Below are 129103 nucleotides of genomic sequence, written 5' to 3' on the forward strand. Positions count from 1 at the left end.
TTCTCTGGAGTCGACCTCACACTTTGAACCTCTGACGTGATGATCAACAAAGTGCTGCAAAAAATTGATTTGTGAACTGACAGTAAGAGGATTTAATTGCGTTTTACTTAGTCATTTTGCGGCACTGCTTTGACGTTACATGTTGCCACTCTCCATTCACAAACCAAGCAGGTTATTCTGTGGGGGAGCACATTGCTACTATGGCCACAGTTATTCATAGCTCTTTTTATATTGCAGTCTGTCTCTCCTCCCTCTCCTTCACTCCCTGTAGAGATGGCCCTACCTCACTCTAACTAATCACCATGGCAACCTGGTAATCCCTGAACAGAAAAATTCTGACTCTCTCTCTCTCTCTCTATCTCTCTCTCTCACACACACACACACATACACATAACAGGACTGCACACACACACATAAATGCACACATGGATGCACACATGGGCACATTCACGCTTGCATACACACTCATGCACGCACACACACACACACATGCTCTCTCTGAGAGATACTCATGCAAACCAATACGCTGGTGTTTACTGGTAAGACATATCTTACCACAAACACATGCTTCGATGCTTCATTGTGAGGATAAAGCTCCTCTGTGTTTTGTGAGAACCGTTGCGTGTGCATGTGTGTATGTGTCGTTAAGGATTTAAATACACCAACTTTTGGGCTGTGTGCATGAAATGCTATTCATGTGTACACTATTTATGTATGCTTTTTGTATGTGTGCTTCTGTGTTTGCTCAGGTTTGTCAGGATTTGTTGACTACGACTGTGTGAATGCGTGTGTGTGACTGTAATTGATTTCACACTCAGGTCAATGATTTTACAGCTACAAGAGAAAAGCACACAGATTCACTCCGGTTAGCTTCTCATCTCTGTTTCAGAACCTTTTTTCCTTGAACCCTGCTTTGGTTTCTGCTACCGGCATGTCTATTAATAACACTGTTTGTCCTCAGTTAATATGAATTTTGTTTTATTTACTGAATAAATGTTTTACAACAACAATATACAGCCCACATCAGTGTGTGGTTGATGTAAAAAATCTGACAATATCCAACAATCACCTCAGACATACATCATTTATGCATACAGTAGGTACATTTTTGAGTTCTTTCACAATAAGATATTTTTTTAATCATAAATTCCTCATATTTAGAGTACAGTAAAGGCACGTACATGGGCCAGATATTCATGTATTTATTTGTACACTGACACATGCTCAAACAATTTTGCTGACTGGATACTGTAACATTATGAGACCCCTCCCTCTACACTAGCTCTAATCATCTAATCAATAAAGCTCTTTCTCTTGACAGACAGATTGGTTGGTAAGTCCACCTGATTTTCAGGATAGATCAATAAGCTGATTGACGTGTCAGATGGATGAATGAATATACTCCAATCAGGTGTATTGATCCTACTGACCAAGACCTACCCAGATGGAATGGTGCCAATTGATGATGTCAGCACCCCTGTGTAAGAGCAGCCCATCTCATGAGGAGATTATAAGCCTTTCCACTTACTTCAAATATCATATTGGCTACAGTAAGTGCGGTGCTTCATGTGCATTGTTGAAGGTATTACACAAATCAATGAGGTTTGCATGGTAGAGAGTGGGTCTGTAGATTCAGTGGGCAAAACGACAGCGCCAGTACACCTGGCTATGGAAGAAGAGATGGTTTTTCCTATAAGTATAACTACATTCAGGGTTTCTTGTGTGTGTGTGTGTGTGTGTGTGTGTGTGTGTGTGTGTGTGTGTGTTTTGTTGATTTTATACTGGAAACAATCAGCACTAAAACAATGTGATCAATGGTTATTGCAGTGTCAAATTTTGACCACTAGGTAGCGCTTGGAAGAGCTACAAACGAACCTATTACTGTGGTACACAGGGCAATCCAATGCAGCATATCTTGGAGTATGTAACAAGTAACAAGTTTACGTGTGCGTCTGTGCGCATTTGTGCATAAATGTGTCATACATGGCTCTGCTTGTGTGTGCACATGTGAGCCTGTGTCCCAGTGAGTTTGTCCTTTTATGCATGTTCAGTGCGGCCTGGGCACAGGATGCTGCAGGGTCATGTGCTCAGCTCCAGTGAAGGGCAGTCTGTGTGTGCAATAGTGGTGGACCAGCTCAGGGATGTTGGAGAAGACACAGCTACTCTGATCCAGTGTGTAGCCCAAGCCCTTGCTGCTCTTAGTCTGTGCCACAATGATATGGACACAACTCTGACTTGTCCTGATGGAACAAGAAAAAGAGAAAGACACAAAATGAAAAATACAAAGTGTTAGTAAAGATGAACTTTCAAATAGAAACAAAGCAGTAACAGAGTTATATAATGGTGGAGAATGGAAACATAATATACATGTCATAACTTTAAAAATTGTTCTCTTATCAGTCTCTCCCCAGATGAGGCTGTGCATTTACCAAGTTCAGTGGATGTGTAAATGGGGTTAATGATGTGGACTCTCAAATGAATGAGCAGTGTACAACAAATGTGCACTCAGGCGCATGCACACACACACACACACACACGAACACACACACGGCACACAGAATTTCAGCCTTGATCCTAGAGAACCTGTTTCTGGTACGCTTGTCAGTAGTGTCTACGCTACAAATAACACACATTCTGCATTCTCAGGGGTTTCTGCTAAAATGCCAGCTACTGTATATACTTAATAATGCCTTTAAAATCAGGCTTAATCTGTATGGCATGCAGTCTCAATGTGCATCAACACTTGAAAATGTTCTTATTCACTAAAATACAGAGTATGACAGATGTCCTGCCCATGTCTATTTTTAAATAAGTTTGCTTTAATGTACATGTAAACAGACAGAAAGTGTGACAACTGAAAATAAAAAAAGGAAAAGTCAAGAAACATTTTTATTTCCAAGCAAAACATTTCTGAATATCAGCATTGTAACTCGGCCTGAGGAAAAACTGAGATTGCAATGTGGCAAAACAAAGGAAGATTAAAATAGCACCATAAATAAATATGTTAATGCTGCATTATATCACACACATGTCCTGCGCTCAACAAACACACATCCCCGCACTCACTTTAGAGCGATGGAGTACTTGCTGGTTCCTGATTCGCTGTCTCTCACCAGGAAGCTGGCTTCCCTGCAGCGCTGCAGCTGAGCCTCAGCCTGCTGCCGACTCACACTGCCATGGTACCAGCTTGGAGAGGAGAGGAGGGTAGGGAGGGGGGTTTGTGGTGGAAGGAGGAGGGGGAGGGAATGCAAAAAGAGACAGCAGATCACTGACATTATAGCACAGTGACATATGGAGACAAGTCAGATGTCAAGTTAATGATAGGTGATGATGGTGAGAGAGAGAAAGAGACTGATGGGAGGAACAAAACAGACCAGCTGAGATTTACAGTCGTCGTAAATCAGACAGACAGGTATATGTTGTGGACTGAATGTGTTAACAATGTCAAAGGTGAACTTGAAAGGGCAAAGAGATAAAATGGGACATACAAAATGTATGTGGCTGTGTAGAGTCTCAAGGGCGGCCTGTTGGAGCGTAAGGTGGTGCTGACAGTGGCTACAGGCAAGAGCCATATATAAACAGGCTGTATGCCTGATGCATTCAGCCACAACATGAGAGGAACAAATGCTCTGAGCATGTTCCTCACATGTTCCATCTGAGGTGAAAAGGGCACGAGATGAGGAAAGAAGGTTAAAGTTAAAGCAGGTCTCTTCCTGTCTGTTCAATCAAGGTGCAGCTTCCTCCAGCATTTATGTTCAGCACATTGATGGCTGCAGCTGGCTTATGCTCACAGTAATAAATACCCAGTTTCACTTAAAGATCTCTAAAGTGCCAAGTGTAAAATATACATATGAGATTTGGGGCCAAGAGGGCTGGCAGCTGCTCTACTGTATTTGACAATGTGAGCCACCAGATCAGATGTTGAGGTAAATCTGCTTGATGGTGTTACAACTTTTACAAGGGGGTATTGATTTGCAGCTAAAACTGAGGAGGGCGCTGTTCCAATTTTATCCATCTCTTTGCCCAGATAGTCAAGAAAAGACCAAAAGAAGAAAGAAAAAAAGTTATTCTTTACTGTCATTACAAATGCAAGTTACACTCTGCAGTTTATGAGTTTAGAAGAAATGTGGTGTTAATTTTGATAAGCACAAATCATACGCAGACATGAGATAAAGGCAACCAAATGTCTCAACCCTTATCTCATTTGTTTAATTCCCTAAATCCACTAATCCTGTTCAAGGTTGTGGTGGGCACTAACGCTCATCCCAGCTTGCAGTGGGTGAGAGGCAGATCAAAAGTCTTATTGACAGACTAATACATAAACAGAGACTAAAAACAGAGTTTTAGAGTTTCCTATTCACCCTAACCTGATTGTCTCTGGACTGTGGGAGTAAGAGCGCTGAAGCTTACCTGCAGAAACCTAGACACGTAAATTTTATTTATATAGCACCACATCACAACATCATAACAAGAAGTTATCTTGTGGCACTTTTCATATAGAGCAGGTCTAGCCCATAATCTTTATAGTATTATTCAAAGAGACGCACCAGTTCCCACCACAAGCAGGCAATAGGGTGACAGAAACAAGGAAAAACTTCTATTCAAAAGGCAGAAAGTTGAACAGAACCGAGCTCAGGGTGGGCGGCCATCTGCCTCAACCCAGGTTGGATTTGAAGCTAGAACTCATTTATTATTTACCATGTCATTCCTTATATTCCTTATTTATTTAAATCTACACAATTGTTTGTTATTTATGTCAAGGTATCTAAAAATTTGTCAAGAATATGTTAACATTTTAATAATTCCCTAGATGTTTGGGGAGATGAGGCAAATTTTTCCCCCTTTTATTTTCTAGTCAGTGTGGTCTATTGATGATGTCATATCTTCAATATTTTAGATATTTTCTGTGTCATTTGTACAACTGTTTTTGCAACTCTTCTGACAACCTACTCTTTTTGAGTGTCTTATTGTTTGATGATGTAATAAATTTCTTGTTTGTCACGTTGCACATTTTCCTGATGAAGACCCAGTATGCAAATGCTTTCTTATTTTTTTTCTTACTGGAATTTTAGAGCATCACATGCAACATTTCACAAATATGTCCTCTCCCTCCTTACCTCTGCTTCTCCAGGGGCAGACTTGGGTCCACTTTGGCCGCATCCCCATCCAGTGGGGCAACAGGGGAGGTAGGGGACGGAGGGGAAAGTTTGTTAGGGCTGGAGGAGGGTGAGAGGGGCGAGAGTTTGAGGGTGGGGAAAGAGGGAGACGGGGGTGTGAGAGGGGAGAGTTTGAGAATAGGAGAGGAGGGAAAAGAGGGAGAGGAGGAGGAGGATGGAGAGGAGGGGATGAGAGTTTTGTGGTTCCAGTTCTTCTGTCTCAGGGTGGGTTGCTGCTGCTGCTGCTGCTGCTGCTGCTGCTGGCGGCTGGAGGTTGAACCATTCTCTTTACTGGGGGAACAATCCACTGACTCAAACTGAGCTGAAAGAAGCAGGAGAGACAATATCAACCTTTCATAATAAAATGATATCAAAGCACACCAGAGCTACCAAAGTAAACACATCTCTGGAAATTGATTCAGCAGGATTGTTTTGTTTCCTCTATAAAGCAAACACCAAATTGTAGTGGCATTACTGTACAAATACAACTCATGACATCCTTCCTCCACACCCTAAACCCCCACCTCTCCCGCCCTTCCCATCATCCCTCTCTCCCTTTCTCTACCTGACAGCGCTCTAACAATGTCCTCCTTTCTCCACTCCCAGGGCAGTTCGTACTCTCCAGCGGGACGGACGTCAGACTCGGGCCGAGTGACAGGAATCCACACCCCCTCACTATCGCCCTCCAGTCCGCCCTCATATGGTGTGTCATAAATATTTGGAGGCATGGGTTTGCCCTCCTCTCCCTTCCCCTGTCCATGGCCTCGGTCCAGGAGAACACACACTTTCAGAAGGTCTTTGGAGCCCCGTCTACGAACCTCTGCAGCAGAATGGTCATGTGATTAGACATTCAGATATAGGATTTTCCATATCTAACAACAGACAAAAGACTGGGACCTTCTCCTGTTGAGATTTTTTTTGCTTTTTTTAAGCATAGAGTTTTGAGCTCAAAGTGGCTCTTCTGCTTTTATTTTTTAATAACAGTGAACCTGAAAATAGGCAATTTGGTCACAGAATATGTAATTAAATGTAATTTAAAAACAAGGCAGGTGATAGTGATGCAAGTTCTTTGGGCTCATGACCTGGACAATATGTTTGACTTACCAGAAAATCAACCTACCTCAGACAAATTTAAATACATATTATAGCAAAATAAGTGCCCTATCTTAGAATGTATTAGTAAGCTGCACTGTAGTGAGACTTCTGATAACCTAGACTTACGTTGCTTTTTTTGCATGTAAAAAATTGATGTTACTCGAAAAAAATCCCATTAACTTCATTAATATTGAACTAAACTTGCCTGTGATCAGGCATGCACTCCATGCAGATTTCCCTGTATTTAATTTGCACAGTGTGTCTGTCACATATCCACAGGGATGACTGATATTAAATGTGTCCTAATCATCACAGTTGGAAATGGAAAAAGGAAAACATCTAAACTGAGGCTCATGCAAAAGTAAGAACATTAAAGCACACTTGCACATTTGTTTTTAACTGTGTGGGTTAGACTTTTAAGGTTGACCATCAGTTCAAACTAAGTGTAAGCTTATTTTGGATTTCTATGTTTTTTGAGATTAATTAATATAGAAATTTGATGCATGGATCCCCTTAACAGTTCTGTTTTCTAACACATGTACATTCATTTGGACATTGTGTTTGTTATGATAAGTTATTGCATTTTTAGGAATTTCACTTATTGTATTTCTTTGTGGTCCAACAGGTAGCCTGTGTGTCTGCACTATTGTGTGACCAAACAATAGAGCTACAGGAAGAAAAGGTCAACATAGCTGCTGATTGGCTGGCCAACCAGGCCACTTCCTGACTGCTGAGAAGTGATTGGGTGAGTGGCAGGGGGTGAGGGGGGGCTGTAGGTTTTGGGAAGGGTTGAGGGGGTCTTTCAATTCTTTTTCACATGTAAGGGACCATAAAGTATTATGTGTGCGTGCGTGCGTGCGTGTGTATGTGTTTGGGGGGGTGGGGGGAATGGGGCCAACTTCCTATCAAGAGAATGGGGCAAAGGAAACAGAGGCAGGAGACAGGAAGTTGGAAGAGGAAGCTGCACCCATTGTCCTTGCACAACACTGTTCCTATAGCAACCGCCAGTGGGGAGGGAAGTCAGCAGAGAGACTGAGGGTCTAACTTGGCTCTGAGTCCCTTTAAAATATGTCTTTAGCAGGAATGTGAGTGCAAAGAAACTGAGCTGAGATGTGTAAAAAAGTATCCCTGACTTGCATGTAAGTAACTTGACTTATCAAAACTGATGCGCAAAGTGTGTTAAGAGGTAAATAAAGGAAGTCACGATGACCTAGACCTCACCTGTGATGATGACCTGGGCGTCATAGGGCTCCATGTACCCATCATTCATTCCTGCTCTCTCAGCCTCTCTCTGCTCCTTGGTTTTCTCTGCATCAAAAGGATCGGCATAATCCTCCAGGATAATCAGCTGTGAGCAAGGGAAGACCAGTCAGAAAGCATAATGCTGGGCCACTACCTATTCAGATGTTACATTTACCTGGAGACAACAGAGCAGGCAGGGGGAGAGGGATCTGATACTCTTAAGTGTGTGTGTGTGTCTGTGTGGTGTCCATGACTGAGTGACAAGTAATGGAAGGACAAGCGGAAATACTTGTGCAAAGAGGTCAGCACATTGTGCTTGACTGTTTGATCTGACACAATGTAGTGAAACTGCATTGTGTTCTTTTGAGAGTGATGGAAACTGAATACAGGTTTATGAACTGAGGTGGGGAGGGAAAACACAAAGGAAAGCAGTGACCTAAAGCCCACAATGAAATTTGTTTTTTCACTGTACAGTGTATTGACTTTTGACCCACATGCTGCTATAACCACCTCTGCCTGGTTTGGTTTGATTCTAAATAAATAGCAGATGAAACATGCAGATCAAACAGTGATACATGGGGTTTACATTAGCTGTGGTTCCATCTCTAGAAGTTACTCACCGTTGTCTTGATGTCAGACCTTCCTTTCTCGTTGTCAGGCAGCTTCTGTTCACTTATCCCGTTAAGTTTTGGGGTCTTGTCTTGTTTGTCCACTTTGATCATCCTGCTGATGTACGCTTGCGCCAGACTAGAGGTCCTGACCTGGCGGTTCTCGTCTGGCGCCCCAGTCTCGATCTTGGAGTTCTTGCGACCTTTGCCATTAGTGAGACTGTCCCAGACCGTCCCACCAGAACCACCGTTATTACGACCCAATTCTATGGCTGAATTTTTTCTGTTTCTCCCTGCCAACAAACCCCCCACTCCTCCGTCCTTACGTTGATTTCCTTTCAAACTGTCTCGAGAGAACGAGGGTTTGGGTCGAGTTTGTGGACCAGATTCAGAGGCCGAACGGACCCTTTCATTTCCGTTCTTCAGGTTGATGGGAAAATCTCTGAACCATTTTGCCATGGCTGTCACAGTATTAACACTTCACACAGATGTAATATTTAACAAATCTCTTGAAGATGCTTCCCCACTAGAACTAACCGTGAACCGTGCGCAATAGCTCCAAATTTACGCACAATTATTTTACGCACGCCTCGGCTGAAGTAACTTTGATATAAAACTGCAGTTATATCTGAAACTAATCAAACGGAGCAGAGACCACTTTACGATGCTGTGCTGATTTCTAGCTGTCTCAAACTCCTTGACAATCAGAGACAACTTCTGGTGCGTCTTGGAGATCATTGGCCAGTGGCCCTTTGTTGCTGTCACCCTGCACCTTGCAGTAACAACTATCCCTGCAGTTTGAAAAGTAGCTTCTGCAGAGCGTAAACTCGAAAGAACTGGAAGTTTTTCTTTGAACCCAGTAAAGATCCCATTCCCGGAGCGTGAGGTGGTGCGTCCAGTCTGTCGACCAGGCGAAGTGTTGAGATGGAGAGGGAAGTTTGTGTGCGCAGACAGTGGGATGTCGCTGGAGTTTGGGGAGGGGCTGTGCGGGACGGGGCGGGGTAGTTTTACTGTAATAATTTCAATGGATACACAACAACTGAAACTTCAGAAAATCTCCAAACTTTATTGGCAGTTGTTGGCAATGTCAGTAGATGCAGGCAACAAGTAGGATTCAAACTGTGACAGTTATGACAAGTTATTACACAGTTTCAAAAATGTGCGGACAGGTCAGCTCTATAGGTAATAATTTTTAGATATTTAAAGTTAATGATCACTATCACTAGGTTGTAAAGAGTTATCCTTATTTTGTGATTTATAATGTCAGAATAAATAATGGGTTACAGATAACACTAAATATGCCACAAAAAAGAATTCAATTTAACTCTCAATGATTGAATGGATGATAAACAATCCAACTTGCTTTTTTAGAGTTAGTTCTATGTCACTGGAGGTTTTACACCTGTAGCAGAGACTTGGAGCTTTTTGTCAAGGACCCTGACGCTGCTGGTGGTAGATAGTTGCGCCATCTACTGGTAAATTGGAGAGATAAATACATGAAGCCCATCACTGGTCCTGAAAAGGTTTTGTTTTTCTTGGTCAAACCGGTAGTTTTTGTTTATTTCACCTGCTACAATAATAATAAAAAAACAGAGTTCCCTGTCTCCACGAAAAGGCCTTAAAGCGGTCCAGAACAATGAATGATTGACGTAGATGTCTCACCAATAGCAAACGTAGCCGATATCTCTAGTCCCGCCCATGTCAGCGCGCTGGTCCAATCACAGAGCTCGCTCAGGCGAGGCTGGGCGGGACGGTTCCATCGCCGACAAAAGGTAACAGGTTGCAGTCGCCACATAATGAACTTGTAGCTGTTGTTAATTTGCGTAGGAGTTGTTTTTCCTTCGGCTTTTCTGTTTGAACTTTGATGAATGTCTGTGAAAATATTTGAATTATCATCGAACTAAGGGAGGAGAAGTGTCGAAGAGGAGCAGAGGAGATAACTTGAGAGAAAGAGGTAACTTTACGTTTGGTTTTGGGCTTCACACAAACAGACAGCCGAACCAGACAGACACGACCTGTCAGACAGTTACTTATTCGCTTTGTAAACGCTGCTCTGCCGCTATATGGCTCTTGTTTCTTTGTCTAAGTTAGTTCTGTATTATTTCCTCACAGTATTGTACCGCTGTGAGGTTTTTCTGTTTGCCAGTTTAGCTTGGTAGCCAACGTTAGTTTGATGGGTCGAGAGAGAGACAGGGACCTGTGCTCCCAGCTAACTTACCTTAGGATACTTGAATGTGTCTGTTATGTGATGGGAAAATACACGTGAGGGGTGTTTGTAAATTGTTATAAAAGTTATAAGTGCTTCCAGGAAGGCTCCCACGGGTTTCAGCTGGCGAAAGATACACTTTAAAGGCAAAGGAATTTATATTGATATCTGTGCAGAGGCTGTGTCTCTGCCCTGTGTCCTGGGGGATTTGTCTGGAAAAACTGTGCACTGGAAAACAATTTGAATACCTCTGACAGAATGAGTCTAAATGTAACTATAATTCTTGACCTTGAATCTCGGCAACACAACAATAAAACAGCCTGATATGTAGACAGACGGTATCAGATGAAACCCATGACACAGGCAAGAAGGAGGTGCAGGTTATAGTTTTGAAGTGGGTAATTAAAGGTGCATGAATTGTGTCATGAGTTTCAATAATTACAGCCCTGTACCTGCAATAATACCTCTGACATGGTTTCATTGTCAGACTGAAGATGGAAGAAAGTTTAGTGTGGTGGTAGTAGATTCAGTGATAACGGTTAGTCCAGTCTTGTAGGTACAAACACTAAGTGTGCAGATAAAATCCCATAATTCAATATCTCTCTCTCTCTCTCTCTCCCTCTCCCCCTCTCCCCCTCTCTGTGTGTGTGTGTCACCCACAAACACACACTCTCTCTCAGCCGGTGTAAGTGAGAGGGACAGAGAGAAACAAGTGTCTGGAATGTGAGGAAAGGGAGGGGCGTGTATTTATGTGCTCTTAATATGGTGTCATTTGTGTACTATTTGGTAACACTGAAGTCCCTCTTTGTTATGCCAATGAACTTCTTTGGATTTGAAAAGAGGAATAAATGGGTGTTTGTCTGAGTGTGAAAGAGGAGTAGTGGCAAGTTTGGAAAGCGAGATTGACCACTACAGAGAGGATGAGAGCATGGTTTTATGTCAAGAATGTAATAGAGAAGGAGAGAATACCCAGAGGACTGAGTGGCTGCTTGTCCTTTAAAGACAGAGAGGAAGTGAGCTTCTATTTTGTCCACAGCTGTTACTTACACCTTTCACGCTTTTATTATCAAGGCTATGCCTGTTAAACGTAATGACTCACTGAGAGGAAAGGGAGCTAACAGGTAAATGGCTGCGTTGGCTTTATAGGAGCTACCTGGTTTTGTTTGACAGCCCAAAACCAAAAGATATTCAGCCCATACTTTTTTTGCTTAAAAATTATTTAAACAACTCATTGATAGTTTGCAGTTAATTTTCAGTCAGTCATCTAATTGATTAATTGACTGATATTGCAGCCCTATTGCAGCAACAGTTTTAATAAGCAGTTTTTTATTTATAGTTACTTAACGAGCAAAAATCTAATTGTTATATCTTAAAAGTGAGAATTTTCTGTTTTTCTTTGTTGTCCTTATTGACCTTTAAAATAGTCGTTCGAGATAAAAACCTTACTACTTTTTCAGCACTTTCATTTTCATTTTACTTAATCCTCAATAGATGGAAGATGCCAGCTTTAATCATTAATTCTGACTTCTTTTTTTTTTTTTGGACATTTTAAAGACTGAAGAATAATTGAGTAGCAATATATACTATATTTAATGCAGCACATGCAGCATTTGTAGGCCTAGTTTCTTTGTAATCTTCGCATAACTTATGACTCAGATAACCTTCAGCCCTTGCTGCTATCTCTAGCAGTATCAGTTTTAGGCCAGGCCAGAGATGATGGAATCACATGAACCATGCTGACTGTGAGTCAGCAGAGGCACTTTCATGACTCCACACATTGCCACACCCGCTAATCTCCTAATTATATTTTCTGTTCCATCCTGGATCTTAACAGGGATGTAGCTCCAATTCAATTTACTGTGCGAGAATTCAATTTGACGCCCGAGGCGGAGAGCCCGTCAGCGTAACTGTAGGGTAACATGATGGGCAAGAGATTCCAAAGACACTGGGTACATGATGAGCTGGGCAAGCAAGTTTGTAAAAGTTGGTCTGTTATTAAAGTCACATCCTATAAATGAGGCAAGAGTTGGCTAGAGACCATTACCTGCAACTGACTGCAACTAACCAGCTAAGTCTTTTTCATTACCGAAATAATTATTATTAAATAATATTATTATCTTCACATTATTCACTTGATGAATTGCTTGGTTTATAAAATGTCAGAACATAGCAAAAAATAAAACCTAAGGTGACATCTTCATATCACTTAAACCTAAAGAGAACCACTTTATCATCATATAAGATAAAGAAAAGCAGCAAATACTCTTAACTGAGAAGGTTGAACTGGAGAATGTTCAATATTTGTGCTTGTGAAATGCCTGAAGTCAAAATAGCTGCTGATTAATCTTTTGTTGCTTGACAAACTGAGAAATCGACAACGTTTCAGCTCTTAAGGACCGAGAGTTACAACTGTTTCTTTTAAATAAAGCAACTGTCATCTTCTAAAAAATGACAGGTTAATTGCACAGCACAGACAGTATACAATAAAATAAATTACAGAGGAACTAGTTTGAAATCCTCCCTACAGTATGGGAAAGGATGTTTATTTTAGAGAGGTGTGGAAAGAAATTAGCTTTGGGGAGAAACCTAAAAGGGAGGGTGTGTGAAACGAACTTGTTTGAAACAAATCACAAAATAAGACAGTGTAAGGCAGTGACCAAAAGAGGACGGGGATAGTTTGAGCATTCTCGGAATTGCTGCCCCCATTTTCCGCCCCACATCAGCTGGACAATAGGATGGGTCCCCCTCACCCCGTCCCTCATGGAGCAGGCAACAAGTTCTTCCTTTTTGACGTGAAAAAAGTAAACTGATGAAGAAAGGCAGATGAACAGAGAATTTTTGTCTATTTTTCTGTTGCTTTGAAAGTTAATTTGCCCTCCCTCATACCTCCGACTTTACACATCACATTAGATCAGATGAGCATTTCACATTAAATCAATGGACATTGTTTTCGGCGTTCCCTATGCGACCTTTCTGTCCCACAGTCGTCAGTGCGTGATGTGTTTGCTTGACCTTGGTGTAAAGGCAGTGGGCTGCAGACTTCATGCTCGACTTCACAGATACGTTGTGACACGGTGCTTCCTCTGTGGTTCCCAATGGGTGGGGAAAAAAATCGACCAACTGTGCACGTCTGATGAGCAGATCTGTCTGTGGGTGATCCTTACGCACCACAAGCACAGAGATACCTTCAGATGTCATTCATGTCATCTCAAATGATGTTGCTCCATTTGCATTTACCTTCACCTGCTCTTGCACTGAAGTTGTTTTGTGTTAGTATTCACTTTCATAGAGAGAATGCACAGTACTATACGTCTTGGCTCATTTGGCTGACACTATCTTATTTTATCTTATTACTTTCTCAGAATGGCTTGGCCGTTTCTGACCACGTCATACAGCTACCAAAATCTGTAAGGAAATATAAAAATGTGTGCGTGGGTGTTGAATAATGTATGGGTGTGAAACAGAGTTACTTTTGTACTCAGTCTTTTCTGTGCGTGAGGGGGAGGGTTGTTCACAGGAACGGCTTGACTTTGGATTTTATCACACAAGGCACTGATAAGAGAGGAAAAAGCTGGCTGTTTTTTTTTCTCTCTCACTTCACCCTCCCTTTCTGTCTCCCAACCCACTTTCTGTCTCTCACCTTGGAAAGCTGTTGAGAGGAAGTGAAAGGTGCAGAGCGGAGAGGTTAGTAGGGAATGTTGTAATAGGTTAGAAGTGGGTTTAATGAACCATACTGTTGTAATGACACAGGGAATGGGATCTTACAATGTGACCTACCTCAAGGTGTGATCAGTCAATTGATGTAATATCAGTAATGTTCAGTACTCCAGTGCTAAATCAGGGTGGCAGTGACTTATGGCTAGGTGTGATTAATTGCAGTGGAAGAAGAATAACTTTAGAATTACTCATGAAGTGCTGTCAGAGTATAGAAAAAAGGAAGATTAGGGAGTCAAGAAAAACAAAAAAAATAGAGAAATTACAGAGTGGAAAATGAAAAGGTCTTGACAAGTTTCTGTGGTACCTGTTTGTATTCAAGCTGTCAAAGTTTTGTGGAGGGAATTAGTTTTGGTATCTGGCTGGGAAGCTTCCAAAAGTTGGGAAAGGCTTAGATGTTTCTTACAAGGGGAGAGTGATATGTGGGTGTGTGCTCTCAGGTTAATGACTAATGTAGTGCTCCAAGGACAAAGTCCACACAAACAGTAAAGAGCCTGAAACTAAGTGTCACTGCTTATAAATCTGTGTTGCTTTTTGTTCTGAGCAAAGCTGTGCCTCCGCTTTTATCTAGTAAGGTTGTGACATTTCATGACCCTTGCTAAAGAATGTTGAGGTATTCTTTGTTTGGTTTCCAAAGTTGAGGGACGAGATGTGTTTTTGTGTGTGTGTGTTAACTTAGCTATAGTATTGTAGCAGTCTTTTGTGTCTCTTTTGCATTCCTCAATCTGTTATTCTGACTATATAACACAACTTATACTGGATTTTTGAAGCCGATACTGATATTGATATTTGTGAGTTTTTAAAAAAAATCAGTAACAATATAAAAGCCATTAGTAATTTTTAAAGCATGAACACATATTATCAAGATACATACTGAGCAGGAATTGTACACAGGAAAAATAAACTGTATTTAAAATGTGCTCTTACACTGTCCTTGCTTCCTCTCTCTACTCTTTACCCTGATGTCTTCTGTGTTAACAGTATGAGCGCACCATCCTCAGGTCGGAAGACCCCAGTGGACTATGGTGTCCAGATCCGCTTCATCAATGACCTCTGTGACACTGGGCAGCCTGGGTCCCAGCCCAAGACCAAGACACAGTCCAAATACGGCGTGGCAGTCAGGGTGCAGGGTATCGACGGCCAGCCGTACGTGGTCCTGAAGGACGGAGAGAAAGGAGACTCATATGGAGTCCAGCTCAGGACCCACTACCCGTCTGGCTACAGCAGCCTTCCCCGGCGGAGAGAGAGGGCAGAGCCAGGAACACCGGGGGCAGATGTAGGAGGGGGAAGCGGAGGAGGGCAGGGAGGGGCACTACGCCGGGCCCAGTCCCATGGGTCTCTGCTGGACAGGGATGGAGAGGGAGGGGCAGGCAATGAGGATTTTCAGCTGTCTAGGCCACCAGGGGATGGGAAGTCTGGTAGTTACGGGAACCTGGATGGAGGATTAGGAGTAAGAGGGGAGAGAGAGCAGCCTCAGCGTGTCAGTGGTAGAGAGGGGGGCATGGAAAGGAATATGTGGCATGGTTCATACCAGGAAGGGCTCAACGGGTCACTGGGGTCAGTGAGGAGCAGTCAGTCCTACCCTAACCCTCCTCCACAAACAAGTGGGTTTCACTCTAATCAGAGGCAAGCTGCTGTCAACAGACTAGTAAACAGGTTTGATGATGGTAACACCAGGGCCCAGCAGACAGACCTCCTTCCCCCACAGCAAGACCCCAGAGCTACATCTCCTGTCCTCACTCATAACCCCTACACCTCACCTCCGTCCTCAACTCACAGCAGCTTGGGACGCAGCCAGGGCACTGTCACCAAATTTCCCGGACAGTCTGCTAATCAGTGGCCTTCACCAGGGAGGCATGCTGCTGTGGCAACGCCGCAGGCCAATCTGACTGAGGCACAAGTAAGAATCAAATCTTTTTTGCTTGGGCTTTGCTGAGCCGATTTGTTTGCACCAGACACCACAGAGCATGCAAATTTGCAAGAGTAGTTTTCTGATCTATGTCTTAAGGTGACCCCTGACCTTTTGCTGGACCAGGGTCAGAGTGCTGAGATGAGCAGTGAGGAGGAGCAGGCAATGCAGATGATATACAACATCCTGAGGCAAGGGTACGGACCACCTCCTGTTACTGGATTATACATAAATTAGTTTTTTTTTTTAAATATGTGTTACATTGAAACACTAATTACTACATTTATGTTAAGCAGTTATCTTTTGCCTTTTTCGTCTTCCTTCAGAACTAATGAGAGTGACGTTATTATCAAGCACAAAGTCAAGCTCATCTTTCAGAGGATCCAGAATATCAAGGTTTGTCCCTTTTTGAAAAGATCTAGTTCTGTAGAAGGTTTGTTCTTGCACCAGTTCACATGTCAGATAAAGAAATAGTGTTGGCAAATGGCTTACATACAGTATATGTATCCCCTTACACCTTTTTCTTCAGTCTAAAGAAAGCCAGAGGGAAGAATGGATGAGAGAAAAGAGGGAGCTTGAGAGAAAGATGGCTGAACTGCAAACAGCCCTGCGGGAGGAAAGAAGGGTAAGCAAAGCATGAGGGCCTAGAGAATATGTGCTCGAGTTTTAGGTTGTTACTGTACTTTAACGGTGCCCTGGATGACCAACCAAGCCTCCACAAATTCAACTGGCTGATTGGAATTGGCTGCCAACAGAGGATGTTAACATTCAGAGAGGAACCTGCCACTTTAACTCAGCTCTAATTACATGGAGCCCATCCAGTGCCACACAAAAACACTCATCCAGGTCTCCTTGAAATGAGAGCACTGACTATCAAGTGAAGGAAATAGTTGTTGCTTGGTTGACAGCAGGAAACTGTCCACTGAGTTTCTATGTTGTTTTAACTAATTTAACCAGGAGGGCTGGGAGTTTCTTGGAGTGTGCTTCAGATTAATCCTCTGATTAATCCCTAAAGCCCTCTGGTCTGGTCAGAGGTGCACACACACAATACTCTAACTTCAGTAATGACTCATCATATGTGGACTTGAGGATTGAGGAAGTTGGGCAGGTCTTAATCTCTAATAGTTCCTAAGAACTTAATCCCCTATGTATATTGATCGGTGGGCAAATGCAAGCTCGCTTTAACATTTCCTAAAAGCCCATTGTTTATGCCACCAGAGCTACCTGATGTCTTATGTTTCACCGCTCTCATTTATTCATCATGTCTGCTCGTGTGTAGGACTCTGTTAGCAATTCTGATCCTGCTCTGAAAGCTGAGCTGGAATCCTGTCTGGATGAAAATCTGCAGCTCCGGGAGATGCTGGACCGGAAGAAGACAGAATTAAATGAAACACAATCAGAGTGAGGGCACAGCAGCACACACATACGCACAGAGGAAAACGGGAAGGGGCATGGTACCATTGTTTGTGAGTCGGGAGTAAGAGTGGGAATGACAAAACCACTTTGTTTTCAAGCACATACTCCTCACAGTTTCATGAACAAGCAGTTACTGTATCTTATTCACATGGCCAAACAAGTATGGCATAGTCATTTCAGTGTGTACTCACATGGCCTCTTTTCTCGCAGGCTGACTCAGCTGCGTATGGACAGGGAGAATGCAGAGGCACGGGTCAGAGAGATGGAGGACCAGCTGGCTGAGCTTCAGGATGAACTAAGAAGAGAAAATGGCAACAAGACGGTACCACTGAAACATGAGCACACAATCACCCACACAGATAAACAGGGATAAATTATCTCAGCCCACTGCTAGATAAAAAAAAGACTTGAAACTAAAGTGCTTTTAATGGCTGTGTTTATATCATGCAGCATCATTTTTACAGGTTGAATAGTTAAAGAAGCTTTTGCACTTAAAATAATTGAATAACAGCATGCTGTGAGATCAAAGGTATCAAGTTAGTACTGTACATTCCCTCTGTCTGCAGGACCTGATGTCTTGTCAGGCACAGCTGATGGAGGTCTGCCAGCTGAAACACAAACTGGAGGAGACGTTGAGACAGAGAGAGAGGGAGCTGACGGCTCTGAAAGGAGCACTGAAGGAAGAGGTGGCCACACATGACAAAGAGATCGAGGTGCTTAGAGAGCAATACAGCACTGACATGGAGAAGCTCCGCAGCAGCATGGAGCAGGTGTCTCAGGTGTGTGCACACTCACAGGAGGAGTATGACAGGAAAATGTTTTTAAGTTAGAGACAGATCGGTCGAACCAGTCCGTCAACAACAGACCCCCTAAGCCAAACTATGTGCATTCAACAGAAAAACCGATTGCACATGCTTTTAGGTTTGAGCCTTTCTGGTGACAACATTTATGTTTTGGCTTTTAGTAGATTTCCTTATCGATGGTGATTTACAAGAGTCAGCTTGTAGAGCATCTACAGCATGTCTCCTTCAAAGCATTTTTGACAGGATAGATGAGTAATATGCTCTCAACTCTTCTGTCTCTTGTTTTAGTCTCACGCAGGGATCGAAGCAGAGCGGTTGCGTGTCAATGCATCAGTTCGCACTCTACAGCAGCAGTTGGAGGACTGTAGGGACGAGAGCAGCCACTGGATGGAGCAGTTTCATGCCACCAGAGATGAACTTAGAACAACTAAACAAGAGTGAGTACACAGGCATTTAAACACAGCGTGCTGATCACAATGTGTGTTCATCATCACTTACCTGGGGTTGGGATTTCCAATATTTACATGGACCTGGATTTTGTCACCATCTCTATATCATTTCATTTTGCACCAGCTGTACTACTAATGTGTGTCCATCTCTTCTTCTTCTTCTCTTCTTTCATTCTGCCTGGTCAATGTTTCTCCCTCTCTCTGTCAGAGAGCCACCCAGCAGCCCTGAAACACCGTGAGAGTCACTAATTGAGCAGCGTTTGTGTTTAGATATGCAGAGTTGTAGACGTGGTTAGCTATGCTAATAGTTATCTCACTGTAGTGTCAAGGTCATCCACACTGACATGCATAACTGTCCACAGTATCTATATGGTCCAAGTTCAAATATGGACCATGAACGCATTAATACATGAGTCTAAATGAGAACATGAGCTATATATTGTACAGTGGTTGAGGAGAAATGTTGCTGAATATCAGACACAATCTGAAGCCTCAGCAGATTACATTTTTACATGAAGATTTTCTCCACTGGATTCACACAGTATATTCAGTTACTATGAGCACATTGTGTAAGCAGGAACAAAAAAGATACAGAGAGAGGTGTGGATGGTCTTGTTTGTATTTGTACTTGTTTTCTGTGAATATGTTTGACTGTTATGTCGTAACAGGGAATGGTGATTTATTTCCTGTTTGAAGATTAAATAATGACCATATCAAAATGAATTGAGCTCAATTGTCATAATTCATCTATATAATCTAACTACTGCTGATCAGCTAATTAAACAGTGATATATGATTGGTACAGTTGGTTTCAGCGTCTCGAGATAACTTCTGTTGTGAATTGGCGCTATATAAATAAAATTTGACTTGACTTGACTTGACTACATCAATTGTCTTGACATTTTTCAGACTTCTACAAGCTCGCCTGGAAAAAGAGGAGTTTGAGGAGGAGCTGAAGGAGCTCCAGGAGAAAGTGAGCACCATGAAACAACAGATACCAGAACCCAGCCATGCACAGACTCTCAACCAGGTGCAGTAAACAAAAGCAGCTTTACACAACCACAGCTACACATGTGAATAACAAAAAAAATCACAGTCAGATTGTTCATGTTTCTGTTCAGGAGCTCCAGAGATGCAATGCTGATCTGCAGAAGGCAAAGTCTGAGGTGGATAAGCACAGGACTGAGTTTGACAAAAAGGTCATGGAGGTCATCTCCTTAAAAAAATCTCACCAGAACCAAGAGGCTGAATTGAAGTATGAGATTGACAGACTAAAGGACCAGTTACAGAGGGCCAAAGAAGACTTTGCCAAGGCGCAGGACAAAAACAAACGGGTTAGTTTAATCTCACAGTAAAGGGCCGCTGATGTGTTTGTGGTGGATTGACTGATTGATTTGCTGCTTGGTTAGACTCATCTCTCTTTTATTTTTTGTGTAAATCCTCATCATTTGCCCTCCTGCCTATAGCTCCCTGACCCAGCCACCATCTCAGAGCTGGAGGAGAAGTTAGGTGAGGCACGTAGTGAAGCCAGTCAGTTCAAAGAGAAACTCTCTTTGGCTGAAGAGGAACTGGAGGCCAGTAAAACACATCTCAGTAGAGCTCAGATGGACTTTAAATTGCTCCAAGACACAGAGCAAGAGCAGAAAGAAGCCAACACCCGTCTCAAAGAGAAACTCTCACGGTTAGAGGTAATGTTGCATCCTCACAAACAGCACAGTGTGTTAGATACCCTGTAGACATATTTAATTATAATTGGACATTCTCTGTGGTTTCCTAAGGCTCAGCTGCAGACCAACGCCACCGAGAGTTCAGAGACAGAGCTCACCCTCCACTCCGAGGTGAGAGGCCTGAGATCTGAGCTAGACGAGGCCAAGAGAAAAGCCTCCAGGCTGAGCCAGGAGCACCGTGAACTCAGCCTACGCCTGGAGGATATAGAGAAAGACAAGGAGGCGCTCAAACAGACCATCAGCCAGCTGGAAGATACCAAACGACAGCAGGAGAGAGCTCTGGAGAAAATCAACAAAGAGGTAAGAAAGCAATCCTTCTTATACCTTTGCAAATGATGAAAAACCTGTACAGCTTGGAGCATCCAACTGCTCATCAGAGGACGCAAAGCACAAAATATTCATCCTCTTTGTTTTTTTTATTTCATCCTCTCTCCCTCTCCAATCAGTACGAGTCTCTGGCCATGTCCTCAAGAGAGGAGGTGCAGGCTCTCAGGGTTCAGCTGGAAGAGCAGAGAGAGCGAGCACGCAAGGAAATGCACGAGGTGCAGCGTCACGGAAACGACGCTCAGACTGAGCTGGAAAGGAGCCATGTAAATCTAAGGAGACTGGAGGAAGAGGTGTGTGTTTGTGTTTTGAGTGTTTGTGTTTTAAGTGTTTGTGTGCACGCTCACTCTCCAGTTTGGCCTCGTTTTTGTTTTCATTATGAAAATCATGTCTGGCCTGAACATGTTCAATAGTTTTGACACATAATATTCATGACACATGCTTCGATGAGTGTATTTAATGCAAAACTGATTCATGCAAAAGCCACACACATATTTTTCTCATGACGAACATTCAGTCTGGCATAGCTGTTTCTAATATTATGACAAATTTAACTAGATGTCACGACAGAAGAAGGAGCTCCTGCTGGTATGTGAGGAGAGAGACAACCACCAGCTGGATAAAGAGCTTCTCACCAACAGACTGCGCCACCTTGAGGGAGAGATGGAGGCCAGCAAAAACAACCTCAATGAGAAAACCCGAGAGGTTCGCATCCTGGAGGTAAGATATGTGCATCTGCTTGCGTCTATGGTTTGGGAGAATAAACCATCTGGGAGGATTAACCATGACTACAGGAATCCCAGCTGTTTATAGTCCTTCTCTGAATACGTTGTTAGTATGACAGTCTTTACACGTTCACTCACACTTTTATGCAAATTTCTTACTTGTATCTGTAAATCAAACATATAAGGTTAATAGATTAACATGTAGACTTTTTTGCTGCATATATGCTCCATCATTTTGGCAAAAGTCTAGAAATCATAAATTGTTAGAGAGACATTTTGATAATTCTCTTTAATTTAAAGTCCTAGGACTATAAATGTGTATATTGTGTATATTTAATGTATCTCTCTGTTACAGTATTTGTGGTAGTGCCTCAGAGGCATGGTTAAGTAGAGGAATCAAGATGATAAACAGGTCATCCAAATTTATAAATGCAGTATATTTGGTGTAAAAAGTATACTGTTAGAAATTAGTTCTGTGACTTGTTTATTGTTTGGTTTTCATGGACATTTATTCCTCATGCCTATGCTTACAATGCACCTCACTGCCAAATGGAGTAAATCAAGACTCCAAACTCAGCACCATCTAGTCCATCAAATCCAGTACACAGTCTCCCTCCTGAGCACTTAAAGAAGTTGATATTGACTCATCTCTGTCAGGACAAGCTGAAGCGCATGGAGTTGGAGCTGGAGGAAGAGAAAAGCAGTGTGGAGATGCTGACAGACAGGATGGCCAGGAGTCGAGATCAGATCGATCAGCTCCGCTCTGAGCTCATGCAGGAGAGGTCCTCCAAACAGGACCTGGAGCTGGACAAGAACGCCATGGAGAGACATGTATGTACACACAACATCACATCTGTCACATCTAAAATTTGTGGTCAGTAGTAACTGAAGTCACTTACCCACCCCGACTCTTGTGTTTGTCTATGTCTGTCCTGGCAGTTGAAGGAGCTGAGGAGTCGTGTGGCTGACATGGAGGGCCAGTCTCGCTCTTCAGCAGGAGTCTCTCAGCTGGAGAACAAGATCCAAGAGCTTGAAGAGCGGCTACGCAGTGAGGAAAGGTATGGTACAACATATAGAAAACTTCCTGCACTTTGAACAGATGCCTATAAAATTTGGTGGGTAGACACAGTTTGTTTTGGCTGAGAAATATTTGATTGTATTTCGGTGGTGATCCCAGTGTGGGTTTTCATATATCTGGTCATTTTTATTGTGAAATATAAATCTAAATGTTAAGAGCCATGTTTTTGGCTGTAACATCAAGTCTGGTGCTTTTTAACTCCTCTGTTTGACATCTTTATGTAGATTTTGTGCTTCTCAAACAAGAGGGAGTTTGCCTAGAAGGCATGCTCCTAAAATATTCTGCTTCATATTACAGTATATACAAAAGCAGACATCCATGCATTGCTGCTAAGCAGCTTGATGGGTGCAATGAAATGGCAAATGTTTTCCTCGCGGGCATCATGGCAGCAGTTGAGATGGGGAGTGTTACTCATTAACATGCTCATATGTCTGATGCCCTGTTCTTCTCTTGTATATGAAAAGGGAGAAGAACTCTGTGCTGGCGTCTCAACGTCGCCTGGAGAGGAAACTTAAAGAACTCAATATGACGCTGGATGAGGAGAGACAGACACAGACTGAACAGAGAGACCAGGTATACACATGCACTATCCACTGCATGTCAGTGTTTGGATTTACTGAAACGAGACATCTGCTTTGTACAAAGAAAACGCATATTTGTTGAAACTACACCTTATTCTTATTCTGTGTTGCAGCTCACTCTGAGAGTGAAGGCTCTAAAGAGGCAGGTGGATGAAGGAGAGACAGAGCTGGAACGAATAGATGGACTCCGAAGAAAAGCTCAGAGAGACATGGAGGAACAGATGGAGCTGAAAGAGGCCTTGCAGGCCAGAGTCACAGCTCTGGAGGCTGAGCTCAAGTAAGCATTTCCTTTTCTTTGTCTCTGTTTTTTTGTTTCGCATCCAATTTGTTACTCACTGTGAGCTTTTGGTAATGATTATGCAAGACACTTCCTGGCAGACAGATTATCACAGCAGTGTATGTGGGTTTGTGTGTGCTTGCATGTGTAGTTTTGTTTTACTGTATTTGTGGGATCTGAAAAGGAGCCTGTTATATCTGTGGGGTCCAACTGCTTTGTGGGGACCAATATACTGGACCCCACAAGTTTAAACGTCTGAATCAGGGTTAAGACTTGGATTTTAGGTTTAGGGTTGGAATTAGGCTTAGGTTAGTGTTGGGGTTAGCCATTCAGTTGTGATGATTAAGGTTAGGGTAAGGAGCTAAGGACCACATTGTGTCAATGACGGATTCCCACAGAGATTGGTGTACAATAATGTGTGTGTGTGTGTGTGCATGTGTGTGTGTGACAGAATGACAGAATGAGTAAACCTGAAATGCAAATGATGCTATTAGAACTCAGATTCTTCAGCTGTTACACAGCATTACAAACACCTGGTAGAAACTTACTGAGCCTCCCCGAGGTGCAGTGTTTCAAATGTGTATGCGTGCAAAACATATCAGCAATCACCCACGTGTGAAAAGGTATTTCATTAAACTAAAACGGTGCATTACTCATGTACCACACGGGAAATTAAATTCCAGACATGCTCCCACTAGCAGCACGGAAATGCATGTTGTTCCCTTGTATCACCAGCAGAGGGAGCGCTATGATCACCTGGCAGTGTTAACGTTTACAAATAAAGCAACTGACAAATGTGTGTTTCAGTGGTTAATTATGACAGTAATGAATATAATGATGTGTCACAGGAGGAAAACTCAGGCAGCAATGCGCCCAGCTTTGGATTCATCAGCCCTTAGCTCAGATGACGACGACAGCCTTTATGACCCGTCCACCATCACCTCCATCCTCACTGAGAGCAACCTCCAGACCAGCTCCTGCTAGAGCTGCACTGTAAAGACAGGGTGAAGGCAGGGAAAAGTAGCACTGCCAAGGGGAAAAAATGGAAGGAAGTGTAGGTTTCTGGTTTGTAGATCAGGAGTTTTGCCAAAAGGCAAATTGGTATGCACTACAGACAATGAGGGAGGGATACAAGGATGAGAGGAGATAAATGACTTATTGTAGAGGTTAGTAGGCGAATCATTTTCCACACCAGAGTGAATGGAAGGAAGCAAAACATCCTCTTCATTTCAGGGAATTCACTTCGGTCTACAGTGAGCACAGATGTTCAGAAGTCCACGGTACAGTTGGAATGACTCCATTTCATGCACATAGTACACTAGAAATGCATCTCAAGCCATTTTAAGGTGGAAATTATTGGGTTAAGCACTTATGGTACTGTGTTTGGCTTTGACTGAATAATGAATTATTCTTACATCATTTCCTGGAGTAGACAGTTTACGTGTTATACTTAAGTTTTCTCTGTGACACAGCTGTCAACTGCCTGAGAACAGAACTTAGGTAGAACCACTGAAAAACATGAACCAGATGCTGACACTGAGGACATTATGATAACCACAAGTGATTGAAAACTGCAAGCAATACAATATAACCCTTATGCTGTTTTTCTGAAAGTTAAGTAACCAGATATAATGGTTTATATATACTGAACAAAATATATATTAATGTATATTTTTAGCTATGGAAAATGTCTGTTCTATACCTGAAAATTGTTTGGGACAAGAGTTTACTCCACCTTCCAGTCTTCAGTGTCACACGGTACACAGTGTAGGGATCTACATTATAAAACATGATATGACACTAATGGCATCTCAAATGGATTTTCTTGGTCAGAGACGCAAATTCTGCCTCCTCCATAAATGTGACAGAAACTTGATGTTAGTATAAAAGTTAAGACCAGTTTAATTGTGACTTCACTCGGTAGGTCATTATTGTCTTCCCTTTGAAGGTATGACAGACTTCAGACCTCTGGTTTTGTGGTTTATAACTGAGAACAGAGGTCTCTGCTTAGAAAACAACTTTTGTCAGAATATGAAGTATAAAAGTGGTTTTCCACTTTTTAAAGCAAAACAACAGCCAAAATATCATCTCTGTGTGGTAAAAACGTCAAAAGTTTGTTGAAGCTGCACAACTTCTATGCATTCCCTTATTAAGTCACTGAAACATATATATGTCATTTCATTACAATGCCTTAAAAATAATTTGTGTTTGACTTGTTATTCTTATCAGAATGATTTTTTTGTAAAGTGTTTGTATTTAACATTTGTAGATTTTTTGAGTCTTAAGTTGATTTTGTAAACAGTCTGAACAATCAGTTGAAGTTACAGTATAATTGTTATATTTTGATGCAATGTAATGTGTCTCCCTATCTTTCCAGTGAAACTGGAAAGTGGTACGTATAATTTGTTAGACAGTTGAATATAAATATGTTGAATTTAAAAGATGCTGGTACATACTGTAATTGTTGACTGGAAAATTTCCACACTGTAACTGTTCTTCACAAAATAGATCTTTTTTCTATTGCATATAAATTTAGAAAAAATAAAACAATCTATATGTATTGTTTTTGTCATAATTGCGGAATGTTAATCAGCAGGTTTTACTAAATACTTTGTTTACTGGCATATTTTCACGATATGCTGTTTCCTCATTTCCTTTTAACAAGAGGAGTCAGATAAGTTTAGAGTGAAGGAAACCTCCTGCTGGCTTCAGTGGAAAGATAACACATAAGAACATGTGAACATGTGCTGCTGACTGATGTCAAAAGAACAAGACAATGAAGAAAGGAAAGAAAGAAAGTCTTTGTTTTAGCTGGAGACTGGCTGCTGTACTTCTCTAGAATTGAAGGGTAATGATTGTCCTGTAAGCCGGACTTCCACAGAAGTGTAAACTTGAATGAGATATTCAGTACCACCCAAGAGCTGGTTAAGCACATAATGGTTTTCATCAGTGTGTGTCTCCCGTACCCAACCTTAATTCCACATTATCAGTCTGATTACAGCCTGATAGCAGACATTTTGATTTGACATAGCAGAAAAACCTCTGGTTTAACAATTAACATCAGTAACAGCTTCCTCCCATTTGGGCTTACTAGTTCCAAAGTCTTGACATTGTGCATACACACTCAGCGACATGTGGAGCACTTAAATCATAAATATTATTAATTTGTAACCAATGCTTTCTGCTATATCAAATTTATAGACCTGTGAAAAAGGCGTACATGTGTTGACCTGCAGCGGCCATGGCTAAGTGCCAATGTTGTTGTTTTGTCCTCTTATCTCTTGTTGCAGAGTGGAAATCAACTCAGCTTATGTGTTGATACAAGGGGACAGCATTTCCTGTTTATGGACATGTTCACATGATCTGATGAATAGCATAGACTTCAGACTAACTAAACTCAGAAACTGTTGAATGCACAACTGAATCTGTACACTGCAATTCACAAACAGGAGGTAAAACTGAAAAACATGGACTAAATGCTGATTTTGTTTGTGTTGATGATAGTAACAAGTGTTTGAAAGAGGAATTACAAGCAATACAACATTGTATAGTGTATTTTTTCAGAGAGGTAATTTGAATAAGAAAGTGTAATGTTTTACAGAGTCAGTTGCGCTGATGCCAGGTCAGCATACCTGTTTGTAGACACATTCACAAGATGTTCACACAGTCGTGGATAAATAGCTCAGGCCTCTTCTCTTTACATACAACAATGAAGTCAGAAACATTTTAGCATTATAAGAGAGAGAGCAACATAATACCACACCTTTACCAAGTTAGACAAATGAATTATGTCTATTTGTTGGAACTCTAACTGTGTGATCAGATTTAGATGCAGGCAGGACAGGCCTGTGGGTAGTGATGGATTGTCTGTTGTTGCCAGGAACACCACAGGGTGAAGTATGTCAAGAATGTTCTGACTGTGTGAAAAACCGTTTCAATGAAACGTCTGCAGAACTGTGAAATGTTTATGAGACAAAATTTGATATCAGAAGATAATCCCACTTGTAACAACGACAACTGTTGATCCAACTTATCTTAATCTCAGCAAAATCTCTTCAGAGTTACTGGAATAAATCCATACTTTTATGTGTCGGGCCAAAACATTTTTTATGACTTCAGGCAATTTGTTTTTCCGACATCTTAAAGATGGATGAAAGGCAGCACTCAGTAGGGATGCTTCATGTTATTTATGTGTTTACATCCTATTTGGCACTTTGGCACTCGTAACAAGACTGTTTGACTATTCTGGGACACCACAGTTGCGTCAGAAATTTTCGAGTCTCTTGCTGATTTTGACGAGCTTACTTTACCTACCACAGTGCTATTGTGTGATTGATCTTCAAAAGCTCTTTGCCTCTCTTGGTTTCCCCGGGAATTCAGCTTTAAATTCACTTCACTTGTAACATGTTTTGTTGGCATGAGGTCACACCTTTAATGTTTGCTGTAGAACCAGATGTGGCATCCATGATACTACACTTCCCTTCTAATGTAACCAAACCTGTACAGCATCAACATGGTGTGTACAGTTCCTGTTTTGCTGGTCTATAAATTATGAAGGAACATACTTTCCATGGGTGGGATTGGGTGTCCGTATCATTCCAGCTTTCCAGGCATAACTTCAAAGCTGAAAGCTGATTTGCCAATCGCTGGGTGTGCTGTGTTTTGAAATCATGGTGTGTTTGTGATTACATGCCGCTGCTGTTGTTCAGAAAGTACGCACCCCAGCCGTAGGTGTCAAAATATTTCCATGTGCCTCTAGGTGCTCCAAATGTGGACATAGAAGAATTTTAGGCTAGATGACAGAAGTTTGGATAGTGATAAAATTATTTTTATATAGTTCTACAATCATTTAGATTTAATAAATACAAAGATGACTGGAGCACAGACTGTCATTATTTAAATACATCAGTGATATACATAAGTACCTGCCCTTGTGTTCAAAAACACGATAATCAGGCAGAATTTTAGAAATACTGAAGTTATGACATAGGGAAAGTCTCTAAAAGTGTGCAAACATTTCAGTTTTTCATATTCTATTTATTTAGCTAAGTGTTCAGTTATATTTTATGTGAGTAACAAGTGCTCCTTAACAGGCTTGTAAGATTAAGTGTTACAGTTCTATTCCTGTACATGAAAGTCTGGATGTGCTGTGACGTTCTGGTGGAGTGTTGGAATTGATATGATGATAATGATGTAGAACGTAAAAAGTCCACCCAAGATGCTGTAACCACTAAATTCCCAGAGAAAGGTTCCAAGGACATTGCCTCAGTGGGTAAGTAGGGCTGTGACGATAACAAAGGAGTGGAGAGGACAGAAAAATGACAGTTCACTTTACTAAAATATAGTATGTGACTACAGATATTGTGTCATCACTGTTCCTGAAAGCATCACAGGCTGACTCTGTGTCACACTGGTGCACTTTCAACCCTTGATCATTTATTCCCATACATCCAGAACATGACCTTTGTCTGCCTTTTCTCATATTCTGGTCAGTTTCTGTGCTTGTGGTCACGTTATCTGATTGAATCATTAACCTTTTAATAGACATCATCCTCAGAAAAAGAAAAAAAAAAAAACAGACTGCCCACATAGTGGTGATTATGATCCTCTAGCAAATGACTAATGATTTTGTTTCCTATTCACTTCAATGTAAACACACGTCAGATTCTCGTGGTTCACCTCCACAGAGTGCCAGAGCCTTGAACTACTAATGTTTCAACAACATATCACAGCTCAAAATGAGAAGACTTATAAAGTCACATCAGAAGCCTGTGAATGGTTGTGAATAGCAGCATCCTGACTCACTCTGAAATCTCAGACATGGATGTATGTAAACACGCAGACCTCTCATAACAGCCTGATCTCCGGATCAGTCTGTCTGAGTGTGTGTGGTCAGCTCTGTGATGTAAACACATACTATAATTATGGCTCATATTAAAGCCTAGCAGGTGAGACATATGATGACATACTGTGGTAAGGTTTAGGTGTGTTTGTTAGTGTTTGTGTGGGAGAGCTTCGTTCCAAATGATAATTCAACCATTAAAGAAATAACACCCACTCTGGTCTAAAAGTACTCTATATTCTTGGTCAGGAATTCACTGAGTTATCTGAAAACATTTCCTCATTAACATCCCACTGACTTTACTTAATAATTTTCATTCATGCCTGATAAATGTAAGATTGGCGACATTTTTTCCCTCCTGTGTCCTCTGATTGTTTCTGTGTGTGCTCGTATTGTCTCTGGCTCAGATTCACTTAGCGTCTTCCCTTGTATGCCGCCGTGAGCTGTTGTTTGCTCCTCAGCAGCCATTAATGCCGTTAAGGTCTTTATCCAATTTGAGGTCTGCGTCGGTCTGGATCAGCTGCTGCTGGAATCAGCTAAATGCCAGCAGAGTCAACGCTCACTCTCCTACTTGTGCAGTGTCTCTTTGTTCCCTGTGTGTGACCTCTGTGACCTCTGTGGTTCATATTGTGTAACATTAATGCCAGAAAGATTCAACATAGAGAGATACATATCCACATTAGTGGCTGCTTTAGCATGTTTACTACCTGTTAAGCACACAACACAACATTTTACTTTTTTATTTCCCTTAATTTTTCAATTGGTTTCCATTCATTTTCATATGGTATAAAAACAACTTGAGGAGCCCTTTGAGACAAATTCGTGATCTGTAATCTTTTTACTATATAAACAAAACAGACCTGACTTTATGGATTTTACTGAGCAGGTCTGCACTTATTTATTTTTATCAAAGTTACGCTGTCCTTTTGTGGTAACATAGCTGTGGGTACAGCCTGTTCTGTATTAACCACACCACAATAAGACAACTTTGACAAAAACAAAGAATAACATGATGTTTGTTCATTGTGGTGGATGACTTTGCAAATTAATTTGCATACTGTATGGAAATTAATAAAGGCCAATTCATACCTGCAACCTCAGAAAACACTGTTTTTTTCTTTTTAATACAGTATGCTTTAGGAAATGGTGAGCAATAGGGTAATGTATGTGTGCTTTGTCAATGAAGGGCAAAAAACATAGGAAACATAGAAGGCCTGTTAAAAGTGATTTGTAATTTTACATCAATTCTTTTGATGTTACAAAATAAAAAATTATATCTCTGCAAAACAGCTTAAAGAGAGCCTGAAATCACTGAATGTAATACCTTGCTTTCCATTGCCTTGTAATAGTAGGACACACTTCTTAAACAGGTTCAGTCAGAGGTTTAACCTTTTCCAATTAATAATTCATAGGTAAACTGAGCAGTGCACTCACTGGACAGCATTTAGCAGGAGTTGACCCATCACTTGCTTCATACCTAGCATTTTTTCCCCTCCTAACCTGACACATACCACTATCATGTGATAATCATGATGTAAAGTAGAGTTTCTGGAGGTTATTGTTCCAGAAGCTGTTGTACCGGAGTTAGCAAGTACCTCCAGCAGCCTCCTGGCCCCTCCCCTCACAGCTATTCCCTATTTCCCTAGTTCCCTATTTGGCTGTTTCGGTCGGTTCGTGGGCGTGTTGCTCGGCTCAGCTCTATGTTGCACACTCCCCATCGTGACGTGATGAGAAAAGTTCTCGCAGTGTACTGAGAGACGGAGAGAAAGGGGAGGGAGCAGAGACAGGAACACATCATATACACACACCGGTCTGGAGGCTGATAATAACAGCAGCACAGAGACGCCGGGAAGCTCCGACGGAGGAAGCTTGACACAGTTCGCCCTTATTTATTTATTTATTTATTTAGTCTGTTTGTGGGTTATTTATTATATTTCTATCAAAGATGAACGGAATGACGAGAAGTCTGTGCACGTTTGAGGACATCAAAAACCAAGAGTATGGGGTGAGTTGCTCGATGTTATTCACACATATGTTAAACTTTTTACTCTTTTCTATTAAATGATGAGTAGATATTTGTGTGTTTCTGTGCATAAACAAGAAAATTAATCAATCAGAGGGAGTAAAGATATTCTTAAATCTTAATTTTCTCAGATTTTTGGATCTGTTGGTCATTTGTTTCATTTCCTTTTTTCTCCCTTCTTTATCACTTTACATGGCTGCTCAGTTTAACTCTGTATACTGGATTTAAAGGCTCTGTGTGATGTGATTCTGTCACAGAGCTTATGGCTGAGTTTCTTCATCTGCTCTGAGTGGTGTATTTACTGTTAAGTCTCTGGCCTTGTAGTAATTCAAGTATTAGCTCCTTCCTCCCCCTCCTCCTGCCCCAAAGTCCCAACACACACATTAAGACAGCAGCTCAGAATTAGTCCAAATAACATCTGTGCCTGTCACAGGTGCCTCCTGCCCACATCATTTATGGGCTTACAGTTACAGTTGTGACAGACAGTTACAGGACCTGTAATAGCTTTGCTTGTGCACCACCTGTGCATGTGAAGTTTTGTTAAACAGGATTAAAGGGCACACTTGCTTGATTTACAGTGTGAGCTTCGCTGATGGATACGTGGGTTTAAAGGAGCGCTCAGCAGCAGCTGCTCGTGTCACGCACAATACATAGGCTTTATCCCCTGTCTGTGGCAGGTAATGGCTTAATCATTTACCTCATCTGAAAAAGCAAACTGTTAACCTGCACTGTGGTTTATGAGGCTGCAGAGCAACATGACACTTTCACCTTATCAGCCTCCTGCCGGCAGCAGACCAATCCACTGAGCTCATATCGGGTGATATTCTCTAATGAAGGCCTCTACAGAGAACACTTCCAGGCCATGATTATGATTTCTAAAATCTATCACTAGAGCTTGAGCGCCAGATTACACAGTTGTGTCAGTGATCTAGACGCAAGTATCACTTTCTGTTGTGTAACTGCCAGACAGGTCAGAGTGTACAAAGGGCAACACCACTCACACCCCTAATAAACTGATTAACTGCTTGAGGAATGTGTCATGGAGCAACATACGAAATTCCATATTTGTTCAGCCTCTGTTTAATCTATTATACATTGCGCTCTAACATGCAACTGATAGGACATTTGCATCAGCTTCAAGCAGAACACAAATTCATCTTTATCAGAGTCAAATCCAATAGTCAAATAGTCACCCACCTACAGTATTTACATATCTGATATGGCTGTTCAGGACAGTCTAAATAAAGCAGACGAGGTATTTCATCTCTATATGTAACATGCCATAATGGCTGTGCAAGACTGAAAGGTTATTGATAAAAATAACGTCTTTATTGTTTATCAGGTCTATAAAGATACACATGGAGAGGGAATGTGCGTGATGTAGCAGAGAGAGGCCTTTGCTGGTTTTGTTGATAAGTGCGTTTATTGGAACTGAAACCAGAGGACTGACCAGCACTGGCTTTGAAACAGAATGTTCCATTATAGTTGTAGCTATTATTTTAAATATTTTTGTAACTTGTCGCTCAATTTCTCTGCCCAGAAAACCCAGAATAGAGAAGATTTTTTTTCCTGTTCTGGCATTTTTTAAATAACGCCACTGTTATCTCTCCAGACATCCTCATCCTCGGTCACCAGCTCAGTCACAAGTGTCTGACATCACTGGCTGGGAATCGTCCAAACATGACATATAAATACATTTATGCAGAGGAATGACTGGAGCGTGCTGTAGCACACCTGGTCCATACGCCACAAAGAGCAGGAAAAAAAACCAAAGATGTTATTACTAACAGCAAAATAATTATAGGGTTCTCCATCACTGTGGAGTCTGCCCTGATGGCAACTCTCACCTCATGACTCAGATCCATGTTCCAGGACAAGCTGTTTACCTTCACGGTTCACCTATTCATGTTCTCACGGATGGTAATGCACACGCAAAACCGTGCAACACCTTTCTCCACACCTTAGCTTGTCTCTTCCCTTTAAACTTTACTTAACCTTTAACTTAACCGTTTATACAGACTGTTGACTGAGTGAAGCTGCAAGCCTCAGTCAGTCAGGCAATAATGGCCCTCGCTAACCTACGATATGTGTAGTTCAAAAAATCCTGAGTGAGTTGATCTTTACACTCTAAAGGATTTAATACGAAAAGAAACTAACAATTTTCACTATTAATTCATCAATATTTTAGTCTATAAAAAAATAAAAAAGCAAAGCAAAAAGTATTGAACTGTCATGCACATAGACTGTGTATGAAGGTATGTATTCAAAACCAGTTTATGATTATATATGACAAAGAGAAACAGCAAATCCTCACATTTGAAAAACTGGAACATGCAAGAGTTTTGCATTGTTGCTTGAAAAGTAAAATAAAATGACTAAAATATCAAAACAGTTGCAATTTAATTTTCCTTTGATTGATTAATTCATTTATCGTTGCAGCATTACTTAAAACTCACTAGTTTTAAAGCTCAGTACTTGTTGATCAGTGGTCAAAGTGTGAAACTGTTAAAGACGACTTTAAACATGGATGTACTAAGGAGTCTGGCAGGTTATGCTGGTGAAAAAGGATTTCTAGAAAAACATGTTTAGTTTCCTTGTTCCTCACATAATTGAGGCATTGAGACTCAGGTGCTGTAAGCGGCAGCGTTATGGAAAAATTTGTAAGGATACCTTCAGCCCAATCGCCTGTGTAGTCGGCTCACACCTGTCGACTCAGGGCCTCACATGCCGAGGTTTATGATGCTGTTGGACGAAAGACAAAAGTGACATCTGTGCAGCAGGTATGGTAAAGCAGTGCATTAGAGGGATGCAGTGATTTAATGGCTGGTGAAGTGTGAACATACACACACACACACACAAACACACACTTTCTCTCATGAGGAAATTTCTGTGGAATGCAGGCACTACACCTGGAGGCACAAGATGTTTTGCTATTTGTGGCCATGATACCTGCTGCCAGCTGAGTTGAGCAATTTTATATCCAATATCATGTCACACATAGCTCTGCAGCTCAGGCTGTTTATCAGAAACATTCTCAGTGAAGCAGCCTCCCCTCAGTTAATTAAATTCAGATGATTTACAGGCTTCCTGATGCCAAAGGCCAAAACAAAAGCGTCTTCATACCCTTTAAGCCTTTCAGCCTGGCCGTACCCCGTGATCTTTTGTGCCCATTGTCGATGCACCCAGCGGCGTGGACATAGTGTGTGTGCGCTTAGTTTCAGGTTTCTGCTCTGTTATAAAGGTGGTGTGTGCTCTGAGTTAATGCACGCCACTGCGTGTGTGTTTTCCCGCGTGCGAGTGGCCGTGTACGTGTGTGCATGCATGCATCAATGTCCGTGAGCACATCCAACTGGTCCCTTTGTCTGTGTTCCCGGGAAGTCTAGTGTTACAGGTTGGCTTTGAAGGTGGTATAGACGGTATTTTTGTGTGCATGTGAATATAAAAGAGAAAAAGGACAGAGAGACTAGCCAGTAAATAGTTGATGGCAGAGCAAGGATTAGCAGAGTCTTTGTCTGGGTGTCTATGAAGGGCCAGAGCAGCTGTATAATGATGGATTCCTTCTTAACAGACCGCTCGCTGTTCCCCTTTTCTCTCCCCCTCATCTCTTTTCTTCCCTCTAATCGCTGTGCCCTATTAGAGCTTTCAGGTGTCTGTAATCTGAGAGGAAAGCATGTTGAACAAGAGGGAAATTTTTGCCTTTCATTTCTCTGACTTCTGTGTGTCGTACTTGGACCACCCCAACCCAACTATTTGGCTATTTCCTCTGTCTTCAGTATTGTTCTTATTGCCTGGTCACTTTATTTTTCTTATCTCTCCTGCGTTTTTCAGTCCCATCTGTCCCTCTCTGCTTTTTCTTCCATTACTGCACTTCCTGAATAGATAACCAGCTAATCATAAAGGCTCTCTGTAGCTTATAGATCACCTAGACTTTTATAACCTCTCACCGCTGTTTATCACGGCGTTACGCAACACAGTCCAGTTCATTTCCCCTGTCTGGGTAACATGAAGGCCAGGGCATTCTTCATATCAGACAGAGTTTTTTTCTTTACAGTAGATGTGCCTTTATTAACTTTGAAAGGCAAAAACAATTGCGCTTAAAAGTTCAGTCTTGATTTTGGATCTTTCTGTCATGTCACACAATTGTAAATGTTCAAATTTCCATTTTTTTCTGAGCCCTTCAAGTACTTCTTGTCTATGTTGGCTTAGAAGTCGTTTTTAAAGCTCAAAATGAGAATTTGAACATCCATAATTCCATAATAATCAGGCAAACTCCATATTCTGACAAAGATCATGTGACATGATTGAAAGCTCCAGAACAGCTGCTAAATGGCTCTTGAGGTCAGATTGTTCTGTCAAGTGATAAAAACAATCTCTTTGACAGTCCAAACCGGAGTTACAAGGTAGCGCACAGTACCTGGGCCTTTTGTGCTGGAGGTTATTCACCAAAAGAAAACAAAGAAATGAAGTATAACTGTACATAAAGGCTAAGTAGGGACATACAAATGATGACACACCCACTCAAACACATTTCATGGCCTTGTGGAGAAATGCACGCACGCAAATATCCACACATTTCTCTGGTAAGACTTATTACTTATTAACACATTAAACCAGTATAATATATTACCAGTCAATCTGATGATGTGTGTGTGTGTGCACTCTTCTGAAATCGGTTGCGTGTGTGTTTACAGTATTAAACCACATGAGAACACTGCAGTCGTTTCTTCTTTGCCTGTTTCATGTCTGAGAGGTGACACTGATCAAACACCAGGAGGACACTGAATACACGGGAAAATAAACAGAACAATTTGTGTTGGCTGGAATGAGTTATATAATGCTTCTGACCTCCTCCCTCACATCCGCATGCTTTATCCCTGCACACACACACTCACTGGGTATCACTTAGAAGGGGTTTCCCTGCACTGGAAGACCCACACCCAGTCACGTCCCGCTCAAGACTTTTCCTGTTAAAGTGGCTTCTCTGCTGTGACTGAGAGAAAAACTTGAAAGGTTTGTGCGTTTTCGCTTTCGTCGAGCATCTGTGAATTGTTCTGTCTCAGACTTACTCCTCCCTATTATATTCTCTCAGACCCTATTATGTTGTTTGCACACCAGATAGTTTATGGCTACTATGAGGTTTTGTTGCCATGGAAATGTTCTGTCTTGCTTGACATTACATTTTCTGCCCACTTTCCCAGAAATCCAGCCGCTGCTTCCAATTGGCCGCGAGCGTCTGGAGGGTTTCCGCCTAAGTCCCTCTGACGTCTATAGCACACAATTTAAATCAAACAATCTGTCTCTGTGCCGCCGTGAAAAACTTTTGCTTTCTCTCTGACGCTCGTACCCCTCTCTCTTTACTGGCTGCTGCCACCCTCACACCCCCACCCCTCCTTCTCTGTTTCATTCAGTGAGCATGACTCAGTCTCTCCTCCTCTTTTTTCCCCTCTCCTCCTCAAAATAGTGCTCAATCAGTCTCTCCATCACATAACGGTCTCTTTGTGGCTTCGCTTCATCTTCTCATTTCTACTTTGCCTTTTTTCAGGAGGGGTGCAGGCGACTGCGGCTCACACTGCACGACCAGAACCAGGCATCTCGGCGCACAGAGCAGCACAGGGACAAGGTAAGAACTTCCTGCACCTGTTAACTTATGTTACACTCAGGACAGTAGGAGATCGAGGAGAGTAGTGTTAGATAAGTTGCATGGAATAAGATTCATTAGTGTAGTTTAAATAGATGAGTTGGATACTTGAGAGGAAAGTATGTGGTTTAAAATAATATGCTGTTATATTTAAAGTGACATTTCCTCTTTAATAAATGTTTAGAGACATGAAGGAGAATAATCTGCTATTTCTTTGTTGAGAAAAAAAACTGTGGCACTAGGTGAGGGTGCTGTCATTCAGGCCATATTTGGATCTGAAAGTTCAGACAGTTAATCTTGTCAGCTATTCCAAGGAATTAGCTCAGAGCTACCTACAGCTACATTTGCACAGTTATCACGCCACGTTCCTACATACAAACTGTACAGAGACGCAGACGGCTTTTAAACATGCCATAGCTTTCATCTGCTTTTCATCAGTGTGGTTCCCACAAACTCAAAATGTCTCAAGACAACCATTGTTCTACCAAAACCAAGTGCCAAAGTTACATAAAAAAAGAAGCTCTGGGACCACCAGAGCAGCTGAGTTACATAACTTCTCTCCCCACTTTCTTCAGTGTGTCCCTCCCTCACTCTCTCTGCTTATGGTCTTGGCCAAGTCTGTTTACCATTTCCAAAGAAGCACCAGATGTTTAGGGGTTAGTCACCACAGTGATGGCTAAATGTTCCTTGCCTCCTGATTGCAGAGGTTCACAGTCAGTCAGTCAGTCACACAGGAATAAATTGCTGAGGGCACGACTGATACACGCAGTTCATTCTGAAAGTATTGCATTTTGCAAGTTATTATTTAATTGCATCATTTGTTGGAAATTTCCAGCAGATGTTTCATAATGGTTTTTAAACGGATGTGCTCCTGGCAGTTCCTCTGAATGCTGTGTTGCAAGATCGATCACAAACACCATCCAGCGCCTGCTCTAGTGTTAGCAAAGTGCAGTGACGTCACTCATGTTCACATTTGCTTAGCATGTTTGCAAATGTTATAGTCACGCCCATCCACACATTGCTCACGCAACAGCAGTCCACGCCGCGGTGTTAACTCTCTGCTCTCCACTCTCCAGCCGGTCGGACGGGCATTTGCACTGGTACAGCCGGCCAGCGACAGAACTGTTTTGACCCCTGAACCGGTCAAGTCTACAGAGGAGCAGGTGGAAGTTATCAAGGTGAGTGGGAACAGATCTGCTGTTGATGGATGTTTGTTTTGTGGTTGTGTTGGTGTTTTAACATCCGTGCCTCTCCCTGTTCAAGGTGTATCTAGAGGCACGCAGACAAGAGCAGCAGAAACATCAGGAGAGCCTGAAGATGCTGTCAGACGAAGTTTCCCAGATACAGGAGGTCGGTGTCTGGACAGTGTCTAACTCTGTTTATCTCACTAATGCACAAACACACACTATCACACCACAGTCTGTCCGCCCTGTATCCTGAATTATATAAGAATTTGCATAATTTAAATTCCTTCTCGTTCTGATGCCGCTGTCTGCGTGTCTTCCGCTCTTGTTTTCTCTTTCATGACAATTAAAGTCTTGTATCATTTGTTAGAACCTGAAACACAAGCACATTGTAATATCACTCACTATTATGTTTCACCCAGGTGAGGTATTGCTTGAAGACACTGAGGGAGCAGATGGCGGCCAAAAACAAGGTAGGTCTATTTTGAGCTTCTTTGTTGTGGCTTTTTTAATACCATTGTTAATTTTAACATCCTGTGTGCTTAGTGCTGTTTCCTCCACCTCTCTCAACTCCATCTTTCACTCCTTCCTCTCTCACTTCCTCCCTTTCTCTCCCCCCTCTAGCCACACACAAACGGGTGGAAAGTCAGCGTCCCCTTCAGAAAGAGTGCCTCGTCCACCCCCAAGGGAGGAGCTAAAGCTGACGGGCAGGTGAGCGCTCTCTCGTGTGAACGACCTCTGTTCAAGGTTGCGTATACAGAATGAGTCTTTTCAGCAATGCACGTATCAAATCTCGCGTATCGTAGCCGCAGTCCACTGTGTGTGTTTTCCTCTCTGAACAATGTGTGTTTCGTGTGATGGCTGTAAAGCGATCACCTCCCAGAGGCGCACAGTTAGAGGGAGGTGTAAAGTTAAACAGAGAGACAAGCAGTGATGTGATATAGGGGAGGATTGAACTGACATGATGCCAGAGAGTAAATATGCTTATAGCACCCAAGGGTGTATGAAAATGTGCAAGAGAGCTTGTTCCAGCACACACTGTTCCTCCGCCTGCGATGTGTTATTGTGCTTGGGCCCTTCTTATTGTTCCCAGCATTCCACGGATGCTTCATCCTTTAATAGCTTTGTTGCTGTCTTTTAGCCTCGCGCTACTGTTTGCTTGTCAGCTGTGTTTTGTCCGAGCACAACAAAACTGTGACACGGTTGTGTTTGGTCTAATTGTTTTTGCGCCAATTATAGCATTTATCTGTGACTCACGCTTTGGCTTACTCACAGAAGTGTTGCAGAAATAGGAGGGAAAACACTAGTCATGATCCAACAGCTCTAATGACGCACGCTGACACGCCTGTTTTCTTTACGGCAGCCGAACCCACTGAGCTCGAGCAAAATAAAACAAGATTTAATATTACATCATCATAGAAGTACCTTATCTATCTGTCTGGGTTAGCTGGTTATCAATCATTTCGCTTACCACGTCATTCTTTCTCCGTTAGGAGGCCGATGATGAAGCAGAGAGAACCAAGCTGAGGGAAGTCAGTAAGCGATTGTATGCACAGCTGCAGGAAGCTGAGAAGAAACACCAAGAGGAGAAGGAGATGCTGCAGGTAAGATACACACACGGCATATTTTTACAGTCATTATGCATCATTACAGTGTCTGTACACTGTATTTCAAAGCCATACTTTAAACAAACTGAATCCACTGTCTCCCCCAGGCTGAAGGCAGCAGGCTGAGGGAGCTTCTGAGCGACCAGGAGGAGAAGCTGAAGACCACAGAAGAAGCCAGCGAGAGGAAAGACAGGCGCGTCGAAGAGCTCCAGAGGTTGCTGGGAGGGATGGAGCAGGAGAGCGCCACCCTGCGGGAGGCCATCCGCAACCGCGAGGAGGAACTCCGCGAGCTGCGCAAGATCAGAGAGGAGGGCCAGAAAGGGGACCAGAGGTCAGCTAATGCGAATTTAATTTGAAAAATCTTTTTATCAAATCATTGGCAATCAAATCACTGCTAGCATGCTATAGAGTAAACATCTGTGTGGATATTTTAGGGCTGAACAGTTGGAGAAGGAGGTTGCTATCCTCAAAGAAAAGATCCACCATCTGGACGACATGCTGAAAAGCCAACAGAGGAAAGTCAGACACATGATCGAACAGGTGAGACGCACATGTGCGAGGCTCTGTAAAGCAAACACGTCGCCTCCATCTTCATTATTTGTGCAGGATGCGCTCAGTGTTTGACTGTGTTGTTTGCTCGCCTTTAGCTCCAGAACTCTCGCATGGTGATCCAGGAGAGAGACCGCGTGATCAAAGAGCTGGAGGAGAAAGTGGCATTCTTGGAGGCTGAGGTGAGAACTGCTTATTGTCTTGCCTTTTTAATGGCATATCAGTGGAATTTGGAATGAAGGGTCAGGGTTAATTGGAAGCGAGGGATGGGAGAGAGGAAATAGATCTTGCTCTGCCTCATCTCTGCAGAGAAAGAGAGGAAGGAGATGACACCACTGTCTCTGTGGCGTCCATATTAATTTTACTCTCGCTGGTGTTACTGTGAACTGACCACTCCTGTGTGCACAGAACCGAGAGATGCGTGACCAGGTGGACTACTTCATGGGAGGGCAAAGGTCAAATTCTTACCTTTCATCAGAGCGCAACCCCCAGATTGTCTACAGGTACTTTTACTAACACACATAACCTCAGTTACATTCAAATATCCACATAATCTAGTTGTACATTTTATGCTAAGGAATCGTTTTCTTGCAGTTATCAGTGCGCAAGCTTATTTTTCTTTCTCTTGTTGTCATAGTAAACCAATCAAGCTGTCCACCTCATCAAACAAACCACTCCCATTCATCAAAGTCATTGAAATCAAGTCATGAAGCGACTGTGCGAAAGGAAGACATAGTTCTGGAGTGAAGGGCTTAGAACCACCAAACCTTTTCAAATGCAGACTGAAGTCAAACAGCAGCTCTACTATCACATCTGACCACGAGCATGTTGGAATTGGATATCAGAGATGAGTTTCCTAGACTGCAGCATCATCACTTCAACTAACCACAAACATTCTTGAAGGAAAAACTGTGCGGTGTTTGGTAGCACACATACACTGGGGTCTGTTGTATGTGTGTGTGTGCATAATGAATGAGTGTGCATATGACCGCTTTAATGTAGATACATTAAGTGTACTGATGATGCGCCTGATGTGCTTTCAAAGTTTTACACATAGCACAGCGTACTGAATGCAAGTGTTTTCTAGTCCTGCCTTGTCTTTGACCTTTGAGTTTACGGCACCTGAATCATCGTATCAAAACAAAACTGTACAAAGGGCAGGATGGAGGAGCTTTTGCCAAAGTGGGTTATAAAGTTATACAGTCCATACACAGTAATGTAGCACCAATATACTGTAGCTAACTAAGCTGTCGTGACAGATGAGTTTCATGTCAATCAGTAACCTGATGATCTGAATCCTCTGTCCTTGTACTCATTACTCACTCATACATGACTCTGTTTGCTCTGCTGAGTGAATGGTATGATGTTTTTAACATAAATACTGACTGTAGCCTATATAAGGTCGACAAACTGTTTGTAGTTTTGAAGCCCCAAATAATATGGCACTTGATGAAACTGTGAGGAAGCAGAGGGATAAATTAAGACGTAGCATCATTATATGAATATTTCTTATAAAGCATTTCAGTTCCCTGCCATTGTATATACAGTCACTTTGTTTTGTACATAATATTAATGAATGTGATTTGATGTTTTAATTTCTGCCTAACAGCTTTCTTCTTTGTATTTATTTATGTAAAATAAAAGCCTCTAGACAGATCAGTTGATAGATTTTGTATGAAGTACATTCTAATCTAGTGTCTGTGCTCATGGTTCTCAGAATAAATTAATAAAATTAATACAATGCTTCGTTTCAGTGCTTACTGGAATCGAACCTGTGGATTACTATGAAGAGAGCACCCTCTGCTGGGCAATATTCACACAACACATGACTGTAATGTCTTGACAAAACAGCACAGTACAGCAATTTGACTCCATGTCACTGTTTTATTTGGATGGCAAATTGTACAGTAAGCACCACAGAAGATAAAATTAAACAGGCATTAGAGTGCCTCCCTGGGAAAACAAAGCAAGAGTCTACCCCAGATGTAATACCTCTCATTCAGAATATAATAATGCACTGGAATACTGTTGAATTACATTGCACTGAGAGAAATTATTTAAGTTAAAAAAGTACTTAATGATCAAAATTCATCAAATCAAGTATGGCTTCTATAAAACAAACAATTAAGGCTTTAAAAAGCTGTTAAATTCACAGTAACATATGAGCAGTAGAGACATACAATACATATATGTAAACAGAAGTGACATAAACTGTGGGTTTCTCAGTGTGAGGCAATCATTAACACTAGTAGTAACAACAGGAAGTATCAGCATGTTTACATACAGTAGGATTATTTCAACACATCTGCATAGGCTTTTACATTGTGCAATAAATACTGATTGTCTTATGCCATTGCATAGCCGCATAGCTCTGGTATTGTTTTGGTCAAATCAACCATATGCACTATAGTAACTTACTATAGTCATTTTCCTATCCATATATAGCACTCATACATGCAGAATATATATCTTAAGCTACACTTAGGTAAAGAGCACTGTGCCAGTAGTCTGATATGCACTATACTGTAAACCAGGCAATGTGTGTTTGTGTATGAAGGCAGTGTTTTTGTCACTCCACTCTAAGACCGTGTGGTGACAGTAAACCCGTCACCGCCCACAGGCACTTTAATCACTGGCGGCACTACCTTTCCTTTGGACGAACGTTGTGGATTTTTAGAGCGTACTGTCCAGAGTGTTGTAGTTGTCTTTGAAGTTCTTCAGCTCCAGGAAGTGTCTGGGCCTCTTGCTGCGCTGCTGCATTGTAGATATGAGGTAGGTGGTTTGGGTGGGGGAGGAGGAGGAGCTTGTAGGATCTGTGGTACTGGTCAGGTCTTTGGCAGCAGACTGGTGGTGCTGGATCGGAGTGCTGCTGCCGCTGCTGTGAGACTTCACACTGAAAACGGGAGAAACAGATTGTTCCCAGCGTATAATTAACATTCCACGCCGGGATTAGTTCGAAAGGAAAGCTGCATCTGTGGAGAAAGGTTGTGTTTACTCACACGGAGGCCAGTTCAGTCAGAGCTTCCTGGTATTTTATAAACTCTGCTTCACCAAAAGCCTTTAGACAAAGACAGAAGCCAAACAAAGCAAATCAGTAAAGATCTGCTTTACCAAATTTAGAGTGTAATAGCCACACACCATATCTACCCTTCAATCAAAGACACACTGAGGTACTGACCTCAGCCCCATGGCGTGCCTTATTGTATCCATCCAGTACTGTGTCAATGAGGGAGCTTTGGCTGTCTCGGAACATGCATTGGGAATTTCGTAGCTGCAGAAGCCAGGTCCGAAATCTTTTCCCGGTCACAGCAGTAGACGTCCCACCCAGTTCACGGAAAGGGAGATCTTTTGACAAAAAGAACAGGTGGTGAGGGATTCAAGAACTGTCAAAACAAAACTGTGACAGAAAATCTTACCAGTGTCTCTGATGGCATCCAACGCTCTCATCCTGTACAGGTAGTCGTAAGAATCTGTAACAAACACAAAAACTCTTCTGCACACTGGCATAAAAACAACAACGATGCAAACAGTTTCAGGACTAGTGTGTATGTGTTTGTGTGCTTTTCTGTGTTTGTGTGCTTACCAGTCTGTTCTCTCTGCTTTAGCCGGTCATCGTCTGGGGACAGCAGACGAGGCTCAAAGTGGATTTTCTGGACCTGACTCAGTTTGGCTTCAATTTCTTGTCTCAGCTCCTGCAACACAGACACAATACTTCAGTAAACATACAAGAAAGACCAAGCTGTCAACATTATAGTTAAACAGCACAAAAGCTGCACAGGATCACAGCTCTGGTTCATTATGGTGTGTGTGTTTTACTTTAGGTGCATTGTGGCCGAGGGGAACATGTGGTCCTCTCCGAGACTTCATGGCAAACCGCATGATTTGTCTTTTGACAAAGATGAACAGCAAAACAAACACCTGGGAGAGAGTCAAGAATGAGATAACCCTCAGGTTATATATTATATACATACTGAACAGAATGCAAAATATACAACCAAACAAGAAACAAACAAATAATAGGAAAAAATGAATAAAGGAAATTAAACTGTAACAAAAACATGTGAATGTTGTGAATGAAAGTAAATGTGAGATTTTTCACTATTTCTGTTCTGCATATACCGCAACAAACACTAAATATTTCTATCACTTGTAAGTTAATTCAATAATCGAAAACTTGCTACTGCTGGAGAGGACTGCGAAGTTTGGCAGTAAACAGAAGGAAAGAAATATGTTGCAGTGATGCTGACTTTGGTTTCAGTGATGCTCAGCAGGATAAGTTGTTAAAATGAGGAGAGTTTGCAAACACATGTTGCACTGATGTGGTAATGTGTGACTCCTCTGCATGTTAACTGTAAAAGTTGTGTTGTTACGGCTGTATTTGTTCTTGGCGTTTTGTTTGTCCCCCTCCTCTCCTGTCCTGTCCTGTCCTGTCTGCTCTGTAGCGCCGCCCAGGTGCTGCCTGATCAGTGATCAGTGAGCTGCACCTGGCTGCAGGAAGTTCCTGTGGTAACGTCAGAGGAGAGAGGCTTCTAGCGTGGTGACTGCTGGTCTTGCCGCCTCTCGGCCTGCGGTTTTACCTTACTTTGGTGTTGTTGTTGTGTTTTGCCTTCGTGTCTTTTGCAGTCATTGATTTAGTCTTGGTTGTTTTTGTATATTTTCTGTTAACAAAAGCCATAGATTTGATTGTTTCAGCTGTGTTGTCTGTGATTGATTTGGGTCGGTTGTGAAACGCCCCACAAGTTCACCCCTAAGTGTGGGGAGTAACGGTGCTAATATGAGGTGTCTGTGTGTTTTGCTCTTCGTCTGCAAAGGCTGTAATTGTGTAAGAATTTAGAAAGACGGCTCTTTGAAATATTATGATGTGCATGCTGACACTGAGCCAGAGCAGTTATACAACGCTGTAACTTTAACTCACGTTTAGACTGTTGTTATCGGGAGTTAAAACGTCAGTTTGATTTAGCTATTTACTGAGTTAGATCAAAATCAATGATAACAAACTCACCAGACTTCCGTAGGCCATAACAAGCACCACATTGATGCTTGAGAGCAGAGAGTCATTCCGCATTTTGAAACTGTGCCTGTTCCTTAAACTAAATATCGCTGACGTTAGCTAAATGACAGCTCAAAGTACGTCCAACGGTCGACCCTCGTCAAGCACACGGTTACATTTAGGTAGTCGTTTTCAAAACACATGAAGCTAACGTTAAACGAAAGACAGAACAAAGGGGGGAAGTAAAATAAAGTGCTTCTTGTTGTTACATGTCGCTACCTGGTTTGTTGACTTCCGCGGTAGTCACGTGGCTGGTACGGACAAGGTGACGTCATGTCTGACGTTCCGCTGTCCTCTCCTGCCCTCTGCTGCTGAGAGTGACTCCACAACGACACAATAAACAGAGCAACAAACACTAATGATAGAAAAATGCTACACTGATAGAAAACAAAGGACAGTTTATCCTGTGATTCCCAACAGTCACATTAACAAAAAGATACAAACCATTAAACTGCCCAGTTCTCCATTTTTACCCATTCTTGCAATCTACTTTTGTTTTGCTTGACAGTGAATTGCCTGTATGCTATTTATATCTGCTGTGACTTACTGATTAAATAACATAAACTGTCCCTTTCTCACAAAACTAGTGCTGTATCACATGGTGTGTTCAGAGTCCTACACCCTAAAGAATGAATTTTACCCACCAGTGTGAGAAAGACAGTGATTTGCATACATCCTGCAGAGACACTGAGTGCCATTCTTCTGTCAGGAACAAGGGTGGGTGTCTGTGGAGCCGTGTTGGAGCTATTTGTCCCTACTCACACACTTATCTCTGTCCTGAGAAGATCATGCAACCTACCAATCCTCTGTCTGTGAGGCTGACTAGATCCTTAGGAACCTCAGACTCGGCCCGGGGTCAGCGTCTGGGTCTCAGTCTGTTGTGACTTTTGAGAAGCACAGAGAGACTTTAAGACGTCTGTTATTTAGCGTTGCGGCATGCTAATGTGGTAACCACAGCTTCCTCTGCCAGCGGAAGGCAGTAACAGGTGCATGCAAAAAAAACAGCAGTAAGAAGACGAGCTTCTGCATGACAACTACTGACTGTAAGTACTGCTATTGTTTTTAAATGTTCATATATCTATGTGTGTTTGCTCCTTGTACATCTGTGATTCAACGGCTGTTTGTTCACCTTCCCACTCTGCAGAATTCAGCTTTCCCACAAACAATACTTCTTCTTCTTCTGCTAACTCTAACACTTTTCCTCTTCAGTTGACATTACAATAGCCCAGATTCTCAACTCCACTGGAGCTTTGTTCTGTTGAACATATGTCATAGGAGAGGTGTGCTTTAACAATATTTACCCCTGCTGCTATTTCTGAGTCTACACAAGCTCTTCGTGGCCTCTGGTCCCAATTAAAGGTGCTCTGTTATTATGTATTTTGATACCTGCTCGGCCCAGATGATTACACTCAGGTTTGCCTGAGGTGGGGTGATAATGTGAACCTGCGTTGGGAGATGTCATTCTTGTTCCGTTTCACACAATTATCTAAATTGTATCTCCTCTCCCCTGAGCTATGAAATGCTGATGTCACACATTGTACACCAAGAGATGTAGTTTGAAGTGTCTGTAGGGTGTGTATGTAAGCGTGTGTGTGTGTGTGTGTGTGTGCACTCCCTGTTGAGTCGTTTAGTGGGTGACACATTGAACTGTAGTCAGGAATGCTACCCTGTGAGAGGAGGAAAAGAGGGAGAAAACAACAATGGGAGGGGGAGGAGAGAGAAAGACAGACAGAGAGAGAGAGAGAGAGAGAGAGGACAAGAGGATAAACCAGTGTGGCAGGTTTGCGTCACTGTACACAGTCCATCATGCAAAGCTGATGGAGAGAGAAAAAGACAGAGAGAGAGAGAGAGAGAGAGAGAGAGGAGTTAGGAGCTGATGTCATGACAGAGTACTGCCTTCATTATGAACCCGAGTCAACATAATGGTCTAGGACAGAGATCACTCTAATGGAAGGTAAGGCGCATGTGTTTGTGAATGCGCGGATGGATCAATGAGCTAATTTGTAATCATAGTATAATGTGTGTATTTCTTTTTTCTCCTGGTGTCTGGGTGCTTTTGTGTCTTTTCTTGCTGTTCAGTGGGTGTTTAAAGTAAATGGGGCCATGTTGCCCAGGTTACCCAGATGGGGGAGGCTTTGTGACCTAGCAGAACAGGTGTTTCTGTAAACTGACACTCAAACTCACCTGCATTGGAAAACACCACAGAGACTGTCTCCCGAAGATACACATTGTAACCTAGACTTCATAAAAATGTTGCAAACAGCTTCATATACTCATACAGACAGCACTTATCTGATCCCCCTCGTCCTATTGTGCTTGTGCAGCAAATCAATATCTTACAGTTTGTTCAATGTTAATAGAGATGATTGGATCCTAATTCTGACTTGATGAATCATCAAGGACAGTTTCACTGTTGTGTGTTGGCTGTATACTCTGATATCCCTGATGAGCCATTGTCCATCAGTAACATTATCTTTCTCTCACTAAGGCTGTATGTAAATGAAAGCAACTTTGTCCTCATCTTTGTCCATCTTATCTGATCATTTCACGTGAGTCCACTGACACAAGGATTCAATCAGTTTCTGCCTCTGTGAGACCAATACATGCTGCACAGAGAGCGATTGTGCCACTTTAATACATTGTTTTTTGCTGAGTGGATTGCTGCTAGGTGAGTTTTTCCAGTTTTTGGTTCAGGTTTAGCTGACGTTGACAGGTAGTCATGAGTATGTTTCTTGTGTAAACAGCCGTTATGATACTTGTGCTCAACAGAGAGAACTATTTGAGCCCAGCTGTTCTGTTAATGGACTTATTGTATCAGTGTGAGGGGAGTGTTGGGAAGGCAAACTGCAAAATGACATAACTGACAGGGGGTTTGAAGTGAGCATAGTGTAGTGTTTTTGTTCTATTTTTTTTCTTATCCTCTTTTTAAAAATTGATTTTCATATCTTCTCCATTCACTGTAACATATTGTGTTTTCCCTCCACCACTCTGTGATTCTGTTTGACCATTTTGAGCAGCCAGAGCGACCACAATCCACATATCACAACATTCCAGCCCAATCCTGTTTTGAGGATGGAAATTTGTACATTTTTATGCTTGGCAGGCAATGGGAGCTGTTCACTGAGGTCGCGCTGGGGAACCGAAGACTCCCGAGGACAAAACAAACAGGAAAGCAAGAAGAGGAACCCAGAGGAGGCATCGCTTCTATACCACAAGATAGTGAATCGTCAAGAGTGTCACTGAAATATCAAACTTTTTAATGCAGGACTTGTTTCTCTGCAAAGAACTAATGAGGTGACTGTAATTGTGCCAATGTTTTGCTGTTTCTACACACTCAAAACTGCAGCATTCAGATGAACTGCTTCCAGAGTGCAGCCTAAAAGACAGTTGCTTGGAATCGCTTAAATATCAAGTTCACTCTTCCGCTCTCTTTTTGGGATTTGGCACTTGACAGGAGGTCATTAACTTTGTTTACTCTCAGACAATGGACTTGTCCTTGCTCCCTTCTCCAGCGAGTGAGTGCAACAAGCAGAGGACAGGAGCACGCTTCACTGTCCGCTCAGCTAACTCTCCCTCGTACAGTCTCACTCGCAGGCCAGGTGTTAGGAAAGCCAGAGGTTCCTCTGAGGAGGAGAGGGAGGGCGCCAAGGGAGTTGGAGAACGAGAGACACATGGGACGAACCCTGGCACAAACGTTACAAGCAAGGAGGAGGACGGAGCAGCTGGATATCAAGCCATGACTGGGTGTCACCACAGTGTCAAAGGTCAGTGCGAGGAGGAGGAAACGTCCGGCCATGAAATTCCCCCCAAGCTGAGGCAGAATGGCTCAAGAGGAGACAAAATGAGCACAGATTTTGGCTCTGACGGAAGTGAGAACCCTGCATTTGAAAGCCGGGGCAGGACAGAGGGGAGGAGGTACAACTGGTCAAGCAGAAGTAAGAGTTTAGATTGGAGGACGGACACGAGAAGTCCTGATCGGGGCACCAGAGCGGATATGTTGTCAACCAAAAGTGGAGGGGACATCAATAAACAGATTGGAGGCTTGGTTGAAAGATCGATGGGAGCTGACGGTGTGAGGGGCAGGGTGAGGTCTTCTGTACATGCCTATAACTCTGCAGGTACAGCTAATGTCGTTCGAGAGAGGAGCCCAGTAAATCACATGAGCCAGACTTTGGACCGGACCACCAGGGGTCATTCTCTCCCCTCTAGGATGAGGTCCCAGTCTGGCCAAGGCTCTAGGTTTGCAGAGACAGCCAATTCGTTTGGGCCCAAAGGAGGTCAGAGTATACTGGAGCGGATAGAGAAACTCTACGGGTCTGCTGGTCATGGTAAATCTGAGGATTCGTCGCAGCAGAGGTCGTACGAGAGGGCAACGGGGGGAACCTTCCCCAGGCGTTTCTCATCAGGAGAGAGAAATAGCCTCAGTCCAGTGCAAAGCAGGAAATCCGTCACCTGGACGGATCAAAAAGATACTTCAGGCTTTGACAGTTTGTTTTCTCCAGGGAGAAACAGGAAATTGTCAGGGGGACAGTGGCAAGGACAAATCCAGGGCAGGTGCTCAGAGGAAGGTGGGGTTAACTGGGGGAGAGGTGTAGCAGAGGTGGGCACAAGGTCTCTGGACAGAGCAAGGAGTAGGAACACTGTAGCAGGACAGATTAGATCTGCCAGAGCTGCAGGAGTGATTATTGCACCTGCAGAGTCTTTCTTAGCAGAAAAGACAACATTTTCTCTCAAAGACTCGTCTGGATTCAGAGAGAGAAGAGCAAATGCCAGTGAGGACCAGGGCAGGGCAGAGGAAAAGGGTGACACTAATGGAATAAGTGGGGCAAAAGAGACAGATGATGGTGCAATAGTAAAAACTGAAATGAAGAGTGGTGGCACTGATGAGGACGTGTTTGAGTCAAATCCAACAAAAATTACACTGAAAACAACAGAGAGGAAGAAGTACCCAGAGATGCTTTCTGTCCCCTCTGCAGCCAGTGTGAAAAATAAGATCAGTCAGTTTGAGGCTCTGTCACAGAGAGCTCAGGGTTTGGCAACGGGACAGGTCCTGATACCCAGGAGAGCCTTGTCTGTGCCAACGCGACTCAGCTGGGGCCACGATGGAGTGAAGAAGAGCGAGTCAGCAAAAGCACCAGGTGGATTGAGGGACAGGTGGGAAGGGTTGAAAGAGGAAGGAGGTGATAAATCTGAAGAGAAAGTGACAGGAGCAGGGAAGAAGCTTGTGTCAGGGAGGTCTCTGTCAGTGGACGAGGTTGGACTAAGATTAGGGGGGAAGGAGAGAGAGGGGAATGACTTAGCTGAGAATGAAAGCAAAGAAATGGATGGTGGAGACAGTTGTGCTGAAAATTTTGGTAAATATTCCAGACTCAGGAGTACACTTGAAATTCCCCTGAATGAAGGAGCTCAAAGACGCCACAGAAACTTTTACATAGACGAGACAGATTTCTCCAAACTCTCAAGCCCCGAGGAGGGAAGCGAGAAAGATATCACAGCCAGCAATACACCGTCCCCGTTACTGTCTAATTCCAGTGACACCTCAACTAGTGTGCAGAAAATAACAACCTCTGTGATTACCTCTCCTGTTAGTGATGATGACAAGACTCCAACAAACACCCCTGACCACTCGCCTTTTCTATCACCCATCGCACCTCCAGAAAATGCCTCTTTCTTCACAGAAGCTCCTCAAACTCCTGATCCGGACTCCCCACCACCTCTCCCTCCTCCACTCGCCACCTCCTCCCAAAGCAACCTCTCCAGTCTGGTCTTTCCAGATGCGGGCACAGCCCACCGCAAAGAGAAGAAACAGGTGTTGGATCTGAATGCTTGGGTAGCCGGCTTGAACTCAGAGATCAAGGTCTGGAATGATGATGAAGATGATGATGAGGATGATGATGAAAGCACGCAGAAGGACGAGGATTCAAACTACGATTCAGACTCTGGAGAGTCCTCTGTGACCATCACCAGTAACATGAGTCAGTCTGATCGTAGGAGCTTCTGTGTTAGGTGGGTTCTGTTGGACATGATCTGGTTTGACATATGTTTGTAATAATTCATTAAATTGATCAGTATTTTCACCCTCAGTACTCTTCTCTTATTCCCTGTAGCCTTTCAGACCTGTGTAACTTTGCTGGAGTTGACTATGAGTCAGAGAATGACAGCGATGAGTGGCAATCACCAAGTCGGCGGTCTGCTTCACTGAGCTCTGATGTGTCTGCCCTCTCCTATGTGTCAGTGATGCCCAGTGAGGAGCTTGACAGGCTGCTGGAGGATGTCAGGAGCCTGGGGGACAACACCCTGCAGGTAGCAACACTTTGCTGTGGTTTTGAAGTTGTGATATGGAACTGAATTATCACTACCATGAATTAGGTCACTTTCCCATGATGCTGTTTTACCTGTCTCTCTTTCTGGCTGTTGTTGAACTGGTCAATGGTCCTTCCTTGTCTGGCATCAACCAGTGAAGATGATGAGTAAATAGGAAAATAAACATGTTCCGTGAAAAATACAAACCACAAAATCGAGCATTTATACCACCACCATCAAGTCTGGGGCGTAGTATGGCATGAGCAGAGTCTTGCTACTCAAACTCAAAGCAGCTTCATCTGAACCTGTTCCCTTTGACCTCCTTAACTAGATCTCTTTATTATCTCAAAGGGCTGATGCTCTACCTGATGGTCAGAGGTGTAAACACAGATACATATAAATGTATACACTGGACTGAAAATAGCTCCTACAAGGCCTAAAAAGTATATTGATGTCATCCTGGTGGCTAAGGTTACTCAGATCATAGAATCCAAGGTTCAGATTAAGCTAACTTTTATTCCATGTCATCCTTCTCTGTTTTTCATCTTTATTAATCTTTATTAAAACTTATATTAAGAGTGTAGCTGCAACTTTTTCTCACTTGTCTGCCATCTCTCTGCAGGACTATGATGATGTGCAGGTGGTGGTTCTTCATAAGGAGGTGGGAGTGGGACTGGGCTTCAGTGTGGCAGGAGGCGTGGACCAGAACAAGCCAATTACTGTAAGGAAGAACCCCTTTCTTCTCTCTTCTGAAAATAATTGAAAATATTGCCCTCAGTCTCCTCATTAGTCTCTTCATGTCTTCTCCTTAGGTTCATAAGGTTTTTCACTCAGGTGTGGCGGCTCAGGAAGGCTCCATAAGGGAAGGGGACAGGGTTTTGTCGATCAACGGCACAGCGTTGTGCGGCTACGCCCACTGGGAGGCTCTGAGGGTGCTGAGAAGGGCGAAGGCTCGTGAGATGGCTGTGGTGGTCCTGAGAAGGGGGGGGCTTAGTGACATCCCTAAGAGTAGAGTGCAGACAAAAACTTTTGGGCCAACAGAGACTCAGTTCAGCAGGACAGGTGAGAAGTCTAACTTCACCAGAGCTCCGAAAACACATTAGTCGTATATCTGCTGCAGCTCAAAGTGAGACACAGTATCTGTGTTTTTCCGCTCCACTCAGATCAGCATGTGTGTGTGCGTCTGGAGAAGAAGAGCAGGGATCTGGGCTTCAGCTTGGAGGGAGGTGAAGGCTCCAGTCAGGGGAACAGACCAATCACTGTACAGAAGATCTTCCTGGGTGAGAACAGAAACTCAGTATTTCAGATCTCCATAGAGAAATGCATCATTATGCCTTCTCAGTGTGCAATATAGAGTAAATTGTCTATCTACAGCAGAATTTAGTTTTTTAAAATCAGAATAAAAATGTCTGTTGTGATATGGGACATTTTCCAGTTCATTTTCACTCACTTGAGAGATTCTTAATGAATAAATAATCAGACAGAACTGTTTGTTTTTGGTTAAACAACAATGCCTGAAATAAATCTACTTCATCACATTGCTGAAAAAAGTCATTCTGAACAATGAATATTGCCTACAATTACCTGCTACACCCAGACATGTTCTCTGATGGTTGATGCAGCTATATTGTCGTATTGTATCATCACCCACCCCTACTTGTATCAAGTCTGTCTGTCCTCTCAGTGTTTATTAACTTATTTTTGAGTGAAAAAAATATTTATTGTACATTATTTTTGCAAGTTTTTGGAATATTTGATCTTGGCTGTAGCATCACAAAGGTTCTTTATGAATGAAGAGAAGAGAACACTAGTTTCGGTCATATAAGAAGTCTTTATATGGGCTTCTTGTGTATATCTGAATTAAGATTGCATTCTGAAATCATACACATGCTTGACCTTTTAACAGTTTCCACTTAAGTTCTCTTTGTATATATATTTTCACATTATAGCCATTTACTGAATGGTCCCTTTCTCTGTTGTCCCTTCAGGAGGTCCAGTTGACAAGGTGTGTCCCGGTGATGAGGTCCTAGAGATTGAAGGTGTGAGCATGGTGGGGATGAGGCGCCTGGAAGCCTGGACTTTGATCAAAAAACTCCCCCCCGGGCCTGTGGACGTGGTGTTACGTCGCCCTGGTAAACATCTGGAAACATGAGGGTTGTGGAACTGTGCTTCAAGCACATTAAAGTTCAGGGAATGATGACGAACAAGAGGCTAAAAGCAATGTGTGAGAGACAGCACTGCCTGCAGTGGCCAGGAACACAACACGAATTAGCTGGGATGTTTTAGGCCATTAAAAGAACAGTTTGTTTACATACAGTGATTATAACAAAGCTCTAAAGGACACATTATCCTGGAGACCAGGTGTACAGTGTGTATTTTTACCACTTCTCTCTTTTACAGGATTACATCTACCTCATCACCTGGGATAAAAATGCACTGATGACTTATACATTTATACAACTTATACAACAGATAGTTTGAGCAGTTAAAACTAATAATGTGGCACTCTAAATGAAAATACATGTTGTAACATATTGTGAATACACTCAACAACTACATTTAGACTTTATTTTGTTTTTTAATAAATCCTAACAAATCACTGTTTGTTATTCTTCTGTCCAGCAGAGGGAGATAGAGTGGCATCATTGTATCAGTTCTCAGAAAAAAGAGAAAAAAAAAACCTTGGGGACACAACTGTAGGGTAAAGGTATCTGTCCTTTTATACATCACTAAACAGTGATACCTCTCAAAAGTAGATGTGATAAGATAAGACGTCACTGCATAGCTTTACAGTCTTCACATGCCATGTCAAGGTTTATGTTGTAGGGGAGATAATCATCATCTCACTTTTACTTATTTCCCCAAATTTAAAAGATAGCATAGATAGTTTGTTTTCAGATGAAACTTCAGAAAAACTCAGAAAAACAGCAAAAAAGAAAAATTTAAAGTGTTTTCAGTAGTGAGGATGCAGAGCTACATTAGCTTAGCGCGTAAAGCAGTCTTTGTGTGCTTTATATCTTATCTGATGTCAACTCATTTCCATGGCATGTGTCTCTCAGAAAATTATCAGCAATAACAGAGCAGTTATTTGGCTTACATAGTCCATTAGCAGTCCAGAGTTCAGTGAGAGGGGTCATGGTGACATCCAGCGTCTTGGCGATGAGAGGGGCGCCCTATCAACCACCGTACCTAACACTCACCAGGAAATGTTTCACCCACCAGTTATAATGCAATTTGTACATTTGTTTGCTGTCTTAGGCATTTAACAGTTTGACAACGTTAACTTTTACTGTCCATTCACAGAACCCCCTACTGTAAAAGTTTTTTTTTTATCAACTATTTATGGGACTGATTGGCTTAGAGGATCATGTGTATTTAGATTTAGATTATTTAGATTAATGAATGAATGAATGATAACAATCAATTTAAGACAACATTTTGAAATCAATGAGAATATCTCCCTGTTACTTTGAGCTATTTCTCAGCACAATTTTCTGAGTTATAAACACACTGAAATGAGCAAAATCTGGGTATAAACACAATGACATAGTATGTAGTTCTCTGCTTCAAAATAAAAAAAGATCCATTTTAATATTGCTAAAACCTAATGTTTTAAGCCAGACTGTATTGAGCATGCTTTGTAATGAGGGGAGTCATAATGTAAATCTCTGACTGTGCTGTGTTTAAAGGCTGAATGGCAAAATAAATAAGCACAGATGTTTGTTTGCCATAAACATCTGTACCTGTTTCTTGAAAGCAGCAGATAGAGATAGGTTTCTGTGGCTCATTGCCCTCTGACAGGTACATAATCTGACTGTTTATGGCCTCTGTTCATATAAGTAACCTCTGACAGCTGAGGCACATTACGCTCTCTGAACCAGCCAATCCGGAGGTGTCACAAACCAATAAATGAGTAATAATGTTTGACCAGCTGTGGAGAGGGAGAAGCAGAGAGTTGGGATACAGTACACAGGTTCTCAGATGCTCAGGTGGAGGTTCAGCACTGTCACCTCCGTTATTAACATCATCAGCTCCTGGACAGATAGACAGACCAACAACTGATCTGTCTGACAATAGAGACAGAGTTCAGTGTGAGATGAGAGGAAGGATTTAATTTCACTCCAGCTATGTTGAAGCAACGTTTAGTAAGAGTAAAAAATGCCCTGGTGCGAGAGTGCATGGCTGAATTCTTGGGAACCTTCGTCTTGCTGGTAAGTGACGCTCAGGCCTCCGAGCTCCACACACAGTTTCGTCACTTTTCTAGGCCTGGCCTTATATTACATAATTTTCCCTCTTAATAATTTAGCTTCTCTTGCATTTTGAATTATTATTATTTTTAAATTTTTACTTTGCTTGGGGTGCAGAGTACAAGTGATTATTGTATTATTTCCTGACACAAACAGTTTAGATTAGTTTATTAATACAGAAACCTCTGGGAAACTCACAAATGGTACCATATGAAAACACTGCTGCTCCAAAGTTTGAAAAGTAGTCCACATATTTTGCTCCATAAATCATACAAAATGCTGAGATTAAATATAAAGGTTGTGAATTGAGAATGTTAAGCATTAACCACTTCAGAAGTTTTAGACTCAGGTTTTATTTCAGTTTAGTCAGTTTACAGTATTCTGAAACGTGAACCTACGACAAAACAAACTGTAGGCATCACAAAAGAATGGGCATAATTATCCATAAAGGCCTTCCCCATTTTACTGGCACTACTCCGATCTTACCACTGTTACTAAACGCTCTGATGGCCTTGGCATTTACATTAATTGTTATTATACCACAGCTTGGTTTGATGTGACCTCACCCTGTGATAAAGATGTAATATAACAAAGTCAATTAGTGATTTATAACCCATAAAGTTTAATCAGAACTAGCCTTGTTGCATGTGTTGTCCTCATGAGATAATTCTTAACTCTCTGCTGTGCACATTCGCTTGTAACATCCTTACATCTGTGGATACATATTGTTTGTTTTATGGCTATTTAGATATGAAGTGGCCAGTTCCATTACAAAGTTCATGAGGAATGAAATTAACAACATTTTAACAACCACAAAGCTGTCTTTGATAACTGATATATCTGTTTGACCTATAAATAATTAATCAATTTCATAGAGGGAAATAAGTCAATCCAGAAGGTGCACATGCATTTTTGCCTGTATATGTTTGTAATTACCTTTGATGTCTGTATTTTTGCCAGATTCTCCAGACTCCAACCACATTGCATTTTTACTCACTATATCACCTTTATCTCAGCTCTTTGGCTGTTCTGCTGCAGCCCAGGTGAAGACCAGCAGGGAGACTAAAGGCCAGTTTCTGTCGGTCAACATGGCCTTTTCTGTGGGCGTCATGTCAGCCATGTACCTCACCAAGGGCATCACGGGTAAAAACATATAAAATGGACACTAACATTTCCCGTGATATGATTGAACATTTGCTGATCTGAGCACTCTGGATTTATCACATTAATAAATGGAGGCCTTGTCCAACTTTCCAAGGTTTTCACTCTGACTTATTTGTTCCTGAAAGACTATTACTTTCAACTGACATACTCTATGGCTACAAATAATCTGAGATTTCATGACCTTCCAGTCTCTCTCGCTGTAATTCACTTTTAACATCTACCTTCCTCTGTCCTTCTTTCTCTCCCTCTCTCCGCAGGTGCTCATCTGAACCCAGCTGTGACTCTGAGTTTCTGTGTATTGGGACAGGTGCCGTGGGGAAGGCTGGTGCCCTACTGCCTCTCTCAGCTGCTGGGGGCATATGTGGCATCAGGGCTTGTCTACCTGGTGTACTATGGTTTGTTTTTCTCGCATCTCAAATGCTGACGTTGTTGATCTATATATACATGATCATTTCCATACAATTTGTCTTGATGTTCACTGTGTTTCCATGTCAGATGCTATAATGGAGTTTAGTGGAGGGGTACTGACTGTATATGGCCCAAATGAGACAGCGTCTATATTTGCCACATATCCCACAGAGTACTTAACTTTGGGCAGAAGTTTCCTTGACCAGGTCAGTTGGGAGCATTGTTGAAAACTTGAAGAAGCACTACAGCAGCAGTTTTTCCTGTATCTATACATACACTGTATATTTCATTAGGTTGTGGGCACCGGCATGCTGATGTTGTGCATCCTGTGTTTGGATGAGAAGAGGAACACCCCTGCTCCCTCGGAGCTAATTCCCCCTATAGTGGCAGTGATTGTCCTGGGGATCTCCATGTCAATGTCAGCTAACTGTGGAGCTGCAATAAATCCTGCTCGGGACCTGGGGCCACGCCTCTTCACACTGACTGCAGGCTGGGGGACTGAGGTCTTCACGTAAGTATCTTATCTTACATATACAGTTCACATGCACAGCACTCAATACAAACAACTTTCCAGGCAGATAATACTTGTTACTAACCGTTCCCGGTTAATGAAGCTACACAATTCAGTTTTAATGACATTTGAGAAGGGACATTGTTTCCTTTCTGACAGGTCTTTGACCTTGTGTTTGTCAGAAAACCACATATGTCAAAGGTTATCACATGTTAGAGCTGTTTTCTTCAGGATCAAAAGAACATGAAGTGTCAGCTTGTTACAGAACATCTGATTATGACCTCGTGTTGGTTCCATCATGTAACATGTTGCTCAGTATATATCTTGTGATCCTGTAATCTTTTCTATGGTTCCACAGCTGTAGTGTGTAAAAATAAAGATAGCGTAGAAAGACCACGTCTAAATGGTTTTAGAAGCCAAAGAACACACTTATTATATGAATTCCTCTTTCCTGTTAACCTGGTCGTCTGCTCTCCAGGTGTTACAACTACTGGTTCTGGGTACCCCTGGTGGCCCCACCTATTGGAGGTGTTTTGGGTTCTTTCATGTATTTAATCTTCATCCACTGGCACCTGCCGGACCCAGACCCCCCTGAAAATCTCTCCACTCTCTCCACCATCAGTGACAAAATCAAGCAGCCGGCCACAACATGGGAAAATGAAGTAGTACAGCTAAAATCTGCACATTTATAAATGTTACTGTAATAAAAATATATACATGTCCCACATGACAAAACTGGTTTTCTCATCAGCAATTCAGGGAGTTAAAGGCACCACCTGGTTCTAAATCATCCTTGAGAAAGCAGAAGCAAATATCAGAGCTCAGCCACTGTTGTGGCACGTGCACATCTGGTTATGAGCTGGTTATGTTAGGAGAATAGCAAGGAGGTTTTTTTGTTTGTTTGTAAATCTTTTTAAACACAGCCAGTGGAGGCAGAGGCAGCTGAAAGAAGTATTGATTGTGGGATAATACTGTTTACACTGATGTCCGTATTTGTTAAAATATTGATTTATTCTCAGTAAATTATATTACAGAGTTGTTTTTGCTGTCTATGAAATGCCTAAATGAATACTGAGCATACATTAAATTGATTTAATAAAGCTTTATTAAACTGCTACATCAATGTCATCCAGTCTTCAACAGTTATATATCTCATATCATGACAGGATTTATCTGTTACTTACATTTTTATTATATTTTTAGTATTTTATATGTGCAGGTGACAGAAAACCATTTCATTGTTTCAACCTGCTATTAATTGCACATTGTCATTTGTATAAGTGCTTTACTCTACTGTGTTTACTCTATTGTATGTGAAGTGAAGTGGGTCAAATCAAGGAAACTCTCCTGAAAACACAGGTCTCCAGGATCTGGAGGTCTACATCATGATTGTCCCCTAATCAGTGTTTTAGATTGCTTTGGTCTCTTCAGTTCATCTGGAATACACTCAAGAGAAGCTTGTGAAATAGGCTGATTACAGAGTAATGATGTGGTTGAACCTTGGAGGAATATTCACAAAGGTCAAGACTGTATTAAATTGTAGGTTTGTGGCATTGATATTATCACAAACTGTATGTGACATCAATTCACATGCACGTAACTGGACAAGAGAGCAAAAAACAGTTCCACTGTTCTTTGATAGCCTATTTCTTAGATTAGTCCTGCTCCACTGTAATATTCTCCATAGTAGACAGAGATGCATCTTGAGGAAATTACAAAATGGCAGCTGTAGTTCTAAACACACAATCTAACAAGATAGATTAGACTATTCCACTCCTCATTCAATGTGCCTGTATGGCCACAGAGCAGTCTGTTGTTTTCTTTGCTTTGCTTGTGCCATAAATACTTTATTCTCTTTATTAACATGATAATATGTGAATAACAATGCACAGAGTGAGAACTGCATATGCATAATTATGGGATAGAGCAAGCTTCAACTGATGCGGTTGGGTCGTCCAAAAGAAGACTGTGTCTTGGCTGAACATGAGGAGAAGGTCAGGTCTTGTTGGTCCTTTATGACACATTCGGTCTACAAATGTGGTCCAGTAAAATTACTGCATAGGAAAATATGAGAACACCCCCGAACAACCTTATTTTCCATCTGATTTCTCGCTTAACACTTGTTTGTTTGTGCTGATGGATTGTCCTGAATCTGCATTTTCAAGAGCTTCACTGCACCGCATCCTTAATTAGATCCTAAAGGTCTCTGCCACTGGAACAAAATTGCTGCTGTGGAGATAATGAGGCTTTTGATAACGTTTCACACCTTCACCCAGGGATTCTCAGATTTATACAGGGAACAAAGGACAGAGAGAAAAATGAAAACAATGCGACATCTCGTATTCTCTCTGAAAAATATCTACTCTACCTCATGTTCCTCCCATTGTTTTTCCTCACTGTAGCAGTAAAGGACTGTGTCATATGAGCCTATCCCTGCATAGTACAATATCTCCAAAATGTTATTTTAGTATTAAGTTTCCCGTCCCGAGTCTCATCTTTATACTGCAGCATTTAATACTTGAAAGGCTATTAAATTCTTACATTACAACTTTAACCTATATAATAACATGAATTGATTAACTTGACACTGTTACACATTTTATTATGACATGCTTACATGTGAAATACACAGATGTGGTGTGAGTCCCACAGGGATGTTACACTGTTATGATGGGCATAATGCAGATGTTGCGACCTTGAGCAGTGAAGAGATGTTAGATGACATAATGCTGACCGAGCAGTGGAGGGCGCTATGACACAAAAGTAAAAAGAAAAGTACATGACAAAGTGGATGCTCAGGCTGTTAAGGCAGCAGAGATGTTTCTGTGTAGATTAATAAACAATATAAAAAGCAGAAACATGCAGTTTCAAAAAAGATTTTTTTTTAAGTTATGTTTCCAATCAGTGGGCATATAAATCCTCAGCACCTGTGTTTGCTATGGGTGATTTGGGTCAGTGGTGGAAGGCTGTTCGCCTCACAGGGCCACCCATGGCTGAGAGGCAGCACGATCAGCATTCCTCCACGTTAGAAGCCTTTCTCCCCTGATGCAGCCGCAGAGAATCCCTGCAGCCAGGTGCAGCTCATCGATAACTGATCAGGTAACACCTGGGCGGAGCTACACAGAAGACAGGAGAGGAGAGGGACAAACAAAGCACCAGGAACACATACAACCGTAACACCCCCACCCTTAAAAGAATCAATACGTTAACAGTTATTGAACAGTTATCAATCGGACACAGCTGCAAAAGCGTTCAAGTTCAATGTGGCACTAATATACATGAATGTCTCGAGTGCAAGGGGTTCAGATGGAAGTGGAGAAGGTGAAGGAGGTGCAGTCTCTCCCCCCGCCTTCCTCTCCTCTCCTCTCCTCTCTCCCCCTGACCGAGTCCAAACCTTGCCTCACCTCTCGCACGGTGTCTTTCCAGCGCGTCCCCGGCGCCCAGCTTCCACCCTCCCCACCTCAGTGGCCTTATATCACCGCGGGACAGCGATCGCCTCCGATTCGAGCCCCGAAAACTTCACCATGACCTCGGCGAGAAGGGAAACGAGGATGTCTCCACCTGAAATCTATGTATAAAAGACAACTTGAAAAAGGTAGGTTATGTGTTTTCCCTGAGCCGTTGTAGCGGTGGTTAGATCGACCTCCTCATCATCATGTATGGCCAGTCGGTTTTGCTATGCGGTCTTGCTTTGTGTCAGCTGAAAATATTGACGTATGTCTCGGTTTTCATAGTGAAATTGTTCGACTCTTATTACTGTACCAGACAATGTGATTTAAGTTAAAGCAGCTCTGTGAGTACAGTAGATACAGTTCTTAGTTTCGGGGGATTTTGAACCTCTCACCACAATGGTATAAAAGTTAGTGTAGCCTGACATTTAAATCATCACATGTACTCAAACTAAGAGTGAAAGTTTGTCTTCATTGTGCAGTGACCCCAGACATCACTGGTACATTAAATGCATTTACACCAGATGTGTAATGGAGCAACTGAGTTGGTTAAACATCTTCTTAAGAAAAACACAGTCTTAATTTTGTTGGAGTTATTCTAATCTTCTACTGTTTCACTGTTTTGTTCTGTTCTTCCTTATGAAAGTAACTCACCTACAGTCTAGTTCATTTTAACAGCATCTCAGACTGATATCAGATAAGTATTTACCACAAGAAAGTAACAGCCACCCAAGCTGAATACATCAGACACTGAAGATGATTAAAAACAAGTCAACAACAACAACAAGAGCACCTTAAGGCCATTACCACACACATCAGTCTATCTATAAGTTTCTCCTCATGAAATATAGGTTGACAACCTGCCTTCAGATCAGGCTGATTACATGATGGCTTAACACTGTAAGAATTATTCTAGTCTTTTGTTGTTTCACTTTATTGTTCCCTGTTCCTGATGTCTTGCAGATATCGCATAAAATTATATTAGTATTTATTATGGTAGTATATCAGAGGAAATCAAAAACTCTGTAATTGAATTGGTCCTGAAAAAAGACACAGTCTGACTTCAGAGCAAGACAAATGCATAATGGTTTAACTTTGTTAGAGTTATTCTAGTCTTTTGTTGTTTCGGTTTGCTGGTTGGTTTCCTTCTGATAATATCGACAGTAGAGTAATCTTGTAGCACATCAGAGGAGATTACAACCCTCTTAAAGTGTTTTTCCTAAACCTGCTCTATTAATATGACCATTCTCTTCCTAGGCACACATCAGTAGGGACAGAGGAGGAGACTAGCAAACCTTTAAAATACCCTGAGGTTACCATCAACAACAAACTTTATTATTATGAGGAGATAGAGAATGTGCTGTATGGCATATGCCTAGCAGAGCACACCAGATGTTGGGTAGAATTATTAGGAAGCAAAACAAATGAAAAAGTTTACTGTATAGCCTACATGTCTATCAAGAAATCTGACTTTGTTTTTTGTAATGTTGATGTGAAGATGTGAAGTACAGATATTGGTGTTGCAGTTCAAAGCCACACATTTCAAGAAGGATTTTTTCCTGCTCCAAATCCTCTAAAACTACAGCCAGACTCCGGTGAGAGAGGTGGAAGGAATTCTGCTCAGAGGCCAAGAAAGGTGCTCAGATATCCAACGTGTCCCCGGGGGCTGCAAGCTTTATTTCATAAGGGCATTGCAGGTCTATAGCATTATACAAGACGCCAGCCACAGATGAAGGAGAGCGAGAGAGATAGGGAGAGTGAGAGTGACATGACATGGTGTGACAGCTGACAGACTGGAGAGGAGAGGGGTGAGAGGACACGGCAAACAGCTCTCATTCTCACTCTGTATGCTTGATTACATTGATAAATATGTAGGATATGGCATAGAAAGTGAGTAGAAAGCAGGCAGTTTAAGAGGAGCGCGTATGCTGGAAACTGGCTGAAAGCTGATCGGCCCAACTCCCATGGGGAGAGGCAGAGCAGCTCTTTCTCAGGAGTATTGATTGGTCACTCGCTGCCTCAACCCCCACCCCCCACCCCCCTGTCTGCCATGCTGTTTGTAACTACCAGCACTACAAACCCCAGACAAAAATGTATAATGCTTCGCCTCTGCAGCCTCATCTATCATCTTTCTGCCTCTCCTTACTTAGCTGAGATAAAAACACAGTGAGTGAAAGCTGTGAGGTGTGTAATATTAACAGGTCAGCATAAATGGAAAGAGAGGAGACAAGTGTAGAGGGGAAAATGAGAAGATGATACATGAGAGAGAAGAGAAGAGAAGAGGTTTTCCTGTGCAGGGAAAAGTGCCGTTCCATTACTCTTTCTTATCCGCTACAGGAGGAGACTGATAGTGGATCTGGCCCGAGCCACCAGTCCCCAGACACAGAGACAGATGCAGCTCTCTGCTGAATGTCATTTCCTCATTATGGCTCTAACACACCAGAGATGGTCTGATGTGTACGTGTGTCCTGTTATGTAGTGGTTGTGATGCCTGACTGATTTTCACTTTGTAACGGCGAGGGAAATACATGTTTCTCACAGCCTGAAACTAAAAAAAAGAAAAGAAAAGAAAAAAAGACATGATGGCAAATAGAGTGCATCACCTCGAAAAAGGCGTGCTCTAAAACAAAATTAGCCATTTCTCTCTCACATTTTTTTTGTCTAGTTCTCACCTCACCTCCTCTTCTTCTGTAAGTACTCCAAACCTCAGCTCTCCACCATGTCCTCCCCAATCCCTCACTCCTCACTGCCTCTCTTAATCATGACTATGCCTACTTCTCCTCTGTCTCCTTCACCTCCTCCTCTTTCTCTCTGCAGACAGTCCCATGGGCCATAGCGGAAAGAAGCCGGCAGAGTGGAGATGTTCAGAAAGAGGCCTCCTCCAGGTCAGTGTCCGGCATTAAATGCATTCATTACCATTTAAACTGCTTTCCTTAGAGTCCGCGTTTCAGGTGGCTTGATGAGAGTGAAACAAGAAAGCTCGCAGGGCCCATCTGAGTCTCACCTTTTACCTGATATAACTAGTGTCTTTAATCACTGGATTGTAGTCAGACAGCACTTAATCACATTACCATACAGGTATAAATGCACACAGGATGTATGGAGGATAGATTCTAATCTGATTGTCCAAACCCAGTCTTAAGGTGTTCAGAGATGCATTAAGAGCACACTCAGGACAAGCAAGAATGCAATCACGTGTTTAATCCACATACAGTAACAATATGTTGGCAGAAACATTTTCTCCTTCTCTGCAGTATTAAAAAAAATACTAACAGCACAACCTGCCATGCCATCTTTCAAATGCCTCACACTTAGGCTCCATTCAAAATGTGATTCTGTGTGTTGTTGCATAAGCTTTAACTGCAAAAGTCAAATCAGACCTCATTGAGGACGACACTTTGTTGATGCCAGCTGTAAATTTAATCTGACTTGTATCCACATGCAGTCTGGATACAAGAGGCATGTTATTGCTAAGTGCAAAGGGGATCACAAGGTGGTGGTGATTGTACTGATAGTGGCCACGCAGGGTTGGAAGACAGAGCCTCAGAGATGTTAGTAGCAAAGATGCATTGCAGGACATGAAGCAGGCCCATAAATTACATTTTTACATGTGAGTTTGATTGTAAAGGTGCTCATGGTTATGCTGAGCTGTCATCATTATTTGCATCTTTAAAACTTGACTGAGTGTGTTGGGCTGATACACAGCATGTAGAAACAGTGATTTTTTTTTCTGGTTTTCCTGTGCATCAGATTTGTTCTGTCAAAAGTTTCTTTATAGCCCAGTCAGTTTCATTGGCTTCAATTACTTTAATATAGAATATACATTACAGCGCTGAATGTATGCCTCAGCATTAATTGGATAGATAGTGTTTTATTTATTAATTTCAATGAATATTTTCAACCTTGTGTTTACCTGTATTGGTGGGAATATAAGAATCACCTGCAGTATCTTTGTTTTCAGCTTCATATACGTGCCTGATGCAAGATCAGGAGAATCCATAAGGGAAGTGTGGTCGGCAATATTTAATGTATTGGCACGAGGCTTGCCGCGCAGCACGTGCTCAGTCACCTGCCTGGCCACTCCCACTGCAGTGCACCTTCTCCTTTTAAAACGTGCGGGAAACTGGACTGCTGCACGAGCCACTTTGGCTCCAAAACGCCACGGGCGGGCTGTAATGGGCTCATGCTCGTTGGATCCAAAATGGCGCCCAGTTTCCTCATACAGGGACTCGCTCAGCTGTGTGAGCCCTGCAGAGGCGGTTGCCACGGTAACGTCCATGAAACGCGGAGCCTATGCGGTTACGTAATGTCCACAGCGGACAGTGTTTATGTTGTGGATGGGACGCATAAGGGGATGCAGACTTTGCACGTGGGTGCGTCGATCGATTGATGAGGCTGCTGTTGTGCAGAATGTATTTAAAAAACACAAGGATTTGTGTTGGTGCAACATAAAGACAAAAACTGTATAACTTATATTTACTATGTAAATTAACATACAAGCAACATATTCAATATTCATAAAAACCTTAAGCAGTCAAAGCCTGTGGCAAGTGACAAATAAACCGTTGCTGAGTTGCTGACTGACCTTATTAGAGGAATGACCTCAGTGTTTCTGCGGCAGGAGAGAGAGAAAATAGAGCAAGGACCAAGTGTGTGAGAGTGTTTTGGGAGGCGAGAGAGAGAGAGAGCGAGCACAGGAGAGGCAGGGATGGGACAGTGCGCGGTTAATCCAACTTGACTCCAAGTTGGGACCGCAGCTTCATCCCCGCGTCCTTGCGGAGATGTGCTGGCGGTCACCCTGTCGTTGAAACAGGCGCATATTTAACGGTAAATCCGTACGGTGACTGTTTAAGTTAAAAGCCAAGATGACTGTACCGAAAGAAATCCCGGAGAAGTGGTTTCCAATCGTTCTGCCCCTGCAAAGAAAGAAACAGAAAGGACTTGATGGAGGCAAATCGAAAAAGAAGAGGACAGGTACGAGTTTGTGACAATTTAGGACGGATTTTTTGCAGATGAGTTTTGTATTTTGTCTTGACTCCTCACTGTGTTTTGTTCGTCTGTTTCTACATCACCATGATCATAAAAACTGCATTTCACTGTTCTCCAAATAAATCATTCCTCACTCTCATCCCAGAGTCCAAGTTTCATCCCTGCTCCTTCGTCCCACTCACCCCAATTTCTATTTAGATGCGTGTTTGTGTACTTGTGTGTATGTATGTACATCTAATCATATAGCTTCTGTTACTTTATGTTTAGCCCCTGTTTGATTCCCTGATCACTACTATTAGACATCATCTACTGACATCAACTGACAACAGTCTGGGTCTTATATCAGGGAAGTTGCAATGACTTTCATTCCTCACACATATGTCAGTGTGTTTAAGTTCACTGCCAACCAGTGGTTTTGGCTTCATCTCACCTCTTCTTTTTGTTTTGTTTTCACTCCTTTGTCCCAGCTGCTATTTGATAACCTGTCTAATGTCACTCAAAGTCATTGCTCAGTTTCTGCTGTTTTCCTGATGTCAAGGGCTGTCTATGAATTTCTGTTTACATGAGTGGGGTGTGCAGGAGTAAACAGAACTTTACCTGAATCAGATTTTTTTTTAAATTAACTGGAGGATGTCCTTGTCTCTGCTGCCTGAGACACTGATCAATCCTCTAGGCGCCAGCCTCCGCTGTCGCTGCACTGCCTCGTCTGTATCCTTATTCCTTCGTTAACTATCGCAAATCACGTTGGATGTGCACCTTCATTTGACCTCCAGCCCATCGGTCTGTCACTGTGTCAGTCGCATCGTTTTCCAACAAATTAGATCACGGCGTGCGTGTGTGCGTTTATGCACGTGCACGCGCATGACTGCAGAGAGCTCTGCTATCCCGTTTTCATCTAATTAAATCAGCCACATCGAGTGATGATCACTTCTCCACAGAGTCTCGTCCTTACTTAGGTTAGTGATGCCAAGGGCAATAATATTTCCCATAGCTCAGATTCACTATGCTCTTTGGTCATTATTGTTATGGTTGCAATCTGCATTAACTGTGATGTGAGAGTGTGTCTGTGTCTCATGGAGACATAAAGAGATTCAGAGCTGTGGCACGTGCCCTCACATGTCCAGCCATGAGGGGAAGATTGTTAAAGAGACAGGGGGTGGATGAAAGAAAATTAGTGCTTAAGGATTAGGCTAAAGCTGGTCATTCCGTGTAAGGTAGTGCGACATTAAGTATTTTAGTTTGAATCAATATTTATGTACTCCTTTATGTCTCAGTTGTTTGTGGAAACCTTATGCTCGCAGCAGACTAAGCCTGCAACTCAAAGTTTCTCAGTAATGGAGCTTTATAGATTTATACAGATTTGCTGTGTAGCAGCTCGTCTGCGTCAGGGCTTCTAAATGCCCTTGAAGCTGTCAGAGGCATTAAACACTTAATGGGCAGTTTGCTAAAGGTGCTCATCCAGTCAGGTGGGGTTGGTCAGCTCGTACAGGAGCGACTGGGACAGATGTCGCCTGCTCCTGACATCAGATGCTGGGAAGCCTCTGTGACTCTGTGTTTACCTGGCTTCATGGAGGGTTAATGCAGCCCTGGCGCTGCCTGTCAGACAGATCTCTCCGGTGAGCACTTGCCCCAGAAAGCAACACAACGACCTTCAGATAAGAGTGGAGAAGTGCCAGGAGGAAAGGGGGTAGAGCAGAGAGAGAGGGCTGGAAGAGTTTCAGTCTGCACCTACACCATCAGACAAATGTGATATTGTTACACTAACCAGAGTTAAAAGGGAGGACATATCAAATGCCATCAACCCTGAGCTTTATTTTAATATACACTCAGATATCTGACAGCTGTAGCTCCAATTATCTTTAGATACACTGTAGATTAAATATTTCTGGGTATATTAGCCCATTGTGGTTAATGCTGCAGATCAATGAGCAGGACTGCTTTATGGGAGTATTACGTTTTTAACATGATTTTTGCATCAATGTGATGAAGTACTGACATTAGATATTTCATTTCCTGGATTAGCCAAACACAGACATTCCTGTCTATTCTATCAATAAACAGCTGATTGTCTGGAAAATGTACTGTATTACAATATTTATCAACTTTATAGAACATCATGATACAGGATTTGATCCATATCACCCCTGTTGTAACTCTCACCAGATGCAGTGTGCTTTCACAACTCTCACTAACTTGTAACTCTCACCGGATATCTGCTAGTTACTTAAGATATATAGCAAAGGTGGAGTAATTTATATTCTCTAACTTGACTAAATCCACTCTGACAACAGCCCAGCTGGTCTGTAGTCAACCAGAGCTCATCCGCCACAACAAATCTGTCTCATAACCCGACAACAAAGGGGAGCTCTTACAGGATCTCTTTAAGTGACCCATGTTCGTTTGTTGAGGCTGAATTCTGCCGAGACAAACATGGGTGTAAACTGCACAAGGTGAGACAGCTTCACAGTGCTGCAGAAACACAGGAAACCACAGTGTCTTTGTTTATTCGTGTGCATTTTTGATTCTGGGGTAATGGCTTTTGTTGTGTGATGTCCCTTCCTGTGGTGCCTCACTGCCTCTCAGCCGTCAGTCAGAAAGCGTGTTAAGGACTTTATGGTTTTACAGTTGCAGCACAAACGCACGCTTTGGCCCTGAATATTGTGTCTGCGTGCATGTGTGAGTGCATGTGAGCTGTGTACAGCCCCCTGCGAAACAGGCCAGTCATTTGGTTTAAAAAGCAGTCTCATCAATATTAGAGGAGACAGGCCTGGTGGAGGAGGAGGGGAACTCCCAAACTGCTCTGCATCAGCATAAACAGAAACCTAAAAACAGCAAGAAGATAAAGAGCAGGGTCAGGAGGGGAGAGGTGCAAGAGCTCGAGACAAAGAAATTTACTGTTTTATTTTTATTCCCTATAGATTTAAGACTGCTGTGTAATGTACTGTAATGGGTTTCCATCTGTATTCATCTGTGACTTCCTATAATGAGTCCCAGTACCTTTTGACTCACAACCGTCATACATGGTTAGGTTTTGTGTGTATCCGGTGATTACGAGACAGAGGCAGCAGTTAATTACACATCAGAGGTAATTGATTAGCTCATTAGTGCCAGCGTGTTTGTGCGTGTGCATGAGACAGAATGATTGTATCTGACCCTCTGTCTCCACTGATAACGCTCAAACAAACTCCAGTAGACGCCCAAGCTTCACTGATTTATAAAAACATGCACAAACATCATGGATTATCCTTCTTATGTCTGTCTCCTTCACTCTCTGTCAATGATGTTGGTGACGTTTTTTAGGTTTTCATTTTGACACACACAGATGCAGAGGTTTGGGTGCTTTCTGTATGTTTTTGTTTTCATGCTGTATCGTCCTTTATGACTCATTTCGTGTCTCATGTTTCTGCAGAGGAGGAGAGAAGGGTCAGAGCCAACGACAGAGAGTACAACGAAAAGTTTCAGTATGCGGTAAGAGAATGTCCTGTCTTCTCCATTTTCTCCCAAAATATAAACTCTTTCATAAAAGATGATAAAACATTTTAATATTTGAAACAGTTAATCTTAAAATGTGATCATGGCGTGTATAATATATATCTTTTATTCCCTCCTGTCGTCCAGAGTAACTGCATCATGACATCCAAGTACAACATCATCACCTTTCTGCCCGTCAACCTGTTTGAGCAGTTCCAGGAAGTAGCCAATACCTACTTCCTTTTCCTGCTCATACTGCAGGTGAGGAGAAGACGTGAAGGGAGGGATGGAAAAGAAAAAAATCTTTAAATCTGTGTTTTTGTGTGGGTGTGCAGTTGGGGTGTAAAAGGGTAAAGAGTCATTGGTTTACATCACTGAAAAACAAAGATGTGTCAGAAAGTGGTAGTTTGCTTGAGGGTTGAGGCAGATGGAGATATGCTAATGAAATCAATTCTGTGGGAGTGTGTGATTAGATGGTATTTAAAAAAAACAGAGTTGGTGAACCTAACTTCACATCTTTCTGCATTTGAGGGATTTGATGGAAAAAGCGCAGTCACTGCTGACTGTGGGGTAAAATAATTCCTACCTAACAGTTTCATATGAACACCTTTGACAGTCATGCTGATCAGGCATAAAAGAAAAAGGTTTCCCGAGTTATGATGTTTAATATTATCAACATTGTTATTCCAGTTTTGTTGCGCTTTAAACATGCTAGTGGCATGACTCAATGCCCCTCACAACTACTGAATGGATTGCAATTAACTTGTAGACATTCATGGCCCTCAGAGGATGAATCTAATTCTAACTTTGACCTTTGACCTTGACCTTCTTTCTCCTCTAGCACCACCAGCAGGTCAAAATTTAAATTTGTCCATTATGGTTTATGCCTAAACTCTACAGCAATGACATTCCCATCACTCTGTACTGTGTTTAGTGCTAATTAGAGAATATTAGCGTGCTAATACGCTAAATTAAGATGGTGAAAATAGTTTATTTATACTTACTAAACATCATCCTGTTGTCAACACTGTTCTTGCTAGCTTGTTAGTATGCTAAGTACCGACCCACTAACATGGCTGTAGTCTCTTAGTCTTGTTTTAAATGTCATATAAAGAATTATATTCTTCTTAATTGACTGTGGAAGCTGTACAGCCATTTGTGCTTATTAAGCCCAGTTCAAAACCTAGAGGGAAAATATAAAATTACATTGTAGTCAAACAGTACTTTCTGGAAGTAGCTTGCAGTTAGAACCAAATGCACCTCATGCTTTTGGTACTATGGTACAGACAAGTGCACTCAGTTTCATAGTGGCGTGCTGTGTGGTTAGGGTCAGATGTACCTGTCTCTGTATCACACACAGCCTTTGTGCCCCTGTTCACACTAATCTGTACACCAACCTCTCTGTCTCTGTCCAGTTGATACCTCAGATCTCCTCCCTCTCCTGGTTCACTACCATTGTGCCTTTAGCCCTGGTGCTGAGCATCACTGCAGTAAAGGATGCCACAGACGACTATGTGAGCATGTTTTTTATGCACCACACACTCACGCAACTATGCACTTGGCAGGATAACATTACAGTGAAATACAGTACAAGGACTCCTGATTATTTCTAGCAGAAACTACTTTCAATTAGCGCAGAAACAAGTGGCTTCTGTTAAATATAGTGGGCTTGACTCAGCTCTTGAAAAGCTCACGGTTGATCTTTGTCTCCCGCAGTTTCGTCACAAGAGCGACAACCAAGTGAACAACCGTCAGTCTCAGGTCCTCATCCGTGGCTCGTGAGTCTGCTGTTTGTTGTCTTTATAACTAAGAGCTTCTCTTTCCTGTTGAGTCTGCTGCGTTATTCAAGTTTTTTCAGGTTTTATTGACAACGTTTCATAAGTCACAACAAGCTTCTGTCACTCTGTTTCTCTTTACTGTTTTCTCTTGGTTCTGCTGTTTGCAGTCTTCAGAATGAAAAGTGGATGAATGTTCGAGTGGGTGATATCATTAAACTGGAGAACAACCAGTTTGTGGCAGTAAGTGTGTGTCTGACACAGTGATACACGTCACTATACGTGCACACAAACACACACACACATTTTAATTAATATTGCTTTATTACAACCGAGCAGCGGACTGTCTGGGTTCTTTAATCATTTTAAATCTTAATGTGATCATTTGCTATAATACTAAATGGATTTCAGTTGATTTCGGTACGTGCCTCATTAAAAGACACTAACTAGTTAATTAAATAAATTAATTAAATAACTTTCCCGTAGATGGAATTACGCTGTCATTTTTTTTGCTTTGATAATAGACACTAACTATCATCACCATGTCAGAAGTGATTCTCTAATTCGGTTCCTGTGCAGTGCCGTGCAGTGGATGCTAACCTCAGCTATCATATCTATTTTCAGGCTGACCTGCTCCTGTTGTCCAGCAGCGAACCTCACGGGCTCTGTTACATCGAGACAGCCGAGCTGGATGGGTCAGAAAGCACACCGCACCTCACCACAGATACACAGCACCTCACACATCTGCACAGGAGCAACAGGACACTACATCTAAATCGCAGTGTGTATTATGTATTATCTTGCAGAGAGACCAATATGAAGGTGCGTCAGTCTGTATCAGTGACATCTGAACTTGGAGACCCGAACAACTTGGCTTCTTTCGATGGTGAGGTTTGAAAAACAACGCCACTGTCTTCTCTTGGTTTCTCTTTTGGCTCATCTTCCTTTCTCGATAATGTAAAGGTCAATGGTTTTCAGCCTGTACCCATGTCTTATCCACCCTCACACTGTTGCACATGAACAAAACAACACACACACACACACACACACACACACACTTTCTGCCCTCCCCTGCCAGCTTTGAACGACAGCCTATCATCACCCGCCCACACACAAAACAAAACAGTTTCATGTCAGCACAGTGCACCCACACACACACACACACACACACATACGTGCACTCCTCACCTGCTCAGGAAAATGTATTACTGCAGCAAATCAACCCACACTTTGCCTCATATCAGCTTACAAAAGGTGTGTGTGTTTCAGCCTATGTGTGTGTGCCACCATCATGATGTCATGAGGATGATTAATGCGACACTACGTCATACAGCTAGGAAAATAAACCTAGTACTGTAATTGGATTTTGGTGGACATCTGTGATATAGCATCTAATTTCCATTTGTGTGTATGTGTGTTGTTTGCTTGTCCCGCACTCTTCCGTGTGTGAAGGTGAGGTGGTGTGTGAACCCCCCAACAACAAGCTGGATCGTTTCTGTGGGACTCTGTACTGGAGAGACAAGAAATACACCCTGACCAACCAGAATATGCTGCTACGAGGATGCGTCCTCCGCAACACCGAAGCTTGCTACGGCCTGGTCATCTTCGCAGGTTGGTGCTGTGTTTGGGTGTGTGTGAGACATATATGTGTGTGTGTGAGATGCATGTATAACAGGTTTGACTTTCCCTGTTTCTGTCCCAGGTCCAGATACCAAGCTCATGCAGAACAGCGGTCGCACCAAGTTTAAGCGTACGAGCATCGATCGTCTGATGAACACTCTGGTCCTCTGGGTAGGACACCCCAAACCTCTCACTTTCATGGCTCATAACTATTTCAGGACATGATCACAGCTGCTTCAATCAGGTTTCATATATCCCCTCTAACAACGTATTCTGTCCCAATTTGGGCTCAACTGACTCAGAGATCCAACTGTAAGATATCTGATTGTACATCTACATTTGCTTTCTCTGTTCTCAGTGTTTCTCCATCTGTGTGTTTCCATCAGATCTTTGGCTTCCTGGTGTGTATGGGTGTGATCCTGGCTGTTGGTAATGCAGTGTGGGAGAGAGAGGTGGGGTCCTTGTTTCAGAGCTACCTGCCCTGGGACCCTCCTGTGGACAACTTTCTGTTCTCTGCCTTCCTCTCCTTCTGGTCCTACGTCATCATTCTGAACACCGTGGTGCCTATTTCTCTATATGTCAGGTGAGGAGAAGTCTGCGACTAAGAGACATATTGTGGAAAAAGAGTGTATGTGAGAGTGATGTGAGTGAAGGACAACTGTAAAACACAAACAGTTAAGAGAGTTTTCAGTAATACTCAGGTTACACTGATACCTTAGCAGATAGCTGTTGTCATGTCCAGAGAACACACTATTTTATGTTCACAGGGAATCAGATGATCACACTGCAACTGTATAATGACTGACAACAAAAAAATATAAATGTAAATGGACCACACACACAGTGAACACAGGTAGTCAGGGATGCTTTGTGTTGATTGTACTGTATGTATTAATGCATTTTTTGACCACATGCAACAACTAAATAGATCTAATATTTTATATTTATTTTTTTGAGTTCAGCGAAATGAAATAAAAATGAAACATCAGGAACTCTTGTAAAGGAGAAGGAGTATGTGGAGTTTTGAGTTATGAGTAATTTCAATAATGAGACAGAACAGATTACAGCAATGATCAAAAACACATGAAAAACCACAGCTTATCACAGCCACCCCTCTTACACTTCTTCTTGAACAAGCTGCAAACATTGCAGACGGTGCAGGCAATAAATGCAAGTTGAGCATTTGTCACTTAAGAATAAAGCAAATGTGCTTTTGTACAACCTCATATCTAATTACAGTTTGTATGCAATGTGAACTGTGCTGCAGGAGGCATAAAAGACTAATTATAATCCTGCCTGCATTTCAACATTACTGGTTTTGTGACCCTGTTCCTCTCTCTCCTCATCCTGTATCAGTGTGGAGGTGATCAGACTGGGTCATAGCTACTTCATTAACTGGGACCAGCAGATGTTCTGCTCACAGTGTAACACAGCAGCTGAGGCCAGGACCACCACCCTGAATGAGGAGCTGGGCCAGGTGGGAATCCACACATAGACAGAATATACAGTCTGAGAGATATTGATATTTCATGCGTGTTCTGTCCATCCGTCCTAGTTTCTGTTGCTTTTCAGATGCTCCTGATGCTTTGTTAATTAATGTACCATCTGGTTTAATTTAGCAAATAAATTTTGCATTAACTGAAAGATGGAGCCACTTGTTTCATGCTTCATAAATGAATTGCACCTGCAGACTAAAAGGAATCTAAATTCTGACATGAGGCTTCAAAGATTGGTCTGAAGAATGTGTCATTTTCTCAGGCTATAATTAGGGTTTAGAATAAGCAGTCAAAAAAAAAATCTTCACGGTAAACCCATTACGAGCTTTTACAAAAAACACTTTTTATCTTTAAGCTAATTATAAGGGCAGAGGACAGCTGTGGCTCCACCTTTTTATATTTCAGAATACACTGTTTTTAACATACATGACTCAAAAATTAGCAGACAGTCAAAGATAGCTCCAAGAGCCCCACTGACTGGCCTCCACACTTGCCTGTCTGCTCATTATTGAGTCGTCTATGCTCTGATGAAGGTCTGATAGACAGAGAGCACACAAAATAAAGTGATCTGCATGGATCTTAAGTGTGCGGGGATCTTTTCCAGCACGATAGTAGACAGCTGGTCGGGTAGAGCTGTGGTCATCCTACAAATGAATACAGTGTTTCCAAAACCTGGTTTAATCTTATTTTTTATATGTAGTTTACAGTTAAAGTAACTTTCAATTGGTACCATTTTAATTCCTTTGTTTTTTAGGTTGAATACATCTTCAGTGACAAGACTGGAACTCTCACTCAAAATATCATGAGCTTCAACAAGTGCTCCATCAATGGACAGACTTATGGTAAATATATACATATAAATATACACACACACACAAACAAACGATACAGGTAATGTTTTATTTTACAGGTCCCATAAAAACTCAGATGGTTTGTTGTTGTCTGAACTATTTTTTGACTCACCTACCACATAATTTGCTATTTTTTTACTTTAAAAAATCCAATATAGTTAGCAACTAACAATTTCTCCATTAACCCTTAATCACTATAATTAGTAGCAAATTGTGTACACCTTTCTTGTATCCTTGCAACTTACAGCTAAATATCAGGCTGTTTATAGGAAATTATGAAGAAAGGAAGTTAGCTGGAAAATACCTATGAAATGAAGTGTTACCAAAATACACAAGAAAGTCTTAAACATCTGGTGTTTGTGTTGCTGTCAGGTGAAGTTACAGACCCACTTGGACCTCAGCCAAAGGTAAGCAGCCTTAAAAAAATCTATTATTTACTAAAACACAAATTCACATAAACATATACTGTATATATAATGTGTGCTACTAGTTTATGGTAATCAGAGTTCATGACTCTCCGTTTATCTTCAGAGACTGGACTTTACTCCCTTCAACCCCCTGGCAGACCCGGACTTCTGTTTCTATGACGACACGCTGCTGGAATCAGTGAAAGTGGGAGACTTGCACACTCATGAGTTTTTCCGCCTGCTCTCCCTCTGTCACACGGTCATGAGTGAGGAGAAGAGCGAGGGTGAGAGGAATAATCTGGGGAGGTTTAAAAAGTTAGCAAACAATGACAACAACGCACCACCTGTCCATTATTTATTGTCTATTATTTGTTGTTATTTTTATCTGTCTACACAGGAGAGCTGGTTTATAAGGCTCAGTCTCCAGATGAGGGCGCTTTAGTGACAGCAGCTCGTAACTTCGGCTTTGTGTTTCGCTCCCGAACGCCTGGGACCATCACCACAATAGAGATGGGACGGCCCGTCACCTACACTCTGCTTGCCATTCTGGACTTCAACAACATACGCAAAAGGATGTCTGTCATAGGTGTGTGTCTCCATTGATTTATAATGTTAGGGTAGGTGAAAATCTGATGAAAAGTCATCCAGATCATAAGGATAAGGACTTTTCACACTCTCTTTTCACACTAATTTTAGACACTAAAAACAAAACTGACACTCACACAGGATGTATATCACCAGTGAAACATTGTAGTGAGCTCATCTGATAAATTCACATTTAAATCACAAATATGTACCTAAATCATGATCCACACTCCTACAAGCTGACAGGAGATGAGCTATTAGTCATGTTTACATTTTATCCTTCAGCGAGATTTCACTGTGTGTTCCTGTGATTCGTCTTCCTGTTAAGGTGCTGGAAAACTGCCCAGAAATCACTGGTCGTAAATCACTCTTGCCTTAGCAACAACTTTTGGTCTAGCAGTCACAGAGCAGTGAGACCACAGGGGTCTGAGCAATGCATGCATGACCCCCGCTGTATGTAGGAATGACATTTGTTCAACCAGCTGACAAAGAGGAGTCTCAGTATTTGAAGGTAATGGAAGATTTGTGTGGATCCCTTGGAGCATTTTGTTTTCATTACACTGTTAATTCATTTTCAGTGCGTAACCCAGAGGGCAAGATCCGCCTGTACTGTAAAGGAGCTGACACTGTGCTGCTGGAGAGACTCCACCCCTGTAATCATGAGCTGATGAACATCACCTCAGACCACCTCAATGTGAGTGGACAGACTTCAGCTAGTAGATAGAGCTGTACTGCCATCTAGTGTCTTCAGCTGCAGCACTGTCATTGCACATACTTCCTAATCAGATAATGTGCATAACCATTACATGAGGCAGACACAGACATTGTTTTGACCTAAAAACCCAATTATAGTGGAAATGGTGGACAACAGCAGAATGCCATCAACCCATAGATATTCTTTGTTTCCTCTCATGTGTATTTTCATAACAGAACACGTGTGTATTGTTTATGTTTGTGTTTGTCTGTGCCTTTCAGGAGTACGCGGCGGACGGGCTGCGGACCCTGGCCCTGGCCTATAGGGACCTGTCAGAGGATGAGTGGGAGGCGTGGTCAGCCAGCCACCGCTGTGCTGACAAGGCCACCGACTGCAGAGAAGACCGTCTGGCAGCCGCTTACGAGCAGATAGAGCAAGACATGATGGTCAGTGACTCAGTTTGAGAGTGTGTGCACGCCTGTGGTTTATATTTAGGGGGTGTTCTTTCAGTGGTTTTCGTTTTCTCTGTCTGAAACATTAAACCATATGTCTCTCACAACATAAGCACTTCCTTCTGCAGACAGAATAAAAAAGGGAACTTAGTTAATTGGTGGGAATTTCCTTTCTTTTACTGCATCTTAAAAAAAGTTGTCATCATTTTTCATTGCATGATTGATTTAAGTGATTTGATGAGAGAGATTAGTGGTAACCTGTTTTCCACTGCATTATTCAAGCCATAACATAAAAAAATCTTTCTTAAATCCTCTGCTGGTATGGTATTGGAAATTGTGTGTGTGTGTGTGTGTGTTTGTTTGCCTGTGTGTCTAGCTCCTAGGTGCCACGGCCATAGAGGACAAGCTGCAGGAAGGTGTCCCGGAGACCATCGCTGTCCTCTCTCTGGCCAACATTAAAATCTGGGTTCTCACTGGAGACAAGCAGGGTGAGACACACACACCTTTTCAACTTTCAGGGAGCCGTTTGCATGCTGTTGTTTAAAAGGTACCAGAATATGCAATGGTTCAAACAAATTAAGAGCCACATCTTTGTGCTGAGGTCAGTATTGTCACTGCAGCCATCTCCTCTGTGGCCTGTTGTCATTGCACTCTGACCCTGTAGTTTGTACACAAATGCAAGCACACCAGAAAGTCATCAATGTTTGACATAAAACTATGTAATCCTGCGAGTTCCCTTGCACTAGACAAGAGCTAGAACAATGAAATTTAGTTTGCAAACATGCAAACATCTCAACGAGTGTCCCACAGATGTCCTCTAGAGAAACAGACATATTGTTGGATAAAGCTGGTAAAAACTGGTGGTCACACAGACTGGGAATTAATCATTAGTGAGGAACTGCAGGCAATCCCCACAACCATGATGTTCCAGAACTGAGGGATTTAGAGACACATGCTAGGTCAGCGTAGCCAGCAGCCACAATGTATTTATAGACGTTTGTGGCTGCAGACTCAGGCCCAGAGAGCATGCAGACAGCCCAAGGTGGTGAATAGTGAATGAGCTGAAAACTCTTGACTGAAACAGAACTGGGCAAGGATAAATACAAAAAAGTTTTAGTATTTGCTTGGCTTTAAGAGTGCGCCTATGACACCTTTTAACTTGTGCTGAAGAGAAAGTATCACTTTCTCAGTTTGGCATAAAGACTCAACTTTTAATCTATTTGAACTATTATTCTGATTTCTGTTCTCTTTATCATGTATAAGATAAGATAAGATAAGATAAGATAAAATAAGATAAGATAAGATAAGTTCAAGTGAAATGCTTAACTGCACCCCAGTAACCCACTCTCACTCTCTTACCCAGAGACGGCTGTCAACATAGGTTACTCCTGCAAGATGTTGACAGATGATATGACTGAGGTGTTCATCATCAGCGGACACACTGTCCAGAGCGTACGGCAGGAGCTCAGGTCAGAACACGTCAGTGTTTTGGATGATGTTTGGATTGGTGTTTTTTTTACGCTGTGGTATCCACACTGTGAACTAAAATAATATAAGACAGGTGTTGGTCAGAAAGAAACTAAGAAATGTATGCATGATTGGACTGACTAGGTGTGGTAGCGCAGTGTTCCAGCAAATGTATGAGAATCACTGAACAATATCCACTGCTTAAAACCAAGCTACTAGTATCTGCTTCCACAGCTGTAGAAATGTACTGCGTGCTCCAAAAAGTGTTCATTTATAAAGAGTTCACTCTCTAAAATTTTTAAAGTGAAAATTTGTAGTGTAAAACCATCAATCTGCACAGTCCTGTCTTGTTAGAGAATTTCATTGAAACAATATTGAAGTTATTGGACGATTTTCTTTGCTTATGTTCATGAAAATAAGATTTTTGACTCCATGAAGGACTCAGTGATTTATACAAATTTCTCGCAGGGTTGAATGATGCTCCTGTGATTGCCACTACACTGCATCACCTATGAGCACACACTATTTCCCTCATACGTGGTTCTCAAAACTTTGCATGGCCTTACGATTGCATACCTCAGTTCCCGTAACTTGTGTGAATTGCAAAAATGTGTTGAGTTGAGTTTAAGCTTGGTTGAGTTTGTTGACATTACAACGTTGTTAGAGACTGGCCTCAGTGAGATCAAATGAAAGAGCACACACACACAACACAACACTAAGTTAAAAGCAAGAGTGCCTAAGGTTTACCATTCAACAGTCAAAAAGCCTAAACATGTTAAAATATCTAACTGCATCTTAATGCAATGATTCAGGTGCTCCTGAACACGTGAACACATTGTGCCATAGTTTCACCTGCTCTTTCTCAATTTTGCTGTTTTCGTTTTTATTTCTTCTTTTATTTGTTTGCTGAGCTGTGTCTGTTTTCCCTCCCTCATCTCCTCCGCCATTTCCCTCATATAACCTGTTGTGTTTTGGTGCTGTTTTTGTGGCACAGACAAGCCCTGTTCATGTGGAGCTTGTTTGTCTTCCTCTTCAGGAGGGCGAGGGAAAGGATGATTGAGCTGTCACGAACCAGAGAAGGAGGGAAGGAGGAGGGGATGGAGGGATGGGGAGAGGCATGTTTCATGGGTAATGGGCTAAGAGGAGGACAAGAGGGAGATGGTACAGGAGGAGGAGAAGGGAAACAGCTGCAGTGCCCTCCTCCTCCTCCTCCTCCACCACCACCACCTCCCTCCAACCTCATGGACAACATCTCTGGAGAATTTGCCCTCATAATCAACGGTCACAGTCTGGTACGAATAACAGGCCCCACACTCTCATGCTACATACACATATGCAAAACCAGCAAAGCCATAAAGAATTAAACTGTCAACTGTCAGGAAATAGCAAGTTACCAGAAATGTGTTATCAACAAATCATGTTTCTCTTCTTAAAGTAGCTGTTTTCTTCCAAAGCAACAACTCCTAACCTGTAACTGTACATTTACCCTTTGATAGGCCCATGCTCTAGAGGCAGACATGGAGACGGAGTTTGTGTCGACGGCCTGCGCCTGCAAAGCAGTGATCTGCTGCAGAGTCACCCCACTGCAAAAAGCTCAGGTGGTGGAGCTCATCAAGAAACACAAGAAGGCCGTCACTCTGGCAATAGGAGATGGCGCTAACGACGTTAGCATGATTAAAAGTGAGTTACGCAGACAGGATCGATACATGAAGGATAGCAGAGAGGAAAGAAGGAAGTGTAACTGGATTAATGTTGAGACGGAGAGGAAAGAGAAAGAGAGAAGTAAGGTTCTGCCACATGGGTGGTGTGGCTACCTTTGGGCAATGGAAATTCTCAGCAGAAGTTTGGTAGTAGAAGTTGTTTATCTACTCGGTGTTACTAGTAGTGATGGACGGTGTGACGAAACGTGTGTTGCAGTAGATGCGATGTCCAAATCAAGTTAAGAACTGGTTTCAATGTTTTGAGTGTCCTTTTAAACACTGTTGACATGCAGGTTTTAATAAGCTCATGTTGTGCTGATCAAACCCACAAAACTTTACTTTTAATTCTAATCCCCTAATTTCCCAAGATACCAACTAAGTTGAGCTGAACTTTGAGGAAATTTAGGTAAAGGAAGAAGATATCTAGAATATTTGCATCTGATGGAGTGGAGTCCTTTGTTTGAAAATTTCACTTAGTTTATACATCTTCTAACTTCATTCAGAGCTGGAACAAGGTTATACAGAATGATATTGTCAGTCAGAGTTGGCTGAGATTGGTTTTCTAACCTTATGTTGATTAAAGGGAAACAAAAGTAGAAAACTGGATGTTTAGAGGTTAACCCAACAACCCCATGTTCTGCTTCTCCAAGTGTGTGCGTAATATTCTCTGTTTTGTAAGTGTTGCACCACTTTCCAAGTTTGTCTGACATGAATATGCGTATGATTCTTCAAATGAATTTATGCAATTACTAAGCAGAAATGCTGTCAGTGCAGCAGTAATGGGTGGGGTTGGTTCACATCCTGTGATTTTGTGATCTTAAAATCTCAAAATTTGTTTTTCTTGGAGACATTTGTTGTGTCTGTACTACTTTCTAATAGAGCATACTTTATGAAGGGTTTAGTTGTGATAAATCATGCTATTAATATTGATTAACCCTTTACTAGCTATTAATAAGAACGACCTTGGGTTTCCAGGTTGTGAAAACATTTTTAGTTCTTGAATTCATCAGGAAAAAATCCTCAGACAGACTTACCAGGTTCCTTTGTGGGAAAGTCCAAGTACTAACAGCTTATCAATATTTATACAACTTTTGACCTGACTGAGGGTTGTAAAAAACACTTTTTATTGACCTATAACATTCACATGATTGCATGATTATTTTTGCATTGGAAAGTGATTTATTTATTTGTAACAGAAATAAATAAAGTTCCATATCAAAAACTCCACAATAAAGCCAAAATTAAAACTGGATTTTTCAGATTACAGCTACCTTTATTTGACGTACTCTTCTTTCTTTCTCTGTCCTCCTCTCTTCCCTCTCTTCCCCACTCCTCCAGGTGCTCATATTGGAGTTGGTATCTCAGGTCAGGAGGGGATCCAGGCCGTTCTGGCCAGTGACTACTCCTTCTCTCAGTTCCGCTTTCTTCAACGCCTCCTGTTGGTTCACGGCCGCTGGTCCTACCTGCGCATGTGCCGTTTCCTCTGCTACTTCTTCTACAAGAATTTTGCCTTCACCATGGTGCACTTCTGGTTCGGCTTCTTTTGTGGCTTCTCTGCTCAGGTCAGAGAGTAGAGGTCATGAGGGCAACATAACATCAAGAACCAGAGGTCAGGAAATCACAGTCATGATTTTAACTGTGTGTTATGTGTCTGTCTCCTCTCTCTTGTAGACTGTGTATGATCAGTACTTCATCACACTCTACAACATTGTCTACACCTCCCTCCCCGTGCTGGCCATGGGGATATTTGACCAGGTCTGTTCAAACTGTATTGAGATAATATATACACAGAATATGACATATTCTTTCCATGAAATAGAGGAACCACATGAATTCTCTGCTACTGTTTTAATCTTTATCAGCCATGCCAACAGGAAGACTAAAAAAGGATTAGCTGTATTTTTAGCCACGCCAGCAGTGTAGCTCTGTGTATAGCAGTGACTGTTGGTCAGTCCATAACTTTGGCTCAGCTACTGGCTGCAAAAACTTTTGCTTAAATCGGCATGAAATTTTGTAAAGACATTCGTGGTCTCCAGAGGATAAGTCCTAATGATTTTGGTAACTCCCTGACCTTCCCTCTAGTGTCATCATGAGGTTCACGTTTGTGGTTCTGAAACTGTTCAACACCTATTATATATATGATTTACCATGACATTTTGTACACATTTTCATGGTCCCCTTAGGCTGAACTGCAGTAACTTTAATGATTCATTAAGTTTTCATTTATGTAGCATTATCAGTTCGAACTTTTAATTTGTCCAGAATCTACATGCAGATGACATTCCCATCAGCTTCAACTGCATAGTGTCAATTAGCAAATGTTAGCATGCTAATGTGCTAAACTAAGGTGGTGAAAACATTACTAAACATTACAACAACTGTGTTGTTGTTGCGTTATACATCTGTATTTTGATATTGTCATTGCAATTCGGTTAGCATTAGCATGTAGTTCAAAGCACCACTGCACGAGTGTAGCCTGTCTGTCTTATTGTAGGATGTTCCTGACCAAAGGAGTCTGGAGTATCCTAAGCTGTACGAGCCTGGGCAGCTCAACCTCCTCTTCAACAAGAAGGAGTTCTTCATCTGCATCGCCCAGGGCATCTACACATCAGTGGTGCTGTTTTTTGTACCATACGCTGTCCTGTCTGATGCCACTCAGAGCAACGGAGTGCCCCTCGCCGACTACCAGACCTTCGCTGTCACCACGGCAACAGCTCTGGTCATTGTGGTCAGCGTGCAGGTGAGTGAGCCCTGAGTGGTGTGAGCTTTCCTCACAGCCGAAAACCTCTATATTTAACTACTGTTTGTTCCATCACCTCAGCTGTTTTCTGCATGTGCTTCTGCGTGTAGATCACTCTTGACACAGGCTTCTGGACAGTCATCAACCATGTGTTTGTGTGGGGCTCTCTGGGCTCCTACTTCACCATCATGTTTGCTCTGCACAGTCAGACCCTCTTCAGGATCTTTCCCAATCAGTTCCACTTTGTAGGTTAGTCCTCTTTTCTGTTTATTTGTCTGTCATACACGCATAAATCTATACTGGATTTTTGTGGCAGATTTCAACAAAGAAGCTTTAGAGATAGTGATATATTAACCAACATTTTTTACACAATGATGAACACAATTTTTACTACATTATGAACAATGTGCCTCACCTGGAATTAGGTTATTCTACATTATAACAAATGTACTATTATCATACCTGCAGTAAGCCTATATTTGTTTATAGTATCAGCTCAATAATATATTGTTCAGACTATATTACTGGCCCACCCACATCTAAAGACACAGATTTGTAAATATATAATATACACACACACTTAAATCAGGAATTGATGTTCTCTGTAGTCACCTCCTGAAATCATTTCACTCCATCAGTGAGATCACTGAGTAAAAGATGTCTAATATTCATCTGTCTATACAGTGTTTTGGAATTTCTACAAATTCGTAGAACACATTTGTTCATGTTTCCATGTCTTCTGTGTGTGTTTGTAAGTACAGGTAGCGCCCAGAGCACATTATTGCAACCGGTCGTGTGGTTAACTATTGCACTGGCAACAGCAATATGCATAGTTCCAGTTTTGGCATTCCGCTTCCTCAAGCTGGACCTTAAGCCTCAGCTCTCAGACACGGTGAGAAAACACACAAAAACACAACATTTCTAACACTGATGTCTCCATCTTCTTCATTGCAACACCACGTCAGTGTTGTGTCTTCCCAAATGTCAGTTGGAAAGTGGGCTCAGCCAATGATTAACTGCATGCGTACAAACTGTTCATCTAAGTGTGTGTGTGTGTGCAGTGATTGATGAGTTCATGTTTACCACCAGCGGTGTCTTTAAATAACCTGCAAATATTGACTTGAGCAGTGGAAGCTCTAATGACAACAGCGGATTTTAGTCCATGCATGTAAGCTGGGTGTGGGGCCCGGAGGTGCCTTTTAAATTTGTTTTTAGTTTTCCTTCAATTACAGTTGCTATTTTGTGCGCTGGAGTAAAGTTTGAGTTTGAATTGTCAAGTGCAAAAAGACTAAATCTAGAAATTATATCCCTCTTCCTTTCCTCTGTTCGTACTCCAGGTGCGCTACACTCAGTTGGTGCGGCAAAAGAAGAGAAAGCCAGTTGGTCGCAGCGTTGGAGGCGCCTGGCGTGGCATGGGCAGCGTGTCAGAGGGTCGTCTGGGTGCTCGTGGTGGTTCCAGGAGGTCGGGCTACGCCTTTGCCCACCAGGAGGGCTTCGGAGAGCTCATCACCTCAGGGAAGAACATGAGGCTCTCGTCTCTGGCCCTGGCCACCTTTGCCTCCAGACACAGCTCCAGCTGGATTGACACGCTCCGCAGGAAGAAACACACTCACGCTCACACTCCCCCCAGCGCCTCAGGGGAATGCAGTCCAGCACCCAGTTGTGTCTCGGGGTCAGTTCCACCGCTCTCCAACTCCTCCTCTGTTCTGGGAGGCTCACAGGATACACCCATCGAGGAGGAAACAGGTGCAGCAGCACCGGCCCAAAGTATGCAGATAGTTCCCGCTTCATCCACACAAACCACACCAGCTTTAGCGCCGGATTCTGAATCAGCTGCACCTCAGGGTCCAGCTCAGGCCCTCAATGCTGGTGTCCTCAGCTCATCAGCAGTGAGATGCCATGGGGGAGATTCACCTGGAGGCTGGACACTCACCCTGGGGACAGTGCAGGTGAGCTGCTTGTTATAATTATGTATCAATTAACAAAACAGTTCCAACATATAAAACCATACATCCTGTATTAACTCCTCCTCTCTCCAACAGGAAGCTCTGTTTGGTTGGAAGGGTAGTGCAGCTCGCACCAATGCATCCAACAGCCCAGGACCACCCTCTGTTGCCAAGGAAACCAGCGAAATTGAGTGAAACATTCATAATAAATGGAGGAGTTACTTGTCTATCAGATGTTTGCACGCACATACATGATGTGCTCTGTGCTTTTTTGGAGAGATACAGAGAAACTGAGGTCATATAGACTTTTATAGAAACACGAAGTGCTCTCCGCTCTGTGTCCCAGCTGATATGTCTCAAAATAAATCATTTACATCTGAATCACAGAAGGAAGTGGCACTTCCTTATATCACGGACTTTGCCAACTATCAATTGGGATTTAATGGTGATATATTGTACATGTTCCAGATGACTGTTCATGACTGGCTGATAGAACATCATCAGATTTGCAGTATTAACCGAGGGACAGCAGCAGGTGCAGAGACAGCTGTAAAGATAACTTATTACTGATTATCTAAAAGATTGTTTCCTCATTCACAGCCAAGTCACACAGTATTCCTCAAAATCAACAGTGAGTTGAATGAATGAGCAGTTTAACCTTCAACCAGTGAGGTGCAGAAATAATCTCTGAAAGTGTTTTTTGTCTCTATAGTTCTCAGTGAGAACGGTACCTTAAGTTACAGAACACTGCAAGACTTGCAAGATTTGTTTCCCTTTTCTCTCACTGATATGTTGTCTTACTTATTTTACCTCTACTCCACATTTCCTTTTTTTGCATCATATTGATGTGTTTTATTATAATGGCCTTGTTGAGTTGCACCTTAATGCGAGATCTCAGTGCTTTTTTCTCCTATTTGCAAGTCAGGCCTTTTTTGGTCTGCCAAAGGCCCAGATCATGTTAATGTACCTCTGATGTAACGTCTCATACCGCCACAGTCTGTAAAATGACAAAGTGACACTGGCTTACTTTAGGTTGAACCTGGGCACAGTGCAAAGAAACTTTGTGAAAATCAAAAAGGACAGTTGTGAATATTTAAAAGTGGTTTGTAAAAGTCTCAATCATACATGTTGTCATTTTTGTGTGTGTGTGTGTGTGTGTGTGTGTGTGTGCGTGTGTTTGTGTGTGTGTTTGAACAATCATGCAGATTCATCCTGTGTACATATACTTCAGTAAAGTGCTTTAAATTTTTAATCTTAATTTTTATTTGAGTGAAGGGAAGGTGTTTGGAGATAATAATGTCTTAACAATGCCAAAATTTTGGTCCTCTTGTGATTCCTGATCCATCAGTCACAAGCATAGCATCCCATTTGTGTTGCATAATGCTCTTGTCAAATACAGACCCCTGAACCAGACTGGGGTGAGAGAGTAACCAGAGGAACATTATAATTCTGCTCCCTGTGCTACTGTCATCAAGAAAGCACCTGAAAGCAACGCAGGATGTTGACAGGGTCTGCAAAAATACGGCAAAAACAATATGGAAGTGAATGTGTACGCATTTGGCCTCATGAATTGTTAAAGCAGTTAATTTCTTTGGAGCTGTTGAATGGTGGTCAATAAATCGCTCTCTCACATGAGAGAAACATACTGTGTGCATAAGTGAGCAAAAACATGAGCGCATGAGAGCGTGTGTGTGTGTGTGTGTGTGTGTGTGTGTGCGAGTGTGTGTTTTAATTTAACCACAAGAAACAATTTCATGGTACTTTTAGTGGGAAAAGCACCCTTTAGTCCTCTATTTTATCTTAGTGCACCATCACTTTCTATAGGCCAAGGTGAGAAGATGAACAGAGAATAGAAAGAGATATTTTCAGTTGTGTGCAAATCAAAAAGAAGTGAGTTTTTTTTTTTAAAGGAATAAAAGGAAAAAAATAAATAAACTAAACTGCACTAAAAAGCTACTAATTCCTACACACTATTAAATTCGGAAAAAAGTACTTTCAGAGAATGACAGATTTACAAATGAAATATTGAATATTATAATAGCAGGCCTATTGAGCTTTGGGGGGTTTATTTTGACTCTAAGGAGGATTTCCTCTGTGTAACGGCGCTGAACAAGGGGAAGAGAGCTGGGATTTCACAATAACGGGTCTCACGGAGAGCAGACTGCTGCAACCAGAGGAAGCGCTTTAACTATTCTGCCCGTAGTGGAGGACTTTCAGTAGCTCGACAGACTCTGATGATGATCAAAGTTTGATCGGAGTCACAACAGTCTCCATCTGATGCAGTGTACGCGCAGGTGATGGTGTGACGACTCGGTAAAGGGAGATTCATGCACAAAAATGCGGATTTTTCTCCCTTTGCTGTCTGTTCTTTGCGCCACGCAGGTCCACAGCATTTTCCACGCAACCTGTCCCAGAAAGGGTAAGTCCCCAGAATAAATGCATATAGAATTTGCTCTGCCATTTATTGACAACGTGAATTCAAGTGAGAAACAGACAGATACTGATGTGTAATCTTTTTGAGTGAATTAACTCACGACTTACTCAGCTTTGGTTTTGATTTTAAAAGTAACAGTGTAAGATGTGAGGTGAAAGTATGAGGTGTTTTTGTTCTCTTGTCGGTTCATACCCACTGACAGGACAGTTTCAGATTCTTTTCATTTTTTGACTGGATTTACGATCAAATAAATCACAGCAAACAAGCACTGAGCACAGTGCAACTCTGTCAAAAGTTGTTTTATCTGTGTTCTTCACAGGTTATATTTCAAATTATATTTTTAGAATTTCAAGTTTGATATTTTCAAACGGTCCATTTAAAAATACATAGTGTGCTGTGTATTAATTTATCTCTATTGTTATTTTGTTTCTCGTACTTCCAAACAAAACAAAGAAAGAAAGAAAGTTAAATCACATAAAGCCTATTTACAAGTTAGGCATTGTTCCTGACATAAATTAGTAAGGCAGACCCTGCGTTATTTTTTCTAAAACCAGGACAAGAAGCTGCTCTATCTGGACTTGCTGCCAGCTCTCTACTGGCCAATCAGCATCTACTATAGATGTGTTTTTAACCTTGGTCATGTTTGTTGTACTGGACTAAAACTGCTGCAGGGGGGGTTATGGGGTTTTGGGACAACTCCATCTGCCCTCATGCCAAAAATCCTGCACTTTAGTCACTGGTATCATTTATGAACAGGTTTAAGTAAATTAAAAAAGATTTAAAAACCATATGTGTGAAACCTAAAAGCAGTCCACATGCTATGTAGTTGTGCCATTCTGGTGTCTCTCAGCTGCAAATTCTTTATTTTCCAGGGAGCTGGTAGGAAGGGAGGACGGAGAAATAAAAAAGCGTGCAGTTAAGGCTTAAGTCATGATGGGCTGTGTGTGTGTTCTGAGTGCAGTCAGAAAATCAGAATAAATAGGGGGAATATCATGACACAAAGAGGACATGATTTAGGACAGAAAAAGAAACAGTGAAGAAGACAGGCATTTTAAAAGAGGAAGTTCAAAAGGAGTTAGTAACTTTGGTTATGCAACATTGCATCTTTGCAGCACTCTGCCTTGTCAACTGCAATTTATACTCAAGGCAAAAGAACTTATAGAAAATACTGTGTGAATGCTCACTAAAACAGCCACACACATATACAATTCAAGATAGCAAGCAATTCATTAATTCTATAAATGATGTTTTTGTCGCTTGTTTTTCTGTGCAGACCCTCCCCCCGGTGTGTTGGTTTTATCCCCAGGCAATAAGCTGGTTCTGACCTGCAAAGGCCATGTAACGGTGGATGGACTAAAGGTCAACATTGACGGAAACAGCTCAAACACCAACAGAGGACTGACTTCAACAGTTGCACCCACAACCATTGGGAATATTGTAAACACTGGACATACTATGGACAGTACTGTAAGTGAGACGTACCACTCAGAGTCAGAGGTCAGTACTGTGCATCGCTGGAAGTGGAACGGGTGGACAGTGGGGAACGGAAAGAGAGACTGGGGTGAAATCGCATTTGAGAATAGAGGGGCTACACTGTCTCTGTTCTCAGTAAGAGTGACAGACTCTGGGAAGTACACTTGTCATCACAGAGGCAGAGAGAGGTTCTCCCTAAAAGTTATTGTTGCAGGTGAGTCACAGCAGTAATGAAGTCATAATGGAGAAGTAAAGTTAGAAGAGATGCGTCACTTTAACTCGAACCAAGGGACATCTCTACTCTCCCATTGCCACATGTTTGAAATGTGTGTGTGGGTGGGTGTCTGTATTAAAAATCTACTACTAAGTTCTTCTGTTCCCATAAACATTTGGCCACATTTCTTCTTTTTTTTGGCACACTACTCCTCCTAAATGCTTACAGCTAGAAACATGCTTCCAAAGCCCAAATGTCAAGCAACTTTAGGACATGTGTACATGTGGACATGTTTTTTTTATCAATTAAAAATGAATGGGATCCTGTGGTAGCTCAGCTCAACTTTCTTAACACCCACTCAACTTTATGCAGCCACAGACTTCATTTGCAGCTTTAACTATTCTCAAGACTTTGATCTTTTAATGTTTTACCTTTTCATTTGCTAAAAATGTTTAATTTAGGAGATCTGTGCTGTTTTAGTGAAGGCTGTTACAGCTTGTTGGAGGTTTTATCAGTGTGTCAGGTGACCAACTAGAGTGAGAAGCTGCAGATTTTTCAGAGCAGAAAAAAATCTCTACACTGCTCCTAGTAGCACAAATTTATCTCAATACGCATATAACAGGCATCAAGGTGTTGCTACAAGCCTCCTGCCTCTCATCATGTAAACATTTAAGTCCATTGAGGTTTCATATTTGAGGTGTAAAGCTTAATTGATCGATAAGTCGCAGTCAAGCTCTCCTTCACTGCCATACAAACTGCAGACTGACTGTCTCCTCAGCAAGCAAAAAAGAAAAAAAAGAAAACTTTCCCTGGATACAGCTTTTCAAATGTGAGAATTTGTGTCTTTTATCTGTTTTATATTATAAATTAGATCTTGGATTAAAGATGTTGGACACATTTAATTATTTTTAAGTGGCTGTCAAGAAACTTGAAACAACTGAAAGTTTAATTGGTAAAATAAAGACAAAATAATTTTGCTGTCTTACCAGTGAATGTGACATGATTGATAGTGATCTGTGCTGTGCTTACATTTAGGAAAGACAACAAATAACTGACTAAATTAAGGTACAATACGTTTGCATGTCTTCTGCTATGTTAGATCCTCCTGAGACTCCCAGCCTGTCCTGCTACAAAAGGTCACCCAACAGTAAGATTCGCTGTGAGTGGGCACCTCAGAAGCCTGTAACTAAACAGGTGAACTGTTACCTTGTACTAAATAAAAGGTAAGGACAGACATTAACACAATAACCCACCTGTGAGTAATTTATACATAACGTAAAAGTAGTTCATATCAAAAGATAATACCATTGTTAATAACACTACTGTATATCATAAATAGATGTGTTTGAAAGTCCCAATCACTTGTATTTTGACCATGTAAAAATCAAAACTGAAATTAAAAGGTTTAGCATTTAGCAACCTTCAACGATCATGTTGAACAAGTTATGTATGTTAACATGTTCCAAGCCCATCAGTTTTACATAATATCTATAATAAATAGAATCTTGATTCTTCTCCTCTGACACCTTGTCATGGACCATCTCTTTTACACTATGGCTACTTTCCAGAAATGAAAGATTTGAGAAATTGCTCATTTTGTTTAATGTTTTAGATTAAAATTAACTTGAAAAGACAAATGTTTTTCTTTAGAAGAAAAGAGAGATGCATCAATTTATATATAAGCGTAAGTGTTAGTTTAAATAGAAGTTATAGGACTGATATCTCAATGACTTTATATCTCACCATCTCTGCCTTTCCTTCCACCCACTTGCAGACCAGCAGACACATTTCATCATCACCAGTGCTCATACTCATCTCGGCTCTCCCGCTACTGGTGCGCTCTGGACCACAATGAGGACGAGCTGAGAACATCTCACACGGCCTACCTGTGTGTTACGAGTGTCACGGGCAATGCCACCAGCACCTGGATCTCCTTCAAACCAATGGACATTAGTAAGTGTCTGGGTCCATGTCAGTGTGTGTTTTTGATCTGATGTACAAGTTACTGTGCGAAAACACTCTGAAGCTGCACTCACTATTTTCCTCCCCTGCTCCCCGCAGTAAAACCGGATCCTCCATCAGATGTGAAAGTCACACAGGAGGAGGGACATGAGACATGGATAAAGGTCACCTGGAATTTTCCAACCTCCTGGAAATATGAAGACAGATATTACAAACTAATCTATGAGGTCAAATACAGACCTCTCAAGTCTTCATATGTCCAGGTGTGTACTGGTAGACCAACAGACAAGTGGCTGGTTTTTGAACATGTGTGCCTCACATACACTGTCAGTGTGTGTGTTTACTTTTCACAGTTCAGTACTCCAGTACAGTGTTGAGTCTTCTGGCCTGAAACGATCACACACTCAGCTGTTTTTGGCCAATGACAGCATGATGTGTGTTTACCTGGTTGCCTGTTATGTGTTTCTGTAGGTACAGGGTATAAACACAAAACGCTCCCTCATTATCAGGGATATAATGCCTGGTGTTGAGTACCTGATACAGCTCAGAACTAAGGAGGAATATGACGGTCGGTGGAGTGACTGGAGTACACCTGTCAATGGCAGCAGCTGGACAGGTAAATACACGTGCAAACATGCGTACGCACATGAAATAAAATCAAGCTATTTCAAAATTATAACAGGTAAGTGGGTGTGTCCATGTCAGCATGGAAAACTTTTTTTTCCTGCTCAGGGGACAACAGCCAGAAGACATGCCGAACTGGTTTTAGAGACACAGTGGTGACGTAAATTAAGTGTACTTGTAAATCCTTGAACTTTATCAACTTGCTATTAAGTAATGCATGATCCACCCTGGATAAAAGTAGCCATAACAACCTGAGGAAGCAGGGCTCCTGTTTCCTTCCCACATGACTGGGTTTTCTAAAGAGGCTATTATATAAACATCCTCTCATACATACAGACTTTTACCTCTTCCAGTTGTGTTTATTTTCCTTTTTCAATCAATTTCCTCATCATGCAGCAAAAGAATATTTACCATCCTCATGTCCTGATTTTCTTTGCAAAATGAAATATACCCCATTCAAAATGAAAGTGACATGTGCTCTTGCAGATTTTGACATGAAAGTTTGACTCTTAAATTCTGACACATTCCTCTATATTCTTCAATTCTGGCTTTCATTTTGATTTTTTACTTTCTCAAAATGTTTCATATTTTGTTCATGAGTAAATCTGCATCATAGAGAAATCCTCAGTTTTTGCCATTTTTCCACTGAAAGGAATAGTTTGACTATTTTGGAAATAATTTGCTTACTTGGTTGGTTTTTTTATTAATTTTTTGTTTGCTTGCTTGCTTGCTTGCTTTTTGACAGAACCAGATTCAATGTTTCCTCCTGTTTCCAGTCTTCATGCTAAGCTAAGCTAATTGTCTCATCCACTAGCTTCACATTTATTGTGAAATTATTCATAGTAGTAAATTATTCAAATTATTGTTCACATTTTTTGTGAAGTTAGACATGATTATTGTGATGAGCAAAATAAACTGATTTCCCAAAATGTCAAACTATTTCTTTAAGATGTTTCTCAGTGGCTTTGGCTTTCTTGTTTTCAGTCTCCTCTCTACAGTCTATTATCAAAATAAAGGCAGAAACCGCACTCTGAAAATTGATAGTAGCTCCTCTGGTATAAATACCCTTATTTTTTTGTTGCTTTAAATATGTAACATTACTATCTTAGTATCTAACCTTTGCTTCTGCACTCAAAACTTTTATTGAATCCCTGTGTAAACAGAATATTTTCTTCCTTTTCAGACGTTTCTCAGAGCATAGATTATTTTAAAAAGAAATAATCTTCTTTAAGAATACTGAAAAAAGACTAACATAATAAGCATAATTTTGTGTTGCAGAAATCTTTTTTTCCCCTTTTCCTTTTAACTCACATGGGGATCTCAAGCTCCTTAAGATAATGCACTGTTATATGTGTTTACTTTTCACACATTTCAGCGTCTGTTATATAATCTGAGAGACTTCCTTTCTTACACGTTATCTGTGTGTATGTTTCTCTCCTCAGCTCAAAGTGAAGATCTGACAGCCACTTCAGTGAGTGTCTGCAGTGTCAATCAAATGTGTCATTTATAGGAAAATCATTTATGCTCTCGCTCTTTTTCATTTTCCTGCAGAAACTCACTCTGTCTATTGTGTTACTGTCCTCAACAGGATCCTGTCCCAGGATCCTCAGAGGAAGGATCTACTACAGATGAAGACCTGACTGATGGTATGATAGCTAGCAGACAGTAAAATGTTATGGTTAATTAGACTTGTTTGTGTGTCTGAGAGAGAGACCGGGGGGAAAAGTGATAGAGAAGGTACTCTTAAATGTTGGTGCTAAAAATCCCCTCTGCACCACTGGGTTTTAACAGGAAGCCATGTCATCATAATAACTGAGGCTCAACAACGAAAGAAGCTACAGGAAACATGGCTCAACACACCTATCACACACACACACATGTAGTCACATATAATCATCCAGTCATATGCTTGCATTGATCTTATTCTGGTCTATTAGGATTTCTCACAGCATTCCCTTCTCTTTATAGCAGTTGTGGCTGTTGAACCAGTGGACGGAGACGGGAAGGTGTCGCACCACCATCTATGGATCTCTGGTTCATTTGTCCTCTTGTTAGTCATTTTAGCTGCCTACATATTCAGGTACTGAGACGCCTGGTGTTAAATGTGCACTTGGTTATGTTTTTTGTATGTCAGAGTAAAGACAATGTGTCTCTAAAATTTGAAATTACTCTAATGTAGTAAACAAATTTACAACATGAGTTAAACATCGGTCAGTGAATTTACGATATATATTTGAAACCTCAGCAAATTCCTCAGAAAAGTCAACTTCTTCATTTGAATCTCTCTCTCTCTCTTTTGAAATTCAGACACAAGGACAGATTTATGTCTAAACTCCACAGCATGAGTGTCATCATCCAGCCTAGTGACTCGACTCAGCTCCCACCCTCCGCCCCAGCAGCCCCAGAAGGACAGGCCCTGGTGACCTTTACACCTCCACGTTACAAAGAACCACCACCGAGCAAAGCAGAAGAAGAAGGGGAAGAAGAAAATGAGGAAGAACAGAGGGTGAAGGAGAGGATAGAACCCATGCACTTCAACAACACAAGTTATTTCTTGATCCCAAGGGAGTAATGGACACTCAAAAGTGCCATGAAGCTAGCTCGAACATTTTTTGTATAGCTATATTGGTTTTTTTCACTTAAGAACTAGTGTCACATATTACAAAAGGATAATGGACTCAACATTTTTATAGTTTTGCTGTGAGCTCCTTTTGGAAGCAAACTCAGCAACAGCTTGTAAAGCCTCCTTCCCTATTTCTCTATCTCATGCCTAAAATACCTCTGAAGATTCTTCGTTGCTGTATTTGTCCTAAGAGCAGCATACTCTGTTCTATGCGTGTGCCAGTTTAAAATGTGTTGACAAACTATAGACTGGATGTATGTCTAATTAATGTATAGGCTTGCATCTACCTCATGTTCTGCCTGAAAATAATTTTGCTAAGGTTTATCAAATATATCACTCACATTCTGCCCTCTCAGTTTCCACATACTCTTTATATAGTTTGAAAAACGTAGTGAAAGTTGCTGTCAAAAGCATTAGTCATCTTTTTTTTTTTCATTCTATTTTTTAAAATTGTTTTTCAGTGACAGTATGACTAGATGTACACAGTCCACCAGTCAGCCAGCTTCAAGAAAGGGATTTACCAAAGAAAAGAACTTTAACAAATGGGATTAGTGTGGTCATGGGGTGTGATGTGCGTGTTAAACAGAAAGGTTGATGAACAAAGTAGGTGATCAAACTGTACTTAAGTCGCCATGGTGGTTCACTGTGCTTGTATTGTGACAAAATTGTCCAAAAGCTGAACTTTACAGAAGGTTGTAAGTTTCTTAGTAGTTTCTAAGCTGACACAACACTATTCTTTTTACTGCTATGCATGTGTGAAATTATTTGAAATGTGGATTTATTCGCAAACAGAAGGGAAGTAGTAGCAGTGGTGTTTCTTTTAATCAAGAGCTATGCTGCCCCCTCGCGGACGGAGTTGTCAACTGCCAGAGCTGGTTTCCATATCAACAGCTGTTCCCAAGCTAAGCAACTGTGTCAGTAACAGGTGACCGTTGTTGTCCTTAACATGGCTCCTAACGATCACCAGTCGTAGATAATAAAAGAAATAATTAGACGACCAACATCCATAGAGAAATGATGGCTGGAAAAGGCGGCTTGGTGAAGCTGGACGTCGGTGTTTTAAGCCCCGAGCAGCAAGAAACACTGCGACAGTTCAAAGTAAGTTAGCAGTGGGTATATTTTACAACGCTAAAAAGCTAGTCTGTGGCATTTGCCTAACGTTAACGCAGCCAGTTACAACTTGCTTTGCATGATGTTTATTTGCCCAGTCATTAAAATGCGTTTTCCTTCGATTCCAGATCAAGACGAGAATCGACAACGAGAAGTATTTGAGGTCGCATCCAGAAGTAGAGGTGCTGATAGGCGACTTTCTAAGGTTAGCTGGCTTGTCTTTCTTTCTTTTGAAAAGCTAAACGTGCTCGTTATGGTCAATTTCTATGTCTGAGACTTAAACTGAAAGAAATCCATCATGGTCCTGGTCTCACACAGAAGACATCCCCAGCTACAGGACGTTCCCCAAAAGCTCAAACAAAACAGAGCTAACCTTAATAAATCTGTTTGTAACTGAATCCACTCCTTACTGTATTAACTAGAGTTTAGATTCCTCCTTTTCCTTGCCAGTTGAATGCTGTAATAGGTAATGAGCACTTTTATGAAACTTAAGAAAGTGAATTATAAGTAGTATCAATGTCACTTGTTTACATGTGTGTGGGGAAAAAAGGCTTTTCCATTTCCAAAACTATAGCATATTATACCTTTATATTAAATACAAAATACCAACATCTTAATCCTTTCACGTATATTGGTCACTACAGTGGACAGCTATTCAAAAGCTGTTTTCTTGTATATACATGGATTTTGATGTCATGAGTGTTGTTCCATACACTGCCAACCATTGGCCAGGCAATGTAACACACATTTCTCAAACCCAAGATGATTGATGGATGGCCTAAAATGCTGAGCAGCTCGAGAATATCTTACCAATCTGTCTGTAGAAAGTGACGCCTGCAGGTGAAAAAAATTTGGTAACATCAAATATTGATTTTATATTAGGAGGAAATTCCAATTAATCATCTGTCCACTAGATTCAACATCATGCATTGCTGGCTGTATTTCAACTACATTTCATACTATTTCTGTGAAAAGATAAGATAAGCCTTTATTAGACCCACAGCGGGGAAATTACATTGTTCCAGCAGCAGTAGGGATTGTAAAAAATAGAAAAAGACATAAATATGAGGCAATAAGACAAGACAATATTATAAAAATATGAACCAAAAAAACAGTATACACAGGACTATATACATATAAACAGATTGAACTGTATACCGATATTGCACAGTCTGAAATAATATTGCACAGAATGAGTGATTGATAAGCAGCTTTTTCGTCACTGAATTAAAGTGCAGACTTAGTTGTTCTTGAAAATACTTCATCTGCAGTATTTGTTTTGGCTGTGAATCAACTGCTTCATGTTATTAGAATGTAACTTGTAGTTTTTGTAACAAAATTAAATTATGGCTTGCGCCCCCAATTCTGTTTACTTTTATTTGTTTATCTTTAAAGGTGATAAATGATCAGACTTTGCCCTCATTGCCCTGTATGTAACCCATTTTATCATATACAACATATTATGAAAGCATCTCACCTCCTCCCAGTCTGGGCTGTTAATACATTTCAAACCTCCATATGGTTGATTAAAAAAACAGCCTCTGCTGTCAGATTTTCATAAGTTACTAATTGCATTTCCTGCCCTCATCACAGAGATGTGCTTCTCAAAAGGCCTGCTGACATCCGTGAGTTTGCTGCAGGTGAGTAGTACACATGCACACACACATTATTTTAATGTTTGTAATTGTAAATGTGTTATTTACTGTAGTCCAAGTGTAAAATTGATATCTGCTTGTTTTTTTCTCATGTAATTTTTCAATTATAAAGTGTGGAATAACACCAGCCTTTTCCATAAAGAGTAATTGATACTGAGTTAATAACCAGTGGGGATAAATATAAACACATACAAACAAGCATAATCCTACTAATCAGGGTCTATGGTCTTTTTCAGATCACTTCACCAACCCAAACCTTCATGCGACTATTGGCTCCAAAATGGAAGACAACTGTGAAATAGAGTGAAACATACTCAACAGTCATGGCACGGCAAGCTTCTCCTCTGTATATTTCTCTGTACGGAGCAACACATGTATGGACCCTTAATCAGTAACAACGAAGATGTTAATAAGTTTGTGTTTGTCCACTAAGTTGATAGCCTTATTGTCAGATTGCTATATATATATGCAGTAAGAGAGCAAACTGGGGAAGCTGGTAGCAACTGTTCCTGATGACTGTGATTAAAAGCTAATGAGAAGAGGAAGTCCTGTGGGTATTACACACACTGTTTGTCACATCATCCACATGATTATGTAGGAACATACTGTATTGAAGAGTTAATTGTAGCCTGTGTGCTTGAGCTGAGTTCACATACTGTAATCTGAATTCATCTGATATGGGCAGTGTCCACTCAACAGTATGGATAACTCAGAACACAGCTTGTTGTCCAGAAATAATATTTACGTCACTCATTTATCACAGACTCTTCTTTTAAACAATTTAAACAGTTTTACTTCTCTTTTTTTATTTATTTTTTTTTATTCATGGTCCAGTGTTTTTTCAAATTTGTTTGTTTGTTTTTTCTTTTTCCCCTTTTTTATAGACATATACATTTTGATTGTTCCACTGGAACATTAGATCCGCATTTGTATGTAAAATGAAATAATAAATGAATGAAACATACATTTGTAGAGTCTCACATTAGAAGAGTTTCTCTAATGAAACTCACCTCTTTTGGAGAAAATGTCAACCAATATCAAATAACTGTACCTTGTCCCTCTTCTGCAATGGTTCTAACATTCAAATGCAGTCATTACCATTTGGTGTTCTCTTTGGTGAGTATGAATAGAGATTTTACTTTGTGGTTACCTTTGTTTGTTTGTTTTGGATACATAATTCTGTTCAGACAATGCAGGTCTGTAATGGGTTGAAATGTGTGGGCTTTAAGAGCCCAACCAGCTTTTCCAGCTTTCATTTGAAATGATGTATGAGCTGAGGAATAATCATTACATCCTTGTATATATATATATATATATAACCTCAAAAATAAATACACCACTGCTCCTGAAATCAATATTTATTCCTTTATAATTTATTGTTAATCTGTCACTCTGCATTGTGTACTGTTGTGTCACATGTTCAGGTCTACATCAGTCTTATGAGAAGATTAGAATAAAAGCTGCAGGTATGATGAAAGCTCTTCAGAAACTTTTATAGCGTTAACCCACCTTTGTCTAATAATGGTGAGTTAATTTCATGGTTGACATGAGAATTCATCAGTTAAAATGTTAAAAAAAAATAAATCTCTCTCTCTCTCTCTCTCTCCCCCTCTCCCTCTCCCCCTCTGTCTTTTTCTCTCTCTCTCTCTCTCTCTCTCTCTCTCTCTCTCTCTGTCTTTTTCTCTCTCCATCAGCTTTGTATGATGGACTGTGTACAGTGATGCAAACCTGCCACACTGGTTTTTCCTCTTGTCCTCTCTCTCTCTCTCTCTCTCTCTCTCTCTCTCTCTCGCACACACGCACACCTGCTTTGACTAAGTCAGGTAACCACCCAGCTCATATCAGATGTGAGAGGAAGGCAGCGGGGGAAGACACACATCCTCAGTTTGTCTATACGCTCTTTTTAAACTGAATTGCTTTTTGAGTCTACCAGGAACCAGACACAGATTCTGTAAGTAAAAACTAATTAATACATAAACCTGTAAGTTCTAAGTTTTCTTTTTCAGTCTTTGTGATGTTTTGATAGTTTTAAGTAATTATGTTGAAACATTAACATTGTTAAAATATACTGTTATAATATTTATGTGTATTTTGTATGCTTTAAAAGTTACATTTTGTTTTAAGTAACAATTTCTCATGAGTGATGGTTCCCTTTAATGTCATGTTAATGCATCGTATAACCAACATATATCATTATGCAGGAAAAAAACTAGATCAAGTCTGATTTTACAAGAGACCATACATGGTCTTAGGATAAGAGGTCAGTATTATTCTATTATTGTTATTCTCTACTCCATCTGTGGGGACCATTGCGTATATTTAAATGAGAAGCAAACAAATTAATTGAAGGCAAACAAATCGAACAATGGCAAAATACCAACATGCAAATGTTGGTGAAGGAGTTCCAATATGTGACGAGGAAATCAAGGCTGTTTGTGCCAAAGTGATGGAGCAACAGAAGAGAAGTTGACAAAATGTTGTTCCGCAGTACATTATGTTCATCATGTACAACCTGTTTTTTTGCAGTATGTTATCCCCCAAGTCCACCCAGTCTCCCGCAGGATGGGTAATGGGTATGGTAACTATGATCACACATCCTCAGAGGATGTGTGTCACAAAACTGGAGGTGGCTCGCATGGAGACAGGTTCCATAACAACTGGAGACCTAATAACAAAATTATCACATCTTATTACTCGTTAGGTCATGGAAAGAAATATGATTTAAAAGGGCAAAACATGAACATCTATGTCAAACTCACTGTGTTGATTTTAATGCACATTTTCCATTATGTCCAACAGACAGGCAGGAGGGTCTTTTCACCATGGCTCCAAAAGGAGGAACATTTTTATTTCTCCTTATTGTGGCCTGTGCAGTCATGGGTAAGTGGAAATGCCATCACATGCATCATATCAGCTTATAATTTGCAAAATGCGTGCATGTTGTTTATGTGTCATGTGTCTACCTGCTCAGCTAACCTCCCAACTATGAAGCCTAATGAACATGACTACAAGGACATGGCCAAAAAACTGGTATGTTATTTGCAGCCACAATTCAGCTTTCCATGTCATGTCCATGTTTTCTCTGTGTCACCATATTTTGTTGTTATCACACTGAAATAGTGAAAAAATTTAACTTTTACGCAGAAGAGTGATGAGTGTATGGCATGACTCATAGAAATTAATCTGTAGTCATTAGTAGGAATTGCACTGGAAATTGCATCTTGACATTTTATGGCCTGAGAGAGTAAATAATCTGAAAATGGTGCAAAAATTAAATCTCTCATCTCAGGAGAAAAAAAGAATCAACTGTCATTTTTTTCCATAGTATTTCCTGTGCTTTTATTTGAATACAGCACCACTGTTCGAACAGATTTTAAGTTGGGGTTTTTTAATGTTCACATCATTTTTGTTGAAAATCATCAAGTTCAAGAAAAAAAAAAAAACAGGATTACAGAGAATAGTTGCTTTGTACTATGACCTATTATTCCCCTCAGCTCCATGCCATCCTTCGTGCTTTGTTTTTAGAAAACATCAGAGTTACATGGCAGTAGCTTCTTCTCTACTTCCTCTATTCTAGACTGTTGCTATCACAATTAGGGCCTATGTCATGCTTTACCATGCATTTAGTAATCTAAAACTCACAATTAAATGTCTTACCCTGTACATCTAATGATGATGTTCGTGTGTTTTTTTCATCAGATGGCGAAGTGCCAGAAACAGGGTGAGAGGACTGTCAAGAATCTATGAAATGAGCTTGTGTTTCTGCATGTGTGTGTGTGAGAGAGACAGAGAGAGGAAGAGGAAGGAAAAGACTGTGTTTGAATGCATTCAGCTAATTCACTGTCCAAAGCCTAAAGTATTCCCAGCTGAGTGTGTGAATGAGAGAGTGTATGTATGCATGCCTTATGAATGTCCTCTGTAACATGAGTAACAACCAATTCATGGCAGTCAGTCAGACCAGTCTTGATGTGATTGTATAAATATGGAGGGTTACTATGTTACAGGATACCAGGTGCCTAAGATGATGCTGCTGAACACCGTTTTTGATAACAGGTAATTCTGTATGTGAGTCTCTGTTGTGTGTTTGGTCAATTTCCAGAAGAGGCAAAACATTTTTTATATTTTCCCCTGAATTTTCAAGTATTATCCCTGGTTTTTTAAAACCACGAGTCCCTTCCAACCATCCATTTAAGAGCTATTTACTTTAAGTTGATATGGTGTGAGTCTATTCTTTAGCCTTGTACAAATGTTTTAATTTGATGAGGAGATTTATTTGCTTCAAGCTGAGGAAATGTGAGGAGGGTCCAATTATTGTCAAGACACCCTCGAAAAAGGCATGGGCTGTGTTTGCACTGTGAAGGACGCGTATGACACAGTGCTGCTCGAAAGGTGAAAATTATCTTAGCTGAATTGATCTCGATGATAAGGTGAATGAACATGAATGAACAAATAAAACACAACACGTGACCTTTAAAACCAGCTCTACTTTCCACTCTAATTTCTCTTTCAGTAATTTGCCTATGAATGACAGAAACGCTGACACATCCAACCCCACCCTTACCGCTTTTCTTGATGTCCTGAGTTCTGCCACTGGGTACCCAAACAAAGATTCAATTAGCCAAAAGCCCATGGATGATTCAGATAAAATGGTGAAGACACACACACACACACACACACACACACACACACACACAGTCATCCACACATACACACATGTTGGTACATTTAAAACACATTTACAAAATGTGTTCACAGCAAGAAAAAAACACTGATTATTTGTAAGTAAAACTGAACCTGCTGAACCTGATGTGTCTCTTTTCTCTCACTCTTTTTTTTTTTTTTTTTAGACAACCCAGATGTGGAATTGCACCCATCTTACACAAATGATCAGGCAGATGAGGAACTGCTCTGTCAGTACACTAATTACCATAATGTATGAATGAATGAATACTGCTCTCTGATAGTTAAATCATACCTACTATCTCTCCACAGGAGGCATCTGCGTGTTACATGAGGGCATTTGTGGCCCTCAAGTCCTGGAAGGCTTTAATCACACAGGGTGAAAACAACATGGACCCAGACGACTATGACACATTGCTGTGGGCTGCCAAACCTGCACTGGAGGATATGGCCTCCTCAGGAGTGAGCCTCCCTCCCAAAGTAGATGGCGGAAACATGAAAAAGATGTGAGTGTGTTTTGATGATTACTTCCTCCAGTGTCTATCATCAATGTTTCTTAATGTGGTAAAACAGCTGTTGGTTCCAGGATGATTACGCTGCGGGAGGTGCATGCTACCATGTCTGACGATCAAAGGAGCGAAGTGGCAAAATGGGCAAAAGAGCAGATCGCTCAGAATAACTTCAACTGCACAATGATGCCACCATCTGACTCAAGATCAAGTAAGAAATGAGTTAAATGCATCAAGTCAGCACTTTCTACAATAAAATCTGATCGCACATTCAAATATATTCACCTTATAACTAATATAACTGTTTATGGGAAAATCTGATAAGTTCATACTCCTCTGTTAAATGGAAAGAGGAGAGAGGAGAAAGAAAATACATCAGAGAAGCTAGAAATGATGTGGATTACAAGGTGAAGGAGACAGAGGAAAACCCTTCCCAATTCCTTCTAAGGTAAAAGTGACTAAACAGAGAAAAGTGCAGGCACTGGTGAGATGATGAGGCTGAAGAGATTAGAAAATAGAGAGATAAGAGAAAAAGCATTAAATGAGAGGGTGAGTGAAATGGCTGAAATAAAGCAAACCAGACGAAAACAAGAAGAACAAGAGGAGAACTTGGAGGAAGGGTGTGAGCCTGATGAGCAGAAGGCAACTTCTCTAATAAACATCATGCAAATCAAGTGAAAAGTCATGTCATTAAACAACAGTCATTCATTCTGTAGCACATATGGAGCGCTGCAAACCTTCACTGGAATGGCTGGACTTGGACGCGATGACCGAGATGGGGCCTTACCTCTCCCATTTAGCATCAAGTGATCTTGATTCTTCTCCAAAAGAAAAGGTGAGGAGAGGGGTGCTCAACAAGGGATATCGAACCAATGAAACTAAAGGTAGCACATTACAAGATTTTAATTTCTTTTCACTCTGTCCTCCAGCTGTGTGAATTTTTCCACTCAACCAAGCTCAAATCCAGCATTAGCGAGACGACCAAAATAAAACCCAGCCTGGGCACAACGTTTCTCCAAAAAGTTAAGGAGTGCTTCGGGGGAAAGATGGAGTTCGCACAGCATGTGGACAAGTATGTATTGTAGGGAGGAAAAGTCTTAGATATACTTAGAGAGAGAGCGCATCATTATAAACACTCTCCTGTACAAGAAAGAAAAATACATGAATGCCTTTGAACCTCCGCAGGCTTGGTGCACTGGCTTGTTTTTATTTCGACCCACCACACTTAACTTCTGACCTCGCCAAGAAATTCCTCTCTGAGCTTGACAACTGCGAAGGCCCCAGAATCACATCGGTATCACTGACTTGCTCATACTCACCCAAACTTTCACACATATCCCCCTTTCAGTCAGGACAGAGGTGCTAAAATTTGTGAATCTCTGTAATCTCTTAATTGCTCTTTTTCTTTTTATCCTGTCCTAATTCAAGGTGAAGAAGCACCTCGTAAAGTCTCTGTTTGCAAATTCCAGCCCTGCCGAAGCACTAACTGAGCTGGGCAGCAGTGTTACCTTGTTGACCCCCAGACAACTGTCTGAAATCAATGGCACTGATCTCAAAGAGGTTCTGAAAAAGCTGGGTGATAAGGTCAAATGGACAAAGGCCCAGCTGCGCACTCTGGTCAAAAAACAGCTGGGCGATGACGAGGTGAGCCTACAGGGTTGGCAGCTTGTCTCTCTCTTGGCTCTCCCTCCCACTTGATACTTACCTCACCCTGCTTTCCTTTAGTGTAAAGACGTGTCAGGTGAGGAGCTGAAGGCGCTTCAGTCAGTCGCAGAGGGTGTGCCGAACTGTGTCCTCAAGCGCGTTAAAGCCCGGGAGATCCTGGATGACACAGAGGCTCTGAAGAACATCTCCAAGCGGATGAAGAAGGCACAACTGAAGGCCATGCTGCAGGGGGTGAGTGAGGAGAGAGGAAATAGAGGATAAACTTTATAGAATAAGAACAGTGACTCTGATGTCCACTGTTTTTGGGAAAAACTGAGAGAATGAGAGGTTAATAGAAAAATCCAAAGAAACCAACTGAGCGATTTTATTTCAAATAAAAAGTAATTTGCACTATCTGTGATATCATTTACTGTATATACACTGTAAAGATCATTTTAGAAAGAATGAAATGTTTCTCTATAGCTGCATAAGGATATGGATCCCTCAGAGCTGGTGAAGAAGTTGTCCGGCCCTTTACTTCACAGTGTTTCTCTAAACAGACTGGAAAAAGCAAACATCACCTCTTTGGAAGAAGTGGGGAATAAAACATGGAGTCAGTCACAGGTGACACCCCTAAATACCTCCTCTCCACCAACAGCCCTGAGCTATTAAATGTATTTTAACATGTTAAACATTTTGAACTTACCTTTTAAATCTTCCATAAATGTCTCAGTTAATTGTTAATTAAGGCTATTAAGTTAATAATGTAATGAGCTCTATTTACAAAAAACTGGTGCCATGTTTTCTTCTTTGGTGTTTTCCAGGCAGCATACCTGGCAAGAAAAATGCAAAAACTAAAAAAGAATCTTCAGTTTTGGTAAGATACAGAGCAGTGAAGGAAATAACAGAAACCCTGTTTGACATGCTACAATTCCTAGCTTTGAAATAAAAAAACAATCCCTTTTAGGCTAAAATAGATTTTATTGTGTTAATTCAAATTGATGGTCATGTTTAGGGTCATTAAATCACTTAAAACTTGCTTTAAAATCTCAAGTATGTCTCTGTATCATTAAATACTTGTGACAAATAGGCAAGTAGCATCGTTAAACTTCTACAACATTAAATTATCACTGTCAAAACCCAGAAAACAATGTAGCACATTGTAGTAAGAAGATGCTAGGCTTCACCACATTCATGTTTAATCCAGGCTTATTATATATCTACTTTATATTTTAAGTTGTTTACATTATGTGCATGCTCTTGTTTCTGTATGTGCATTTCTGCCATTGCTTTACATGCCTACATTCAAAATATTATTGACTGAAACAGGAAGCTGCATTCAGTGATCCAGGGCATAACCTGTAAGATGGTCGACAACGTTGCTGACAGTGACACTCGGGACATGGCTGAGGCCATGACAGAGACTCCACAGTGGCTCTCCAAAGTGCAGGTATACATCTACTCACACATACAGTATACATGCACAATTATCTATAAATAAGACGTGTGGAGTGTACCTGTTGGCAACAAATACATGTTTTCAGGCAGGATGTGCTGCCCGAAAGCTTTTTGTGACTTTGGAGAAAGAGAGAGCCGACTATTTCAAAACCATCACAGGGGACGAGCTGGGCAGAATTCCTACCTTGTTACTTATTCACCTGTGGTAAGCAAACACTCTCCCTTTTTTTGGGTCTCATTTAATACTGTTTTCATGCAATAAAATGTTACAGCTCCCTCATCTCATTTACACTATCCCAGGCCTTCCAAGGTGAAGGATTTGCCTGACTCTGTGTGTCCCATCTTCCTCGACAAGATGGAAATGGCCAACCTGAGCTCATTGTCTCTTCATGCCCCGTCTCGCCCTGCGCTCACCCAGAAGGCCCTGCACTGCCTGGCCAATGTACACACAAGGATACATATGTTTAGTTTTTTGATGATGGTGGTAGAGAGTACAGTCTTGTACTTAAGCCCACAATCTACTATAGGTTTTTAGTTGGTTTAAAATCTGTTGACTTAATGAATGAATCCATATAATGTACTCATCAAAGCATTCAGTGAGCCCTTGTGCCCTGAATCATCTGTATCTCTTATGTTTCTCTGCCTATTTATTCATGTTTTTCCTTTAAATCGTCACCTGCTGTACACCTATTAGTATCACATAATGAGTCCAGTGACGTGCAACAGCAGCCTAAGACATTTTCTGTACATTTGCAGGGGACAGATTTATCCGTACTGACCACTAACGATATGTCCAGGCTCGGACCGCTCTTGTGCGAGCTGTCGGCTTCCCAACTGCGCCTCATGGCCCCTGAGGTCATCAACTCCAACCTCCAGGCCATGGCTTCCTGCCAGCACATTCCTAAAGACCACAGGGCAGATCTAATTCAGCTGGTCAACCAGACTTTTGGGTAGGACATTCTCCCCCGTGGACATTGGAGCTAATACAAAGACAGAGAAAACAGGAACCTTATGCATATGTTTTTAAAATCTTCTGCAGGAATCCATCTGATTGGTCCCCTGAGACAATGGAAATGCTCAGTCCTCTCCTCATTTTGGATGATAATGCCATATCTGCTCTGCCCAATAAGGTGCGTATCTTTTGGGTTCTCTGTCACATGTCGCCTGGACAGTGATGCAGCTCATAATATCCTTTGTTTGCTTGTCCACATTTTTATCAATGAATCATCAATCGCTCAAAACTAAGAGAGTTTAGCACTTTTCCAGTTGCTGCAATTCATGTTTATTTACCCTCTCTCTGTCTTTGTTAGCCGTGGATGAAGGACATTCTCTATTTTCTGGAGTCACGTATGTCCCTAAGCTCAGACGCCCTGAGAAAGAAACTCTTCAGTCTCGCCACCACCTCAAACACCACATCAAATGCAGTGCGTAGAAAGAGAGCAGGTGAGGAAGAGACATATTGTGCATGTTCTTTTTTTTTCTTGGTTATTGATGCCACATAAAAAATGGTGCTGCATGATTCTGTTATATGTTCTGTTTCTCACATGTATGTTACTTTCCTTCTGTTTCCCTCAGCTGACAGCAACAATGGTAGTGACCATGATAAAGTACCCACTGTGCAGTTGATCGAAGAATTGCAAATGGAGAACGTCTACTGGACGGCTGCACAGCTGGACCTGATGTCAAAGGACACCTTCCTCGCCACTGTAGAAATACTTGGGTCCATCTGTAACTACAATGCAGACCAACTGGCCGTGCTCAGTAAAAAAGCAGCTCAGGTACGGGGCAGGTGAACTTTATTATTTATGGTACTGACTGAAAACTAACTAACTCTTCATGTTATTTCCTATTTTTTTTATTTTATTTTATTTTATTTTATTTTATTTTTATTTTTAATTACCTTCCTTGTTGTGTCTATTGTGACTGTTTTGTTTCCTGTTCTTGTGTGTTTTTTTCCCTCCATTGTTTCATCACCTCACTTCCCCAATCAGCCCTCCAGTCACCTGGTCTCTCCACACCTGCACCTCACTCTATAATCTACCTGAACTATATACAAGTTCCTTTCGTCAGTTTGTCTGTTGAGTTACCTTCTGCCTTTGCTTTTGGGTTTTTCTATTTTCCCAGTGTTTCTGCTTTCCAAGTGTCTTGACAAGTGATTAACATTGGGCACAGACAGTGGCTCTGTGCAGCTCAAGGGAAGGCTGAAAGAAAATGTATATCTGGTGTGATAAAAGTTTAAAAGACCCTTCCCTGCTCTCCCAAAAATCTCACTTTAGCAAAAAGGAAAAAAACATAACCCACCCCCAGTTTTGACCCTCTCTTTCCCTCTACTAATTTCCATACAGTTCCTAAGTAAAATACACTACCACATATACAAATCCAAGGTTAAATCTCATTCAGAATGGGAATCATGAACTTTTTAAGGTTGTAATTGCATGTATCAGTGTTAAAATGCTACACTTAATCACAGTCATTTTATGAGTACAGTCTGAGGAAGTCTGATTTGTTTGAATGTGTTTTTACATCTTCTGGCAGGCCTTTGGACCAGTGTCACAAATGACTGAGAATGATGTGATGCAGATGGGATGTATAACTCAGGGCCTCTCTGACGCAGACCTGGAGAAGCTCCCCCTCCCTCTGGATGCTATGGAGGGAATTGCCCACTGCGGCTGGAATGATTCACAGGTCAAGTCCAGAAACAGTTTCACATGCTCATGACTATGATGCTGATTCTACTCACGATGTTCCCTAATCATGATGACCTGTCTCAATAGATGGAGCCGTTATGGAAGGGTGTTGCTAAATATAACAACCTGACAGCGGAGAAGCTGGAAGCTGCAGAGATGGTGGCACTGAACCGGTCCATCTGTGGCCTCAGCTCCACTGAGATCCAACAGCTCAACAAGGAAGCTTTCAAGTTTGTGCATCACTTTCTCCTGCTTGTTATATTAACAAATTACTTTATATTCATTTAACCTGAAGTACCAACTGACAAAAGACCAGGAGGAAAAAAATGTTATGTGTTGTGCCAAATACCTATTCTGGCATCAACATATAGCACAGAAAACTAAAGCCTTTGTCTCATGCAGATAAAAGTGTTCACTAACAATCTATGCAACAGATAGATTATGACAATAGATAAATAGATAAAATAAAATAAATAGATAAAACAACTACATAGTGCGTGTGTGTGTATGTCACAGGGATGCTGTGGGCTCAATGGATGGTATTCAGTGCTCCTTCAAGGTTACACAGCAGCTGAAAACTCTTGCTATGTCAGCATTTGGAGAACCCAGCTCCTGGACTGAAGCGCAAGTGGCCGACTTAGGCAACATCATTGGTGAGATCATTTCCTGTGTTTCTCTGCTGCAGGAAACTGAACTCCACTGTAATATTCCTCCTCATTATTTGCCTTTACCCAGCAGCATCTTGCAAATTACTGACCCCCTGTTTCTGTCTCCCTCAGCTGGATTGGATGCAAATGAGTTGGCTTCTTTGGACCCACCTGTCTTTTCATTTGTCAAGGGCACCTGCATCCCACGCATACCACCAGACAACTTTGCTGTAAGTACATTTGCATCGAGTAATGCACACTACTTAACATTATTTAACACAGTACTTAACAAGTATTTCCATTTCATGTTACATTATACTTCAACTCTGATACATTTCAAAAAGAAATATTGCACTTTTCAGAATCAGAAATACTTTATTTATCCTTTGTGGGAAATTGTTAAGTTGCAGAGCGCCAATTCACAAATACAATAATATAAAATAGATAAATAAAGCAGAGTAAAGTAAGGTAAAAGTATTTGGTAGCTATTGTAATAAACAGATTTGCATGCTATTTTTCGTACAAAAATATGAGGACAAGACCTGAGTCCTTAAAGTTTAATTTTCTTATATAATGTGAAAAAATCTACTTGTGTAGTAGGAATATTAAAGTTTTCAATGCCTTTCACCTTTTTTCATTAACTTTCTAAAATCACTGTCCTCAGAAATGTAACAATGCAACTGCTTTTAAAAAGTTTTTTAATCTTTTAAATGGCATTGTAACATTTTTATGCTTCTACATGGTGTTCTGTTCTTTTTATGACTTTAATGCATAATCTCAAGCACTTTGAGCGGCTTGACACCAGCAGATTAAAATTTTTAAAAAGTACATTATAGTGTACTGTTAAGGTATGTACATGTATAGTATACGTATGCATATACAGGGTATTTTTGATAAAATGAGTACTCTCACTTTTTTAGTTCAGTTACATTTTGTTGATAACACCTCTGTATTTTTCCAAAAAAAAAATAAAAAATGGCATTGCATTGTTGCATGGCATTTACTCATAATCATATTACTTAAGTAAATTATCTGAATATTTTTTCCAGCCCTCTGACCTCTGTGCTACTTACTGTTTTTCCCTCCAGGCACTCTCTGTTGTTCAGCTGCAGGCTCTTGGTCCTGACAACGCTGCTGTGGTAACTGCTGAACAGCGAGCTGCGCTGGAGAATGCCCAACAGGATGCTCTTGACAGGGCTGTTACCGGGTCCTCTGAGCAACCATCACGCACCAGCGAGTCAGGTAAGAAGACACATGTGCACTGCTGTTAATTTACATATTCTTTTGTGTTTAAGTATTAACAGAAATCTATTTATCACTCTCTCGTCCAGGAGCTCCATCACTGAGTGTCGAGGGGATCTCTGCTTTCATGAAACCCATTCTGTTTCTCCTCATGGGTTTCCTGCTGCTGTGAGACCAGAGTCACCACATCTGTCTACAAAACCTGCAGAAGCTTTAATTAACCACACAGTCTCATTTCTATCATTTCCATTATTTCTATTATATTATTCTATTATAGAGCACTTGTGACACCATTTAATTCTTCAAGTTTATCTTATTTGAGATGAAGACATGCTTCTCCTAGATTGATTGTCTGAGATAATTTTTGTGTGGAGGAGTGTACACAACACAACATAATCAAATGACCAGGTAAGATGTGTTGGGATTCTTTATTATTACTTTTTATCAAGTTCATTTTTAAATATATCGCTATATTTATGAGAAAGTATATTTTAATAGAAGAAAGAGAGATATTATGTGTCAGTCTTGGGATATCTTAAGATCTCACAATTTGCATATTTGACACTGTACTAACAAAATGGAGGATGACAAATGATTCAATAAAGACTACTTTTCATCTTCACTTTGGGTGTTGGTGTTCAAACTTTACTGCACCTGGCAGGAGTTGAACCTGCAATGCCTGACTTACCAAGCAGGCATCTTACCAGAATGTACTATTTGATCTGACACTTAGCAACAATTTCTTTGAGCCTTTGAGTAATTTGTATTCAGTCTTGAACTCCAAAATTCACTGTCTCTTGTAAGCCTGTCTTTTGTTGAGCATGGTGAGATTTGAACCTGCAACCTTTAGACTACGAAGCAGACATCTATCAGCAGGGCCAGTTCTAGGCAAACATATATGAGGGGGCAACTTGTATCAAAACACCACTGTTGTGTGACGTTGTGATGTTTTGAAGCGTTTCAATGGTTCAGAGCGTTTCCTTGATTTGACAGCTTTGAGTGGTTTGGCGCTAAACAAGTTGTATAAGATGCATCATCATTATTCAACAATAATGTCTTACTCCTTTTAACAAAGAACTTAGTCGTACTTCTGGTGCAGTGTATAAGTGTCTTCTAACCACAAGTGTATGATTAATTTTAATGTGTAATGATGATGTAATCATTAATTAGTATAAATGAACAAAAACATCAGCAGATTAAAATGACCACACAGTCTTTTCTGAACTTTTATTGCTGTCATCATGGGATTGAAACAGTGTCAGTGCTTCAGTCGCGCTCTTGAGAGATTGCTATGGCTTCAGTTAGCACCAGATTTCACTGTTCTTAATTAGACTGAAGCCTCGAAGTTTTGAATCTTTTTCAGCACAATTAGAAGGAAAGCCTCAGAGCTTCATGAGGCTTCACCTGCCCATCACTAGAAATGGGAAAGGGCTCATCATCTGTTTTCTGTTTGTTCACTCCAAAACAAAAATCGATTGGCTGTTATATACACGGACTCTCCACCATGAGGCTGGCCAAGTCCTTTCTTCAGGTAGGAAAAGGAAGTAGCTCAGGCAAACTGGTTTTCTTTATAGCCTCTGTGGGTACAGCAACACCAATGGCTTACCATAAATGTTTGTAAATTTTCTATTACTGCAAAAGAATTAAATAAAAAAGTGAAACAATTACAAAGCAAACTAAAATAAAATCTAAATGTGTTTAAGCTGTGCTGGTTATTTATTCATCTACAGTAATTTATACTTGTCTCCATACTGTATGTTTATTAAGGCCATTTATCTATTATTGCTTACAATTTTCAGTAAGTGTCTAAAACTAAATTTCTTGTAAAAATGTTATCTTTCAAAATCTTTCAAAGTTTGACGAGGCAGCCAACATTTTTATAGGGGGAAAGGTTTGGTTTTTACAACGTTCTGTGATTCTTTAACGCATCACCGTATGCGCATGCGCTTCGACTATAAGAATGACGTCAGACGCCGACATTGGCACACCATGGCGAGCTCAGCTCGGTGTTGGCGGCGTCATGGCGGGGCGAAATTTAAAACCCCGGGGGCTTGACAGCAAAACTGCCCTTGTCTGCAAAAGTTTCTGAAAATTAAGGGACACCGGGACGATCGCGTCCAACAACAGGAGGAGCTCGGAAACTTATTCAGAAAGGTAAGAGATGCCTCTAATTTAGCCGCGAGTTACCGTGGCGTTAATGTCATTGTCGGCAGGTGTGTCGGCGCGTGTAAGGGTCGGAAAGTTTCTAATTTACTGTGTTGTTTAGAGTGAGATGTTTAACTTTACTGCGCTGTGGGAATGTAGGCTTTTGCAGCATGTTACGACCTGTTTTCATTAAGCGCCCATATTTGAATACAAATTCCCAGATTTAAAACACACAAACAAACAAAAAAACAAGTCGGAGTGCCGTAGTCGCTCAAAGGGACGCGAGATTAACCCGCAATGCTACAAACCCTTATTAGTTAATAACGGATTAAATTCATACAGAGAAAATCCGTCTGGATAAACATCGTGGCCTATTTCATATGCTCAAACGCAATGCGACAGGCCCCGCGGCCTAAAGCGCGCGCCGTGGTAGGTGCTTAAGGGCTAACACAAGGTGAATATAAACTGCTGTCTTTGTTTCACCTATTTATTATAGGTGAATATAAACTGAAAGGATTTATTGGTTGATATAGTCAATCATGTTATTAATCTCGCGACTCTGTAACAGCTGAGGCAATCAAACAAATGGAAAGAGGCCTACACAAGTGGGATTGAGCACGTGCACTAAAGTGCTTTGTCTGACTTCATTATGCATAGGATTCCTACAGAGCAGCTAGTTGTTAGATAACCACTGCCTCAATCTTTTAGTTTATCATGTGATTTTAAATAAAAATAGGCCTACCACACAGTAACACAAACTAACTGATCATATTTTAGCAACTCTATGTTCTGTTAGGTAAAATTTCTGTTTGTCAAGCATTTATGTACATTTATATAACCATGATCCTGCAATTGGGTTTTCCTTTTCTCTAGCACTTAATTTGCTCCTGTTGATGAAATAGTAGGTGGCATGAGATTGACGTTGCACTGACATCGTTTAATATGTCTGTTCTCTTCGTAAAAACTCTATGGGCAGCTGAGTCATTTGAATAACATTCCCATCTGTTTGTGCCTCTTTTCCCACCTCTCCAAAATACCACACAGACACCAAAGTGAATTTTAAGGTTGGAAAATGACACTTTTTTTTTTCTTTTTTTCTTTTTTAAAACAGGACAATGCCCTCCTGTAAGGTGTGGGGAAAAAGATGCTAGGAGAATCTTGCCCTTTAAAACTCACCCAGAAAGGTAAGAATTGCCTGTAAAGTAGCTTATAGCCAAGAGTTAACAATGTGACAATATCATTGCTGTCAGTTGTGTTGGTTCCTGTTAGGCTCATAAATTTAATGTTTAGAGTAACCTGTTTTTATATATATATATATATATATATATATATATATATATATATATATATATATATGTGTGTGTGTATATATATATATATATATATATATATATATATATATATATATGTATGTATATATATATATATATATATATATGTATGTATGTATATGTGTGTATATATATATATATATATATATATATATATATATATATATATATATATATATATATATATATATAAAGTTTATATACCACTTACATCACACTGACACTAAAGTGAATTTCAAGGCTAGGTAATTGTGGGCGTCTTGTAACTTTGCTGATTATAACTTCTTCTTTTTTTTTCTTTTTTTTTCCTTTCCACAGGTAGATCTACGAACCAGTAAGACTAATTTTTCTTTTTATTCTTTGTGGTTTTGGATGGCCGCTGCGCCGCTTTCTCACAAACACGCACACATGCACGCACACTGAATTTTACATTCTCTCCTCTCTCGCTGCTGTGTATTGAACGTGCCTAGTCATGGCTGCCGTGTCATGACTGTTTCTGAGATTGAACTGTTTTGTTCTGTATGTTTTGTGTATTTGCTTGGCTGCCATGCCATTACTGTGCTTTGTGTTATGCTGCTTTCAATTTTTTTTGACATGACCGTCCGTCTAGCCAACATAGTCTTCGCATCCAATTCGACCATGGCCTCCCAATTGTTCGCCGGTTTGTCCAAAATGGCCACCTTATTTGTTTGTCTCTCTGTGTTTGTCTATTTCCTTTCTTTTTTTTCCTCTCTGTTTAGCAGATAGCTGACCTTTTTAAATTGTGTTGGGAGGGACGGCCTCCCAACACAATTGGAGCATTTAGTGGTCTTTTCATGTTTGGATAATGATGTTACTTAGAAGATGGCAGAATGATTGGAAGCTGTAGGAGAAGAATTGTTGTTGTTTATTTTTTGGGCTTAAATCAGTGGTGGGAAAAGACTAATTCTGGTTTTTGTTTGGAACTGTTAAGCTAGTAATGGTGACCAGGAATAGGGAGTTGTTTGGTCAGGGCTAGACTGATAGGGTGCAAAGCCTGAGGTGACTCTCTCAGGGCTCTATGGAGGATCAGACAGGTTTTATGTTCACAGGTTCCATGCAGATGGTTCACTGGTCCTTGAATTTAGAATGAGTGTGTAAGACAGGCGAGGTTTTTGTGTACAATGATGGTGGAGCTGTAGTAGATGATGGGAGTGGAAAGGTTTCATAATGTTGTGTTAGAAGTCAGAAGTCTCACATTTGGCCTGTTAGCTGTGTAATGAAGGTGCTATGTCTTAAGTTTTGATCAATATTTGTGCACTAACTTTTTCTTTGTAGGTGAATCTACACTTGGTGAGTACCTTATTTTTTTTATATATATATATATTCTGGGTGGCTGCCATGCCTACTTGCTTATCTGTCTCTCTATAGTAGGGCTGAACAATTGTTTTTGTAATCACATTTTATAATATTGAGCAGCATTTTTTTGCATATTGTTCAGTCTTACTCTAGATTTGGTATATTGACTGTTAAAGACTGTAATAAAATCCATTAGGGCTGCGTGTGTTTCATTTAATGAATTGGGTTTTCTTGCCAAATGTATCACCACACAAACACATTGTCAAATCTTATCATTAACACAATTTATTTAAAAAAAAAAAAAATAGATTTTGCAAACCCATGAACTTACTGTTAAGGAGCAAATTTACCTTTTAATCACACTCTACCTTTTGCTAGACAACTCTGGCCATCAGAGCCAGTCAGGCCACACGTTCGTCCGTCCAACTTTAGCTGCATTTCAGGCCGCGCGTTCGTCCGTCCAACTTTAGCTGCATTTCAGGCCACGCGTTCGTCCGTCCAACTTTAGCTGCATTTCAGGCCATGCTTTTGTTGATTGGCACATCAATTGATCTTTTTTTTTTTCCTCCCCCTGGAGGATCCCCAAACAGAAGCTCCTGGTGGATCTACAGTCTACAATAGTAAGTGCTGTTTTTTTTTTCTTGTGTGCTGGGTTTTGCTTGGCCGCCGTGCCAAAACTAACTAACCAACCAAATTCTATTTCAGCCTTCATCCAGACTTCATACACAAGTAAGTGCCATAACTAACTATTTTCCCTTTCAGCCTTCATTCTACAAAAGAGGATTGCGTCTTTGTTTGTTTTGTTTTTTATTATTTTTAGGCCGCCGTGCCATCTCTTCACTATCCCTCACTGGTTTGTCTTGGCCGCCGTGCCCATCTACCGATCTATCCCTCTCGTTCATCCGTGCAACATCATGGTCAGTCCGTTCAAATTTTGCCTCCGTTTGCCCGTCCGTCTAATCATCAAAACATCATATAGGTCATTATTTTTAGATTGATTATCTGAACATCATACCTGTTGAGATGATCAATCTAATCCTCAAAAACTCTAATCTTAACATAAGTTGTTTTTTTGTTTTTTTTTCTCCTTTGTAACTGCTGAGCTAGTGATCTGAAATAATCAAATGTTAGGTCATAGCTGGGCTATATTGTGGTGTTAAGTCAGATTTCATCAACATGTTTGCAGATGTATATTGGTGGTAGTTTGTCTTGGCTGCTGCACTTTGAGCTCATCTATTTCTGTTCTTCCAACTTTTGGATGGCCGCCGTGTCATCACTTGTAGCAGCATCTGTCTGCTTCTGTGTTTTACTCTGCGCGTTCATCAAACAGGGCTGTATTTCAGTCCAGTTCAGTATTCATCAGTCTGTTTCCATTGTTCAACATCTTTTCCTGGAGGATCTCCAAACAGAAGGTCCTGGTGGAGCTACAATCTACACAAGTAAGTGCTTTTTTTTTTTTTTTTTTTTTTTTTTTTTTTTTTTTTTTGCTGGGTGTTTGGCCGCCGTGCCATAACTAACTACTTTCCCTTTCAGCCTTCACCCTACAAAAGAAGAGGATTGCGTCTTTGTTTTTTTTGGGCCGCCGTGCCATCTCTTGTCTATCCCTCACTGGTTTGTCTTGGCCGCCGTGCCCATCTACCGATCTATCCCTTTCTCGTTTATCCCATCCAACATGGCTGCGCACCCAAGGTGACATCTGTCCACGATCAACAATTATCCGTTCGTTCTACCCGTTAGTTTGTATAATCGGTTTCGTTTCTTCCTGGTGAATCTACAAACAAGTAAGTCCCATGTTTGCTTAATAATGGCCGCCGCGCCACCCCTTTCTTTCCTCTGTCTCTTACATGAACACACACAAATGCGCACACACACTGATACTTACACTCTCTATCCACTGTCTTTTTCCAATTATCCTGTTGTGTATTGAAGGCCGCTGTGCCTGACACAAACACGCACACATGCATGCACACTGATACTGACACTTTGTGTCTGTCTTGTCTGTTGTCTGTCTATGACTGATATTCAAATTAGCTTTAGTGGACTATCTGTCTTGTGTTAGTCTTTGTCTGTCTGTTTTGTGTCTGTCTGTCTGACTGACATTTAGTTTTATTTGACTCTCAGATTAGCTTTATTGGACAACCGACATTCAAATTAGCTTTATTGGACTCACTGACTTTCCCTGTCTGTCAAATTGGCTTTACTGGACTCAGCAACCAATGATCAAATTGGCTTTGTTGGACAGACTGAGACAAACTGACTAATCAGGAACTTATGTTAAAAAATCTAAATTATATTCTATCAAATTAACATTGGCAGATGATTAGCAATAAATACAACATATGTAAATGCCAACAATTCTATCAATATAATACAAGGTTTTAAATAACAATTATATTCAATTGAACTCATTCCCATGCAGGATAGGAATGTCCAAAACGTATGAAAGAAAATAGTCTATTAGACCAATATGGCTTGTGCCATGCCAATCTATTTCCATCGAATTGGCTTGGATCAGCTCTGTGCAACAACTTTTTTTTTTTTCTTCCATATATATCTACAAGAGTAAGTATCTTTTTTGTAAGTCTTATACAAAGGCAACTGGGCTTGCTTGAGGTTCTTGAAGACCTTTCATCTGAAAGGCTTCTTCAGTTCTGTCCAGTTGCCTTTGTATAGCACTCAGAAATACCACAACGTGGATGGCTGACCATCTTAACAAGTAAGTTTTTTTTGTTTTTGTTTTTTGTTTTTTTCTCTTATTGTGTTTTTAGCAATTTCACCATGTCTGTGCTGTCTTGGCCACCCCATCTCTGTTGTTGGGCTTGTCTGTTTCTGGGGCTGTCTTTGTCCCTGTTCTGTGTCTTTGTTGTTTGTCTCTGTGTCTGCCTGCCTCTTTGTCTCTGTGTGTCTCACTTTTTCTGTCTCTTTGTTTGTCTCTATCCCGAAGAAGCCTTAGCATTAGATACCACCTAAACTTTAGGGTCACATACACAGCCAATAAGACTATAAAGTCAAGCATTTTGGTAGTCGGGAGGTGTCTTGATTGCTGGGGGAAATTCTCTTGGTCCCAGATTGGTTGAAGTCTGCTTATTTATTTTATTTTTTTTCTTTGCTTACTGTGTACCTTGTAAGTTACGTTATTGCCTGTTCAGATCACTTGCTGTTAATATTAAGCAAACAAATCATTTGCCAGTTCCATAAGATGGCTTGTTTTACCTGGTTCCATCATTTCATCTTTGGCTGGTATAGTTTGATGAAGATTAATTGGAGATCCTAAGTGAGAGAACTTCATAGACTATATATCAGTGTAGTTGTGTTGCTGTTGATCATCACCACCCAAATTTTGATAGCAATTTATTTATTTTACTATACACTTGAATGAATTTTGAAATTAAAGGCTGTCTTGTTTTTCTCTGCCAAGTTTAATTCCAACTGAAGACCCAAGTAGAACCTTTTTGAGTTGAAGTAGGTCTGGCGTCGTTCAGTTTTGTATCCGTATTTATATGCGCAACATTGGGAGGCCTCCCAGCAGGGGAATTTTATTCTACCCCTGCAAAGCGTTATGCCACTAGGGTACGGTCGTATCAATCGTTGACGAGATGCACTGCAGCATCGACTGACACAAAATAAATTGGGCAGTTTCATACATACATGAGATTGTCCTTTTTATTGCTTGGTAGAAGGTTACCGAACAGTAGCGCGTTATGGCTCTCTAGAAGGGAGTAAACCTGGCAGAGAGACAACTCAGATACCTCTGATAGGAATCTGGACTCCCAATTTGGGTAGATTTCCTCAATTTTCAATTTACTGGTGATGAGATTGACAGCAATGATGGCTATGAAAACCAAACTGGTATGTCAAGTGTTTCAACTTGTCACCATATTTTACAATTTGCTCCTACTCAGTTATGTGTTATTGACTTACTTGAATTAGAAACTTAATACTGTGGGCTGAATTCCAGAGAAGGTGTTGGTGTTGTCTTGAGGCAAACACATGGGGCAGAATTATAACTCTAAGACTTTGTAATTAGAGCCAGATGGTGCAGGGATAGTACTTGTGGTAAATAAAGTATTGCCATTATTAGACATGTGGAAGGAGATATTTACAGGAGACAGCTGTAGTGTTAAATGAGTGACTGCTTGTATGAAGTAAGATTTCCATTGTGGAAGATTTACTTCTAGGATTTCTTTTGTCCCTTTTTACTGTTTTACTTTGTCAGCAACTTTGTCATTTGGATAGTGAAAACCTTGTACTCAATTTGATATAGTGTTTGGTCAAATAAAAAGACAATAATCAATCTGCATATCCTTGTCTTTCTGCAGGTCTAAGACACATGGCTGGTAACCTGCTAAGATGACTAAGTGGGATTTGATACGTCTGAATGACATGTTGGATGGTTGGATGGCATCTGAAACACTCTCCCCCTCACCTCTCCAACATCTGTTAACGGGTATCTGTGTTACCCAATGTCTGTAACCTTCCAGAATTGATGATCTGATGGACACACTTCATGCCACGATTGGCCAGCTTGGAGAGTCATTCAGGATGATGCTTAGTCCAGTGTCCTGGTTTGTTGCACAGGAGGCAGCGATCACCTGGTTGTCTAGACAACATTCCTCATCACTCCTGATTCTGTATCCACCCCAAAGTCTCTCCATCTGCATTAATTCTTGTTTGGCTGCACATAAACAATCTTGCTTCATTGTACTTAGGTCTCCTTTTCTCTTCATCTGGCTTTTCAACATTCACTGCTGCTCTTGTCACATCTGCAAAGAGGTGGTTTCCAGATTTGGCATTGTTTTTACATCTTTGGTAGGATATAGCAGTAGACCATTGACAAAGCGGTTAACTTGAGGTGCTTGACTCTGATTTGTCCAAATGTTCAATAGACTCCTCTTCACACTGACCTTAAGTCACCCTGGCAATGTCAGAGTGAGATCTTTAGTTCTATCCTGACAGAATCCTAAATATTTGGAGCAAACACATTTTCTCCAAATTTGACAATCACAACCAGGAATGAGCTAGGACGTCTTAACACTACAGAGAACAAGGTAAACAGAGTCGACTCATATCTCATAAGAAGGCAAGGCTTTTCTCCTTCCCCTTCTTCTCTGTGTGTGAGGAAGTCTCTAAAGTTATTGTAAATTTAGACCTTGTTGTTGTACTTGTGATGGATAAGCAACTTGGAGTATACTCTAGACTATAGACCCATACTGGGTTTTGTGCTGTGGTTGTGCAGTTTCCAAAACCAGACAAGGATCCCTCTGGTTTTTTGAAACAGCTGGCCATGGTATGCTATTGTGAGCTTACTCCAAGATACTTTATACAATTGGACATCATTTTAGCAAGGAAAAAAAAGCATGTTTAACATTACTGCTTATGGATGGTGTTGAGTCTGAAGAATTTGGGTGTATCAGTCTGGCATTTCACATTGTCTGCTTTGTCAGTGGTCTACAGCCCCATCTTACCAAACACATGAAAACAATGCCAAGTTAAGAAACTGTTCCTTTTTGAGATGTGACAACAGCAGCTGTTGAATGTTGGAAAGCTGCGTGCTGAGAAAAGGAGACCTGGGGAAAATGCAGTGGGATTGTTTGATGTGCAGCCAAATGAGGGTTGATGTAGAAAGAGGAACTTTGGGAAGGTTGCAGAATTGGGAGCTGAGGGGGAACTTTGTCTAGACCGCAAGGGGATAGCTGTTTCCTGTGTAGCAAATCAGGACACTGGATTAGGCTTTGTCCTGAATGACCCTCTGAGCTGGCCAGTCATGACATGACGCATGTCAGTCAGATTGTTGATTCTGGAAAGCTACAGATGATGGGCAACACAGGCACCTGTTAGCTGATGTTGGAAAGGTGTAGGCAGGAGGGAGTTTCAGATGCTATCCAACCATCCAGCATGTAGTTCAGACATGTCAAATCCTGCTTAGTCATCTTAGCAGGTTGCCACCTCTGTGTTTTGAGCTTATAGACAGACATGTTTAATTGCAGATTAGTCAAACAAAAGGTGAAATCTAAGGATTAAATGCTGCATTTTTTTTGTCATCCAAGTGACAAATCTAGAAGTGCTGAGCCTAATGGCATCTAGCTTCAGGAGCCAGGTAATGTCACATGTAAAACCAGCTGTATTGTAATTTTATGTATTTGGCCCAGCATGACCCAGAGAGAGGACAGAGTTTTCTCTAGTATTATCAGGGAATTCTCGACACCAAAATCCCTTATGTAGCAAAAAGGTCAGCTGTGGCATTCACACTCCTATTCAGTTCTGACAATTCAGCTCTGTCTCAAGAGTCTTGTCAATTTATATCAGACACCAATTGGCATCAATCTTGGAAGTAAGCTACCTAATACAAGATTTAATACTTGTGCTGAAAAGGCTGGCCTTACTCAGGCATTGTTAGATAAATTACAGGAACAAGAATAAGTCTCATTGTAATGTTTTGGATGAATAGTTGGAGGATGCCCAAGCCCCATATGCTGATGCAGGTTGCAGTTGGTTCACCAGTTTCCTGTGACCCCAGAAAAATTAGTAAGGGAAGCTGTGACCCAGAGAAGTTGTCATGGACTGGAAGAAGAGGAAGACCAGGCAGTACCAAACCCTCCTTGATGACTGTGACCGTGCCACATGATTAATGTCTTCAGGTGTGTTTTCTCAGATATATTATCCACTTCTTTGTACTCTTTGATTGCTTTTTACTAATTGTTTTTTTTGTTTGTTTTTTTTGTTTAGATATCCAACCTTCAGGAAGCTTTGACTGTTGTGGCCTCACCTAAGCTCATCAAGCCCTGCCTTGACCTCCTGAACTCCAGCCCCCACAAGTCTACAAACTTCTCTGCAAAGTGGCATGCCAGCATTGCACAACTCAGCTGACTAAACACAAACCATGGCCATTAATGAACAATGTAAATCTGAGAAGATGCATCTTCTTGGAGCCCAAGTCCTACAAACTATGTAACACCTAACCAACAGTGGACTCATTCACCCACATCCCTCAAAGTGCTTAGGAGGCTCTTTCATTCTCAGACTGGTCACTACTCAACACAAACTGGACACCATCTGGGGAAAATGCCACTACTCAACACAAACTGGACACTTATCTGGGGAAAATTCGACAACACAATTGGGAGAAGGACATTCTGTAACTGCATTTGTGATAATGATTCTCTACCTATGGGCTGAATACCCACTTCAATGTACTATGACTCCATTTTAAAATCTGTATTGGTATCTGAAGTACATGTATGCTCCTGTGTTGAATATTAAGTAAAATCATTGCTTATTTCCTAATTTGTTTGGTTTGCCTGGTTCATTTTTTAGTCATCATGCTAACATTAAAAAAACGTAACACTTGTTTGCTCAGATATAGCCTTTGTGAAATGCATAGTAGTTAAACATGGACAAGTTGCTGAGTTTTCAGTCTTCGTGAGGGATTTGCATGTAGGTGATTATCTGCATCTTTAATGGGGTCATTTAATCGATTAAATATTTTTCTCTGCAGTTATTTAGTCCTGTATGCTGGTGGAAGCTGAGCAGCTCAAATGACAGGGATGAATTAATGGGAAGAGTGCACAAAGTAATTGCATTTCACCACAACATACTCAGATTTTGTATGTAATTTAGGTATTTTGACTCGTTCATTCAGCACTGTCCTTACTTATCCTGTAGAAAAGTTTACGCCCAGTAGCAGTTTTAATGCTGATAAAATCCACTGGTTGAACCTGTTAAGATACCTAGCTCTAGTCATTGATAAAATGTCTAAAACAACCTATAGTTATGGTCCCCAGTGACCCCAAGTGCAATATGCCCATAAAGATTTACATATGACTTTAGTCTGGTCTAGTCTGTTTGCTAAAATTGCCTCATTGGTCCTGTTGGTTCTAACTGATGCTGAAGATAAATTCATTTCTAACTGTCCTCCTATTTTAATTTTAACATCTGTGGCATTGTTTATTGATAAGTAACGTACTGTAACAAGTGGGGATAGGAGAAAGGAGGGCCTTGTCTCTAAAATAAAAGGATTGAATAGGTAGGCTTGTCTGACTTACAACTGGAGACCTGACTACCACAACTTAGTCTAATTGCTGTAAATTTTAATTTTAAAAAGTAATGGGTGGCTTCCTTCTCTTTCATAACTAGATTCTGTTTCCTCACCTGTCATGAGTATTGACAGAGTCAGCAGTAGAGTGGTTTTACAGTGAGTCTAAAGGCTGGTTTCCAGAGCATGAGGTGGTGTGGCTGAATGGTGAGGGAAACTTCCTCTCTGTTCAACCTACAGTATCAGTCAGAGGTCCTAATAACCTCTATACTGTCAGCAGCAGTGACTGTGGAGAGGAGACACAGCAACAGCTTCTCCTGTAGAGTTGAACAGAAGATCATCATCCAGACCAGAGACCCAGATCAACATTACAGGTATGCAGGGGTTATAAATTCCTGGATCAGCATTATGTCCCTGTGCTGAGATATATGTTCATTGATAATTACACTGGAAGGCAGAGACTCAAATTAACAACAGCACAAACCAGGCATAATAAATATTATTGTATAAAACATCTGTTTATGTACTATTGGGACATGACATTTTTTAAAATACAAACACAAAAATGAAATCAAGAAGGTGCATATAGTTTCAGTGAATTATTTTTAATTCACTTGGCAAGAGCGACAAATTGTTATTGGGAGAGAAACAGGCAGTGAACACAGAGGAAGCTGATTACCATGCATTAAAGGCTTCACAGGTAATTTATGCTACTGCCCACTGATGGATTTAAAACTATCGTTAGCCAATTTTTTTCCTTCAAAATGCCTTAAAATGATCATATGGGGATCAGGGAAATCTGTCATAACACCTGCTAATCTCACACAATCAACCAAAATTTAGTAAACATTTTAACTGACTTTGGAGAAAAACATTTCCATCCACTGCTGTTGTGTGAGTATCAGGAGCTGGTGGAGTCAATTCTCCAGTCAGAGCACCTTCTTATATTTTTGTGTAGAAAGCAAATTTAACTCTTGGACTAGTTCTGATTAGTCCAGAACCAGTTAGTCCATACTCTGGTTTCTTTGTAGATTTAGTGTCTTTTACTTCTCTATCTTTTGACAGTTTGATATTTTGATTTGTTAAAAGTCTTTTTGATATTAATGTTTGTTGCATTTTTCTCCACAGGATTCAAACTTCAACCATTAAAGCACACAGAGAAGAGACAGATGTGAAGACATTTCCAGAAGGTCAGTGTTTATTCTTTCCAGACTGACACTGTCATTATCTCAGCTGCAGTTTGACTCTTTAAAACCTCGTCTGAAAGAAATAGCAACAGACTAACGCTGCTTTAACTTATCAGTTTTAACAATTCAATTCAATTTTATTTATATAGCGCCATATCACAACAAAAGTCATCTCAAGGCACTTTTCATATAGAGCAGGTCTAGACCATACTCTTTATAATAGGTATTTACAGAGAGACAATGTAACTGCAAAATTAAGTCTAAAAAATATGTATAATAAAATACATATAAATATATTAGAATCAAATGGAAATCCTTTTAATAAATAGGCCTAGAAAATTAAGAATAAAACTTTTAATAAATAAATTTAAAATATATTTTTTTATATTAATTGTAAAACCTTTAAAAATACATTTAAAACCTTAAATGGGTCTATAAAAAATAAATGGAAAATCATTTAAAAATGAATTTCAAACTCAAAAGGAATAGCTCTAAAAAATTCATACATTAAAAAAAACTTTAAAAATATATACATATTCAGCACCTTTACATCTTCAACAGTTAAGTAAAAACCCTTAAAAGAACAAATATAAAACCTTGAAAAAATTTCAAAATGTTTAAAAAGTGACTGAAAAAATTAAAACATGAAAATCATGACATCATCTTGTAATAAAATGATTTGTATAACATCAGTTTCAAAATAGACAAATACAAGTCCAGACAACATTTAACAAATCACAGCAAATGACAGACATTTGACCACAAGGAAACACTTGCTAGAGCTGTTTAGGGTTAATGTAGTTATGAGCTCATTTTCTAAAAATGAACATGTCTACTAAGTATACTTTATTAATTAACTAATTATATCATAAGCAGTGTAGCGTTCTCGCAGGTGTTTAATAAAAACATATTAGTCTTTGGAAAATGTGCCCATGACAACATTACAGATGGTAAAGAAAAACAAGGTGTTTTCATTTGAACAACAGGAAACCAACACTGTTTACAGCAGTTAGATGGTGGAGGTCTTTTATCTAATTAACAGTTTCGTAACACTTTTGACTTTTGTTTCTTTCATCCACTTCAGGTCTTCAGCTGCTGTCATCAGCTTCAGCTGCTGCAGAGACAACACGTGTTAATCACAGAAACTGATATGTAAATTTTCTGCACTGCATATTTAAATATCATATTTGTGATATTCATTCAAAAATAAAGAGACTAAACATTTTTTGACACCTTATTATGACAATTTTTGATGCTTTACTATTCTATGAAATTTTTTTATATTTTTGACGCCTTACTACATTTTTCGACAGTTTCTAAGGCCTTACCATACTATGACATTTATTTTTACATTTTTTGATGCCTTACTTTGACACTTTTTAACACCTTAGTATATTATGACATTTTTTGACACGTTTATAATGATAAATTTTGATGCTCTACTATGAGATTTTTTTTGACATTTTTGACCCTTACTATATTATGACATTTTTCTATAGTTTCTGAGGCCTTACCATACTGACATTTTTTTTTTTTTTTAGTTTTTGACACCTTACCATACTATGACATTTTTTTGATGTCTTACCATACTATGAGGTTTTTTTTGTTTTTTTTTTACATTTTTTATGACTTACTATACTATGACATTTTTTGACGCCTTATCATACTATGAAATTTTTTTTTTTTAGTTTTTGACACTTTACTATGGTATGACATTTTTTGACTGTTTCTTTTTTTGATGCTTAAGTACACTTATGACACTTTTTGACGCCTTATGACAATTTTTGAGGCTTTACTACATTATGACATTTTTTGACATTTTCTGAGGCTTTACTATGACACTTTTTGACACCTTATGACAATTTTTGATGCTTTACTATGACATTTTCTGATGCCTGATTATACAGTGACATTTTTTGAGTTTTTGACGCTTACAATACTATGACATTTTTAGAAAATTTTTGATGTTTAAGTACACTATGACACTTTTTGACGCCTTATGACAATTTTTGATGCTTTACTATGACATTTTCTGATGCCTGATTATACAGTGACATTTTTTGAGTTTTTGACGCTTACTATACTATGACATTTTTTGACACCTTATTATGACCATTTTTGATGCTCTACTATACTATCAGATTTTTTTTAAACATTTTTGACGCCTTACTATATTATGACATTTTTCTATAGTTTCTGAGGCCTTACCATACTATGACATTTTTACATTTTTTGACACCTTACCATACTGACATTTTTTTTTTTTTAGTTTTTGACGCCTTACTATACTATGACATTTTTTTCATTTTTTTGACACCTTACTACACTGACATTTTTTGACTGTTTCTTTTTTTGATGCCTAAGTACACTTATGACACTTTTTGACGCCTTATGACAATTTTTGAGGCTTTACTACATTATGACATTTTTTGACATTTTCTGAGGCTTTACTATGACACTTTTTGACACCTTACTATACTATGACATTTTTAGAAAATTTTTGATGTTTAAGTACACTATGACACTTTTTGACGCCTTATGACAATTTTTGACGTTTTACTATGACATTTTCTGATGCCTGATTATACAGTGACATTTTTTGAGTTTTTGACGCTTACTATACTATGACATTTTTTCACATTTTTTGACTCCTTACTATACTATGACATTTTTTGGCCGCTTTTGACACCTTAGTATACTGTGACATTTTTTCACGGTTTTTGATGCCTTACTATACTATGACATTTTTTCACATTTTTTGACGCCTTACTATACTATGACATTTTTTCCCATTTTTTGACTCCTTACTATACTATGACATTTTTTCACATTTTTTGACTCCTTACTATACTATGACATTTTTTGGCCGTTTTTGACACCTTAGTATACTATGACATTTTTTCACATTTTTTGACGCACTACTATACTATGACATTTTTTCACGGTTTTTGATGCCTTACTATACTATGAAATTTTTTCATGGTTTTTGACGCCTTAGTATACTATGACATTTTTTCACATTTTTTGACGCCTTACTATACTATGACATTTTTTCACATTTTTTGACTCCTTACTATACTATGACATTTTTTGGCCGCTTTTGACACCTTACTATACTATGACATTTTTTCACATTTTTTGACGCCTTACTATACTATGACATTTTTTCACATTTTTTGACTCCTTACTATACTATGACATTTTTTGGCCGCTTTTGACACCTTACTATACTATGACATTTTTTCACGTTTTTTGACGCCTTACTATACTATGACATTTTTTCACATTTTTTGACGCACTACTATACTAGGACATTTTTTCACATTTTTTGACGCCTTACTATACTATGACATTTTTTGGCCGTTTTTGACACCTTAGTATACTATGACATTTTTTCATGGTTTTTGACACCTTACTATACTATGACATTTTTTCACATTTTTTGACGCCTTACTATTCTATGACATTTTTGACGCCTTACTATACTATGACATTTTTTCACATTTTTTGACGCCTTACTATTCTATGACATTTTTGACGCCTTACTATACTATGACATTTTTTCACATTTTTTGACTCCTTAGTATACTAGGACATTTTTTCACATTTTTTGACGCCTTACTATACTATGACATTTTTTCACGTTTTTTGACGCCTTACTATACTATGACATTTTTTCACATTTTTTGACGCCTTCCTATACTATGACATTTTTTGGCCATTTTTGACGCCTTACTATACTATGACATTTTTTCACGTTTTTTGACGCCTTACTATACTATGACATTTTTTCACATTTTTTGACGCACTACTATACTAGGACATTTTTTCACATTTTTTGACGCCTTACTATACTATGACATTTTTTGGCCGTTTTTGACACCTTACTATACTATGACATTTTTTCACATTTTTTGACGCCTTACTATACTAGGACATTTTTTCACATTTTTTGACGCCTTACTATACTATGACATTTTTTGGCCGTTTTTGACACCTTAGTATACTATGACATTTTTTCACATTTTTTGACGCCTTACTATACTATGACATTTTTTCATGGTTTTTGACACCTTACTATACTATGACATTTTTTCACATTTTTTGACGCCTTACTATACTATGACATTTTTTCATGGTTTTTGACACCTTACTATACTATGACATTTTTCACATTTTTTGACTCCTTATATACTATTTTTTCACATTTTTTGACGCCTTACTATACTATGACATTTTTTCACGTTTTTTGACGCCTTACTATACTATGACATGGACGCATACTATGACATTTTTTGATTTTTGACGCCTTACTATACTATGACATTTTTTCACGTTTTTTGACGCCTTACTATACTATGACATTTTTTCACATTTTTTGACGCCTACTATACTAGGACATTTTTTCACATTTTTTGACGCCTTACTATACTATGACATTTTTTTTTTTGACACGACATTTTTTCACATTTTTGACGCCTTACTATACTATGACATTTTTTCATTTTTTGACGTTACTATACTAGGACATTTTTTCATGTTTTTGACGCCTTACTATACTATGACATTTTTTCATGGTTTTTGACACCTTACTATACTATGACATTTTTTCATGGTTTTTGACACTTTAGTATACTATGACATTTTTTCA

The 129103-nt window shown here is 40.7% G+C and overlaps 10 protein-coding genes and 1 long non-coding RNA gene across 20 annotated transcripts; 8 read left to right on the plus strand and 3 right to left on the minus strand.

The window, feature by feature from the left end:
• Positions 1-961: 961 nt before the first annotated feature.
• Positions 962-9044, minus strand: she (Src homology 2 domain containing E). Its single transcript, XM_018680511.2, has 6 exons — positions 8114-9044; positions 7473-7599; positions 5722-5976; positions 5118-5478; positions 3067-3186; positions 962-2240 (listed from the first exon to the last, which is right to left on the minus strand). The coding sequence occupies exons 1-6, from the start codon at positions 8558-8560 to the stop codon at positions 2048-2050; spliced, it is 1503 nt and encodes a 500-aa protein (XP_018536027.1). The 5' UTR covers positions 8561-9044; the 3' UTR covers positions 962-2047.
• An 812-nt stretch (positions 9045-9856) lies between these two features.
• LOC108885960 (cingulin) lies at positions 9857-25870 on the plus strand. Of its 4 annotated transcripts, none has more exons than XM_051076125.1 (20): positions 9857-9873; positions 15003-15921; positions 16030-16127; positions 16257-16326; positions 16460-16555; positions 17210-17331; positions 17557-17668; positions 17913-18125; positions 18438-18586; positions 19508-19628; positions 19720-19932; positions 20065-20286; positions 20377-20625; positions 20772-20942; positions 21208-21369; positions 22032-22205; positions 22314-22432; positions 22917-23025; positions 23147-23310; positions 24159-25870. In XM_051076125.1, the coding sequence occupies exons 2-20, from the start codon at positions 15004-15006 to the stop codon at positions 24292-24294; spliced, it is 3618 nt and encodes a 1205-aa protein (XP_050932082.1). In that variant the 5' UTR covers positions 9857-9873; position 15003; the 3' UTR covers positions 24295-25870. The 4 variants fall into 4 exon arrangements, with proteins under 4 accessions (XP_050932082.1, XP_018536028.1, XP_018536030.1 ...); XM_018680512.2 differs by lacking the exon at positions 9857-9873 and adding an exon at positions 9880-10055; XM_018680514.2 differs by lacking the exon at positions 9857-9873 and adding an exon at positions 9880-10055 and having other exon boundaries at positions 16057-16127.
• A 5046-nt stretch (positions 25871-30916) lies between these two features.
• tuft1a (tuftelin 1a) lies at positions 30917-41899 on the plus strand. Its single transcript, XM_018680520.2, has 12 exons — positions 30917-31157; positions 36718-36795; positions 37890-37991; positions 38077-38163; positions 38420-38470; positions 38622-38708; positions 39491-39601; positions 39712-39935; positions 40039-40144; positions 40252-40335; positions 40562-40656; positions 40791-41899. Exons 1-12 carry the CDS (start codon positions 31098-31100, stop codon positions 40861-40863), a joined length of 1158 nt encoding a protein of 385 aa, XP_018536036.1. The 5' UTR covers positions 30917-31097; the 3' UTR covers positions 40864-41899.
• A 118-nt stretch (positions 41900-42017) lies between these two features.
• lg15h1orf43 (linkage group 15 C1orf43 homolog) lies at positions 42018-45422 on the minus strand. The gene is made up of 7 exons (XM_018680524.2): positions 45156-45422; positions 43970-44071; positions 43737-43845; positions 43570-43623; positions 43332-43498; positions 43153-43211; positions 42018-43046 (listed from the first exon to the last, which is right to left on the minus strand). Exons 1-7 carry the CDS (start codon positions 45216-45218, stop codon positions 42827-42829), a joined length of 774 nt encoding a protein of 257 aa, XP_018536040.1. The 5' UTR covers positions 45219-45422; the 3' UTR covers positions 42018-42826.
• Positions 45423-45594: 172 nt separating this feature from the next.
• Positions 45595-54105, plus strand: si:dkey-92i15.4 (uncharacterized). Of its 2 annotated transcripts, none has more exons than XM_018680518.2 (7): positions 45595-46246; positions 48307-51209; positions 51311-51506; positions 52129-52227; positions 52319-52568; positions 52670-52786; positions 53495-54105. In XM_018680518.2, exons 2-7 carry the CDS (start codon positions 48688-48690, stop codon positions 53656-53658), a joined length of 3348 nt encoding a protein of 1115 aa, XP_018536034.1. In that variant the 5' UTR covers positions 45595-46246; positions 48307-48687; the 3' UTR covers positions 53659-54105. The 2 variants fall into 2 exon arrangements, with proteins under 2 accessions (XP_018536034.1, XP_018536035.1); XM_018680519.2 differs by lacking the exon at positions 45595-46246 and adding an exon at positions 46294-47157.
• Positions 54106-55377: 1272 nt separating this feature from the next.
• Positions 55378-58953, plus strand: aqp10a (aquaporin 10a). The gene is made up of 6 exons (XM_018680521.2): positions 55378-55717; positions 56770-56896; positions 57175-57312; positions 57413-57531; positions 57619-57836; positions 58315-58953. Exons 1-6 carry the CDS (start codon positions 55634-55636, stop codon positions 58526-58528), a joined length of 900 nt encoding a protein of 299 aa, XP_018536037.1. The 5' UTR covers positions 55378-55633; the 3' UTR covers positions 58529-58953.
• Positions 58954-60579: 1626 nt separating this feature from the next.
• On the plus strand, positions 60580-86600 carry atp8b2 (ATPase phospholipid transporting 8B2). 2 transcript variants are annotated; one of them, XM_018680517.2, is made up of 30 exons: positions 60580-61431; positions 64103-64170; positions 69684-69742; positions 69893-70006; positions 71161-71259; positions 71462-71523; positions 71691-71763; positions 72145-72215; positions 72327-72406; positions 72973-73131; positions 73223-73311; positions 73527-73723; positions 74497-74617; positions 75391-75478; positions 75860-75894; positions 76019-76178; positions 76292-76480; positions 77058-77173; positions 77455-77619; positions 78002-78113; positions 78989-79094; positions 80129-80384; positions 80589-80772; positions 82131-82354; positions 82464-82547; positions 83287-83532; positions 83643-83781; positions 84294-84424; positions 84870-85481; positions 85575-86600. In XM_018680517.2, the coding sequence occupies exons 2-30, from the start codon at positions 64146-64148 to the stop codon at positions 85671-85673; spliced, it is 4095 nt and encodes a 1364-aa protein (XP_018536033.1). In that variant the 5' UTR covers positions 60580-61431; positions 64103-64145; the 3' UTR covers positions 85674-86600. The 2 variants fall into 2 exon arrangements, with proteins under 2 accessions (XP_018536033.1, XP_018536031.1); XM_018680515.2 differs by lacking the exons at positions 60580-61431; positions 64103-64170 and adding an exon at positions 65809-66259.
• Positions 86601-87617: 1017 nt separating this feature from the next.
• il6r (interleukin 6 receptor) lies at positions 87618-95155 on the plus strand. Of its 3 annotated transcripts, none has more exons than XM_018680529.2 (10): positions 87618-87897; positions 89186-89599; positions 90699-90822; positions 91374-91552; positions 91661-91725; positions 92033-92177; positions 93628-93656; positions 93774-93831; positions 94154-94265; positions 94493-95155. In XM_018680529.2, exons 1-10 carry the CDS (start codon positions 87816-87818, stop codon positions 94755-94757), a joined length of 1473 nt encoding a protein of 490 aa, XP_018536045.1. In that variant the 5' UTR covers positions 87618-87815; the 3' UTR covers positions 94758-95155. The 3 variants fall into 3 exon arrangements, with proteins under 3 accessions (XP_018536045.1, XP_018536043.1, XP_018536044.1); XM_018680527.2 differs by having other exon boundaries at positions 87619-87897; positions 91661-91824; XM_018680528.2 differs by having other exon boundaries at positions 87619-87897; positions 91661-91824; positions 94157-94265.
• A 155-nt stretch (positions 95156-95310) lies between these two features.
• On the plus strand, positions 95311-98928 carry LOC108885968 (regulatory subunit of type II PKA R-subunit domain containing 1). Its single transcript, XM_018680530.2, has 4 exons — positions 95311-95906; positions 96047-96123; positions 97512-97558; positions 97810-98928. Exons 1-4 carry the CDS (start codon positions 95823-95825, stop codon positions 97878-97880), a joined length of 279 nt encoding a protein of 92 aa, XP_018536046.1. The 5' UTR covers positions 95311-95822; the 3' UTR covers positions 97881-98928.
• A 453-nt stretch (positions 98929-99381) lies between these two features.
• Positions 99382-111040, plus strand: otoa (otoancorin). The gene is made up of 29 exons (XM_051075969.1): positions 99382-99524; positions 100373-100453; positions 100545-100603; positions 101273-101294; positions 101578-101626; positions 102084-102222; positions 102421-102483; positions 102566-102759; positions 102840-102973; positions 103479-103597; positions 103692-103834; positions 103948-104056; positions 104191-104406; positions 104488-104658; positions 104890-105030; positions 105231-105283; positions 105736-105856; positions 105951-106069; positions 106165-106306; positions 106621-106814; positions 106904-106994; positions 107175-107307; positions 107440-107642; positions 108400-108549; positions 108639-108781; positions 109068-109204; positions 109331-109428; positions 110287-110440; positions 110530-111040. Exons 2-29 carry the CDS (start codon positions 100396-100398, stop codon positions 110610-110612), a joined length of 3438 nt encoding a protein of 1145 aa, XP_050931926.1. The 5' UTR covers positions 99382-99524; positions 100373-100395; the 3' UTR covers positions 110613-111040.
• Positions 111041-127346: 16306 nt separating this feature from the next.
• LOC127143348 (uncharacterized) lies at positions 127347-128617 on the minus strand. 3 transcript variants are annotated; one of them, XR_007814677.1, is made up of 3 exons: positions 127864-128617; positions 127674-127825; positions 127347-127635 (listed from the first exon to the last, which is right to left on the minus strand). It is a non-coding gene; the product is annotated as an uncharacterized LOC127143348 (long non-coding RNA). The 3 variants fall into 3 exon arrangements; XR_007814678.1 differs by having other exon boundaries at positions 127348-127825; positions 127864-128221; positions 128336-128617; XR_007814676.1 differs by having other exon boundaries at positions 127350-127825; positions 127864-128297; positions 128336-128617.
• Positions 128618-129103: the final 486 nt, after the last annotated feature.

The sequence above is a fragment of the Lates calcarifer genome, linkage group LG15, assembly GCF_001640805.2.
Source record: "Lates calcarifer isolate ASB-BC8 linkage group LG15, TLL_Latcal_v3, whole genome shotgun sequence".
Lineage (NCBI taxonomy): Eukaryota > Metazoa > Chordata > Actinopteri > Centropomidae > Lates > Lates calcarifer.

What these genes read in the sequence shown, in the direction of transcription:
- she (XM_018680511.2), bottom strand. Translation starts at nt 8,560, where the DNA reads ATGGCAAAATGGTTCAGAGATTTTCCCATCAACCTGAAGAACGGAAAT. An exon ending in CTGCCCCTGGAGAAGCAGAG is followed by an intron (nt 3,187 to 5,117) that starts GTAAGGAGGGAG and finishes CTCCTCTCCAAG; the next exon opens with CTGGTACCATGGCAGTGTGA. An exon ending in AAGTACTCCATCGCTCTAAA is followed by an intron (nt 2,241 to 3,066) that starts GTGAGTGCGGGG and finishes TTGTTCCATCAG; the next exon opens with GACAAGTCAGAGTTGTGTCC.
- LOC108885960 (XM_051076125.1), top strand. Translation starts at nt 15,004, where the DNA reads ATGAGCGCACCATCCTCAGGTCGGAAGACCCCAGTGGACTATGGTGTC. An exon ending in GCATGGAGCAGGTGTCTCAG is followed by an intron (nt 18,126 to 18,437) that starts GTGTGTGCACAC and finishes CTCTTGTTTTAG; the next exon opens with TCTCACGCAGGGATCGAAGC. An exon ending in CTTAGAACAACTAAACAAGA is followed by an intron (nt 18,587 to 19,507) that starts GTGAGTACACAG and finishes GACATTTTTCAG; the next exon opens with ACTTCTACAAGCTCGCCTGG.
- tuft1a (XM_018680520.2), top strand. Translation starts at nt 31,098, where the DNA reads ATGAACGGAATGACGAGAAGTCTGTGCACGTTTGAGGACATCAAAAAC. An exon ending in AAGTTTCCCAGATACAGGAG is followed by an intron (nt 38,164 to 38,419) that starts GTCGGTGTCTGG and finishes TGTTTCACCCAG; the next exon opens with GTGAGGTATTGCTTGAAGAC. An exon ending in TGGCATTCTTGGAGGCTGAG is followed by an intron (nt 40,336 to 40,561) that starts GTGAGAACTGCT and finishes CTGTGTGCACAG; the next exon opens with AACCGAGAGATGCGTGACCA.
- lg15h1orf43 (XM_018680524.2), bottom strand. Translation starts at nt 45,218, where the DNA reads ATGCGGAATGACTCTCTGCTCTCAAGCATCAATGTGGTGCTTGTTATG. An exon ending in AAAGCAGAGAGAACAGACTG is followed by an intron (nt 43,624 to 43,736) that starts GTAAGCACACAA and finishes TGTTTGTTACAG; the next exon opens with ATTCTTACGACTACCTGTAC. An exon ending in CTGACTGAACTGGCCTCCGT is followed by an intron (nt 43,047 to 43,152) that starts GTGAGTAAACAC and finishes TCCCGTTTTCAG; the next exon opens with TGTGAAGTCTCACAGCAGCG.
- si:dkey-92i15.4 (XM_018680518.2), top strand. Translation starts at nt 48,688, where the DNA reads ATGGACTTGTCCTTGCTCCCTTCTCCAGCGAGTGAGTGCAACAAGCAG. An exon ending in CGTAGGAGCTTCTGTGTTAG is followed by an intron (nt 51,210 to 51,310) that starts GTGGGTTCTGTT and finishes TATTCCCTGTAG; the next exon opens with CCTTTCAGACCTGTGTAACT. An exon ending in TGGGGGACAACACCCTGCAG is followed by an intron (nt 51,507 to 52,128) that starts GTAGCAACACTT and finishes ATCTCTCTGCAG; the next exon opens with GACTATGATGATGTGCAGGT.
- aqp10a (XM_018680521.2), top strand. Translation starts at nt 55,634, where the DNA reads ATGTTGAAGCAACGTTTAGTAAGAGTAAAAAATGCCCTGGTGCGAGAG. An exon ending in TGTCTACCTGGTGTACTATG is followed by an intron (nt 57,313 to 57,412) that starts GTTTGTTTTTCT and finishes TTTCCATGTCAG; the next exon opens with ATGCTATAATGGAGTTTAGT. An exon ending in TGGGGGACTGAGGTCTTCAC is followed by an intron (nt 57,837 to 58,314) that starts GTAAGTATCTTA and finishes TCTGCTCTCCAG; the next exon opens with GTGTTACAACTACTGGTTCT.
- atp8b2 (XM_018680515.2), top strand. Translation starts at nt 66,151, where the DNA reads ATGACTGTACCGAAAGAAATCCCGGAGAAGTGGTTTCCAATCGTTCTG. An exon ending in TTTGTGGCTTCTCTGCTCAG is followed by an intron (nt 82,355 to 82,463) that starts GTCAGAGAGTAG and finishes TCTCTCTTGTAG; the next exon opens with ACTGTGTATGATCAGTACTT. An exon ending in TCATTGTGGTCAGCGTGCAG is followed by an intron (nt 83,533 to 83,642) that starts GTGAGTGAGCCC and finishes TTCTGCGTGTAG; the next exon opens with ATCACTCTTGACACAGGCTT.
- il6r (XM_018680527.2), top strand. Translation starts at nt 87,816, where the DNA reads ATGCGGATTTTTCTCCCTTTGCTGTCTGTTCTTTGCGCCACGCAGGTC. An exon ending in CGCAACCTGTCCCAGAAAGG is followed by an intron (nt 87,898 to 89,185) that starts GTAAGTCCCCAG and finishes TTTTCTGTGCAG; the next exon opens with ACCCTCCCCCCGGTGTGTTG. An exon ending in TCAAGTCTTCATATGTCCAG is followed by an intron (nt 91,825 to 92,032) that starts GTGTGTACTGGT and finishes GTGTTTCTGTAG; the next exon opens with GTACAGGGTATAAACACAAA.
- LOC108885968 (XM_018680530.2), top strand. Translation starts at nt 95,823, where the DNA reads ATGATGGCTGGAAAAGGCGGCTTGGTGAAGCTGGACGTCGGTGTTTTA. An exon ending in AAACACTGCGACAGTTCAAA is followed by an intron (nt 95,907 to 96,046) that starts GTAAGTTAGCAG and finishes CTTCGATTCCAG; the next exon opens with ATCAAGACGAGAATCGACAA. An exon ending in CTGATAGGCGACTTTCTAAG is followed by an intron (nt 96,124 to 97,511) that starts GTTAGCTGGCTT and finishes CCCTCATCACAG; the next exon opens with AGATGTGCTTCTCAAAAGGC.
- otoa (XM_051075969.1), top strand. Translation starts at nt 100,396, where the DNA reads ATGGCTCCAAAAGGAGGAACATTTTTATTTCTCCTTATTGTGGCCTGT. An exon ending in GGCAGATGAGGAACTGCTCT is followed by an intron (nt 102,484 to 102,565) that starts GTCAGTACACTA and finishes ATCTCTCCACAG; the next exon opens with GAGGCATCTGCGTGTTACAT. An exon ending in TGAAGGCCATGCTGCAGGGG is followed by an intron (nt 104,659 to 104,889) that starts GTGAGTGAGGAG and finishes GTTTCTCTATAG; the next exon opens with CTGCATAAGGATATGGATCC.